Below are 111,391 nucleotides of genomic sequence, written 5' to 3' on the forward strand. Positions count from 1 at the left end.
GTGCACAGTTCTTTTTTTACACTTATGCTGTATAATATGCATCTGTGAATGTTATTTTGAAGTGAATTGTATTGAAGCTGTTTTTTGTGTAGCTACATCATCAGGATTTCTACGCCATCAAGTTTTCACATCATAATAAAAAAGACCTAGTCTCAGCTATGACAAAAATACTGAATCAAATAGTTAAGAGATTATCAGTATTTCAGTATTAAGAGATTAGCAGTCATTTCTGTCTAATTCAGGAATGTCAGATTACTTTTTGTGGAGCATAGTAGACATTTGCTGATTGAAACTGCAGGGTCAGCCTTTTTGTCCACTTACAACATGTACTTCAAGTTTGGGCTTTTGCAGATTGGCAGAATCTTGAGATTAAAATTGTTGCAAAATATTTTCCTTTGACTTAATGTTTTATTACACTCAAATTGCCTCAGATTTTTTTTCTCTGCCTCTTAGTTTTTGTTGCATCATATTCTTGCAGTAACTAATAATTAGATGAATGCTTGCACTTGAATTTCTGGAGTTCTGTTCGTGCCCTTGATTCTGAACCAAGACTATGGCTTTGTCAAGTGTCCTTTGACTCCCTGGGAGCAGAGTGACTTGCACAAGCATTTGCTCTCATGCAGAACATCTCACTGATGATTTAGTACTCCCACACCTCTTGTTAGCTTGTCCACATCCTCCCTCAAAAGTGAACTGGAAATCTAGAATAACAGCACTTTTAAAGGGAAGTAGTATGAAATTAATAAAAATTACCTAGCACTGCAAAGCAACAAGGCTTTTTTTATCCTTATAATTTTAATTTATGAAGCACTGTGGGAGGAACTTGAGTATACTTTGCTTACTGGGTTTGGCTGAAATTATTTATTATTTAGCAGTTGGTGTGTTCCTAACTGCATACTGTGAGGTAGACACAAGGGTGTGTTTTGCCTGTACAATTCAAAAACTATTGATCGTTGTTTAGGTTTTGTGTGGGAAGAGGTGTGCAAGCTCTTCTTTGACTGAAAGAGCTCAGTTCTGTGCAACTGCTAGTACTGGCACAGAATAATAATAATAATAGCATAATAACAAAACATAATTTTTAAAACAGGCCCCTTACATCATTCCTCCAGGTGTAGTAGGCGTGAATATGGTACTTCTGCTCACAGGTCAAGAATAGTTTTCTGTGGAAAAACGAGCATTAGAAAAAACATTCAAAAAGTCTGAATCCTACATAGAGCTCCCTTGGGGCTGCTGTGAGCAGAGTGCCTGTGTGTCTGCTCTGCTCGGAGCTGCTGCCAGCCCTGCTGGCTGTGCTCCAGGGCAGCTGACAGTTCGGGCTGTCCGGAGCCTATCGGAGGAGCGGATACGCCAATGTTCCTCCTAAATGTAACCTACAGCAATGTGGGTGTTCCTGGCGTTGTTTCCCCACCCCCCAGTTCGTAGTTATAGGTTTAGGCTGTGGTGGATGTGGAGGAGAGGGTGTCGCAGCCGGGAATGGTGTAAATCCAGGTGGGGAGAAGGCTGCTCATAACCCCGCAGGTGCACCGGGGCCGCGCAGTCTGCCGAGGACAGGTAAAGTGCGGCTCGGAGGGCTTTGTTCCCACCCTTTTAAACCGAGAACATGCTAAATCTCCGGCCGGGAGGGCAGGGGCCGTGTGGGGCTCAGAGGTGCTGGGGGCTGGCTCGCTCAGCGGAGCCGGGTGTGCGGCGGGGTTCGGGGGCAGCCCCGGCGGCTCCTCCGGCTGCTCGGGGCCGCTGCTTCGCGGCCCGGCGCGGAGCAGGACGGGGGCGATGGGACCCGGGAGAGCCTTTCTGGGGTGGGCTGGGGCTGGTTCCCAGCGGCCTGGGATGTCCCATCGGCGGGCACACCTTGCTGTCCCCTGGGCGGTGTGCTCGGGGATGCGGGGCCGGCTCCGAGCCCCTGCGCAGCCCGGGGCAGGGAGGAGGGACAGGAGGCACTCGAAAGGGCCGTTCCGCAGTCCCGGTCCCGTCCCGGCCGCTGTGCCTCCGGTCCCCCCGCAGGGAATGCCGAGCTCCGTGCGGGGATTGCTGCAGCTCGGCAGGAACACGGCGTGAATCTCTCCAATAAATAAACAGGGCCATGATGTGTTAGTAAAATAAAACTAATCCCCACCACCCAGGAAACCAGACTCAGCCCGTACTCTCGTGTTTTAATTTGTTTCTAGCACTTTTTGGGGTGTGACCAGAGGAAAGTGCTGGGCCTGCCAGGGCTGGCTTTCCAACAGGTTGTGTCTCGTGTCTGTAATAGACATCTTTCTGCAAAAGACATGATAACAACTTGATCTCGACTTAATAATCAAGGAAAGACTGATACCTCTAATGTGTCTCGATACTTCATGAAAGAAATGAGAGTAGCCTCTTTGTTTATTTTGCATGGTAAAGGTGAGGCATCACTGTGAGATAAATTGTCCACACAATCAGATTTCCCCATTTATTCAGCAAGGGCTGTGCTGGACAGGCAGTGTGTGTTCCGACCCACTTCTCATCTGTGTGTTGGGGTATCAGCCATGTCATCTTCAGTGTGTGGTCTAGCCACAGGCAAAGTCAGTAGCATAAGCACTTCTGTCAGAATGAACTGCGCAGTAAGTTTAGCAAAAGCTCTCAGGTCAGAGAAATGCCTTTTATTCTGTAACTCGTGGGTCATACAGGATCTGATTTGCAGCATGCTGATTTTGACAGTACTCCATGTGAGCAGTGCTGCAAGATCAAAGTCTTTATGGACAGCAGCCTTTACTGCACAGGGGAAAAGAGCCTCTCAAAACTCCCTCACTGCAGAACTGGGTAGAGGAGAACAAATAAACTGGTTTTGCAGAGTGTCTTCTGGAAATTTAATCCTATTTATCCCTTGGAAAAAAACATTGTCAAAACTTTTAGACTGAAATCTGTGATGTTTGTTTTAAGGAGAAGTTAAACGTTTCCCCTGTTGTCTTCCTCCTCGCCCTTCAGTTTCAGATCCCACTGTGAGCTGCCCCCAAGCAATGCCTGGGGCTGGGCAGAGGGGATGCTCTGGGGCTCAGAAGTTGCTTACTGCCTCCAAACCTTGGCAAGAAGAAAAAAGTAAAATTTATTTATGGAAAACAAGCTGAGAGAGACTGAAAAAGGAGACAGGAAGATTGGTTCCCTCTCTCCCTCCCTACATCTGAACATCACATGAGCACGTAGCAGTGAGCTCCCCTCAGCAAGCTGGGGCCATTCCTCAGCACTGACAGGAGGTTGCTTGGCTTGTTAAGAATATGTTTTAATGAATATGCAGTGTAATCTTTCCTGCTTTCTCCCCGATTAAAATGAGTGATATTTTGCAATGTTGAAAGACATGTTGGGAAGGGACTTGTCAAGAGGATCTTTTCTCCCCTTTGCCTCTCTTTCCCATCTCTGGTGTCACTCCCCCAAACGCACTACACATGGTGACAAGTCTTTCTTAGCAAGAGTAATTTGTCATCATATTCATGTGTCCAAGTGAGAATCTGAGTACAAAAATAGGAGTTTTGACTTAGTGTGGTTTAACAAATATGTATTTTTGACTCATTATTGAGGTAGACTTTATTAAAATTCCCTATCTTAATGGCTGAGAAGATAAACTGAAAATGTCCTTCACTCACCACCCCACCCCCCCAGCAAAGCTGCTAATCCTGGGCTAATGCTGATGAGCAGCAGGTGATGATGAAGATTTCTTTCAATTCCTGTTGCTGAGGGTCTGGCAGGGCTAACAGGCAAAGAAATCATCCTGCAGATTAGTTGATTTAAACCCAAGATAAAACCAAGTTGGCGAAACCTCTTGACCTGTCAAAGTTTTGTGTGAAAACAATGTGAAATCCCCCAGCACCTGTCACATCTGGCTGCAGGCAGAGGCCTGTCCAGCCCTGGGTGATGTGCCCCCTGGAAATAGCTCCTGGGAAGAATGTCCTTGAAGATAATGACAGAAGAATGACCTTTCCTCTGTGGAATTTGCAGGTTTGAAGCTCCTGGGAGACACACAGTGGGGCTTCCCCGATGAAGCTGTATTTTGTGTTGATCTCCCTTTACTTAGCCAAGCCTGGGATCTGTCCAGTCTGCTGAAGGGGGATGCTTGTTGCGCCTGGCGCTGCAGGACAGCATTACTGTGTCTGTAATCCCTGGTGGAGTGATGCCAGAGGGGATTTCTTAATCCCCTCTTCATTTTGTACCTGTGCAGGTAACTGAGTGTGACCTGCTTTAGGTATCTTGCCTTGTCTGGTGTGAGGGATATATAATTTGCTGCAGAGACAAGTATTTCCTGAGAAAAATCCACCCATTTTCTGGAAAAACAACTAATAGAGCTGGTTATCAGGAAGCACACATATTTGTCTTTAACTACATAAAGAAAATCTGCTTGTGCAATGACAGGGGCAGAGACCCATCAGGAATCTGGTCCAGTGAGTGCTTTTAATCTGGAGAAAAAATAAATATCCATGTTTGAAATAGAAAGCCAAGAGCTCTACCAGATACATTTGGTCTAAATCTGGGCATGCTTGAAAGTGTCACTGAAATCTACCTAGGATGTGATGGCAGCCTCGCTGATTTCAAAGGAAAAATGAGCAGAAAATTGAGTTTGCTGGACAGTTATGTATAAAAACATCGCCCCAGAAAGCCAGTCCTTGTAAAACAGAGGCATGAAAGAGCCTGGGGCTGAGTGTTATTGGGGATGGGGAGGGGAATGGGGGACGGGGATGGGACAGGGAAGGGGAATGGGATGGGGATGGGGACAGAGAAGGGGATGGGGGTGGGGATGGGGACACAGATGGCATGGGGATGGGGACAGAGAAGGGGATGGGGACGGGGATGGGGATGAGGAAGGGGATGGGATGGGGACGGGATGGGGCTGGGGATGGGGACAGGCAGCAGCGCTGCTCGAGGAACGGGTCCCTGGGCTGGGCTCCTGAACGGGGCCGTCCCAGCCAGAGCTGACGGGGGGCTCAGGGGGACGGGGCTCAGACTGTGCTCAGTGGAAGCCCCCAGCAGCTCTCTTGGGCTCTCCACTGGCCTCCCCAGGCGCCCTGGTGGGACTCAGCTGAGAAAGGGAGGTGCACAGGAGAGGGAGGAGAGGAGAGGTCTGCGCGGGCATGGAGAGGAGGGCAGGCAGTGCTGGCTGTCCCTCCCTGACAGGGCTGCTCTCTCCGGGTGTGATAGGAAAGGAGAGGAGTACGTTGAGAGATTTCCTTTTCTATTATTCCTTCATTTTCATGTTTTTCCTTCTATCTGTTCCCTATCCTTCTCCCCAGGGCAGGAGTTACTTTTGGCCCCCAGACAAAATGTTTCTGAGCTCATCACCTGAGACACCCAGGAAGAAGATGACCAGCTGCAGGTAAAGAAATTGGCTTTGGGAATTGGATTTCTATTCCTCTCCTCTTTTGTTTCTTTTTTTTTTTTTTTTTTTTTTCCTTCCAGGTTTGTCACCATGAACCTCTTGTCCTTTGAGTCCATCTGCATTTTCCTGCTTTCCCAAGGTATGTTTAAAGCTGCCATTTTGAATCAGTGGTTTTGGTCTCAAGTGCTTCCCTATCTCCAACTGGAGTTCTTCACTCTGAGGAATGAGAGCCAAGTCAGTGCCTCTCCAGGAGGTTTAGGGATAAACTTCTGAAGCATAGTCTCACACAAAAGGGGAAGAAAATAATACCTGGAGAAACAGCCTTTCGGAGAATTTGAACACGTGACTGATCCGTATGTAAAGTGATGTGGGAAAAGCTGGTATTAAAAGTGCCTAAATCTATCCTGTGTTTATGGCTGTAATCTCAGAAGTCTAATGCTGGCCTAGCTCTCATTCTTGCCCTGTCCCTGCATGCAGTGAGCAGAGAGACTGTCCTGTGTGCTGGAGTCCCATCCTTGTCATTTTCCGTGCTCTCTGTGTCCCTGCCAGAAGGAATTTCCTGACATAGATACGCTGCTGTGTCACCAAATTATGTTTTGCAGCTATGAAACCTATACAGCAAACCAGCATTTTTGCTGTTATAGGTTAAATCCTGTATGTCTTGTTCATGGATGATTATGTGTTTGATCCCACAGCTTTGCTGCCATTGGGTATACAACAAATCCACGTTGGCCAGGAGATGATTGGCAAGATCTCAGCTGCTGGCCAGTGTAAGTTTGTTTTATAAAGCATTTTCTATATCTGAATTCCCTCTTTCTTTGGTTGTCACCCTGGTTTTTTAAGATTTTCTAAGCCTTCTGATGTTGATGTTCTTGTAGTGAACTTTCTCACACACGTTCTGTAAATAACTCATTGTTTTGCATTCCTTAATGGAGGAGGAGAAAGTTGATGGACTGTTGGTTTGTTGGTTTGACCAGTGTCATTGAAGAGGTGGCACTGTCACCCTCCAATCCGCTGGCACTTTCGGAAAACTATAAATGTTGGAGTCAGAAAATAAATTTCCCTTTTTCTTCACCTTGAGAACAGCAGTGTGCACTTGTGTTTTTTCGTGTCCTATAGTGACATTTGGTTGTTTTGGTGTGTTTTGTTTTGGCGTGTTTTGTTTTGGCATTTTTTAAGTTGGTTGTTGTAGTTATTTACATTTATTAGCCCCTCTTCAGTCTGTAAAGTCCCCAGCAATGCTCTGGCAGTCACAGCACCGTGGCTGCCTCTACCCCAGCCTGGCTTTCTCCCTCATTGGTGTTAGCTCTCCTGGGATGTGATCTACTCTGTTTTCCTCGAATTGGCTATTTGCCAACTGGATGGTGTTTCTGTCAGTTCTTCAGCGCCTGCTCCGACCAATCCTGATTTGCAGAGCTGTGTTTAATTACAGCCTTGATCAGACCTCCCACGTGGGTGTTTTTTGGGGCTGTAAAGCCAGCACAGCCAGCTTGCTGGGAGCAGGGCTGATGGGGCTCTGGCTGGCCCACGTTCACCTGCAGCTCCCCTGTTGTACCGGCAATCAGTTACTGATAAACTCTGCTGTGAATTCTCTCCTGATTGTCAGGATCTTTAGCTTGTCAGAGTGTTAGAGAGTCTCTTTTCCCAGCCCAGCACTTGAAGAAGGAGTCAAGGCTCTTCAGTTCTCAGTCTCAAGGTTGTTTATTGTATCTTATCTATAAAAAGTTTTCTCCTGCCCTGCTGAGGTCTGTCCATCAGCACAGTCCCAGGCACTCTGCCGGCCCCTGGGGCCGTGTTATGTCTTTATACTAAAAACTAAATATACAATGTTTACAATCACTTTCCAATACCTATCACTTATGTTAGACAGTGAGCTGCTACTCTCAACCAATCTGTAAGTGCCAACATCACAGGAGAAGATGGAGGCCAAGAAGAAGAAGGAGAAAGGCTGGACATGCCCAGATCCCTCCATCTTGCCTTCTGAACCCCCATACCAGAAACCCCAAAATCTACTTTTTCACCTCGTGATAAATTCACTATCATTCTACTTAATTTGTCATGGCTTGCAGATCTTCATCTAAGGTTGGTAACTTGCTGCATGGGTCATAATCAAACCCACAGGGGCATTTTGGGCTCTATGCCAGGGTCTCTGAGATCCCTTGCAGGGGTTTTGGCTGCTCAGGACAGCCAGAGGGATGTCCTGGGTCCTGACACCTGATCACCATTTTATTCTATTGTCTGTCAAGGGATAGAGTGCATTCATTCCTATGCCAGGCATGCCCTCCAGTTCTACCCTGCAGCACCCTGTGTTCAGCTCAGACTGCCCATGCCAGGGATGGGTGTTTGGGTGTTTCTCCCTGCTGCACATCCCCAGGAGTCCCTTGCTGGGCTGCAGGCATCCTGCTCACCAGTCCCTCCCTGCGGAAGAGCTGCCTGGCACCCCTCAGGGCAGAGCCCCCCGAGGGCTGTTTCTCCATGCTGAGCCCAGTCTGAGGGCTGCTCGGGTGGCTGGTTGTTCATTGTTGCCCCGAGATGTGCAGGATGTCTCTGTTTCGGCTCGCACGTCTGAAGAACGAGTCTGAGCTTTTCAGTTTTTGGTCTTGAGGTTGTTTATTAATTCTTATCTCTTAAATTTTCTTTCTGCCCAGCCGAGATCTGCTCAGCAGGGCAGCCACAGGCACTCTGACTGCTCCCGAGGTGGTGTTGTCTTTTTATACTACAAACTACATATAACATATTTACACTTAATTCCCAATACCTATCACCTATGTTAGACAGTGCACTTCTACTCTAATCCGATCCCCAAGTGCCAACATCACTGCAGAAAATGGAGAACAAGAAGAAGAAGAAAGGCTAGACACACCCAAGTTCCTCCATCTTGTCCCCATACCAAAAATCCTAAAATCTACATTTTCACCCTGTGATAATTTTATTATTATGCTGTTTAAACTTCTGTGACTTTCAGCTCCTCATACAAAGCTGGTGACTTGCTCCAGGGGTCATAATCAAACCCGCAGGTGCTCTGGGCTGTGTGCCAGGGTCTCCGAGCCCCCTGGCGGCGTCCTCGGCAACTCTGGACACCCAGAGGGATGCACTGAGCTCCGACAGGGGCCCTGCAGTTTTCTCTGTGCATGCTCAGGCAGGGGTAAGAGCTCTGTTTCAGCTCCAGGCTCAGCCCAGCTCCCAGGGCAAGGCTGACAAGCCAGGACAGGGCTGGCAGGGAGGCTGTGCTCCAGCTTGTCCTCAACACAGAGCCCCAGGGCAAGGCTGGGTGCGCCCTCAGGAGAGCCAGTGACCCAGAAGGGAATGCCTCACAACTTTCAATCCATGTAATCTGGTATTAGAAAACCCTCATTATAAATTCAGGTTTTGGCTAGCAGGAAGGATTTGGAAAAAGTAGTGACGATAAAAAGATTATAATAATGGGGGTAGAGTAACATCACTGGCCAAAACAGCTCTTAAGGGGTCAGTGTGCTTGATCTCTATTGAGCTTCTGGATTCTTTTTCCCTTGAAGTTGATTCTGGCATATGCTGTAGAGGAAACTTTAAAATTTCCCTTTAAATGCTTTGAAAATGATTCTTCATAGTCTGCAGTCTGCCATTTATTTATTTCAGTGAATGAAAATTAAATGTGGATGTCAGTGAAATTGTGGACTTCCACTGCAGCAAAAGCACCTCAGAAACTTCTTGGGAGCAGTCATGCTCATGCAGGCAGGGGTGATACAAAGACACATCTCTGAAGAGGAGATAAAAGGCAGATTTTCATGAAAGGTCTTTCTGTCAGTGTCTGGGAGCTGTTCAGTGAATTTGTGTCTAGGGAAATAAGAGCCTGTTTTGAAAAATGTGCTGCAGATGAAACACACTGGGCTCTGTGGGACTCTATAGACTTTGTAAATGCCTCCTGGATTTCTGTCTGTGCCTTGGTCTGCAGGTCCCACTGGGCAGGGCTCCCTTTCCCTGCTGCTCTGTGCCCTCTCTGAGAGCACCTCTCCCTGTGTTTGGTGATACTTCACTGCACTGGCTGCTCTGTGCTGTCACTGAGGCCAGGCTGAGGCTGAGCTGAGTCTGACAGACAGAGCTGAGCTGGAGCTGCTGCAGGCCGGAGCAGGGCTGCATCTGGTGCATCTGGGCTTTGGGTGGTGAGCACTGGCTGTCCCTGTCCATCCTCTGCAATTTGTCTGGATTTTCAGCTCTTGGCTGCCTGCTTCCCTTAGAGCAGGGCTAACAAAGTGCAGTTTCACAGTGTATATCTTTTTTCTCCTAGTGATGCAGTGCTCTGCCTCATTAGATGTCCTTTTCCTCCTGGATGGTTCCTACAGCATTGGCAAAGGAAGCTTTGAAAGGTCCAAGCACTTTGCAGGCAAGCTCTGTGATGCCTTGGACATCCATCCAGACAGAGTGAGTGTCAGGAATGCCTCCTTTAATTTTCAAACAGCTTGGCAGTGTGTCTAAAGGCCAGTGGTAACATGCTGAGTGAAATTGCAAAATTCAACCTACCATGGATGCAGAGTATTTATTTTATCAGAAAGATGCTGTTTGTGAAGCAGTGGGATTGGAAGATGCTTCTTGATTCTTCAGATTTTAAGCAGTTCCTTTTCAACTTGAGAAAATACATAATCCTTCAGGTTAAAGATTATGATTTGGGTGTTTTTTTACTGATTTTATTTTGGTTTGGAAGCTCATAGATGAATTGGTTCTTTCTCTTGTTTTTCCTTGGAAAGCTGCAGAATTAATCTCTGGGAAGTTAGCCACCTTTCTGTACAGCTGTAAATGATACAGTCTGCTTGCTCTGCTTCCCCCAGAAGGAGATGGGTGCTGTGCTGCTGTGGTTTCAGGTCTTGCTCCCTGGGGTCAGCCTTGAGGCACCTCTGGGCATGAATGAAACATTCTGGGGTTTGTCTGAGGGGACTTAAGCCAGACTGGCAGCAGTTCCAGGTGTGCATCAGTTCCACAACACTGCCTCAGCTGAGGGCCTTGGAGCAGACTGGGATGGCTGCTGGACTAGATTCCATGCCAGAGCCTTTCCAAATAAACGTCAGGTCTTTGGGAAGCTTGTGTCAGTGAATATTTAATATTTGCAGATTTGGTGGTGTGTTTTGTTTTATTTTTTAAATAGCGTCTTTCCTCTAGTCTTTCACTTAATGCTCACATAGATTGGGCTGAAAATTGGTAGTCTTTTCACCTTTGGAATTGTCACATTCCCTAACATTTCTTGTGAGGCTTCAGTGAAGTATTCTGGATGTATTGCCCAGTACAGACCATTTAGTCCATTTGCATTTTCAACTAGAGAAAATGGTTTTAGAAGAACTATTAGAAAAAGTATTGGTTTGTGTTGCCTGCTGTGCTCAGTGCCAGAGGGAGCTCCTCTCAGTGATGGAAACGCTGCCTGCCCAGTGGATAAATGGGTTGGTGTAGAAGGTGTTATTTATAAACTTACTGCCCCTGAGGCTGTGAGCTGCTCTGAGTGGATAAATATAGATCCTGAGCTGCCTCTAACTGCAGCAGAGGCTGCTGTTGCTTCCAGATAAACTTTTTTGCCTTGTTTATAGTCTGTATAGATAATAATGGAGTTCCTGCTCTAAGTTCATTGAGACTACTTCTGGCTCAACGTCAAAAACATAGTTTCCCTCTATACAATTTAGTCTTCCCAAGTTTGTAAATTGATCAAAAGAGTAAAGCATGCACACACACCTTTCATAACCTTCCACAATCTTTTCTTTTAGGTCCGTGTGGGAATGATACAGTTTAGCTCAACTCCCCACCTTGAATTCCCACTGGATTCTTATCTAACCAAACAAGAAGTGAAAGAGAGAATCAAGAGGACTGTGTTCAGGTCAGCTTATTTTACAGCTCTTCTCTTTTTCTGGGCTTTTTCTGGTCTTAGTTTCTGGATTTAGGTGTGGGTTTTTTTTTTTTTTTTTTTGAGGTTTAGAAATCTCTGCTTCTGCTGTGCTTTCACCAGTGTGATGTCCCCAGGGAGGGAGGTGAATGAACACTGTGCTCCATGATCCACAATCCACTAAAATGTGAAACCTGGTCTGTCTTGGTAAATGCTGTTGGGAGACAAAGTTTTCAGTGTCCTATTATAATGTTGTAAATAGAGAGTTTTCCAGGTCTTTCTGTCTCTTAGAGCCAGGCAGTGGGTTACATCCTCCATGGAAAAACAAGCATGTTGTTCCCTCATGGCTGAGCTAAGGCAGAACAGTGTGCTGCTTCATTTTTTGGTGGTTACAATTCCTTTTGTCCTGTAGTCAGTGATGAACTGCTGCTCTGTAGCTATCTGTGTGTGCTTGCTGAATTCAAGAGGATCAGGTTTTCAGATGGAAACCTTTTTTCTCCCTGAATGTTAAGACTTGGATGTCTTCCCATGAGCCCAGGCAATGGAGCCAGAAGTCCAAAGAAGAGCTGTCCTTAGAGCCTCTCAAAATCCAAACTTTCCATCTTGGAGAAATACATTTGGGTCTACTAAGGATCTGACAATCACCCCAAAGTAGCACTTGTTTTGATGATAGATGAGGTATTGGTAAGGCCTCTGGATGTCTGCTCTTTTAGCTGATCTGCTTTAGGACTAAGGGTTAGATCAACATTTCCCATGGATATCTGCTGCTCTCAGGATGTTGCACATATTGCAAGCAAATGTGATCAGTTTTGCATTTTTCAATCAAGATCAGCTGGCTGGATTTTGTTGCATTTCTTTTGATGAGTTTAGCAAATCGAGAAAACTTCTTGTGTACTGTTACAGGAAAAACTTACAGAAAACAAAGATGCATTCCCCCTCTCTGGTTGTTGTTGAAAGTCTGTGAGAGCAGAGACAGTGAAGCAGCATTTGCTGGCTGGCACTGCATTTCCCTGATGACAACAGAGTGATGCTGACAGATCAAATAGAAATAATTACTTTTTGCCTAGCTATTTCATCTAGTTTAAATGAAAAGCTGACATTCTGCAGTCGATAAAATAGTTATGGATGGATTCCAGTTGGCTTCTGAAAAAAAAATGGGTGTTTGACATCTTGGTTGAGAGGTTCCTTGATGTGCTTCTGATGAGCCTTTGGCCAGTGAGGCATTTCCTGACTTCAGCCCAGAGCTGACAGCACTTGGAAGGAGGCAGCACCAGACTGGAGTGAAGCTTTTGTGATTTATTTGGAGACTGCTGGTCTCTCTCTGTGAATGCTGTCCAAATAGCTTTGGAATTCGTTGGCCAGTTCCAGCCATACTCAGTGGTAATCTCAAGCTAAATTTCTTATGAATTTCTTTCACATCAGTCAGCAGCTGGTTACAGGAGAGAAACCTTCTTAGTGCTACCCCTGAAGAAAGACAGCAGGTAAAGCCCAGATCTCCTTGTACTTCAGAAAATCCTTAATGGAGTAATGCCTCAAACACACTTCCACTGTGTCAAACCCCAGTGAAGCTCCAAATGCAAATTAATAAGCAATTTAATGAGCTCTTTATTAACTTTTTCTAATCCTCAGGGCTCACATGGGCACAGTGTACTGAGTTCATCAAGATTTAGTCACTACACTGACTATGCACAGTGTGTTTTTCATCATGCAAAACACTATTCAGTGAAACATCTCACAGACATCTGGTCAGAAAAAGGCAAATTTGGACTTGCTGTGAACACGTGGTCACTGAGTATGCTTGGAAATTATATAGTGCCGAGGAGGAAGTTCAAAGCAAAGAGGCCTAGCAAGTACAGAATGATAAAGTTTCTGTGAAAATCAGAGGGTAGATGGAAAAACAGTGCACTTGGGCATGATGAAATGCTTTTCCAGAACAAGCAAATCAGGAATCAGGTGCTAGGGCAAAGGATGCATGTTCAGGAAAACAAATGAGGTGTGTTTGTGTCAGTGCAGACAAAGAACATGAATCCTCCAAGGAAGGAGTGACACTTGTGGTTTGGTTCCCCTGGACTGCTCTGGACAGCGATAAAAGCAGCCCTTAAGGGCAATTACAGGAAATTATTTATGGCACAACTCTGTGGGCAAATTAAAAGACAGCTGGAAATGTTCACTCTGCCCTAGTGCCTTTATTATCACCAGGTCTGTGGCATGTGTGGGAGGAAGCTGGGCAGGGCAGGGGCTGAGCAGGAGCGCTTGGGCTGTGGATGCAGGAGAAGCTGAGCCTGAGTCAGCAGTCTGTGCTGCCAGTCCAGAAAGCCACCCTTGGGCTGGGCTGCATGAAAGGAGTGAGGAGCAGCAGGTCCGGGGAGGTGATTGTGGCTCTCAGTCCATTGTTTGAGACCCCCCTGGAGCACTACAGCCGTGTCTGGGGCACAGCATAAGGAGGATGTGGAATGTTAGAATGTGTTTTAGGGAAAGATGCCTCTGCCCAAATGAAGATGCAAATGAGACCATATGATGGCAACATACACATTTTATTTAACATGGATTTTATTTACCAGAAATGTGTGAGAGAGAGAAATAGGAAAGATGTCTCAGAGAGAGAGAAAAAGAGCAGAAGAGAATTGGTTGGAACTAGATGATCTCTGAGGTCTGTCCCAAACGAAACCATTCAGTGATGCTAGAGGATGTGTAGATGTGTATTTTAATTTGATATTAAAATAATATAACTTGATATAATAATAATAATTATTTATCTTGAAATAATAATAATAATTTGCTACTACTACTATTTTATTTTCATCATCATCTTATTATTATCATCCCTATTGTTCTTCTCCTTCTTCTTAGTATTTACTTCTATTTCTTCTTCTACATCAACTTATTCTTGTCCCTATTCCTTTTCTTATTCCTTCTTATTCTCTTTCTTGTTGTTTGTTTTCTTTTTCTTATTCTTGCTTAAATTCTTATTCCTTTTCCTATTCTTTTTCTTATTCTTTTTTTTAAATTATCATTCTTATTCCTTTTTCTATTTGCATTCTTTTTCTCATTATTCTTCCTTTTTTTTCCTTTTACTTATACTTTATCCTTTTTTATTCCTAGTCTTGTTCTTATTATTTTTTCTTTTTCTTATTCTCGTTGATATTATTACTCTTTTTTTTCTTGTTCTTATGCTTAATTATTTTCTTATTTACTACTACTTTTTAATCTTCCTCATATTATCACAGAATCACAGAATAATGAGATTGGAAGAGACCTCTAAGATCATCGAGTCCACCCTATTCCCTAACACTCAACTAGACTATAGCCCTAAGTGCCATTATTATTAGTCCTACTCCTATTTTTTGTGGGTTTTTTGTTGTGTTTTGGTGGTGTGTTTTTTTGTTTGTTTGTTTTTTTTTGTTTTTTTTACTAATGCTTCTTTTTCTAAAACCCAACTTCTGTCTCTTTTGGATGAATTGTGTTTGGCGAAGTCGTGCAGTGTGCAGTGGAGTCCTGGGAGCAGCACCTGTCTGTGCCCATTCCTCATGGATAAAATCCCAAAGGATCAGCATGTGATTCTGGATGAGAGAAAATGTCCTTTCAGGACATTTTCAGGATGAGAGGAAATGTCCTTGGATTCCAAGGACAGGATGAAAGAGAATGTCCTTGGATTCCACCAGGGGAGGTCCTGATGAAATATTCGAAACATTTTTCCCTGGCAGAGTGGTCAGGCGTTGATTGCAAGGAGTTCCTCAGGGAGGTGGTGGAGTCTCTGTCTTTGGAAGTGTTCCAGCATCATCTGGCTGTGGCACTTGGGGACGTGGTTTCAGGGTAACGAAGGTGGTGCCAGGGTGATGGTGGGACTGGATGGCATTTAAGGTCTCTCCCCACCCTGATGAGTCTGTGGCCTTCACCACTGAGTTGCACAGCACCAAGTGTCCCCCACGGGTGCTGGTTTGGGGCTGGCCACATGGGTGATATTTGTCTTGGCGAGACCAGCCTGGGATGCTCCGCAGCAGCTGGGGATTGCTGGGGCTGCAGGGCCATGTCTGGGCAAAGGCAGCTGTCCCAGGACATGGGGGGCAGGCTGAGGGCCAGCTGCCCCTGCAGGGCCCAGGCTGGTGCTGGCAGCTAGCCCTAATCTTGGAGCTGTGGGGCCAGGCAGGAGAATGGCCTCCACCGTGCCCACAGCAGCTGGAACAGGCGGCAGCGACGTCTCTTGGATACCTTTTGGCCAATGGATTCTTCCCAATCAGACACTTCTTGGTAGCTGCTGACGTCTCCATGGGCCAGCCCGTGCTCGCTGTGCTCTTCCCAATCAGAGAGATTCTGGGAGCTACCAACTGGTCCTTGGGAAAGGCCTTGCTCCTTGCCTTCTTCCCAGTCTGAAATTTCGTGGTCACTACTGACATCCCCATGGCACAGTGCATCTTCCCCGATGGATTCATCCCAGTCAGAGAGCTCGTGGTGGCTTTGGGCTTCTTCTAAGGAGAGCTTCTGCTCAGTGCCTTGCTCTGTGCCTTCTTCCCAGTCTGAAATTTCTTCATAGCTTCCAACATCCCCATGGGATGGCTCTTCCTCAATGTATTCATCCCAATCGGAGAGCTCGTGGTGGCTTTGAGATTTTTCTAAGGGCAGGTCCTGCTCTGTGCCTTCTTCCCAGTCTGAAATTTCTTGGTAGTTTTCAATGTCCCCATGGGACAGCTCTTCCTCTATGTATTCATCCCAATCAGAGAGCTCATGCTGGCTTTGGGCTTCTTTTAAGGACAGGTCCTGCTCTGTGGCTTCTTCCCAGTCCGAAATTTCTTGGTAGTTTTCAACATCCTCATGGGACAGCTCTTCCCCAGTGCATTCATCCCAGTCAGAGAGCTCGTGCTGGCTTTGGGTTTCTTCTAAAGAGAGCTCCTGCTCACTGCTGGATTCCTCTTGAGACCCTTCCTGGTACCTACCTGCTTCTTCCAGGGACAGCTCCTGCTCAGGGCTGGCTTCCCTTTGGGACCCTTCCTGGTAGATTCTGGATTCTGCTTGGGCCAGCTCTTGCTCACTGTAGTCTTTCTCTTGGAACTCTTCTTGGAACCTACCAACTTCTTCTAGGGACAGCTCCTGCTCAAAGCTGGCTTCCCCCTGGGACCCTTCCTGGTAGCCACTGATTTCTGCTGGGGACAGCTCCTGCTCAGTGCTGGCTCCCCCCTGGGAGACATCCTGGTACCTACCAGCTGCTTCCAGGGACAGCTCCTGCTCAACGGAGGCTTCTCCTTGGGACTCCTCTTGATATTTGTTGATTTCTCCTTGGGACAGCTCTGTGTGTTCCTCATCTTCGCCCTGAGAATGCTCAAACTCCCCAGCCAAGGCCCCCTCCTCAGGCTCCTGCTCTGCCAGGGCTGCCTCCACCTGCTCCTCACTGGAGGTTCCCAGTGGGCTGAGCAAGGGGCTGGGGGTGCAGCAGGGGCTGTGTGAGGCAGAGATTAGGCTCTCTTCCCCTCTTCCTCCTGCAAGTGCTGCTTCTAGTTCAGCATCCAAGCTTTGCTCCAGGTCCCTCTGTTCCTCTGGCTGCTGGCCAGATTCCTGGATCACGAGTACAGCATTGTCCACGATCTCATAGCTGATGCGCCTTGCTAAATCCAGCACAGCCTGGCTGCACTCTGGGGAGAAGCATGGGTTCTCTGCTGCTGCTGATGGCATGTTCTCCCTGAGGGCAGGAGAGCCTGGTGCCTTTTCCACCTCGGGGGGCTCTTCCTCCTCAGGACCTCCTGCCAGAGTGGCTGCCAGTTCATCCTCTGTGGGGCTCCCCCGGGCAGAAGAGGCTCTGGGCAGCTCAAGGGCTGCCTCTCCTGCCACCTCGGTGCCCATACTGCTGGGAGAGGTGGGGCCCTCCTGGGCATCCTCATCCTTCTCTGGGAGCAAGGGTTTGTCCCACATGCTGTAATCAATGCCTTCTGCCCCGTGGGACAGCCCCTGGCTGCTGACACTTCCTTCCTGTTGGGATAGCTGTTGGTCACTCCCATCTTCTTCCCATTGGGGCAGCTCCTGGACATTGTAGTAATTTCCTTGTGATAGGTCCTTGTCCCTGTTGTCTCCCACCTGGGACAACTCTGGGTCTCTCTTGTCTCCTTCCCATTGGAATGAGTGGCCTTGCACTTCTTCCAAAGGAGATGGTTCCTGGTGTGCCTCCCCTTCCAGCTTGGACTGCTCTTGGTGTGTCTCACCCGCTGTGTCCAATTGGTGCAACTCCTGGGCTGTCACACTTTCTCCCCGCAGCCCTTGCTGTGGGCCATCTCCCCACTGGACTCTCACAGTTGCACCTCTCCCACACTCACACCTCTGATGCAACTCTTGGTGCCTCACAGCTCTCCGTGGGGAGACTTCCTGGGCCATCACATCTTCCTGTAGTTGGTAATACTCTTGGAGTGTCATTTCTTCCCAAAGGCGGAGCTCCCGTCTGGTAATGTCTCTCCATGGGGAAAGCTGTTGATCCGAGTCATATTCCCAGTCTTTGTCCATGTGGGCAAAGGCCCGCTCCTCCTCAGCGTCCTACAGAGGCAGGCCTGAGCTGCCCCCTGCCCCCAGCCACTGCCCCCTGAGGGCTGGTCTTCCATCCATCCAGCCAGGCTGGGGGCTGGGAGTTGGGCTTCACCTCCTCCTCCCGACCATCTGACGTGGTCGGGGCACAGGGATCCCGGGAGCCGCTTCCTCCTGAGAGAGCAGCTCTCACAGGAATGGGATCCCCAGGGCTCTGTGCCCCTTAGATACCCTTGACACGGCCCTCTGCTGCGTCACAAGGGCCACCACAGTGTCCCACATCACCCAGGGCCCTGACACAATACACCTGTGTCACAAAGGGCCACACCCGGCACCCCTTCAGCAGCTGAATGACCACAATGTTCAGAGGGAAAAACAGAAGCTGTAGAGACATTTATAGAAATGGAAATAAAGTTCAAATATCCAAGAGTTCTGGTTACTGCACCAATTGCAGAAACACTCTGTTGTAGAGACCACTCTGAGTTGGAGAGGAGGGCCATTAGGGTGAACAGATGAAACCAGTGGGTAGGAAGATGAGAAGAATGCCAGGATTAGACATCCCCATGGATCTGTTGTGTGGCAACAAGCAGAAATATGCTACACTTCACATTACCAGAGTGTAGCCATGATATTTTCTGAAAAATCCTTTCCTTAGGATTTTTTCTCCTGAGAAGCTGAGAGGCCTCAGGAACAAAATGTAAACAATGGTTATCTGCTGCTGTGGAATGCAACAGGTGGATCTGTGATTGGTCTCATGTGGTTGGTTCTAATTAATGGCCAATCACAGTCCAGCTGGCTCGGACTCTCTGTCCAAGACACAAACCTTTGTTATCATTCTTTCTTTTTCTATTCTTAGCTAACCTTCTGATGAAATCCTTTCTTCTATTCTTTTAGTATAGTTTTAATATAATATATATCATAAAATAATAAATCAAGCATTCTGAAACATGGAGTCAAATCCTCGTCTCTTCCCTCATCCTAAGACCCCTGCGAACACCGTCACACCACAGGGTAAAAATTTGCAACCCAAACAGTAAATTCAGTAGCAGGGTGGAATTCTGATATCTTATTTTTTCATTATATCTCCCTGCTTTCTAGAGGTGGGAGCACAGAGACAAGTCAGGCTCTGAAGTACATTCTCAACAAGGGTTTCCCTGGTGGCAGAAACTCAAGTGTCCCTGAAGTCCTGATCATAATTTCAGATGGAAAGTCCCAGGGCAGCACTGCAGTGCCTGCAATGCAGGTGAAGGAGAGACACATAACAGTTTTTGCTGTGGGAATCAAGTTTCCAAGGTAAGAAACTCTCCAGAGTGGGAAGCAGACACCCAACTAGCCAAATGGCCACTCCTGGTGAGTGAGGAGTTGTCTCAGGCTAGATAAAAGTTTTGAAAAGAGAAAAAGTGTCTTAGTTTTTGCCAGAGCAGGGTTGATTCTTTTTTCTGTAGCTGTGGATGTATCTAGGAGGTAATCCATACCATAATCCATACTTTATCATTGCCAGGGGTGGGGGACAAGGGACATTTTCCCTTCAGAGAGGAAGGGCATTCCTTCCTTCCAAGGAGGGGAGAAAGTGTGGTGGACAAAACAGTCAGTGTTGAGATAAACTTTCCAAGTAAATTGATTTTGTCTTATATCTTTTGTTATTCGTACTTTTATTGCTGCTGTTGCTGCTTGATTTCTCATTTAGTTTCTGTTCTCAGTAAATTGTTCTTATCTCAGTCCATGAAATATTTTTGCCTTTTGTGTTTCCAGCTGGAGGTGAGAGGGGAAGCAAGTGTGGGCCTGGTTTCAGTGAGAGCACTAAATTGGGGAATACCATTCTTAAACCATGACAAAAAAAGGATTTTCAGGGTAGTACAGGCACAGGGGAAACACTGACTTGGTGGCTGATGTAGGAGGAGCGCCAGAGCTGATGAAGGAAACTTTTCCACTTGGTAGAGCTATGCTGCTGCCTGAGACTAAACACAGCAAGATCTTGGAAACTGAGGAGTGTCATGGTTTTGCATCAACTCTCTGTTTGCTGCACAGGGTTGGTTTTGACTCTTAATCCTTTGTGGGGGAGGCTGAGCAGCTGACCTGTGCCTTGCTTGGCAGGTGGGAGGAGCTGCAGGTGCTGGCCAGCGAGCCCCCTGAGCGGCACCTGCTCTTTGCTGGAGATGCTGAGGATGCTGCCAACGGCCTGTACAGCGCCTTGAGTGACCCTGTCTGCACTGCCACCGCTCCAGGTGACCCTGCTGGCCACACCTCCGTGCCCATGCTTTAGCTTGGACATGGCACTGAGTGAGGAAGATAAGGCAGTGTCAGGAAGCACACAGGGGAATCAGCAGGTGCTGCACTTCGGGGTAATCTGCTTCTGGTGCCCAAACAGGATGGCATGCTCTCCAAATACCTCCAAGCTGCAGAATCCTAAATCTTTCTGCATCCTGATTCACCTCTCAAAATGGGAATATTGGCTTTTTGCTCATGTGACAGGGGATAGAGGGATAAAAGCAGTTGTGTTAAATTTTCTAATGGACTTGGCTGTGTGTTAAGGGGAGGCACCGGGGCTTGCAGGAGTTAGAAAGAATAGAACTAGAGTGGTCCAGAGGTAGCAGAAAATCAAACACATGAATGATAAAGGCACAAAAGGGGCTGAAAAGCTGTCACTGAACCCTGAACTCAGCAGTGTGAGGTTTATAGCAAAGCAAAGGAGGCTGAATATTTAGGTTCTCAGAAAGTGGAGTAGGCTGGTGATCTTTTCAACAGGAAATCTCTCCTCTGGGGTGTCACTCTGGAAGCTCTGCCCAGTCTGTTGTTGTCAGGTAGCTGAAAACAGTTGTGTGCACTTACAGCCTTTGTATTTTCAGGCAATTGAGGCTAGTTTGCCTTTTACTTTGCTGCAGGCTGCAAAGTTGAGTCCCACCCATGTGAGCGCAGGACCCTGGAGATTGTGAAAGAGCTGGCTGGCAGCTATGTGTGTTGGAAAGGCTCAAAGCAGCCCAATGCAGTGCAGGCTTCTCTGTGCCCCTTCACCAGGTAAGCTGGGCACCCACAGCTCTAAAAATGACTGGGGCTGAGAGATAACAAATACAGTAATGAGGCTTTTATCTGACTTTGACTATTTACTGGGATGAAGATCCCTTGGAAGACTGATGCAAACAGTCTCTAGTTCTAGGAAGAGTCTCTGCTCTGATCATTGGCTGAGAATTTTAAGATATAAAGATTACAGTTTAATTAAAAAAAAAAGAAGGTAGATTCAATGAAATTATGCTTTTCCTTTTGCCATCTCATTTAGACTGAACTATTTTTTAAAAATAATTGTTTTGAAAACCTGTGTTTTCAAAGGAAAACTTTTTCCATTGAAAACACAGTGAGATCCACCTTGAAGGCACCTTGTTAATATTTAAATTCATGACAGATCTTATTATTCCTGTTTCAGGTGGAAGCGAGTCTTGATAAAACACCCATCCAGGTGCTTCCGAACTGTATGTCCAGGTGGGATTTTGCTCTCCCAAAACTTTAATTTATGAAGCAGGAAAGGTAATAGCTAAAGAACAAAAAGACAGGGGTTTGCTTTCACTTCTCAAAAATTGTTCTCAGAGTGAGAGACTGTGATCAGTAGATATTTAATCCATTTTTTGTTTCTCACAGGTATCTATGATCAGAGTTCTTCCGGATTAAAATGTCTCCCAGTAGTTTCTCCTCCACTTGAGGAGCCAGTGAATTCTCACTTGTTCATGTCCTGGGGGCAGAGTCTTGCACTGCTTCCCAGTGCCTGTGGGGAGTCACTGTTCTCCAGCCAGGGGAGCATGCAGTGATGCCTCCAGTCATACTTAATACCATAAGCAGCATAAGGTTAGTGGGGAGCCTGACACATGCTGATCACCAGCCTATTTTTGTGGCTCTTGAAGTAGCTGTGCTCCTTCAGCCTTTTTTGCAAGTTCAGGTGACAGCAGCTTCATTTTCTTTATCAGTACAACACTGACCAAGCAGCAGGCCAGATCCTGACCCCTTCATTGCTGCTGAAAATCTGTCAGGGCTGCAGGACCTTTAGCAATTCTCTGTTTATATGCATATGGTGTCACTGCCATTGTTCCACATCAAAGGAAGTCAGAGTCTGGTTTGCTTTCTTGTCACAGCCTGCTGGAGAGCCATCCCAAATGGAAATGACCACAGAGGTGAGGTGGCCCTGTGTTAGTTCAAACTCTGCAGCAAGAGGGGCAGAGCTGTGACCCTTTTTCCACTAGCAGTGCTGCTCACGCTGGCAGAGGATGGGGAAGGGCAGGCTCCCTGCTGATGACCTGTCTTTCTCTTCCCTGTCCTGTTCAGACCCCTGTGACTCCCAGCCATGCCAGAATGGTGGCACGTGTGTCCCAGAGGGACTGGATAGGTACCACTGCCTCTGCCTGCTGGGCTATGGAGGAGACATCCACTGTGGTAGGTGTGAGCCTGTGCTCTGTCTCCTTCCCTCTCAGCTGAGTCCTGCCGTGGTGACACCCTCTGTGCCAGCTGGGGTGGGGCCACAGTCCTTGGGCTTTTCTGCAAAGGCAGGCTGAGTTTATTCTCATGTTGATCATGACTGTGTCAGGCCCAGTGGCTGGGTCCTGCTGTTCAGACACCGTGTGGGTATGACGAGCACCAGTATTGACAGTCTCACCCTGGAATTGCTGCCTTTGTGCCTAAATGCAGGTGCCATGGGATCAGGAGAATGGAGTCACTGGGAGAGACATGCATGTGTCTGTTGGTCCCCTCCCCACACACATGGGTGCAGCAGGAGCTCCTGGTTTTGGGGGTTCAATGTGAAAAAGCCAAAAGCTCCTGATCATTAGAAAACACCTTGTACTTACTTTCCTCAGAACCAAGGTTTCAGCTTCAGAGTGTCTCAGGGTGTCAGAGGTGAGGGTCTGGTGCTTGGACTCTCTCCTTTCTCCAGTGTGTGATTGTGTCATTCAGAGTGCTCTACCCACAGCACTAAGAGAGTGGAGCTCTCTTAGATGGCAAATTTCAAATTTCTGATTTGAAATTTGCCATCCAAAATTGCAAGAATTCCCATAGATATTTCCTGTCTCTAAAGGTTTATATGGCGTGCAACCAAAACACAGCCTGCTCCTGGCTCCTTTGTCCTCCAGCTCATGATATGAATGGCAAAACATTTGGACACAATGTCCCCTCTCCACAAGGCTTCCAGCAGGCCTCTCTCTGTTGGGGTTGCCCTGCAGATGACTGATTGCCTTCTCCCTTTCCAGCAGCAAAGCTGAGCCTGGAGTGCGGCGTGGATCTCCTTTTCCTGATGGACAGCTCAGCAGGGGTCACACTGGAAGGGTTCCTGCGCTTCAAGGCCTTCCTCAAGAGATTCCTCCAGGCCATGGTGGGCCAGGACTCCCCAGTGAGCGTGGGGGTGGCCCAGTATGATGACAATGTCAAGGTACCCATTGAACTGGGCCAGCACAAGGACGCACTCAGTCTCACGAGGAGTATTGATGCCTTGAATTTCAGTGGAGGGAGAACCCTGACAGGCAGAGCCCTGCAGTACATTGCACAACATGGTTTTAGGAGTAGCCCAGTCTTTGCAGATGTGCAGGATGATCTCCCACGTGTGGTTGTCCTGCTCACTGACTCCAAGTCCCAGGATTCGGTGGCAGAGGCCACTAAGTATGCAAAGGACCGAAATATCTTCTTGATTGGCATAGGCAGCAGCTTCATGAGAGCAGAGCTGACCATGCTGACTGGCAATCCACAGCAGACCATTGTCTACTCAGACCCTCAGGACCTCTTCAACAGGATGCCAGAGCTGCAGAGAAAAATCTGCAGTGTGGGCAATCCTGAAGGTAAGGCTGTGGTGTGGGCAAGGTGGGACAAGTTTGCCAAACCATGAAGAGGTGTCCTGAATTCCAGCAGGGAGGAGGGAAGTACAGAAGGATGAATGTCCTTGTTTTTGTTTGTCAGTCACAGATCCAGGGACTAACCTTCCATGAGTGATTTTTGTGATGGATCTTGTGAAAGAGACATAGATCACCCTTCACCATCAGTGATCAGCAGTGTTGAATTTTCCCCACAATTTCCTCTCACTGCCATTTTTCAGTCAGAAAGGAGCAGATAAATATTCTGAGAGACACCATCTTTGTGCTCCTTTCCACAGGCTGCCAGGCCCAGTCTCTGGATTTGGCATTTGCTGTGGATGCCTCGTCTGGAGTTGGCCTGGAGAGCTTTCTGCGCCTGAGGCACTTTGTCAGGAGCAGCTGCTTGCACTTCATCATCAACCGGGACGTCACCCAGATTGCCCTGGTGACCTATGGCAGCAAAGCTCACACTGTCTTTGCCTTGGACACCCACACCAGCAGCTCTGCTGTTCTCCAGGCCATCGACCAGGTGCCCTTCCTTGGGGGCTCAGCCTCTGCTGGCAGTGCCTTGCTGCATGTTCACAGTGATGTAATGACTGTGCAGAAGGGAGCAAGGCCTGGTGTCAACAAGGTGGTGGTGCTGCTCTCCAATGGAGGGGGCATGCAGGATGCAGCTGCCCCAGCTCAGCAGCTGAGGCACAATGGCATCCTGGTGTTTGTGGTTGTCATTGGGGACGCAGACAGGGACACGCTGCTGAGAGTTGCTGGGTCCCCCAACTACCTGGTCCACATCTCCTCCTATGAAGACCTGCAGTATTACCAAGGCCTTATCATCGAGAGGATCTGTGAAGGTAGGAGAGCCTCCAGTCATCACTCTCTCTGTCAGTGCCACCAGCTGCTGCTGTTGCAGGTTTTTGGATGTTTTACTGACTGAACTTGGTACTATCGTTTGTGTTTTACGGATGGGGAAACTATGACACAGAGCTCTGATGACTGCCCAAAGCAATCCTGCAGGAGTTAGTAACCAACTTTCCTAAGATTCAGTCCAGTGGGTGAGAGTGGCCTAGTGTGACTGGCTCTTTCAGCCCTGCTAGATTAGATTCTGCTTTCTCTGAAGGAAAAAGAAGTTTTTTCTTTTTCTGATGTTGCTTTAAATCTGTAGAATTTGCTGTGTGTTACTGTTCCTCTTCAGTGTTTCTGGGGGAGGGCTTAATGGGCCCCTTTTTGTGCTGGTCCCTGAGTGAGGTGTCTACTCTCTTGTTCAACTGGTTTGTGACCAGGTGTTTGTAAAGTGAGTCTGCAAGCTCATCACTCCTGTTCATCCTTACTATCCCACTACTGAAATTATCGCGTAAGCTTTTGAGATTTTGTGTTGTCCTGCATTTAATCTTAAAATCAGAATCTGTCCATTTTGAAGCCTTCAGACTGTTAAACTAAACTTCACACAAATTGTGATTTATCTTATTTCTAGGACCAAATCCTTATCCTCAAAGTGGAAGGGAAGAATTTTCAAATATTTGTTAAAAACTCATGTTTGGGGGTTGAAAAAAAATAGGTGACGTTTCTTCAAAACTTTGAGTCATGGGTGTCAGTCCTCAGCTGGGGAAAAATATGGCTCTAATAGTAAATATTAAACACTTGCATGTTGTCTAGAAATCAGCTTTTCAGAAAGGACAGCAGCTCTAGTTTTCAGACAGTGACAATTAAAGTCCTCCTAGTTAAAATACCATGCCTTGTTTTCTCATTCAGAGTAGCCTAAGTTTAACATCTATCCATTTGCTATGTTTTAACATGTTTATAAGATCAAAAGAAGCACGTTTGAACTTCAGCACAGAGGTCCTTTTCATCTCTGGGCACGCCTGTGTCTCCTTCAGGCTTAGAAAGAGCTGCAGCATCATCTCTTTGGGGTGAGGAGCTGCTCTCCTGGCAGGCTCTGCAGATGGTTTCTGCCTCAGCTTTTCAGTGTGTTTCTGTTGCAGTGGTACTTTCAGCTGTGTTATTGCAAAAACAATGTAGTGTACCTTGGAATTAGCTAAAATGCCAGGGGTGAAGGGGAAGAGACAGCAGGGTTCAATGAATCAGGGTAGTAACATATCATTTCCTGAGACTGAATTGCTGCTTTCATTTCATCTGCAAGTAAATCAAAGTTTGTACTTGATAGGATGGGGCCAAGGGTGATGTAAAGATAAGCCCTTCACTCAGTCTTCTACTCCTAAATCCAAGGCTTAATAACAGAATCATTGTCTGTGAAAGGACTTAAAAAATTTATGATTCATTATAGAAGTATTTGAGAAACAGACCCTGGCTCTGTATACCTGGAATATGGTATTAGTTCTGAGGCTCACCTGAAAAGAGTCCAGAAAAAAAGGACCTAAGGTTTAGGAGAAAAGTTCCCAATCATTAAATATATATGAATCAGATTAATGGAAATACAAGTTATTAGCATCATCAAAGCTCAAGAACCTCATTTAAGGTATGTTAACAGCAGGCTGGAGTTCAGAGAAATGGTGTTGGGGCAGAATGATTCCCCACAGCAGGGACTGTGAGGTTGTGCTGGGGAGCGTCCCTGGAGGGATGAAGTTGACAGAGCAGAGGACCATGGAACAGCTCCCTGGGGAACAGCAGCAGCACCTGGAAGATGAGTGGTGTGTCCAGGAGATCCAGCTTTCATTGCCAGGGGCTCTTCCAGCCCAATGATAGTGAAAGTGTCCATCCCTGGGAATACACTCTCAGGCAGGACCTCAGTTCACAAATCCCATGGTAACAAAAATAGTTTTGAACCTGGCTTGGTTCCCTATGAAATCAACTGGAGCTAAAAACTGATATGTCTCAGGTCTAGGACTGTCAAAAAAAATAATTTCAGGTATAATTTTGCCAATCTTAGGTGTGGGTTGAGATTTGATGTGCAGAGGGAGAATGAGCACAATGTCTGCTAAGCTGTAGAAAGCTCCCTGACAGATAGGGGATAGGATTTGTATTCTTCTTCCTTCCCCTTTTTCTATTTTCTCTGTGATTTTTCTACCCTGGAGCAAAGGGTAAGGCAAGCAGCTCTACACCATGTCAGTGGTTGTTGAGCAGAGGAATTTCACACCCTCACCAACACTGCAGTGGTGTTGCCAGCAGACTGGAAGCAAATTCCTCTGGGATGCTGCTACTTAACCTAATGTATTGGCAGCAAGGCAGCATGGAACACTGCCAGCCCTGCTGACAGCTGGGCTCTGTTGTGTTGAGAGGGTTGGGAAAGCTGTCACATACTTCATAACAACAGGGCTAACAACTTGGGCTGTGCTTGCAGGCTTCTCTCAAGCCCCCTAGAAAAGAAACACAGAAATTCTCCCTGTGTTGTTTTCCATTCATGCTATCCTTGCTTCCCAGCTGGCAACTTCTCCTTATTCCTCTCCAGTGGAAACTCTTATCCTCTCTGGGGCAAAGTGAGGTTTGAACTTCAGTGGTATTTGGGATTGTGAACCTGTTAGGGCAGGGCATGTGTCTTGCTCTGTGTTGTCCATGTGTGGTGTGGGGAGTTTGGGGGGGCTCACAGCTCTGCACATGCTCCATTTTGCTTTTCTGGGATATGCAGCCTATCATTCAGTGACTCTTTTAAGCTTTACTAGGAATATTCTCCAGATTGAGACATAGAAAAGCCATTCTGTCTCTAGGTTGAAGTGTCAAGACAGAATTGTGGCTTGCTCCCTCTGCCATGATTAAATGTTTCTCCAGTCCCATTAGCCCCCGATGACAATTTTTGCAGCATTCCTGATGGATGTGGGTCTCAGCTAGTAATAATGCAGATGTGCCTGAGCCTGCTCTCTGCTCTGTGTCTGTTGCAGAAGCCAGAAGCCCTGTGAACCTGTGCAAGCCCAACCCCTGCATGAACCAGGGCGTGTGCATCCTCGGGCCAGGGAGCTACCGCTGCCAGTGCCACGGCTGGGAGGGACCCCACTGCGAGAGCAGTAAGGACCAGCAGCCCCCCAAACTCATCCTACCTCTCCTCGAAGCAGAGAAACCCCTGGACAGCTGTTTGGTAGCCAGGCCTTGGTGCTGGTGTGGTCTCTGTTTTATGGAAAGTGCAGAGGTTTGGGCTGCTGAGGGGAGCAAGGGCTTCTCTGGAGAAGCTGCGTGTTTTTATATGTTCACGGAGTGAGTTGACTGTGGGGGGAGCCCAAGGAGGTCTAATAATTTTGATAATCTTCCACTCTGTTTTGTTCCCCTTTTCCCTCTGCCCTGCTAGAAGAAACAATCTTTCCTAGGTTCTCCAGGTGGAAAGATTTTACTCTCTTTTAATGGGAGGGAGCTGTTTCTGTTGGAGCAGACACCCTCACTACCCCTTTCAATGCTGTCCATGGTGTAAAACCTCCCCATTTCCTTCCTTCTCTTCAGCAGGGGAGGAATAGCCAGGAGGTGAGGAGTCTCTGGCTCCCTAGAGATGGCCTTGTGCCCATAGCATGAAGTTCTCAATTTAGCTGGGTTTTCCCTTCGCCCAATATTTTGCTTTTTACCTGAATTCTGACTTCCAGCCTGTGGCCTCTAATATCTGTCATCTAAGGGAATGGTTGGTTGGTTGGTTGGTTGGTTGGTTGGTTGGTTGGTTGGTTGGTTGTTGTGGACTGAGTATGACCTTATCCCATGGTCCTAAAGCCCTCATCCCACATCTGTGCTTCTCCTCTGCCACAGGGGTTCTCCGGGGTGGCTCTCCGAGATCTCCAGCCCTCCCTCCACGTTCCCATGTGCAGTGGAGTCCCCGGGGTTTGCAGCACTTCTCCAGAGCCCTCCAGCACAGCAAAAGGCAAATGGATCAGAGGCATTGACACAGATGTGCTGAGTGCTCCAGTTCTCCATCCAGGAACACTCCCTGCCACTCACAGGCACTGTCCAGCCCTTGGCAGTGATGGAGCTGCTCCAGCACAGGAACTGTGTTGAGGCCATTCCCAATTCCTGCATTGCACAAACTGAGCTTCCCAGCGCTCTCTTTCTTTTATAATTGAAGTAAATATTTGTGTTTAAGTATGTCTTTCTGGCATTTTGCATTTCTTCATCCAGGTCTTAAGGTCATGATTGTTTTGGGTTTTTTTTAACAGATTTTGACAGATCTGTGAGTTAGTCTAAAAATATGCAGAAGTCTGAGCAATTCTGGGGCTCTTGCTGAAGGGGTATAACACAGATGATGCACTTGCAGCCAGGGGCTGGAGTGAATAGCTCATTACATGCAGGAAGACAGAGGAAGAGGAAGGAGAACTGATTGCAAGTCTTTCTTCTGTTTCTGTTTAGGTTGTTCATGCTGCTTTGTTCTCTGAATTTATTGGGCTGTGATGGTTCATGTCTCCAAAGACAGTTGGGCCACATGCCTGCATCCTTTGGAGCATCAGCCTGACCTCCTCACTAGATCAATTTGCCCACAAACCTGTAAAATTTGCATAACAGCTCCCCCAGAGCCCGTGGTTCCCAGTGCTGGGTTGTTGTCTGCTGACTTTCCCATGGTGTCTGTCACCTCAGGAGAGCACAACCAGATCTTCAGAGAGCCAAGGCAGAGATATGAACTGTGACTGCCAGTGCTCATGAGAATAGAGTCTATTGTTCCCAGCAGAAGAAAAATCCCTTCACCCAGATGTCCTGGCCCCATGTTTGAATAGTAACATTAGATGGACAAAGAGAGACACAAATTGCTCAGCAGGTTTGTTGTCAGAAGAAGAATGGTCTGAAAGCACTCTCAGGGATGAAAGCTGGCACTGAGACAGGAGGAGCCCTGTCGTGCCTTGTGGGAGAAACCAGGCTGGGAGGAAGAGGAAATTCTGCTTTCTTTTCCCTGTCACTTTGGTAGATTGTCTGTGTCCTAAGGCACAGCAGAACAGAGGCTTAGTTGAAGGGCTGACATTTAGGATACAAAGGAAAACGAATCTATTAATGTTTCTTGGGCATGGCTGTAGCTCAGCATTGCCTCTGCTGTTAAGCTGTCAGTCTTCTCTTCATGTGGGGAGAATGGGCTTGGCCAGGCCCACACCAAAGCCCTGGTTCATGGTGTGGTGCACAAGTGCCTGTGCAGCTGGCTGGATTCCAGACAGACTGCTCTCAAAAGCAGAGTGCATCCTGTGTGTGTGAGCGGTCTGAGGCACCTCTCTTCTCACCCTGCTGCCCTTGCAGCTCCCTGGGGGTTTCTCTGCCATGGTTTCCCTAACAGCATCATTAGCTCACTCCTCACAGGCCTTTGTCCTCTGCAGGATCAGCCTGTCCTCAGACAGCAGTGAACTCTCATTGCCTGGGACCCTGGGACACAGCTCTGCAGCTGGTTCATGCCCTCCTGGCCTACTGCAAGTGCTGTTCCTTGAGCTGTTTGCAGGACACTGTGTGCAGTGCTGCTGCTGAGCACTTTAGCTTGTGGCTAATGATGTGGTGTGGTGTAATCTGTTTGGGAGTTCTTTAATTATATTATTGTGGGTATATATATATATATATATATATATAAAATGCCATTAAATCTATATTATTTATACATAAATATAATAATATATTCCTTAATAATATATATAATTAATATAACATTATATAATATTATATATATTATATATAATATATATAATTATATATACAATTAATATAATCACTATATGAACTATATGAATATATAATTAATATATAATGTACATAATACAATTGATATATCAATGTATAATATTAATAATATTATGTGTTTATATTTTATTATATATGTATATAAATATATACATAAAATTTAATTATTTAATTATACTTTATTAAGTATACCTGTGGGCTGCACAAGGAACAAGGCAGGTTTGCCTGGGTCCTGAGCTGGGGAAACCCTGCATTTTTTACCATCCTGCTGGCTTTAGGCACCACAGGTACCCAGACATCTCTGTGTGATTCAGGAAGCACAGAGTGCAAAATCTCATGCTGGAGACAACATTTTAATGCTGGGCAGGATTTATCTATCTCTGTGCATCCGTTTGTCAAGTAGAGATGATGTGAGAGGTTGGAACCTCATGGAGTAGCTCAGGAAAGCTGGTTTCTAAACCCAGTTTTTGGGCTCTGAGTACACCTGGATGAGGTCTTAGTGCCCCAGGGATCCCCACATGTCAGGGATCTACATGAGACCTTCCTCCTGACATTCCTCCTGAAAGCAGATGATTCCTGAAGCCTTGGAGAGATGCTCAGACATTCTCTGGCAGCAGCAGCACCACCAGCTCTCCTTTTGTATGAAACAAAGCACTTTGCAAGGTAAGAAGGTCATGGGGCATTGGGAGGAGATGGGAAAAGCCAGCCTGATAATTAGGATGTAGGGGATGGTCTTGGAGAGATCTGCTGATCCCACAGGACAGCAGGACACTGCTGAGCAGTTTTTGGAGCTGTTTCCTTTTTCTGTTAAAAAATGTGACTTAAGTTCCTGGCTAATCTGTAGGCCCTTTCTCTTGTAAATTTTAATTACAAAAGAGTAAGTAGGTAAGTGGCTTGGGTCTCTAACATGTTCCCTTATTAAATTCACTCTCAGACTTGCCATGATTCAATCAGAAGCATTTAATGAGCCTGCACCTGATGGGAGCTCATTCCCTTAAGGCTGGGTCAATATTTGAGGCTGGCACAGGCACTGGGGAGGTGGGTCCCTGCAAAGCCAGCACTAATCCTGTCTGGCATCACAGGAGCTCAGAGGATGCTGTCTGTGCCAGCTTGTCATGAGTGTCTGGGCTGCTGCTGCTGCTAATGGAGCTCTGAATTACTCTCACTCTGGAGGATTGCTGGGTGAACTTTGCTGGTCCTGGGCCACTGCTGACTCCAGGAGAGAGCCTGAATCTCCTTTAAAAATGGGATTTAAGTAAGTGCCACGATTTTCACCCTCTTTAGTCTTACAGTCCCTCAGCAAGCAAACCCATGCCTGTTTGTTGTGAGTAAATGTTGGATGGCAGCTGTCCTGTAAAGGCTGCAGCAGGGAAGCTGGGGGTTGATCCCACTGTGCCATTCTCCCTGCAAAAGCCCAAAAGCCAAGGCCAGCCTGCAAGAGCTCTGCTGATGCTCCCTGTAAAGCCAGCTGGCTTCTTCACCTTCAACCCCCCTGCAATCTCACTCTGCAGTAGGAGTAAATTAATTTGATTCATACCTGAGACATCTTACATAAACATTCAGGCCAACTTCTCCACTGATACGAGGTAATTTTTTTTTTTCTTTAAAATCTGTCACTTCTCTCTTACTGGGGAATCAACATGCCCACTAGCAACCTTGGTGTGCTAGTCAGGAACACCCAGGGGCTATTGTGGGGTTCTGTGTATCCAGAGCAAGAAATGTGGAGGTACTTAAATGAGAAACTTGCTAAGGAAAATGGTTTGTAGCTGGAAATTTCCCTCCAGAAAAATATGGAATTCTGCTGGGGACACTTCAGGCCCCATGGAGGGCTGGCTGCAGTGTGCACAGGTGAGGATTGCACTGGGATGATTAACAAAGCAGCAATTTTATCAGCTGGAGCTGATACAGGGGTGTTCTAAAGCAGCTACAGGCAATGGGGCAGCCATGCTGGGCAAGGACAAAAGCAGCTGCTGCTGCTGTCCATTCAGTGCACAAAACCAGCCCCCCAAATGGAGTTATTTGTGGATTCCTGGGCTCAGAGGCTGACAGGCCACCAAGGAGCTCACTGGCAGGTTTGTGTCAAGGGGTCAGCTCAGAGAGGCCAGGGAGTGGGACCTGGCCAGGCATTTGTGCTGTAGTTCAGTGCCTCCCCAAGCTGGCTGTGGGAGTGAAGCCACAAAGAGATATTTCACAGATGTGCCTGCTTTGGTGTCTGTTCTGTAAAGGCCTCCACTGTTTTCTTTAATAACTTTTTTCTTTCCTTCCCAGCTAAAGCCCATCCTGGTTTTCCCTCAGACTGCAGCAGGCAGTAAGCTGCACACAGTTGCTATCTAGTGGCCAGAGGAAGGGAGTGGAAGGTTTTCCCTGCTGGTTCTGGGCAAGAGGACAGCTACAGAGATACAGAGATACAGGCAGGAATCTGTTATGTGTCTTCATGTAATTTGTCTGGGCAGGAATCTGTTATGTGTCTTCATTGTAAATTGGGGTTACTGCTGTTTTTCAGTGGGTTAGATCTCTGAAAATTGTTTTTCTTGATGGTGCAATCACTACTATTTAAGCTATCATTCACTGCAGTTGTAGTGTACAGTTCACTGCATAGCTAAGGATTTGTTGTAACTAATGGGATTGGGGATTTGATGTACTTGAAATCTATTGGAAAACAGAGCAGGGACAAGCCCCATTGCTGAGAAAACCACTGGTACCATAATATACTCAACATTTTATTATAAAACCCTCTAAAGAGCCACTTTATAGGTCACAGTTACAACAAAGGAAATGCCTTGAGTTAGGAAAACAATGGGGACACAGAGACATTGTTTAACATTTCTTGTTTGGGGAAAGTGTGTCCTTCAGGACTTGCCCGTGTTTACCATTCCCTCATGGAGGCATCCCAGCAGGAGCACTGAGGCTGACTGGGCTGTGAGGTGGAAAGCAGAGCTGCTCCTGCCCATGGCTGTCTCAGTGAAATGTCTGGACAACTCCTGGAGGATGGCAGCAGGGTGTATGTACACAGAGGGCATGGTGCTACACGGATATTCAGGGTTCAGAGAGGGGCTCTTGCCAGCTCTTCATGGGCCAAAACAAAACCTTCATGGAGTCTGTGGCCTTCTGGTGCTCTGGAGAAGGAAATCCCCAGGGTCCTGAACCAGAATCAGCAGTTTATTTGCATGATTTTTTCCTATGTGCAAAACCTTGCACAGGGCCCAACCTGCCAGCTGAGGCTCCTAAGGCCTGGCATTAGCAACTCCTCCCTCTGCACCACAGTGGGAACTAAAGAGTAAAAAAAATGGGAGCACAGTCACCTTTCTTGCTTCCAGGATACCCTGACCAAGGGTTTTGTTGCACCCTGGCTCTGTGGTGGGGGCAAGCAAGCCCAGAACCTGTCAGGGCATCCTCACTCACCCCAGTGGCAGCACCAGCTCTGGGTCTCACAGCCCTGTGCTCCCACACTGGCTGTTTGGCCTTTGTGTGAAGACAGAACAGCCCTTTAGAGCTGGTCTCAGGCCTGTCAAATATTTTCCAGGGTGAGGAAGGTACAGCATTTTTCCTGTCTGCCTTTACCTTGGCTTTGGTGTAGCCACAGGGCCCCATGGATAATCCAACCTGGGAACTGGTGCTGCTTTAACTTTTTTTGGGTTAAAACAGCTCCAGCCCCATCCATCAACTCAGTTTCTGAGCCTGGGCTCTGAAGGGCTATCAGAGGAGACAGGATGAGGAGTCTCCAGGCCATCACACTGTCAGCAGGTTACAGGGAGGGGAGGAGTGCATAGATTTCTGCCAACCCACTGCCACCCTTCCAATTTCAATGTCTCCAAGTTTAGCTGTTCCAAATCTCCAACCTCTTTCATTAGAAAGCTTGGCTAGGGTAGAGAGGGGTGGGCTTTGTGGGCCATACTGCCAGGGCCCAAAGGCTGTATCAATGAGCAGGAAATGAGGGTGACAGCACCAAGAGGTCCAGCAGAGCCCTGGCAGTGCAGCCTTACTGCAGTGGGGAGGGACACAGGGACAGAGGGATGGCTGCAGCTGCAGCTCTCTGAGGATCAGACACCACCACAGCTGGGGCAGCAGCATGGGGACTGCTTTACCTCCCCTCTCTTGGGAAAGGGGATCCCTGAAGGATCCAGCTTTCCCATGAAACAGCTGAGCAAGCCCTCAAATATTACTTTTCTTTTTTTTTTTTTTTTTTAACTTTTTTTTTCATTTTTTCCAGAACAGCCTCCTCAGGTGAAGTAAGATCTTCAAGAAAGCTAACTGAATCTGCCTGGCAGATCTTCTTTGCTCAGAGCTCTTGGTGCTGCCAGTCTGTAACACAGCTTACAGCATGAGAAGGTGAGCAGCTCAATATTCTAGCAAACCTGCAGCTGGTAGGAGATGCTGGCATGCATCAAGACACTGATTAAAAAATGCCCTGGACAGGCTGCTGTGTGCTTCTCATTTATATTTGAAGAATTGCTTACACGTGGGGATAGCCCTTGATTGAAGGCTGGATGAAATGCAGCTGAGTGATGACTGGCAGCAAGACAGGTTGACAACTTTATCAGGACAGGTACAAACTCACCAGGCTGAGGAACAGCAGAGGTTCCTTCTGAATCCACTACAGTCACTAATATAGAAACCTTAATAACTCATTGATAAACCTTCAGAGTAGAAATACACAAAACGCCCCCTATGTACAGTAACATTCTTGTTTACATCAGCTGGGTTAGGACTTTGATGGAAGGATTGCCACTGGCTGTTATTGTTTTAGCTACATGGTTGGGATTTGTCTGGAGAGAGCAGGTTCATGTGGGATAACTCTGATCAGCAGCTGTGACTCCAGCGCTGCCTCGGAGCCGCGGGCGCCACGTGGAGGAGGCACTTGGTGTGTGGTGGTGCTGAACACCCAACCTCCACGGACAGATGGTTGAATCCCCTGGGCCAAGCGTGGGCAATTTGAGTCTTTAGTCCATCTCTGAGCAACGTGCTTCTAACTAGCTCCCTTTTTCTCCCATTCCTGCCAAGGAAGAAAGGCAAATTAGTCAAAATGCAAAGCAGGCAACCATAACGTGCATGGGATCAACACGACTGTCTGGTCCCCAAGTGGTTTTGGCTGCAGGGTGGGTCAGGGATATTTTAAGTTATAAACAATGCATGTATTTATTCATTTAAATTGTAGGCAAGGCAAACACAGGTGAAAAGACTGGAGGAAAATCAGGCTGACATGTCTGTATTGTGTTGGTCAGGGGTGTTTCCCAGACATGGGACCCCCCCACAACCCCATCCCACCACAGCAGTTTGCTCCACTGCCAGAAGGAAAAGGCAGAGGCTGTCCCAGATGGATTTTCCAGCTGTACCTCACCTTAGCTTTCTGTAGGACTGTTCCCTTCCCCGTGACCATAACAGATAAGGGCCGGTTTTTTAAAGCCGTGGCTGAGTTGACCGGTGAGTTCTCTGTGCTGTTTGCTGGACTGGCACTTTTGGCCTGAACCTACAATAAAAATCAGAGAAATGGTTATGACTACAGACTACTGAGAGAGATTGCTGCCCTTTCCCATTATCTTCTAGTCACAGTGTCATCCCATTTGCACAGAGGTGCATTTTTTCAGTGACATGCCAATTTCAAAAATACACCAGGGGAGTTTGTGATGTGTTTGGGTTTTGAGGACTCTAGAACTAGAGATACAAAGCAGGGTGCAGGTGCTGGAGATCTCCATTTCATGGGAAACAAGTTCCCAAGAAGGAATTGAGATGCCTGAATCTCCTGCAAAAACCATCCCTTAGCTCAGCCATGTGCAGAAGGAGCTGAGTCCAGACCTGCATGGCTCTGGAGGGTGTTGCTCAAGGCCCTGCAGGAAAATACAACCACTCTCCTAAGCCCCATCCACCTTTCACTTCCCCATTACTGCTGTTACCTCATTAGATTATTATTAGATAATGTATATTATATATAATAGTCAATACAGACATATTAGCTATACATTCATACAAGATTGTATATTCATTCATTCATACAAGATTGCATATTACTCGTAATAATGATGCTATTATAAATTTTAAATCAGGCTGAGACTGTGTGCCTGCCTAGCTGCCAGAAAGCTGCTGTGCATCCCAGGGGTGCCCCACATACCCGTGGGGCTGTGTTCTCCAGGTGTGTGGTGTCCACTGCCGTGCCCAGTGTCACCGGGCCAGACTCTGCCTTCTTCAGGTTCTCCTTCACCTCCACCAGGCTCAGCTCCAGGTCCACCCTCTGGCTTTCCTTCCTTTTGCATTCTTCATCTATCTCCTTCAGCCTCTGCTCCAGGCTCTTGTCTGTAGGAAGAGGAATCTTGGTGCCTGCTGGGAACCTGAGGAGCTCCTGAGGGGAGCAGGGATCAGGGTATGGCCTGTACCTTTTCCTTGGGTTTTATCCCAAGAGGGACTGTGGCTCTTGCTGTAGTGCAATCTGGGTTATGTGGTTTGGCTCAAAGCACCAGGTTCCCCCCATCTCTTCTAGTCCCAGAAGGGCCAGGATCATTGCCCCCTCCTCCTCCACAGCCCCACCTTGTCTCAATTCCACACATCCCACCTTGCCCTGCCCTACCTGTGCTGCCACCAAGCATTTCCTTCAACTCCCGCCTCTCCTTGCGCAGCTGGGTGAGCTGAGCTCGGATCTCATCCTTCTCCTTCTCCAGCCTCTCCTTCTCCTCCGTGAACCGTCTCACCTCTGCCTCTGTCCTGTTCTTGCCCAGCTTGGTTTCCACTGCTCCTGCTGGAAACAGCCCACCAACAACAAGCTCAGTCAGGGGGGAAAAAAAGCAGGAGGGAGAAAACCTTTCCAAGTGCTTGGAAAGAAAACAGGGGAAGGTCTGAAAAATCATCAGCCACTAGAGTCAGCACAGAGACTGCTGGAGAGCAGAGGCAAGTTGAATCACAGGGCACCACCTCTCTTTAAACACCCTTGGGCCACCTGAGCAGCACACCCACCTGGCAGTGGCATCTTGGGCCGGTGTGCAGGCACCAGCTGGGGACTGCCTGCTGGAACTGGCCCCACTGGCACCTCGGGGACCACACTGCTCTGCTGCTGGCTCTGCATTTTGACAGCAGGCACCCGTGGCACAGCCTCCTCGGGCTCTGGCTTCTCTGGGTGTTTCTGGGAAGGAGAAGTGAAGTGGGATGATGAGGTGTAGGGAAGTGGCTCAGTGATTAAGCCTGGCCTGGTATCATGGTTTGGACAGTACCTGCTCCGAGGTCTCTGCTGCCTTAGCACAGGGCTCAGCTTCCTTAGCCATGGGGGCTGTCTCAGCTGTGCTCTCTGGGGCAGCCTTGGCAGCCCTTTCCAGAGATGGTGACCCGAGAGGGGAAGACTGACATGACATCTTGCCAGCACAGTGCAGTAAGGACTTCACTGGGGTGAGATCCAGATACACTCTGTCTTGATCCCCCTCCAGTTTGCTCTCACTCTTGGGTACTTCTTCCTGCAAAAGAGACCATCTGCTGCAACTAGAAGTACAAGAAACATCTCGCTGCAGAGCAGCACTATCTCAGGCAATCTGGAGTATTTTCCAAAAATCTTAGAGGAGCTAAAATGCCAGTCTCTGAGTCATTCCACAGAGGCCTTTTTGAAGTACTGAAGGAAAGGTCCCTCCTGTTTTCCTTCAATAGGTCTCTCTGATGGCAGCAGCAGCCCCATGCAAGGATATCACATTGTTGTACATCCAGCAACCCATGCCCCATTCTTTGCCTTTCCTGAGGTGACAGTCCCATTCCCAGCATGACCCATTGTTCTTGTCCTTTCACACAAGGTTTGCTCTTACAGACATAAAAAGGAATTTTTAAAAGGCTAGTATCCAAAAAGCCCACTATCACCAAATAATCCATACTGTTTGCTGATGAAAAATGAGGAATTTTATCCCAGCTGCCTGAGGATCCCTACAGCCCCTTTCTGGAAACCTCTCTCCCATTCCTTAGCAACTCCTCTCCACACTTGGTTCTGCTCCATTGCAAAGGCCAGGATCTCCCCAGGGGCTGGGAATCCCCCCTTTCACTGCTGGAGACTCCCCATGCCCAGCTGTTTGCCGTGGTGCCCCCAGAGCTCCCTGCAGCTCTCTTACCACAGGCAGGTCTGGCAGATCCACGTCGTCGTAGAGCTCGTCCTGCTGTACCCTGCCCTTGGGCAGGTTGTCAATGTAGGCATTGGGCTCAGAGTATTTCCTCTGCATTAGCCTGTGAACAGGACATCCCATCAGGGGGACTGGATTTGCTCCATGGCTCTGCAGTGCTGCATTCTGAGACACCTGAGAACACCAGTGCTGAGGTCTGGGCAGCCAGATGCAGGAGAGAAGGCAGAGCCATACAGAGCAGTGGGGTCACTGCTGCTGCTGCTGCCCCCTAAGCAGCACCCACCAGAGTGGGGCTGTACTTGCCCTGGGCTCTCTCCTTCCTCACCCAGCCCTCAGCCACAGCAGCACTGTCACAGACACATTTTATGAAAAATCCTTTCCTTAGGCCTTTTTCTCCTGAGAAGCTGAGAGGCCTCAGGAACAAAATGTAAACAATGGTTATCTGCTGCTGTGGAATGCAACAGGTGGATCTGTGATTGGACTCATGTGGTTGTTTCTAATTAATGGCCAATCACAGTCCAGCTGTCCAGACTGTCTTGGTCAGTCACAAGCCTTTGTTATTCATTCTTTTTCTATTCTTAGCTAACCTTCTGATGAAATCCTTTTTTCTATTCTTTTAGTATAGTTTTAATATAATATATATAATAAAATAATAAATCAAGCCTTCTGAAACATGGAGTCAACATTCTTGTCTCTTCCCTCATCCTAAGACCCCTGTGAACACCGTCACACAGCACAGTCACCCTGCCCCAGTGATGGACTGGGTGGCTGAGAGCCCAACCTGCTTTTGCAACAGTCACTCAGGCAGGTGCCCCACACAAGCTGCAGCTCAGGAAGTGCTCTCCTGTCCCAAAATAAAGTGACTGAGCTGCAGCTGTGAATTCACCACCTATTTCCACGGCAGCCACCCTCCCACAAGCGGAGAGCCCCCTACTCTGGCTTGCTTTCCCTCTACCAGCCCCAGCCCATTACCAGTGACATACAAGAAGGAATTCTTGGCAGCGCTCACAATGCAGGAAACCCTGTCAGCATCCACGTAATCGTAGGTGAATTCCTCTGGGTCTGTTTTCGAGCCTGACTCCGACAAGAGGAGGCCCAGCCAGTGGCCCATCTCCTCTGAGGACTTTGCCTGCAGGGTGATCAGACAGACAGGACAGGCTGCAGCAGTGGTTTCTCTGCACTCACAGGGCTGATGCTGGCTTAGGTTGGGTAGGGAAGCATGCTGGCAATCCCCTGGGTATTCATAATAAAACTTAAAAGTAGGCTCTTAAAGGCTGCCTTAAAAGTACAGCTCCATGCATGGACTGATTCAAAAATTTGGCAGTTACATAAATGCAGCTCTTTTCTCTGCTCCTTCCTAAAATTTCTAGTCAGCCTGCATTTTCCTTTCAGAGGGGATCAACTCAGCTGTCTATAAGAGTAAGAGAAGTCTCTGGGGCTGGAGATGCTGGCAGGGAGCAGCTTGGGGTGAGGAAAGCCTGCGGGTTTTATTTTGCACCAGCAGAGTGCAGCAATGGGATTGCCAAAACAGAGGCAAGGAGACCCGAGCCTGCGAGGTCGCAGAGCACAAACCCTTGCACGGTTCTTTGCAGAGGAGAAGGGAAGAGTTTAGTGCATCAGAGTCCATTGCTTTAACATGGTCAGGACCCAATTCCCAGCTGCAGTGAGCAGTCTGACATTTTGCAACAGGAAGAGTTAAATTCTGTGCCATGAAGTCAGCTCTAGCACACAGCCACATGCACTTCCCAGTGCAGGGGACTGCGCCTAAAGCAAGAAGAAGTTGGCTGATGCAGCCACTTTTTGCACTGATTTGAGGAGTCAGAGCAGTAACCACAAAGTAAAATTCAGGGCAAGTGAATTTATATATACACTTTCCAAACTGGAAAGTATATTTTAAGCTTTCAGTCTGTTTTATTTAGCAGAGACTTCAGTCCCTGGGAAGCCTGCCAGCCAGCCAGTCCACATAGATTGAGTCTGACATTGAGTCTGACATCCCAACAAAATACAGATTCTTCCATTCACAAAATCTAAATTTTCCCAGCACCTCTTCTTCACATCTGTAATTGGGCAAAATTTTTTAGATACAGACAGACCCTGAATCAGAAACTAAACAAAAACATCTTCCAGTTTCATGGTATGCCCTCAAAGTCAGTTGTTTAGCTATAAATATTCCACCCACTGGAAAAATACAGGAAATTGCTCACATTGTCCACCTCCTACTATAACCATGCTGTCGTCAGAGAGAAGTAAGATTAGAGATAAACAGTCCTGGATGCAGGCAAAGGAAAGTAACAGATGGAGATGAATTCACTTGCACTTTCAGGGGCAGATCTGTGATAGGCTTACTTGGGATGTGTGCCCCATGGCTTTGGGGCTCTGCTGTCAAAACATGAAGTTCTCTGTTCCTCCTAACCACAGCCTTAAATCCTTAAAGTGGCATTGTTCTCATCTAACATTAACCATCTGCAATGCACTCCAGAGAACTTAATTATCCAAGGTTATCCTGCAGTGGGGGAAGAGATGGGAATCTCCAGAGGACCCCATGTGCCCCCCTAAGATGAGTGCCTAAGATGAAGACTGAGGTGCCAGCATCACACACAGCCTGGATTACCAGTGAGGTGGGACACAATTCTAGGTGACCACAGGCAGATCAACCAAAGCCCTGCTCTTCAGGTTCTGTTTTGTTGGACTGATGTTCCTCTGGAGCTTTCTCAGAGATAGACACCCTACCTCCAAAACAACCCGTTCCTCCCCGTTGTGCAGGATGCGGAAGGAGTAGAGATGGTCAGGGCTCGGCTCTGGGATGATCTCACAGCCTGCCAAACTCAGGGGCTGCTGAGCCAGCTTGCTTCTGTTCCTGTCCTGGTAGAAATGGAGGTGCCCATCTTTTATCTGACACCACCGTGACTTCCACTGGCTGTTCACCAGCACATTCAGGTAACCTGCAAGCAATCACAGCTCATTAGACACATTTTCCATTTAATCCAGATTAATTTGTGTGACAGCCTGGGGATGTCTAAGGGGTAAGTTATGAGAACACCACACAACACAAAGTCACAGGCACCAATAAAGGCAAAAGCACAAAGACAAGCTGTCCTATCCACACAGAACAGGGTGAAAAGGGTAAAAATCTTGAAAATGAGACCCTTGAAATTCAGGATAGCTTTGGAGCAGCAAGTTGGCTGCAGCTGGTTGGACAAAGTTCGTCCCAGGTGGTAAACACAAACTGACCCTCACAACTCTCCCTGCAGGCTCCCACACCCTGGGCAGCACAAATTCCCTGTGTGTGCATGTCTGGTTACCCACCCTTCCTCTAGGGTCACCTTGAGAGCCACAGGCACCACAATCTGTATGGATTTACTGGCAGGACCACCTGGCACAGGCACGTTTGGGGAAGATGGTGCCTGGTGCTCATCCTGCCCTGCACACTGAGATCCAGCCCTGTGGCAAATCCCTGCAGAGGGACTCATGCTGCCCACTCACTTGAAGTCTCCAGGGATCTCTCTGGGCTATCCAGGGAGCTGGACTTCTTCCTCCCAAGGTTCATCAGGTTGCTCAGTTTCAGGCCAGTTGTGCCCTTCTTCTTAACTACCAGAAATGAAAAAGACACATGTGTGGCTTTCCCAGCTCCCAGCCTGCTGCCCCACCCCACACATACCCCTTTGCAGAGAGCAAACCTGTGACTTGGACAGGCTGGAAAAGTCCAAAGCCCAGGGAGTTCAGGATCGAGATGGCACCAGTAAGATCAGTTAGGGATCTGTGGAAGATGCTAATCTGTGTTGCTTTACATGTGGGGTGGCTCTGACCAAAGGCCAGTCACTGCAGGAGCACTGGGAGGTGCTTGCACAGCTCTTGCTGGGCATTTACCAACCTCCCTTCACTTTCCTACACCACAAACAATTTAATTAAGAACCATTACCCATTAACATTTACTGTATTCAAGTCTCATCCTCTCTAAAAACAAGGACACAAGGTGGGAGGGGGAAAAGTTTATGTCCAAAGACCCTCGTCAACATTCTCCTACTGAGCACATCAGTCAGTGTGTGAATAAGCTTACAGGTAATCCTGGTAAGAATATCAAATTCCCAGGCAATGAATGCACACACAGCTTTTATCAGGTCTGTTTGAGGTAGCAGTGGCAGGAGCCACAGAAGGGTAAGGGCCCATTTTCCCTGTCATTCCCAGGGCAAGGTTTTACCATCTTTTGCCTCAGCTGTCTCCGCGTGGCCATCGGTGCTGCTCCCGCTCTCGGAGGCTGCAGAGTATCTCTCAGACACCTCCACCTGTCAACAAGCACCAGGCACAGGCTCCACAGATGCAGGTGACCCATTCTTCCAGCCAGAACATGCTGCAAGGACCTTTCCCCCCTTCTCCCATATCATGAGGTCCCACTCTCTCTGTAGCAGATGCTTTCACCTGGACATCCCCAGCCAGCTCACTCCCACTGTGCCCTTCCCATTGCTCCTGAACATGCCCCACCCCAGCTGGGCTCACCTCTGAGGAGACACAGTGGCACCCCTGGTGCCACCCTATGGCACCCTGCAGCCTGGCTGGTGACAGTCCCTAGAGGGGGCAGGGCAGAGGAACCAGCCAGGTGCCCAAACAGGTCCATTCTGGGTGCCCACCAGAGACTTAGAAAGTCTCTTTGTCCTCCCACTGTTTTGGAACAAGCTGCTCCCAGGGGAGTGTCACCAAAACCTGGACTAGAGATGGCCCAAGCCCTGGCATCCTAGGGTCTGTGTCCCTCTCAAAGCTCTTGGAGAACACAACCATCCCACTGGATGAGATAGCAGCTCCTGCCCTAGACAGTGGGTAGCCAAATGCTGAGTTAGTCTCGGAGGGAAGATATGGCAACAAAATTAAGATGTAAAGGAAAATTAAGATATTTCCAAGAATGCTCCTTTTCAGCAGCACAGGGCTCTGGTTACACTCATATCAGTCTTTGCTTAGCTAAAATTAAGGCACCTCACTACTCTCTCCAGGAGGAACAGGGCTGGAAAGCCCAAGTGCCAGTTCTGTCTGTGGAGACAAGAGGTACCTTTGGGTAGCTGAGACGCTGTGAGTCTGGGATGTACTGGTTGCCTTCACTGCCTCCTTCACAGAGCAGACCACTGGTCTCTTGGATTACCTGTGCAGAAGGGGAAGCCAAAGCCTGTGAGAGTGCTGCAGTAACAGGATCAATTCATCTCCCCCAACTAGGACAGGCAAAACCACATCAGCCTGGGAGACCCATGGTTTGCTGTCCCTGTGACCCTGGGGACTGTTCTGGAGCTGCATCAGGCATCGAGCAGCAATAGCTGGATCCAAGTCACTGGGAGAGGCTGCCAGCCAAGGCAGCCCTGGCGTCTCACAGCCCCTCCTGGGCTCCAGGAGGCTCCTCCTCCTGCTGCTGTCCCACGGGAAGGGCTACATCTACCCCTGCCCTCAGCCAATTCATGCTGGGCACCCACCCCAGACATTGCCCCACCAGCAGCTGGGCTGGGAGGTCCCCACGTGGCCCCCAGCATGCTGAAGGCAGCAGGGAGTGCAGGAAGAATCTCTCCCAGGACATGAAAATGAAGTGGTATATTTGTATAAAGGCTTGCAGTGAGGAAGGGAGCCAGAGCACACAAGGACAGGGCTGAGATAAGATCTGCTCTCCCAGCAAAGCATGGGAGCACCAGTGGGACAAATCCTGGAGGTGTCACTGACCCTGAGCCACTGCTCTGCCTGGTCCTTGCTCTGCAGCCCCAGTACGATGACATCAGCATTCGTGGGGATGATCTTCAGCTTGTGCTCCTTCTTCCTCACTTGCTTTTCCTTGTGAATGACTGTGCAGCCCAGCAAATTCACGTCCAGCTGGGGGTTGTGGTCCTTGGAGCTCTTGTAGCACTGGGGAAAGGAGACAGGAGTGGGTGAGAGGCAGAGGAGGAGCCTTCCTGCTCCCTGGCAGGAACTCAGCCCCACAAGTGATGCATGAAGTCATGCAGCCACGTGCATTAAGTGCACTGAACACAGCAAGGTCCCACGGTTCTAACAGGTCTGCACAGACTACACCCAGGAGATCCCTGATGTGCTGGTACACAAACACCTGACTGCATGCATACATGGTCTGAAATACCTTCTACTGACACAGGATCAAGTATGTGGTTAGCCTCTGGGGTAAGTATCTCTTCTGCTCAACCACCTCAAAAAGTTTCCCGAAAAGTATCCCTAGACATTTTGGGGGATTTGGATTTTGGTCACAAATGTGTCCTTGTGCCCCCTTCAGCAATCCCACGCCCACATTCCTTCTAAAAAAGGAATAAGATCCCCAAATCTCCAGGACATGCTTTTGAAGCATTGCTTCTAGGGGTACTTTGTTTTTTGCCAGCTCATTAACATGGTCTGAGGTGCCACTTCCCTCCTCAGCTCATAAAACCAGATTGTTTCAGACAGACAGGACAGGAGAGGATGTGCTCACCAGCAGCCTGGTGTCCTTGATAACACACAGCTGTTTTGCCCACTGTCCCAGCCACTTCTTCCTCCACAGGAAGGCACAGATGCGGGCATCCTTCATCAGCTCGATGGTGGCCTCAGGGGATGGCCACTGATGGGTTGCTGACTTGCCTTTGCTGCTCTCTTCCTCATCGTAAGATTCGTAGGAACTACTAACAGCTTCACCATCTTCTACAACAAAAGCAAAGCTCTGTCATTAAATCCATTTTTAGAATAACTCTGAGTCAAATGCTTTCCTCAGCCATGCTCACACATGCACAAGCTTCCAGTGCAGGGATGTGTCTTTTGAGGCTCTCCTACAAGAGGATAATTAATAAGGAAATTACCCTCACAGATCCTTTTTTCTTTCTAGCCCAATATGAATCTCATTGCAGTATTTTGTGCCTAATAGCCTCTGTTAGCAAACACTCAAAAGACACTTCTCGGTTGACCACAAATCTGAGAACATTCCCTTAGACATTTCCTGATGTTTGCTGCTTTCCCCCCAGAGATGCTTTTACAACTTTCCAATTCAAGCCAAACACACACAATTTTTAAGGCAACAAGCAAGCTACAATCAGCCCTTGTCCTCTAAATGCCAGAAGTAAAAATGGTATTTGCAAGGCCATGCAGCAAGCAATGTTCTATTGTATTTCAGACGTCATTCACTTTCCCTCTCTGGCCTAACAGGTCCCTCTCTCTCTACTCAGCATCTAAGGGACAGCAAGGAATTTTGAAGTAATACACTGTTGCAGCACCAAAAATTAGTCATAACTGGCAAACGTGAGGAGCAGTAACAACATTTTTATGTCCACTCTTAAATGGATTGCTATGTTACTAGGATGAGCTAGAATTTTCAATACTCAGCTCTAAGGCATTGCAGAATTTTGGAGTTTTCAGCTGATCACTGGTACCAGGCTCATCAAAAACACTGGAAATGTTCTCCCTGACTGCAGGGGGATTTGCTGGCATTTAGAGCTCTAAGTCACAACATAAGCTCACCGAGCAATATGGTAACATTGGTTTGGCATTCTTGTCCTACCAAACAGCATGGAGGAATATTGTTAAGTTTCTCTCGTTGGAATTTAATCTAATTTGGATTCTCATCAAATATTACTATCTACATAAAAATAACAGCATCAGATTGGTGCAAATGGAAAGAAGAAAAGCAGCCAGAAAAGAGAAAGAAAAAGGCATTAGGAGCTTCACTGAAGAATGTTTCAGTTTGATTTATTTGTTCTTTAAATAAAAGGAACTGAGATGCAGTAACAAAGCTACACTTCTACCCCCAGTGAAATTTCACTCTACAACCTCCCTCAAGTGATCAGAACCTCACCAATTAAAAAAACTTTTCAAAAAGCCAATACTCCTTTTGAAAGTCTCTGAATGGAGCACATCTCCATGCCCTCAATGTATCAAATTGTCCATCTTTTATGGGAAAACTTTTATGGGATACCTCAGTGCATTCCCACTATGCAGACTTTGTCCACAGGCAGAAATTCAGGTGGAGTAACAGTGCAGGCGTTTCTCACCTACAAACACCAAGGAGCTGAACCTCTGCACTGCTACAGGACCCTTCCATAGGCAGCAGCAAGGATGCCTAAGGGAACCTCATCTTCCAAAATTCCCTCCTTTTCCACATGGGCTCTCTGGCCTCTTTTGGAAGTCTCTGGTACCCTTATAAGCAGCAGGTCTCAAGCTGCCACCTTACTCCTGAGAAGCCCTGGATGCTCTTCTGGGCATCAACCACAACCCCAAGTGTGGCTGGTTCCTCATGAGATGAGCTCTTCCCTGCTTGAAGAGCTGCAGCAACTGTTGGCCTGGTGACACAGCTACAGCCTCATGAAGGAAAGGCATTTACCAGGCTGTGCACCTGGCAAAGGGGGACAAGCCTTGCCTGGTGGCTTGTGACAACCCTGTGGTCACTACTAAGGCTCACTCAGTCCCAAATCGTACAGCTCAGGCACCAGTGGCAGCCACAATCCTGGATGCCTTTATCTAAAGCCACTTCTGCTTTCCTGTGGGTCTTCCCATGAGCTCCCAGGGAGCTAAATCCATGATGCAGGAAGCTCAGAGCATGATGCAGGGAGCTAAATTCCATGATGCAGGAAGCTCAGACCATTTTATACTGCCACTTTGCCTTTGCCTCAGTGGAGCACCTTCAATCCTTCACCAAACAGCTACGTGTCAATACAGCCAGCATTACCACACATTATCAGCTCCACACCAGCGACAGAACCAGAATAAAGGGGAATAAAGGCTAGGGAAGTTCTCTCCACTGTCATCCTGAGCACAGGGAAAGCCACAAAAAAAAAATGCATTGTGCAAAACAGCGAGAGGTGGTTATCCTCCATGCATGTAACAGGCAAATCCAGGGGGAGATACCTGAAAATCTTTGCTAAAACTGAGCTTTTGGGGGGTATTTTTGGGTTGTTTGCTTTGTTGTTGTTGGTTAAAAAAGGCACTTCAGGTTTGGAAAGCATGCCATACCCATAGTTATTGTGGCATAAATAACGCCCTCAGTAACCTGCAACCCTGGCCTGGGTCCAGCCGCAGCAAGCCTACCAAAAAGACCTGCACAGTCAAAAAGAAAGAGAAAGGGAGACAAAGAGAGAAAGCCACAGATAAGCAAATGCAGAAAACAGGGACATCAATCCCCTTGGCCAGTGAGGCTGTCCCATCCCTGCACGCTGAGGTTTCATAAAGGGACAGCGTTTTCAACCCATCCCCTCAAACAAGGCAATTCCCTTTAAAACAGAATCGTCGTCATCATAATTAAGAGCAGCCAGGGCTGATGAGCTGTTTCAGCCAGAACAATGATTGCTCAGTTGGCAGCCACGCTGCTCCTCTCCCAGTTTCACTCCTTATCGCACCCTCCAATTATGCAAAGGCTGCTGATAAGGTTTTAGCACATTTCAGCCCAAGAGGGAAGGGAAGCAGCAGCCTCTGCTGGAGCTGGAAAATGAAAGGCAGAGCATCCCCAGCGGAGGGGTGGGAGTGCTGCTGATGGAAGATGGACCCCGAGACCCAGCGGAGTCGCCCGCTTGCTTTGCTTCAATTAATTCAGCCCCAGTTTGCTGCAGTGTCTCACAGTCCCACCTCTGACGGTGCACCAAAGCTCTATCTCCTCAGCCCATCTGGAGGCTTGCTTTGATGTCCTTTCTTGGCAGTGCACCCACTTATTTTAGTCGTGTTCCTATTTTTGTCTGACTCCACTACGCCCATTTGTTTGGGGACACATGGGTGTCTTCCAAGGCTCACGCTGTAACGCTGTCACAAAGTACCACAGAGGGACTTCTCACAAGAGCTTACAGCGACAGGACAAGGGGAAATGGATCCAAACTGAGAGACTGTAGGTCTAGCTTGGATTTCAGGAAAAAATTCTTGTCTGCAAACATGATGAGGAACTGGTTGCTCAGAGGGGCTGTGGATGCCTCAGCCCTGGAAGTGCTCAAGGCAAGGCTGGCTGGAGCTCTGAGCAGCCTGGTCCTGTGAAAGGTGCTCCTGTACATGGCAGGGAGGTTGGAACAAGATGATTTTTAAAGTCCCTTCCAACCCAGGCCATTCTATCATTCTATGGAAGATCAGCAGCAGCTTCCTGGACTGCCACCCCCTTCCTACCCAGCTTGTGGGGAAAGGCATAGAGGGCTGGGGGATATCTGGGGCAAGGCTTTGGCATCTTTGGCCAGGGCACAGCCAGGCATGTCCAGACTGCCCTTGAGCAACAGCAGTCACCCCGAGGTCCCAGATCATCTGCTAGCAGTGAGCACCACTGTGTGGGACAGGTACAAACACTACTGACACCTGATAGGGCACAGGGTGGGGCAGGGGAGGGATGGGATGGGATGGGATGGGATGCGATGCGATGCGATGGGAAACTTGTGCTTGTTGAAACCAAGGGCAGGACAGGGACCTGCAGGATTGCCCTCATGCTGCAGCCTGATCTCCTGAGGCAAAGCAGGGCACCAGCATCACTGCCCAGTTCCCCTCTGCACAGCACAGCACACTTCACCTTCTCCTGAGCCCCTGCAGCCTCTCCTGCCTCATACCTGCTGCTCCACATCTCTCCCTGCTCCTCCTTCTGGCTCACCCCCTAGGAACCACCTCCAAGGTGAGGTTGCCAAAGAGCACAGAGATTCTCAGGATGCAAAGGCACCACACTCCTCAGTGCTGGGGAATCACTGGAATCCTCTGCCCCATCTCTGCTGCTTTCACAGGCTCCTGTCCCCACCTGCAGCTGTGACAGTGCTCAGGAAAACACAGAGCCTGCTGGTGCCACAGAGAGCCTCCCAGAGCTGCCTCACTTGGACAGTGCTCCCATCATTTGTGCTTTTCTCTTTTTGCAGAGCTCTGATCTCTCATTTCCTTGGGCATCTGACTGACCTAGATTTCGGTGGGTGGTGGGTGTATTTGCATCTCAGAGCAGCAGGTTACCAAGGAAAAGCAGAGGTGGGAGCTGGGTGTGCACTGATCATTCCTGCCAGCCAAGTCTCTGATCTGAGGGCGAGTTCTGGAGCTGCCTGGACAACACAAGCTGGGTATCCCAGCACATGGATCCATCCATGGCTGTACTCCAGCTAATCCAGCATGTGCCTTTTTATGCCATGGCTCTTAACAATTTATCCACTTTCCAATGAGCAGCAGAAAGGGGAAAGAAATCTCCTTTATCCCACATTGCAGGCATGGGGATGAGGCTGCAGCACCCTGGGCTGCCCCAGCTGCAGCAGGGCTTCACTCACAGGGCATCACAGCCCTCACCTCAGCCACAGGACCCAGAGCCTTCCAGCAAACACAGGGCAGAGCTGGGGGGCCTCTCTGCACTGAACAGCACCTCTCACCCTGGCCTCAATGAGCCTGAACCTCTTCCCATGTGAGCTGGGCACCATCTCATCTTCCTGCTCACTGACACAGAGCTCCAAAGCCCAGTAGCTCACACTGGGGCTGGAGAGGACCCAGTTCTCCCAGACGAAGCTGGGAATGTCAGGCAATATTTAAGTTTATGCTACTTTTCACTAAAGTTTTATCATTCTGTACTATCTGTCAAACTGGATTTGTGCCCGAATATGAATTATTTGCATGGAAGGCCCCTGCCCTGGATGACTCAAAGCTCACCCAAACTTCAGAGCCCCATCCCATGTGCCATCCAACACATCCAATGTGTTTCCCATGACTCTTCAACCCAGCAGCACTTTACTGCTTGGTTCTGTCTGCTGTGCACTGGACATCATAATTCTTCAATTTCTGGTTGTAGGCTGGCTCAATTTCAACAAAAAGGTTGAAGCTTGTTAGTTTTTAGGTAGGCTATGAGCCCACTCTGTTCTGCTGTCTGTCACTAGGTGCCCTATTAAAAGGTTTGTCCCCATGTTTCTTATCAGCTCCCTTATCAGCTCTTGTCCCTAGAGACTCCTCTTCTCCAGACTGGACAACCACAACTCTCACAGCCTTTCCTCACAGGAGGGGTGTTCCTTCTCTCTGGTAATTTTGGTGGCCCTCCTCTGGATCCACTCTAACAGCTCCATGTCCTTGCTGTGCTGTAGAAAAGTCATCTCTTTCTTCCCCTGCATTTTGTGAGAGGCAGTTTCTGGTTTTCCACTGATTGTTCAGGAAGGTGTGAGTGCTTACAGGCAGACTGGATCACTTAGGTGTGACTAACTCAAATTTTCAAATAAACCATGAGGCTGGTTCATGAGTTATGGGGTGTGGATTCCATTCACTGGCTTTGGCAAAGCAGAGCTAGAAACATTGTATAAGGTGTTAATTTCAGACTAACAGATCCAACAGCCAAGGCTTTAGATCCAAATCTGTCACCCTTAACCCTCTTTGCTTGCCTTGACTCTTGCCACTCAGCTCTGCCCAGGCCACACACTCTGCTGCAGCCAAGGCTGATGAGCAGAGATCTGCAGAGGGTGATAGGATCTGTCTCATGTGGGCTTAAATGGATTAGCAAGCGATGACAAGATCAGCTCTGCTATCAGATCGCAGGACGGCAATCTCAGTGAAGGGTGTTCAACAAAAGGACACAGGAACACAGTGCAAAAAGTGAGAATGTGGGAGCTCAGCATGCAGCAGCCTCCTCCCAGAGGGGTGGGGAGCCCACAGGGGACAGGCAAGGGTGGCCCTGCTCCAGGACATGGCTGGGGTGCTGTCCCAGGCACTGGGTGTGTGCATGGAACCCACAGGCTCTCCCCTCACACCAAGTGTGGCTCTCTAATCAAGTTTACAGATGGCTAAACAGCCACAAGAGACAGAGCTGAATAAAGAGCCAATTATAAAAATGGTTATCACTCCTAACAGAGCAGCAGAGCCATGGATTTTGAGCCCCAAGGGGACAATTAAGAGCGCTAGGACACGAATGCAAGCCACCACAGCTTCACCACTCAGTCCTGAACAGAAACTTGTGTTTGGCTCCAGAAAACCACCAAGACACAGAGGACCCACAATGGTTTCTAACATTTTACACTGACAATATATTGACCCAAACATATTACTAACTTCTACAGGAAAGGTAAAAATTGGAGCAATTCAGTAGTCTTTGCTTTCCAGTTGCATTAGGTCTGTAATATCAAGTGTGATGAGCAGCAGAAAACAAATTTGTCCCAAAAGCTGTACGAAATATCTGTGCTTTCATTTACTGATTCTCATACATCTCAACTCCTCCATCTCCCACACGAAGCCCCTCCCAAGGGTTAGCTGGGATGTACCATTTACAGAGATGTCATAGGGCTCAGCCTCTTCGTAATATCCCTCTGGGGATTCAATCTTGGGGACTGCTGGTTGTTTTGTTTCAAGAATCTGCAGAATAAACACATAAAACAAACATGATTTAAGATAAAACCAGATCCACCAAAACAATGGGATATCCTTTCCCTCTTTTTTTAGCACTCAAGTGCATCCCAGTGGATGAAATCTGTTAGATGTGGTAGAGTTAGCTCAAATATAAATTAAAATTACTGTATAATTGCATCATAAATGTTATTTTCTTTCATGTTGCTGAAAGCCTTGGGAAGATCAACTCATAGCAGCAATTGCAGCCATCAGCCTTACCCTGAACTGAGATTTCTGCCTGCTGCACTGACCCCCCCCGTAAGCTGCCCATGGTACCTGGGGATGGTCCTCTGTGCTATGGGTTGTATAAGATATGGGTTATCTTATCAGGGAACCAGAAGGGAGGACAATTGGTGCAACCCTGGCTTTACACTGAAAACACAACCTGAGCAGTCTCTCTCTGGTTGTGTCTCCAAGTCCCTGACTGATAGAAACCAACAACAAAAAATCTCTGCCTTAGGAACTATATTGGGAATCTTTAATTGTGCTCTTAACAAAAAATGAAGGAAATGGATAAACAACACCAATGGAAAATAAGCCTTTGAAAAGAGTCCAAGTGCTGGAAAATCCCTGTGGCGCCTGCCAAACCCCTCCCTAAGCACAAGCAAGGGCTGGCAGGAAAAACATGCCTTGATCCTTTAGAAATGAAATATCAATACATGGGGGACAAAAAGTGAAGAAACTTTTTACTTTTCAGGTGATTCACAGAGATGCTGGACATGAGGCAGCAGAGCAGCAGCATGAACAGATCAGAGCTTATGTTCTTCCCAAATACCTGGACCCCATCTCCCACCCTGACCTGACAGCAGCATTCCCTGTCCCCAGTGAGGTGTCCCTGCTCCCCAGTGAGGTTTAACCACCCTTAGTGAGCTGACAACAGGGTGCTGTGTCCTGCCATGCCTCAGCTGCCCTGGCTGGGGCTGTGCAAACCCTGACAGGATGCCCAGGGTTAAACCCCACTCCCCCCAGGAGGAGGGGCAGGTCTCTCTGCAGAGAGGTCACAAATCATGAATTCTGCCAGCCCACAATTGCCCCCTGGGCAAGAGGGGCCAGCTGTGCACCAGCATGGCAGGAACAGCCCATCTGCAGGTCATGCCAGCATCATCAAATGCAGGTGCAAAGCTGCCCATCCTGCTCTGGATGTTTCCACCAGCAGCTTCTGGTGCTGAGAAGCAGAAAGGAAGCTTTGAAGGAAGAGATTTTCTGGCCAACAGCTGCCCACAAAGGGAAGCTGTTGGGGCTGTGGCAGTGAGGAACCCTGGCCACACCAAAGCCACACGTCTGCTCCCACTTGGACGAGCTGCCTGTGGCTCTGCCAACCTCCCAAACTTCCCCAGTGTTAAAATTCCTCATGTGGGTCTGACAGATGCTGTGAGCAGCCTGAACTTTCCTTCCAGAGGCACGTAGAGCACTGCTGGAAAACACTTGCCCTCCAAACACTTAAAAGGTTTAGGAACTTCTTGTCCTAATGTGTTGCACTAAAGAAACAAAAAACAAACCCAGTCACTCCAGGGCTTTACCTAATCCCTTCCCTGGCTGGGAAATGTGTCTGTAATTGCCATCTGTGGTGGCCTCCTGTGTGTAGCCAGCTCACTTTGTGCTGTGACCATAAAGAAATTGCCTACACAAAGAAATGCTGTGGGTTTTTTTAACAGCATCCCACAACTGCCAGGGAAGGGGCTGCTCTGTTTGGTTTCCTACAGACAATGAGGTTTCCTACAGGGTGCACCTTGGTTGACCAGAAGGTATTTGTTTTGTCTCCTCTTTCCCTAGGGGTGTGGTTTACTCTCTAACTTCAGTCAAAGGCTATAAATTGTGTTATTTAACCACAGAACACAATTATGTTCTGGCCCTTTCAGAACATTTGCCTGTTGCATTATGGCACAGTGAGCATGCAAATATCACCACCCTGAGTGTTTGCATCCCTACCACTGGACCTTCCCTGGGGATGGATGGCTGCAGGAACAGGCAGAGCTGCAGGAGAGGTCACCAAGGCCTGCAGAACTCATGGTTTAAAGGTTGTTCTGGGACAAATCCAAAGGAATCAGTGGGACCCAGGTGGGCCACCCCTGTTGGGTTGCCCAGTGACTGCCAGGGACAATTGGCTGTGCAGAGCTTTATCACCATATTTCTTCCATGCCTCAAAAGGCAAGCATAGAGCAACACCACAGGATGCCTGAGTGCCACCAAACCACAGAAAATTCTGCAGAGCAAAAACAGATCTAATCTGAATTCCTCTCCTAACCTCTCAGTTTCTGTGCAAGGAGTTGTGTTCACCCTCCACTGCCCAGGTGGCTGTGGCTCCTGCCTGCCCTGGGAGCTGCAAACCCAAGGGAAGATCCATTTCCCCCTAACAGCAATTTCCCCTCATTAAAGCTCTCCCCAGCCCTGTTCCCTGAAGGACACTCAGATATCTTTGCTGCCAAAGCTCACTGACACTCAGATGCTCACAGTGAGGAGGTACCTGGCTGCTGCATCCAAGGGAGGTTAACTCCAGTGGTAAGCAGCTGGGAGAAGGGAATTCCCAGCACAGGTCTGGGAGAGGACAGGTGCCCTTCTCAGCTGAAATCTGAGACTGTTTTTTTTTAATTCCCTCATTTAACTTCCTGAGTGCCCAGTCAGAAAGCTGGGCTGCACCAAGCTCAAGAGAAATGCCTGGGGACACCTGGCTGCTGCTTCCCACTGGTTCCTTCATTCCACCTCCTGCCCACCATGAAATACAGAGCTAAACAGAGGTTCCTGCTCTGGCCACTGCTCCCAGGCCCTCCAGCCCCAGCCATCTGCATGGGCAGAGCCCTCTGGGGCTGGAGCAGCTCCCAAGGCAATCGTGCTGCATCCTAGGGTTTGTCAGCTGCACCCCATCCTAGCCCTTGTTCTCCCAGCTGCTTCAGCTAACTCCAGCTGAGCCACACAGATCCCTGGGCCAAAGTCCTGGGGCCTCACTGTGCATCCTCCTTCCTGGGAAAGGAACAGATCCTCCTTCGTGGCTGATGGGTGCCCCACCCCATCCTCCTCCATGCCTCCTCCTCCTCCCCTCCTTCCCTTTCACACCCTGAAATCCCAGCTAACAGCCATTCCCACATTGCACCAACTACTGAACAGCAACATCAGGGGCTCGGGGATGACCTGAGTCTGGGACAGCTGGGCTGGCTCCTGGCACAGAGACCATGGGGTTTAACTGACTTAGAGCTGCCCTGCAGAGAAACCCACAGAGCCAGCAGCTCCTCCTCACAGTCCTGTGGGCTGCACACCCACAACAGCCCCAGCACCCAGTGCACACAGCCCCAGGTGCGCCAGCTGGGAGCAAACCCCTGGCAATGGCCAAGCTGAGAAAGGCTCTGGGAGCAAAGGATGTCCTGGTACTGCCCTACCCTGCAGCTGAGGGGCTCCTGGCTTTTCTAAGATCATGTCAGCAGCCCAGGCACAGCTGATTTACAGCCCAGGAGACATTTCCAAAGCAACAGCTGAGAGTCATCACCACCTCTGTTTCTTTGAAAACCTCTCTTCTCCTTCCTCGAGCCCATGCAATGGGTGTGGGTCTCCCTGGCAGGAGCACAGCTCAGTTTGCACTCATGGGGAGCTCCCAGAGCTGCCTGCTCCACCTGAGCACAAACTTTGGGTACCACAGGGGCTCCTGGGTGTCCAGCCAGCCCAGGAGCTGCACCAACCACATAGTGACCCACAATCTTTGTAAACATGAAACATGCAGTTGGAAATGCCTCATTCAATGTTTTGTTGTTATTTTTAAAATAAAGCTCACCAGGACTCTTTGCCTCACCATCATACACAGGCAGAGGTGTTTCCACCCAGCCATGCTGCACAGGACCTGACAACAGCAAAGCCTCAAGGGGTTCAGAGCCCCAGGCTGAGGCAGGGAAAAGCAAAGGTGAGAGGGATTTACCTTTGGAGGGGGGAGGTCTGGCAGGCTCTTCTGAGGAGGTGACAGATGCAGCCCTGAGTCTCCATTGGTCAGGGAGTTCTTCTGATCCAGCACTGCAAGGCAGAAGCAATGACACAGATGACAGTGGCCTCTCCCAGCAGAGCACTCGCTGCCCTGGGCTGTGCTGAGCAGCAGGGATGCTATTCCAGTGGGGAGCACAGTGACAATTACAGGCAGGACTGAGGGCCACCGTGGCATTTCTGGCCATGGCCAGGAACGTGGCACTGGGAGACCCAGCTGACCTCTGGTTTTAGGGCATCTTTTCCCTTCTGGAGGGAATACTGTGAAGGCCAGACCCACTGCTGAGACCTTAAAGGGTCTGGAGAAGCAGCATGGGCAGACACCACACAATGTATGGAAACCCATGGCAGTTCAGTCCTTGCCAGCTCTGATCCCTGCAAGCAGACAGGTCAGTGACTGCGCCTCTGCTACCTTTCCCAAAAATGGGTCCAGCAACACCCTGCTCCCAGGGCAAACTGCAAAGGTGGCTGCCCAGCTAAGTGCACAGTGGTTTATGTGATCACTGCTCAAGGCCAAACTTGTGGCAGCAGAACTGCTCCAGGTGATCCGTGTCTGCCTCTGGAAAGTCACTTTTTCCAAGCAGCTGAATCAGAGTGATTTACTATCTGGAGGGTACATTGAAGGCCCAGAAAACTTGTGTTCAGTCCCCTTCTGCTACCACAGAGCTCCTGGGTGGCCTCAGTGAGTGCCCAAATCCCATGACCTGTGAGATAGCGCAGTGATGGATGTACCCCCTCCTTCCCCAGCACACAGGCCAGCATCACAAATCACAGACTGTTCCCTTACTGGGGTGGGAGGGCAGGAATATTTTTCCCTAGACAAGCATTAACATTTTGCAGGTGTCCTCTAATAAAGATGCCTCTCTAAAAGCTGCAGCTTGAAGAGGACTTAGAAGAAGGAAGGAAAAAGAAAAACCATCCAAAATCTTGCTGAAATTCACATCTGTACTAGCTGTTACTTATCTGTGCTCTCTGTTCCTTGTAAAAGTGAATGTCACCTGGCATTTGGGATAAGAGGGTCACTGTGGCCACACCAGGAGCCCTTCACACCAGTCCCACCTCCCAGACTCCTGCCCCTTTGTGCTGACTTCCAGAAGGAGATGGCATTTGGCTCACTGAAGAGCTCTGTGCACTTGGGTGGACACTTGCTGCATTTCTAGGGTAAATGGGATCCATAAATAATGGTGCCTTCATCACCCAGCGCATGAAATTCAATTACTGGGCCACAGGAAGGCATCTCAAAAGCTGTGTCTGTCCTGCTTAAATCCTTACCACTGGAATTGCAAGTAGAAAAGAGGAGCAGGGAAATACATTTTTGTGCAGAAATTGTGTATTTTAAAGTTTGGAGGGGGGGCTTTTGGAGGTGATGGGCTTTGGGAAGCATTTCACCCTGTGCTGCTGGAGCACAGCCGGTGTGAGGAAGAAGCTCTGCAGAGCATGAGAGGTCCTGTCAGCTCAGGCTCAGAAGTGTGGTCCCCAGTCCCATTACAGACATGGAATTGCAGAACATAAAAGGGACAGAGGGAGCTGTATCATCACTGGAAGATCAATATCACACCAGTGGGCACTTGGCCCCCTCCACCCACTCAACCTGAACCTGCAGGCACCTCTCCATCCAGGCACAGAGGCAGGACCAGGGCTCTGCACCCAGCTGCAGCTGGGGCTAAGACCCCACACCTGTGTCTCACTGACTCCAGCATTCCCAAATAACTCAGCAGTTTTACTTGGAATAGGGAAGTTGTTGAAAACAGAAAGAGAGAAGCGCCAGGTCCCACAGGGAGTGACTGAGTGGGCAGGGTCATGGCCCTGATAGGGAAAAGTCTGAAACAAAAGAACCACCTCTAAAAATAAATTGTCTGAAATTTCCCCTGTGTTTGAGCATGGTGGAGCAGTGCAAGCTCTGCTTTATCCACCCAAACGAGAACTTATATAAAGAGATGTTTCTGTGGCTGCTCAGCTGCTGGGAGGCTGTGTGATCCCATTATGGAGCATTACAGCATCACCCAGAGGGCCCTGTCTGGAGGTCACACTGGGGCCACACGTGTGAGATGGGAGCACATCCTGTCTTCAGAGGCATTTGAAGTTAGCCCAAGTTTGGCTGCAGGTAGTTTAAAGAAAAAATCAAACCAAATAAACAACAAAAAAAACCCCAAACAAAACAAAACAAACCACCACAAAGAAACAAAACCAAAACAAACAACTGTGGAAGTGAGACAATCCCAACTATTGCAGGACCAGCACACCAGCAGCAGGCTGCACTGATGAGCCCTTGTCTCATCCCTCTGCATTGGAACCTCTGGGGCAGGATCAGCCCCTGACTAGGTGTGCATTTAAAAATGTGTGTCACTAATTCTCTCCCTCCATGCAATTATCAGCAACCTCTTTCACAGTGAACTTCAAAGAGGAAGAACATTTTTAGACAATTATGTTCTTTGCCGTGTTACAAACCCAAAACCTGGGAAAACTAAATTGGAAATGAGTATTTCACCTAGGTTGGATTCCTCAGCCTTTACTCTGCAGAGCTCCCACACCCCAGGGAGATGGAGGAGCTCTGCCCCTGCAGATGGTGAGGGCTGAGCCCAAACTCACCTCACAAGGCTGTGACAGCACAGACCCTCTGGGCCAGGGCAGAGCAGCACAGCAAACCAGAAATACACTTTCAAGGTCTCAAAGATGCAAATAGCGACTTGCTTTGTGGCCAAAGAAAGCATGAAGGCTTCCTTGAATATTTCAGACACTGGAGCTTCAAGCCTTAGAAGGCAACATTTTTATCCCAAAATAAAGCCCTCCAAAGTGCTACTTCCAGGAATAACCTCACAGCATTGGCAAGGACCACTATTTCCAAGGGAATGTTATGAAAATGGCCCTTCCACAACCAGCAGCTGCTTCAGGCCTCAGAGCTGCCAGAGCAAGGCTGTAACCTTGTGTGCCTTCATCATCCCCTGAGACACAGTGAAACCATTAATCTTCAGCTCCCTACCTTTGTCTTGTTTCTCTTGGTCACCCTGCTGTTTATGGACTGTCACTTTGTTCATATAAATATACTCCTCATCACCACCTGCAAAACAAAGGGAAAAGTGAACTCTTTACCCACATGCTGCTTTCACACTGCTAAGTTTTTCCAAAAAGGCAGATGTAAAAAGTGTCTCTGCTGAGCACATTTGGAGAGAGCATGTTGGTTGAGGCAACGTGCAGGAAAAACCCCAAGCAATAATAAAAAGCAGAAAAATTAAGTGCTTTATGGTCAGGAAATTCCGTAAGTTAAAATTTCTACTTAAACATTAACTTGGCCAAACAGTACATCCTGTGTATCTTACAAAGTGGATTAAATAAACTTAAGGTTTAATAAAGAAAACAGAAAGGATCAGGAATCTTGGGAATCCTTTGCTTGTAAAGCTGGACACATAACTATAGTAATTTTACATAAACAATTAGAGGTCACTGCAAAAATAAACTCAGTTTCATTTTCTCCTTCTAATTTTCATGTCTCCCATTCCCACCAGCTGCCAGGAAAATGTTGCTTCAGGCCCCATAGCAATTCCCATGACAGCCCAGCACCCCATCCTTGGTTTTCCTCATCTGTACCACTGGACTTGGTGTAGACTTTCAGAAGGTCAGAGAGGAAGCTCTTCTTCACCACAGCAGTGCTGCTCAAGTTCTCCTTGTCCAGTATCCTCAGAAAATCTTCAAGTTCTGTGAGCAGCTGCTCGAGAGCTACAACAGAAACAGAGACAACTGTTGGCAAAGCAGCTGGCTGGGGTGTGTCAAAAGAGGACATATGTTAATTCCATGATTTCCAAAATCCTTTGCTTTTTCTGCCCAGGAATAGTTCATATTTAATTTTCCAGCTTGAGCTCTGCCTCTAGCTTTGGAAAGAAAGTGAGTCTTAAACCAAAAAGTCTCCAACTTCCCTTAGTCTGTTCACACATCAGTGAAATCCCATGCAAATACCTATTCTCCTTCCATTAGGACTTCTTGCTCAAGCAAAGACAACCTGAAGAGGTTGTCTCAACAATCTCAGCATTGGGGCTGAGATTACATGAAAGCAGCTTGCAAGGTCTTCATACATGCACCTTGAGTCCTGGCAAATATCATTCAAACCTCATTTGGCTTGGGACCTACCAAAAATCCTGCTTTTTCTTCTTTCTAAGCCTCTTCCTTATCTGGGGGAGATGGGGCCCTGGCAGTCTGGTGTAGCAGGAGGTGTCCTTGCCCATGGCAAGGAAGCTGGGACTAGATGATCTCTAAGGTCCCCTCCAGCACAAACCACTCAACAATTTTATGTTTCATTCCACCATTATTTCTCTGTCTGCATTAATTTGAAAATGTCTATGTGTGTATTCCAAAAAGAAAAGGAAAAAAAAATCCCCACCTCCTCACACCCATAAATCACAACTCAGTAACTTCTCAAGCCACCTTGCTTGGGCAGCGACCACAGACCCACTGTACCATGTGAAGCTGAAGACACAAGACTCAGCAGCATCTCTCAGAGCCTCAGGAGGCCCTGCTGCACCCAAGATGTCCCTGCACACCCGGAGCCAGCAGCTGGGACAGGCACAGTGCAGCTGAGCCAGGCTAATGGGTTTGTTTTCCTCCTGAGGAGGTGCTGCACAGCCCTGCCACCAACAAATCACTGCTCTGACAGGGCTCACGCTGCAGCAACAGAACCTTAATTGCCTGCTTTTGTTCACACCGGAGTTTATCGAGGGCTAATTAGCAGCAGGGGCAGGAGGAGGAAATAACAGAGCATTATTATGTGGAGGGAGGGACAGCGTGTGGGAAAAACATCCCAAACCCAGCTGGGACTGCTCCTCCCCTCTGGAGGCTGCCCTGCTGCCCCTCTCCATGGCTCCGTGGTGCTGAGGAGCTGCAGGGATGGGCAGTGAAGCCTGGCTTGGCCACCACCACCCTGCAATGATCCCTGAGCACTGCACAGGGAGCTGAGGGATAACTTGAGTGGGGCAGTGCTCCCCTCCCTGTACTCACAGCATCCCCACACTGCTGATCCCATGGAACCCCCGTGAGTCACAGCTCACTCCCTAGGAAAGTGTTAATTAACACTTTGGATTCATAACACAAAGCATCTGGGCAGTTCTAGGTAAAGAACTACCACAAAGAACAGTTTTTTAAAGGCAGGAGAAAGCCATCACCTTCCCACTCCTCCATCTTTAGCCACCAGGCAACCTTCCTGGGGTAGATGCATGTCAGAAGATTGATAAATAAATTACACTGTAAATGTTGCTAGCCATTAATTGAAAAAACTTGCTACTGCTCTCAAACTGAATTAATCCTCTCCAGACTGACTGTAAGCCAGCCTAATGACTCCAGATCAGTCAATAACATCTCCAGAGGAACCAACCAACTTGTAGTTATTCACACTTCATTCTATACCCTCTATACCAAATCAATTCTCTTCTGGTCTGATTTAGGAGCAGCAGGGAATGGAAAACACCTGCATCACGCTGTGTTAACTCAAAGGTCTTTGCTAGCTTCTGTTTTGCCCAGAGAAAACAAGAATCACCTCAAGAAACAGAAGCTTCTATTTTTTCCCCTAAGCTGTGAGGAAACAGGTAGCATTTGCTGATAACTACTGGATGCCAACAAGCAATGAATGGTGTCAAACCTACTCACAACTGGCTTCTCTCAAGCTTCAGGGACCCTGTTTCTCCCAAGTTTGAGGAAACTCCCCATGGTAAATCACAGCCTTGCTGTACTCATCTGCTTCAGCGGCCCACCTCAGAAAATTCAAACTGAGGTCAGGCCCTGCTGGTCAGGCCAGCTGCACAGGATTGAGGTGTCAGGGATGGTACCAGAAACAACAGCACCAGGGACACCTAACCCTAATCTGAAGCTTCAGAAGCAGCTGCCCATGTGGATGTCACAACAGTGGGTTTGCAGGGAAGGGGGTACAATTCCCATTCCCTCCTCCACCCCCAGACTGCAGAAAATGAGTTTATTCTTCTCCCAGGCATCCACAGCTAGCACACACACAGGGCTGAGCCCTGATGAATAGCAGAGCCCATACAGTAGGTTACATTTTCCAGCCCACCAAAGCTGAACTCAGGCTTCCAGTGACTCAAAGCAGCTCATTTAGGATGTGATCCTGGGGCCACAGAGGTCAGTGGAAAGACTCTGTCAGACCTCAATGGATTCAGACTTCAGGGACTCAAGAGAGCTTAATTCTGTTCTTCTTCTGCAAGAAGCAGTCTATAAACCATCTGCTTCTATGCAAGTATCTCCCTGACCTCAGCTGGACATTCCCAATCCAAACCTGATATCTGCAAAAAAAAAAAAAAAGGCCAAAAACCTCCACTGACCATTCATTCTCTCCTACCAGAGGGAGAATAAGTTAATACTTAACAGAAATTGATGAGTGTAAGAAGTAAAATGAATTAATGCTAATAGGGTCTGTAAGATCCTCTGTGCAAGCCACTATCACAGCAGGTCCCAGCATAGAAACAACTGAGAACCCTTGCACATTAAAGCATCTCAGGATTCTGAGTGCTGGCAGTCACTGCTTGATCTCAGCTGCAGAGCAATCATGCTGTGCTGGTGATGTATGGATGTACCATGATCATGGCAATACCAGGCTGGTGGCTTTTCAAAGCAGCCTGAAACAAATGGCTCTCCCTCCAAGCTGCATGGTTTTGCTCTGCTTATCTTAGCAGTTCAGAAATGACAGCACATAAAGAGATGATTCTCGCTCTGCAGGGCAATAGTTACAGGTCCAAGGGACATATTTCCAAAATGGTATGGCTGTGAGCAGCAGGATGAGAGATCAGAAGTAGACAGAAGCCTAAGTCATAAGGTAGAGAAATTCTCAGATGCTTTTCTGAAACTTTTTTCCACTGCTATATTGCTCTTCTCTCACAGCACTTCTTTGTGACTTCAGCAATATTTCTGGCACCACCTCAAACACAGAGCTTCACAGATCTTACAAAAATTCAGCCCCCTTCACAGAAAACAGGGGTTACCTCTAAGGTTTGGATTGTCAGAAAAATTAAGAGGCTTGGCCAAGGTCACTGTGAATAGCTGCACTGAATCCAGTCCCCTCAAGCACCAGGATATGACCTGCTCCAGTTCCCTAAAAGCATGGCCACAGACCTGGGGTGCCATCAGAAATCACAGCACAGCTCGTGCCATGTTCTTCTCCATGGCAAAATGACATCAGCAACTCGATAAAACCTGTAGGAATTTCTCAACCCATGATGGAGAAAGGCACAGGAGCATCACAGTCCATGGGAAACTTGAGTGATTTGCATCTGCAGTGAGGGGATGATCATCACTGAAAGGATGGTACTTTGAAATATATAAAAATATCACATCTCTCCTGATGTAATGAGGACTTTCAGGGTGGGGGTTACAGGCAGAATTACCAGCTCCTTCTTCTTGCATGCACTTAACTGGATGATGAGATATGTTCTCCCTTCTTTTACTCCAAGACAGTGGGATCCATTTTATAGAAGCTCCTGGGCTGCCCCTGAGCAGCACAGGCTCTCTCAGTTTGAAGGCTGCAACTCTGGTCTCAGCAATAAGCAAAGAGATGCTTTGAACACTGATCTGTTCCTGCAGCAATTCAGTGGCAGCAGGACAGCACTGAAAAGGGCTTCTTTTGGCAGGAGCCTGTGCCTTTCTTTGCAGACTGAAAGTCTCTTGCATTGCAGCAGTGTCTATCCCAGCTCATGAGAAGCCAGAGCCAAAAATGAAACAGCTTGCAAAGCCCTCATTGAGGAAGCGCATTCCTTGCAAAAGAGCTGCCAATTTTGCCTGACACCAAGGTCACTGAAAGGTAAATGACCATTAAACTAGATTATAAAAGCCATTCCTACCAATAACCACTGATCTCTGTCATGGTGCTACAATAACAACCTATGTCTACATCTAATTACTTCATGTCTTGGCCTTATGAGGAAATGGGAAGACAGGCTCTGAATGAACTTTCATTCAAGTGTTTCAGTAACCACTGGATTGTATTAGACCTTTTAATCTAAATTCAATTACTTATTTTATCAAGGTGGAGGGGCCCCAGCCACCGGACAAAGAACTGTAATGAGATACATCTAAAGGACAAACTCTTTCCTCTGCTGAGATGAGAGGTGAAAGATAAGGAGTATCATTTGCTAACAGGAAACTAAGGCATTGGGAGATTAAGTGATTGGTCCAAGGATATGGGCATATTCCTCAGCAGATCAGGAATACAAACTAGCTTTCCCACATCCCAGCCTGGAGATCATGTTTCCGACCCCCCATCCATGGATCCCAAAGTGCTGAGAGCTATTCCACCCTCCTGCCCAAAGCAGAGTCTGGGTTTGGTACTTTTGGCTTCACCCTTCCCTCCTAGAAGGAGCTGGGCTAAGCTGCTGACAAACAACTCCATTCAGGCACCAAGTAAATACCTGCAGTCTGTGCTGTGCCAAAATTCCTGCTTCAAAAATCTTGGGAACTCCAGGACTGGGAACAGCATTGTGAGCCATGAAAAAGCCAGCCCCAGGAGCAGAGGGGTTCCTGAGGGGTTCCTGAGGTACCTGCCCACACCCAGCCTGCCTCCACCTTGCACTGCATCCCGTGGCAGCCTTCCAGCTCCCATTTCCCACTGCCCAGCCCTGGCTGGCAGCACTGGGATTCCCCAGGGGCTGCTCTGGCAGACAGCAGTTCCTTTCTAGCCCTGCTCTCTTTTTTCCTTGGCTGCACAAGATGAATAGGGCAGCTGAGGAGCGTGCAGAGAGGACAGGCAGGCACAGAGGCAGCATTCAGCCTGCTGAATAGCAAGTGCTGTCAGAGGAGCACCCAGCCCAGGCCTCCCTGGCTAATTTGGAGTTTTACAGTAACAGTTGGGCTTTGCAAGAGGGAAAAGTCACCCACGGTTACGGCTAGAGAAGGCCATTCTCCCCAGCTGTGAGGAAAGGCAGATGTGGGGATGGTGACAGCTGTAACAGCTGGATGACCCCTACACTGGGCCACCTTCCAGACCAGCAGAGCAGATCCTCCCTCAGACAAACCAGCCCTCCTCACCCTGCTGCTGCAGGGCTGTGCAGGGGAGCAGTGAAGAAAAGGGAGCAGCAATGCTTTGGCTCCTCTGCAGTGGACGCAGCTCCTCTGCCCTGCTCCCAGTGCTGCTGCCTTTGGCAATGCAGGGCAGGGAAGGACAGGTGGCAGATGGTTCATCCAAATACTCTGAGAAGCAGCAACATCCCGGTTGAATCCCAGAGAGCTGCTCCTCTGGAAAGCATCCCCATCCCACTGAAACCCCACCAGCATTCATGCAGGGTGATCAGCAGAATAAACCAGGTGAGCGCTGACCAAGGCACTCAGACTGAGTGAGACCAGGTTTGCCACCTTGGTTTTGACCATCAGAAAAAATTATTTAGTTCTCACATTTGCACCTGTAATGACTGGCTAGCCTTCCATCTTTGTGCTTTTCATGGGAAGAGAATAAAAAGCCCAGCCCACTGTTGTCCAGTTGAAAAGGTTTCTTTTACCCACAGAAAAATAATTATGGATATACACATAACTGTAGAAGAAAAGAAATCTCCCCACAGCAAAATGAGAAGTGCTGTGTTTTTCAAAGGAAAACCCACAAAAACCCCCTCTAAGCTTCTGGCAAACAATGAACTTTCTCATTGGAGAATCACTGCTAGATTAAACAAAACAAAAGGTGAAATTCATAATCCTGAGACAAGCTCAAATCCCTCAAAATAAGAAAACTGTAAAAATGGAGAACTCCTCTCAGAGTATTCCCAACAAGCCAGACAAATGTCAGACAGCTATGACCACCGTCACAAAGCTGTCTGATTTTCAGACACAATGAGTGCTCACAGGGAAGAAAGAAAGAAAGAAAAAAACCCCACCCAGAGTGTTCTATTGATGCACCTAAAATCCAGCACTGCTTGGATTCACACTCTCCTTGGGAGCACTAGGCTGGTCTTTGTTGCAAAGCATGATTCATGGAAGGACAGAGGCAAACAATGTGTTTGGCTGGCTGTGGGCTGTGAACTGCACAGATGAACCCAAGCAGCTCTGCGTGGGCTGCTCTGGAAGTTTGAACAAGACTCGCATTGAGAAGGGAACTCTGAACTTTAACAAAACGGCAGCAGAAAATGCACACAAAGCTTTTTTCAGTGAGCTGAGCAAACAACAGACTCCTCTTCCCTCCACTGGAAGGTGGGATCCAAGAAAAATTAACAAAAAAAAAAAAGGAAGAGAGAAGAGAAGCAAAACATGAAAATTCTAATGTCACACAGGGATTTTATTGAGCACTCCTGCATTTAGTGCCATATTGTTCTTTTATATCATAGAAAAGTTTGGGTGGGAAGGGACCTTAAAGATCATCTGGTGTGAAATGGAGGGTGCATGTTTGGCACTTCACAGGCAACACAGTGCTGTGCTTCTCTGCAAAGGGTCTCAGCCTTTCCCTGACAGAGCAACTGGTGAGTCACTGGAGGTTCCCCACTGCCAAAGAAATTGTTGGATGACATCCGAGAGAAGCTGGCACCCCTTCCTTTGGAGCAGGCCCTGTTAGCAGACTGCCCATCAAACTCACAGGGTCCCAAAGCTGTGCTGGGCTACAAGCTGCAGGTCTGTGCTCAGTGATGCTCACAGCCTCAGCAGATGGGAACATAGCACAGAGTGCCATGCAAAACCGTGCTGGGAGCTGGGGGGGATCAGAGGAGTGCCACATCCTCACTGTGCAGGACACCGGGGCACACACAAGTTGTACAACACAGTAACTCCTGCTGGGACAGGACCCAGCTAGGACCACAGAAAGGAAGCAACTAAAGAAACATCAGTGCAGTAGGCAAGAGGGTAAGGAACGATCCGTCCAAATTAAGATGACAACTAAAAAAAGTTGGACCAAGTCAGGCAGTGCAGGACATTAAAGACAACATTTTTTTAGGTAAATTAAAGACAACACTGTTTTTAAGGTAAATATCCCCAAGAGCAGGGCCTGGTGGGTTCTTTTCCCAGCAGGGAGAAAAACAATACCAACAATTTTTACAGATTAGAAATCACATCTGCTGCCAAGCCCCAGAGCTGAATCCTAGACAGAGACACCTTTTCCTGGGAAGCTGCCTCCACTGATTCCCTTCTGTCCCATGATCTTTTCTGCTGCTTTTCCCCTTACTCCTTCTGTTCCCAGCTAAGATTGGTGGTTGGCTGGTGTGGGTTTTCTCTGCCTTGTGAAGGGCTGCTCTCCTCTCCATCACTCTGTGGGGCTGACTTCACTGGAGGGGTTGGTGACCATCTGACCTGCACTCAAACCTCATCTGCTGTTTGCTGGCTAATGCCATGCACAGCTGTGCCCAGGAAGGGGCTACCAAGAAGTGGCTGATCAAACGGAACAGCTGCCTTTGAGAAAAAGAAACAGGCAAAACCCTCAACCAAATGCCACAAACACACAGGGCTCCACTGCTGGAACCTTGTGCAAGAAGGCATCCCACAGCTCAGCACAGCCTTGCTCTGCCCTGCCTTAATGCAGCCTTTGCTCCAAGAATGGGGCCACGTGCTCTTGGACCTCACCCCAGCTCTCTGCCAAGGCTCCTGGAGCATGGCTTTAGTCAAAATGCTGTGGCAGGCTTTGCCTCATCCCTGCTCATTGCTCTGCAGAGGAAAGCACATTTCCATCCCTGTGCACATGACAGAGCAGCAGCAGGACAGAGGCACACAACAGCCCCCAGTGCCTGCTGAGCCCACAGCCACGGGACCTCTTTCCCATGGAGAAAGGAAGCATGGCATACCTCATTCCCAAAGCAGAGAGGGAGAAATGCAAGGTCCTGGAGAGATTAACTCTCACAAGGATGGTGAATGACAGCCCTGGAACAACACCCATGGTTTGTACCACTTAGTACAAATAAAGGAGCTGAACTGCCAAATATATATTTTGAGGTGGATTTCTCTCTCCCAGGCAAGACACAAATGAAAGGAAGCTGCCAGATACACATTGGGTTGTGCTGGGGTTTTTTTTGAGAGAGGACAAGCACACGCACACACATGCACACACCCTCCCAAGGCCTCATATCAAAGCATTTTCCCACCATTCTCTGTTGATTTAATGGCATCATTCCTCTAATGAACAATAGGAACACAGCAGAAGGGGAAAGCAATTATGTTTGAGAAAGCAAAAGCAAGAGCTCTGGGGTCAGAGAGACAGACAGACACACAGCCCTGGAGTCCCCAGTCTTTCCTTGCTGTTTCCTCTGCAGAAAAGGTTTTTTGAGCCACGCTGCCCACAAGAGCCAGGGCTGCCTCTGGAAAGCAGAATGATCACACCAGGCTATTGCACCACTGCAGGGGCAGAACAGGTTTTTTAAGCATCCTGAGTGTATCAGGGTAGGCTGGCAGAGCCTACAGCAACATCACTATTGATTGTTAGATTTCTTTCTTAATAATTGCTCAATCCCTTGTCCAGCATGCAGTCTTTATCCATCCTTCTCAAGGTAATCTGGAAGCCCAAACTCCAAGAGGGAGGATCATGCAGCTGAGTCACTGAGCAGTGTTGATGGAGCAATGTGCAAACCAGTGCTCACTACACTTCCGTTTAGGGTTAGGGAGCACAGAAAGACAAGCTTTAGTAATTCTACAAAGAGGTCAGATTACAAACCCTTTCCTGCCATGAGTCACCACTGCTCAGGGAGCACCTCCCCACAGGGATCCAGCATCTGCCACCGAGGGAGGGCACAGCTGCCAGGTGACCTGGGGACATTCCTCACTCTGGTATTCAGGAGATGCCACCTTTACTCCTCTCCCACACCCCCAAAATGATATTTCACTAAGTCAGGGTGGCAGAGCAGCCTCCCAGGAACAGGCAGCTCCCCTGTTTGCTGTGGATTACCAAGGCAGCTGGGCACCACATGAGATGTCTTCAGACACGTGTGCCCTGTTGGGAAACACCAGTCTTGTCCTAATGCTGCAGTGATGCCCAGAGAAAGAGAGGCTCTGCCCTGCTTCACACCCCAAACACCACTTTCATCACTCAACAGGTTTTCAAATGGGATTCAAATCTCTGGTGCCATTTTTATCTGTGTTATTAATTCCTGTTGCCAAGAAACTCCCAAATACATTTTCTCCATGGAGCTTCTTTGTCCCAATACTCATAAAAACAAACATGAAAAACAAGTGTCACTCATGGAGAGGATGCTCAGAAGAGAACCTCTCCCAGGCCACCCCATTTATGCAATGGCTGCACACACATTAAATTTCCAACACATCCATGTGACAGAAATGTGTCCTACTGAAACACAGGTGGCATCACTTGGAGAGCACAAGTGGCAGGAGGAGACACACGAGCTGCCACTTGTCTCCCACAGATGCAGGCCCCACTGGTGTGATCTGATTCATGGAGCACAGACCAGAGAAGCCACAGACATTTCCCTGCTGAGATGAACAACTGCAGTGGCCAAATGGAGGGCTCCTGGTTTGACTCATGGTCACAGCCCTGCTCCCCTGCCCATGGATGCTTTACTGCATGGGGGAACCTCTTATAAGGTAAGGTAGAGGTAAGCACCCAAAATGCTGCCAAGAGCAAGCCTTGGTCAATAAACTTTGATTTGCCATCTGCACCCTGAGCTAGAGCTCATCTCCAGGCAGCAGCAAGTCAGGCTCACAGAGATGCCCTGGGGGAAGAGGGGGCTCAGGACCACCCCATGGCACCTCTGCCACCCTCCCCAGCAGAGCCTGGCAGGGGCCCAGGGGGGCTGATGCAGTGGAAAACCACGACAATGACCTGCATTTCTTTTTTTTCCATGTGAGTTGGAAAGCTTCTCCCTTTCTATCCTGACTGTGAGGCATGGGAAATGAAAGACAGCTCTTAAACCAGCAAAACAACCATTTAGGGGATAAAAAAGATTTTCTTACTTTGTCTGTCTTGCACTTTGTTTACATGAATGAGAGCCAGTTATCCAGACTAGGAACAATACTCTGAATTAAACCTCTGAAACCCATTACATAAATATGCCAAAAGTATCACTAATCCTATCACAGATTTAAAAGTTAGATCATTATTTTCATTTACCATCTCAGCAGAAAATTTGTGACAAGAAACTGCTGATGAACGAGTTCAAGTCTTTCCAGCAAATTCAGCTTCCTTGGAGCTTTTCTAAATGCACTTTTGACTCTTTCATCCCCTTCTTAACACACTTTGGAGGCATCCCTGTAGCTTGGCCATAAGCTAGCCATGCTGGCATCTCTCTTTTCTCAGCATTACACGCTAATAAACACTTTTGTCACCCCTGGAACCCGGGGATCCTTTGTGGAGCAGTGGTTTGGGAGCAGCAGCTCCCTGCAGCTGGGAAAGGCCACACCACCCTCCCTCCAAACCACACTGCTGTGCTTTCCATCCACAAAATGAATGGAATATAGCCCAGCACTGGCACTAGTGAATTAATAACCTGTAATGAGAGTAATAACTTGAGGAGCTCTCTGTTTGCTCAGTGCTGAGTGCAGCCTGGCCAGCCCACCAGCCTCAGGGCAGGACACCAGGAGCATCCTGCACACGGGAGCTGCCCTTGAGACAGTTTTCTAGCACTCATAGGCATAAAGAGATGCACATCCTCACCAGGGCAGCTGGTAAGGCACAGCAAGTCCTTCCTGCTCTGCAGAGAAAACTGCTGCCCATTCAACCTGAGGAAAAGAGGAGCAGAACATCTTGGACATGGCTCAGGAGAGATCCCAGGCTGCCACTGCAAACCTCTACTCAACCTTTTGTCTTTCCTTCCACCAATTCTGGGATTAAGCCCCAGCCTTAAAAGCAAAGCCACAGAGTCTTTCAATCTTCTCAGGTTAAGAAAAACACAAGGATTGCTTCTGTTGCAATTTCCTTTGCTTTATTGCTATCTGCCCAGCATTTCTAAGAAAGAAACAGGCAGGTAAAGGAAAGACAAATGACTGGGAAAACACTCCCCATTTCTAGGACTAGGCATATTTTGTTGCAGAAGACAGTGAAAACAATAAAAAGTGTGGGCATTTGTAAGATAAAATACCAATACAGTTGATTTAACTTGTGTCAGGAAAAGAAACAAAAAAATAGAATGGGCAGGAGGATCCCTGGGGCAGTTGTCCTCTCATCCTTACTTCCAAGGTGGTGGATCCTTAACTGAAGGGATTTCATTCATCTTCTCTGGAGGCTGCTTCAGCTACTCATGTTGCTACACAGGGTAAAAAGCACCAGCTGTCCCACCCAGAGAGTCCCACCTCAAACAGCAACTGGGATTTCTACCACGTGTCTCTTTTGGTTCCACTGAAAAACTTCTACCTGTTGTGGGGCCTTCATCACTCACCTTTGGTTACAACGAAAACCAGACAATCTTTTGTTTCTCCCAAAAGAAGTTTCTTTCAGGCACTCACCCCAATTTCCCTCACACTGACACCAGGAGTTTGCTCACCCCACACCCCCTGTGTGACAAACTGCCCAAAGGGGAGAGGTGCTTGGCCTGGCAGCCAGGGGGAAAGGTGGGAAGGCCAGGGAGCAGTGACCAGCTCCATCCCAGCCTTCAGCAGGGATATCTGTCACAGCCACCTGTGCAAGCTGCTAAGCAGGTCACACTCTGCGCAAGCTGCAGGCAAAAAACACAGGCACAAGAACTGCCAAGCTCCCAAGGGCTGCTGAGGCCATCAAACTCCCTCATCATGGCATTCAAGAAATGTACACTCTAAATTTCCTCTCCATTCTGAGTAACACCTGTCTGAAATTTCCATGTGGGACATGCCAACTTATGCTTCCACAAATTGCCCCTCCTGAGGGGCAAGGAAAGTGCGGGAAACTGTTTCAGAGATGTAGAAAACAAACTGGACCTACAGGATCCTTCTCAGCAACAAAATAAAATAAATGAACAACATTTAATTTTCCCTACCCATGATTATCCATCCTTATGCAGAGTTCTTTGGAGGCAGTGCTCCAGCACATTGCACCCACGTCCTTTGTGCTCAGCTGCTGGGAACAGCAGCATCTCAGGACAGCACAGGGCTCAGGAGCTCTGCCTCCCTGCTACTGTAAGGAAATCCATCAAATTGCACACTCAGCTTGGGCAATGCTTGGTAACTTTGTCCTGCAAACCTGAAAAGGGCTACTGTGCATTAAATATTCCAGAGATTTTGTAAAGGTCCACTTTCTTCACTTGCCCTTCATCACAGGTAGCCTTTGAGGCCAAAGCACATCGCTCCAGCAATGGGGCTGATATCAGAGCCGTGGCAAAGATGCACTCAGCACTCACTGATGCTCAGACTGGCTCCACCAAGATGCATTTCCTCCCCTGTCACAGACATTTCTTTTATGAAAAATCCTCTCTTAGGATTTTCCTGCTGAAGCTGAGAAGTTCAGCAACCAGACATAAACAATAGGTTATCTGCTGCTGTGGAATGCAACAAGTCAGTTCTGGATTGGCCCAGATTGAGTGTTTGGAAATAATGGCCAATCCAGAACTGAGCTCTCTCAGACACAGTCCGAGAGAGCAAAGTTTGTTGATCATTCTTTACTTTCTATTCTTAAGTAGCTAGCAGCTTCTAGAAACTCTCTTCTTTTCTTTTTAGTATAGTTATAATAGATGTATATATCATAACATAATAAATCAAGCCTTCTGATCATAGAGCCCATCTCGTCTCTTCCTTCACCCCGAAAACCTTGTGTCCAACCGATGACACTCCCCTAACACACCTCTGCACCCAGACCTCTGCTTGCACCTCGGCCATCACACTTTGCAGCTTTTCTGCCCTGTGCGAGTTGCCTGCAGGAACCTGCTCTCCTGGCTGCCACAAGGCACTCTGCCTTCCCCACATGAGTCAGCAGGCAGCAACAGGAAAGCAGTTCTTTGTGCTTGGAAAAGAATTGAGTGATTTTGAAGCAGTGGAATGTTTTGGACTAGTTAGCTGACCGACAGCATGAGCGCTTCAGAAGAGGCTGTATTATGAGAAGCAAACTTCAAAAGGATAAGTGACAAGGCCAGAGTGTTTGTGGTGCCTGAGGAAGTAATTAGAATTTAAAAGGGACACAGATTGGACAAGTACACTAGGCTAAGAAAGATGAACTGCTGCCAAAAAAGTTTCTTTTGCTTTCCCAGCTCCCTCTAGCCCACATTAGAAATGCAGTTTCATGAATACCTCTGTCTCAAAACATTTTTACAGAAAACCCTTGCAGTTGTTGAAAACACGAGAAAGATGCCACCATCAAAAGCTAAATGCCTCCTGCTCCCATTTCTCTTCTCAGCTTATTAATGGCTGTCTTGCTTTCATCATTCCCAAAGAGGAGAGGGTTTCTGCAAACCCCTCAGAGATAAGACATTTCTTAGACAAGGGGTTTTGTATACAGCACAGTTTATCTTCCTTCATCACAGGGTTGGACTTTTTTTTTTCTTTTTAAGCAAAAGCTTCAAAGGCTGGCAGGGTGGGTGAGCACTGATGTCTGCTCTGCTGGTGAGTGACCTGCCAGGTCAAGAGCACTGCTCCAACTGGAGAGGTGTGATGTTAGTCAGAGATCAAACTGCACACAGAACTCAGGGGTTTCCAGTCACTGAGGATCATTGCTAAATTTCTGCTGCTTTGAGATCTCTGCTGTGGAAGCTTTGAACTGGAGATTCAAACAAATGCGAGGCTGCAACACAGCAGAAATGTCTGTTCTGGTTTTCCCCAAAAAGCTGAAGCAGCTCACAACAAACTCAGCATTTAGCCCCTTCCACCAGGAAGTCTCAACAGTTCTGGGAAAGCAAAGGCCAAAGCTAGAGGTCTGCAATAAACCCCAAGGGCAGAAGCGCAGCTCTGGAGCGAAGCCAAAGTTGGTGATCCACCAGGACCATTTCTCCCCAGCATCTACTCTCTACCTGAAGACATTAATACCCATTTTCTCAAACTTTTCCCCTACAGTAGAGACTCAACAGTTCATATTCAGAGAGTGACAGAGACAACTGAAATGAGTCACCATCTCTCCCAAGTCAGACAGAGCCCTGTTGTGTGCCCAGGTGCAGGTGAGAGATGGTGAGTCAGGCTGGAGGAATGAGCTCCAGCAGCACACCTGGCACAGCCCCATTCCCAGCTCGGTGGGTCACTGCAGCTGAGGCTCTCCAATTGCTCATCTGTCAAGTGGGCAAGGAAAAAAAGATTGCTGGGAGTTTGGCAGGCATAAACAGGCTTCCAGTAACACTCTGAGGAAGCTCACAGGATGTCACAACACAAAGTATTTACTGAAAATTGTCTCGGCATTCAAACGTTCTTTATGTATTCAGTTCAAGCTGTGTGGGATTCCATCTGCCTCAGGCTCGTGGGTGCAACCATAATCTCAACAGAATAAAAGTTTTCACCCTGTGATGTCACTTATACCCACAGGTTTCATGGGGACTTTCTTTCCCAAGCTCCTGACTCAGTTTTGAGGGAAAAAGAATGATCTTTGTACAAATGCAGCTACACCTCACAAGAAGATTAACAAAGGGTGCCACACTCTGGGACACAGCAGCAGACTGGCAAAGCTTCTTGCTGTGGAAGTGAAGACACCAGTTCAAAACTTGCTCCAGGAGGTGTCAGTGGTACCATGAGCCTGGCCCATGCAGAGGCAGCCATGTGGGTGTTTGAGCCATGAATCAAAGGCAGTTGGACAGCCAGCTCCCCCTGCTCTCCTCTGTAGTCAGTGCCAGGTTTGGGTGAATGGGCTGAGCTGGTCTTCCTGGCCCCTTGGACTTGCATGGGAGTTGGAAGGTTGTGTTTAGAATATGAAAGGAACACTCCTTTGAGAGCCCAGAAAAGCTTGGAGCATACAGGAGCATCACTGTAGTGCTGGGCAGCCACCACAGACATCACTGGAGCTGTACCCTCATCTCACAGAGATCTGTGCAGCCCCACTGAAGCTTACCAGAGTTTGAATTTAAGCCCAGAGAAGGATACTCCTTCATATGGAAACTCCAGGTTTATGCAGGCACAGATGGACAGTACAGAAATTTCCCAGTTCACATTAGATGCAGATGTCCAGCTCTGGGGATTCCAAAACACCAGAGAAAAACCAAGATGAAAGCAAAACAAATGCAAGCTGCACTTTATTGAAACAGGAAACCGCAAACCACTCCATGTTCAATGGGAAGCCCAAACTTTGGGATTCTGTTTGTTTTGAACAATAAACCCCACCAGGCTAGTGGAGCCCTCCTCAAGGGTGGGAGGGACTGAGGACCAAAACCAAGCTCACATTGGGCAGCACCACAGGCAGCTCCTCTGCACATTTAACACCAGTTCCTCTGGAGCTGCTCTCTCCCATTTAAGTAATTCCCTACACATACATTATACATGCTGCTGGTGCTCCTTGGGGCAGGAATCCCTGCAAAACTCAGTGACCTCTGAGGCTCAGGCCTGGGGACCTGAGTTTCCTGGACACTCCCATCACCACAAAGGCTGGTTTTGATCAGAAATACCAGCCAGGACCTGAGGAACTTCCATGAAAAATACTTCTGTGCACCTTCACTAAGAAAAAATAAACAAAAACCCCCAAACCATCACTGTCCTGATGGGCCAGGATGCAGAAAAATCTACTTGTTGTGTGAGAGAATAAATACCAGGATCAGACTTCTTCATGTCAGTAGAGTTCCCCTGGGTGAGATTCATGAGGGCAGCTCCAGTGACTCCATCCCAGAGGGGTGCTACAGAGCCCTCACAGCTCCTGTTAACTGCACCAGCAGACTGAGTTTATGGCCCCTTTGCATCAGCCCAAAGAGCCCAGGGCAGCTGGGAATTACCAGGCATAGCCACTGAAGACTGAAAACCAGTGCTGAAAAACAAACAACACCCAAACCAAGAATCACAAGGCAACCTTGAACTTCTTTTTGGAAATATTTAGGCAGGATGTCTTGCTGAGCTGACACATCTGGTTTCCAGAAGGACTTCAGCTGGGAGCTGTGCTGGACTAAAGCTTTTCAGGATGCCATGAGAAGTGGGAAATGAGGAGCCTGGGACAGGCTTTCAGCAAGAGGAGGAGATGGAGCTGGAGAGCCCCAAGGGGACAATTCCCAGGGCTACCCCTGCTCAGCAGGGACTTGGACATTACTTGAAGCAAAGTCCTCTAGCCCCTGCATGTACCAAGTACAGTGGGAGGGTGATGTGAAGGCTGTGTTTAACTCATCTATTTCCCCTAATCCATCACTAACAAGCCCAACTTTTGGAAACTCAGAAGGACAGACCTGTACAAGCATGGGTGTGACTGACTTATTGATGGCCCTGGTCCAAATAAAGATGTCAAGCACATGGGGATCCCCATCCCTTCACAGCACATCCTTGAATTCACTCTGAAGCAAGTCTGTGGTGGGTTCTGAGCCCATGCTCAGGCTGGGGGAGGGACGCCTCAGCAGCAGAGCAGGCAGGAGCATGCTTGTGCTTAGTCAGTTTAAAACCTCCCAAGGCATCCAACCCAGCTACAGAGAGGAGAGGAGCTCCTGAGATGTACACAGAGCTCATTCCTAGCACATTTCACCTTCCAGTACAGGCAGGAAGCAGGATCTCAATTTTCAACAGGACAAAAATATCTCTTCTTTCCCTTGTTACACAAAGCATGGCTTAGGAGCACCAACCAGGTGAAAAAACCAGCTGGTACTTGCACCAACACAGCCCATGCTGCATACTTCCCATTCAAACAGCATCCCTTCTGCAAAAAGGTGAAAGTCTCTTGCTTTGTAATTTGTCTCTTGCTTTGTAATTTGTCTCTTGCTTACCTAACCAAAAGATCATAAATCACAGCTGGTTTCCAGGTCTGCGTTATTGTCCAAGCAGCACTAACAAAGGCAAACTCAGCACGGACCCAGGGGACCTGGAAACACCCAGCCAGTCCCAAAATAGGAGCAGCTTGGGCACTCCCAGCTGGAGCAGGGCTGGCCCCCTCCCAGGCCGTGCTGGAGCGCTGGGTCAGGAGGTGCATTCCTGTGACAAAAATACTCTGAGAAAAACCACCCAGAGGCAGCAGCAGGCCCCTGCAGAAGCCACTGGAGCTGCACCGGTCCTGTTCATGTTCAGGATGGTATCAGGAGCCCTGGGAACAGGGCTGCTTCTCAGGACATCCCTGCAGAATGCCTGGCACCGCCTGCAGGGATGATGCTGGAGTGCCCAGCAACTGTGCTGAGATCCTGGCTGCATCAGAAGAAAGGAGATGGGCAGCAGCACTCATTCAAAAAAACTAAAAACACACCTAAAAAAAGGGCTAAAATCAGCACAAACCCCAACAGCAATCAGCTTGTTGCCATAGGAACAGGTTCAGTGTTCTGGCAGCCAGACAAGGGGTCCTCCAGGCTGGTGTCCTTCTGGTAAACTTGAGAGAATCATCAGCTTTTAATTAGAAATCTGGGGGAACATCAGATATTAGTGTTTGTACTGCCACGTTACAGCTTGGCTCTGGTTAAAGCTTCCCTTGGCTCCCAAGGTGCTGGAAGACAAACATGTATTTTCTTTTCATTTCAAGATAGCTCAAAGTCATGGCCTAAGCAATGATGAGAACTGTATGTGATTAGGAATAAATGAATAAAATATTCTTAAACAAACAAACAGAAATCCTCTGGACTCAAATCCCCAACCAGGACCCTGAGGAGCCAGAGAAATGCAGCAGTGGTGGAAACCATCGGGCCAGCAAGCCTGAATCAATCCAACCTGGTGCTCCACAGCAGAGTGGATGCACAGGCAGCACCTGTGAAACAGCCAGCAGGGCACAGGGGCTGCATTTTGGGGTCTGGCACAGAAATTCCTGGGTCACAGCACAATGTGCAGGTTGATTTTTGCCCAGTCAAAAGCCATGATGCACACTGGCTGCTTTGAGCTCAGGCAGATTTAGGTGACATCCATTTAGCCAGCCCTTTTCACCAGCAAGGAACAGCAGGGATCCCTTGGCCTGAGCAGCACATCCCACAGTCACACTCCCAGCACATGAAGGAGCCCTTTCCTTTATTCACCTCCCATTTCCTGCCCATTTGTTCCAGCAGCAAATTCCCTGTTCTCACAGTGTGTGTGGGATATATGGAGAGGGAAGGAGCAATCCCTGCCCTCCATTGTCTCTACTTCTCCATCACACAGTATCAGGATCGTGAACTGTTTCACCCTGCTCCTTCTAGGAAGGGGGAAGATTTGCACACAGTCCTTCTGTTGAAAACCAGCTTTTCCAGAGAAAGCATGGACAGAATTAACAGCACCCTCAAGCAAGGCTGGACATGCAGTCTGCACACAAAAAAAAAATTAAAAAATCAATCCAGCTGTGCAGGGGGAACTGCCTCTCCTGGGTAAATGGCATCCCCAGGCAACTTTGCTCATTAAGAGGAGATCAGCTGCCGCAGCAGGTGGAGGAAGGAGAGATCCAGCACAATAAAGCAAACCTCCCTGCTCTGATTTTGTTGTTAAGGGGATGGAAGGGAATGTGAGGAGGCTGAAAAACAACCCTTTAACCCTGAGCACAGAACCGGGCTGGGCTCAGCCCCCTGTGCCACAGCACAGACTGCTCACTCCCAAGTGCCCCCAGGAGCAGCCCTGGTGCTCCCTCTTGCTTATCCTTATGCATGTGAGATCAGAGCCACCTTGTGCAGGCTGCAGCCAAGGCAAGAACCAGCCAGAATGGGCAGAGCTGCACAGGCATCCCCCACCAGCACTGTGGGTGCTGCAGGGTGAGTGCAGCCAGCCAGCTCAGCTGTGGGCATCACAAATCTTCCAAGCTCTTGCCCCATGCAAGCCTTTTCCCATGCTTCTGTTTCTGCCCTGAGCTCACATGTGAGGTTTTGCAAAGCAAAAGGAAGCAGATTAGCCCAGCAGTCTGATGGTTTCCTTGAGCCAGCTCCTGCCATCACCTCACAGCCAGACCCTGCTGATGTGGGTCACTAACAGAGCCTGAGGACAGGCACGGGGTGTGGGGAACCCACCATGGCTGGCCAGGCTCTCCCCAGTGCTGGCCTCTCCTCGTGGGCCCTGCAGAGCTGCGGCCCTCCTGGTTTACAAACACACTCGGTGCCAGATGAGTCAGCCCTGCTTCCCCCCGGATTTACAGCCAGGGCAGTGCTGCAGGGGAAGGTGCAGGGAGGGGTTTGCACCATGTGAAAACAATGTCATTGTTTTGCTGGGCACACTCACCGCCTCCAGCAGGAATGCTCCAGCTGGAGAGGAGAAGCTGAGCCCAGACCATCCTCCACAAGGCCCTTGCAAGGTGCACAAAGCCACAGCACACACGTGGGCCCTGCCTGGCCAGGCCCTTCAGCAGCTCTCCACCAAGACAGCTGTGGGTGTCAAAGGCACTGACTCAATATACTGCAATTTAAAACAAAACTAATCTCTTCAGTTAAAAAAAAGAATCATCCTGAAGACTTACTTTCCCTCTCCTCCTGAAAAAAATCAGATTACCAGGCCCTTGGCTAAGATCTGCTTTGCTGGTGGGAATGGAAACCTTGACAGTGGTCACACTTAAGGAGTAACAGATGTTCTCCTCCACTAGAAGTCCTTCCTTCCCAGCTGAACTCCAGTGTGTGCAGGAGACCTGATGTGCCAGATTCTCTGTGAGGAGCATCCCAGGGACACTTCCAGACCCACAAAAGCAGGGGGCAGCCAAGGAGGATGGAAATGGCAAATGCTGGGTTTGGCTGGGCTGGAGCTGACCTGGCAGCAGCTCTGCCCACATCACCAGGGTGGGAGCTCACCTTCCTTCACAGCACAGGAATGGAAAACAGCAGCTTGGGAGGGCCTGGGAAGGGGCTGACCTGCCAAGAGAGACTTCATGCTGAACCAACCAAATAAATAAATAGAGTGATTTTCCCCCAGCCAAGCAGAACTGCTAACAAACCACCTTTCTGCGTGACACATTTAGCAGTGCTTGAGAAAATCAGGGAGGCAATAAATCCATTAGCACAGAAAAGCCTCATCTCCCTGACAGCACACTGTCAACACTCAGGATTTTCATCTCTAGAATAGCTTTAGAGCCACACATTCACAGATACCTGGAGTGTTTCAAAAACAGATGCAGCAGAATGGGATGGCTGTTGATCCATGCAGCTGTGCCATGTGTTACAGGAACATAGGCCCTGCTCCAAGGAGCTAAAACTCCCTTGACTGACACAGATTTGCCACTATGTAGGATGGCTTGTGCCAGATTTGCTTAAAAACTCCTCCCCTGTTACTGAGTGTGCATCAAACACCAGCATGTGTTAGGACTGGGCTAATGTGTGCTCCCAGATTAATGCATGCTCCCTGGGGCTGCTGGCCTGCTGCCATCAGGGCACACTGCTGGCTCCTGTTCACCTTGGTGTCCACCAAAAGGCTTTTGCAGAGGTGCATTCCAGCTGTTGGCCCAGCATGTGATCCCTGGGGTTGTCCCTCCTTGAGGGCAGGGCTTTGTCCTTCTTTCTGGAGATCCCTGCTGGCTCATTCCTTCAGGCTAGTGAGGTCCTTCCTAACAGCAGCACAACCATCAGCCCTGCTCCTGGTGTTATCTGCAAACTGCCCCTTCAACCAGGCCATTAATGCAGGTGGAGAAGTGACTGGCTTCCAGCTGGATTTGGTGTCTCCAGTCACAACCCACTGAGCATGGCAGTTCAGGCAGTTTTGGCCTCACCTCCCATCCACTTCTTGGGCTTGTGCTTCACCAGTTTGCCTAGGAGGATGTTACAGAAGAGTGTTGAAATAAAGTCAATAAACACCCACTGCTCTCTCTTCGTTTAACAAGTTTGTTGTTAGAGTTTTACACACATCAGGACTGTGACATGATAAGGTGCAATAAATAAAGCAATCATTTTCCCAAGCTGTCTACTCATCACAACCCAGACATAAGTAGTGAGGTGTGTTTGGGGTTATTTAGAGCGAGCAACATTGTGTGTCTGTGGGTTGTTTGTATTTCTGTTTCAGGATGAAAATGCAGAGATAAGAATATCCATATATCATCAGACAGACAGAATCTGGTTCCCTCACCTGTATTTCTAGATGCTGCCTTAAACCAAACAACAGATGCAGTAGATAGATACTGTGAAGGCTCATTTTAGTCAGCATTCACCTGCATTCAGTTTACAGCAGAAACACTGGCACTGGGTCAAGTTACATCACACCATTCTGGCAGCATTTGAATGCCTCCCACTAATGCCTCAGACTTTCTCTCTTGGCCTTCCTTTTTATGGGGTTAGAAGAACATCTTGTTCAGAAGATTCGTATAGTGTATACAAAAATCATACAAACAGGTTGATGCTTCTTTGTTAAAGCCTTGGCCTCTTGGCCTCTTGCCTGAGCTCCATCCCAAGAGAACAATTCACTCCACATTAAAGAAGCCTTGATCTGAGTTTCACCGATGGACGGGGCCGCTACAGGCCGACTAATCTACTCCAACCAGAGGAAGGAAGTCAGCTTGGAGAGCTCTTGCTATACTGACAGCCCCCACTAGAATCTTTATCCCCCTGTGAGAGCCACACACAAACAGCTCCTGGTGAGAAGAAAAAGTAGCTTTGGACTTTCTGCCCTGATGTGCACTCAGGACTCACAAATGGCTCAACACAGCTCACATGGCCTCCAACCATTCCCCCCAGGCAAGGGCCCCTTCCACACACCCCAAAGGCAGGAGCTCAGCTAGAACACAAACCATAATCTTTTTTCTTCTTCAGCCCCAAAATTTAGCCAGTTCTTTACCTATCTACTAGCCCACCCATCCACAACCACCCCCTTGGACCATAACATCCCAGTCTGGGCACACATCTGACTGGACAAGACCTTCCCCACAGGTGAGTACCCCACTGCATCCCAAGCCAGGAAATATCCAGTTTTCCATCCAGACACAGGCTTTAAGACTGGGGAACACGTATTTCTTTTCTATTTACAGCTAACAAAATCTTTGCTTTACAGCAGTCAAAATACTTCATATAAACTTTTCTCCGTGTTGTGGGTAGGAAGAGAGCTGAAAAAAAGCAAATCAGAATAGTTTACTCAGGGAAACACAGAAATTGCATTTGCTAGCACTAAGTCATTTTGACAGAGATCTTCTGTTTGTCTTTCCTGGTTTAACCCAGACTGACAGATCTAGGGACTAGTTTCCTTGAAGTCAATGAGAGAATTTCATCAATATTCTGAGAATTTGGTTCTCAAATGGAAATATCACAGATTATGTGTACAATCAGTCAAAAAGTGTAATTTAAGAAGAAGTTTTTCAGGTTGAAAATTGTGTTCAAACACAGACATTAACATCATGAGGGCTCTGGAGGGCTCGGACAGCTCCAGCAACGAGCAGAGCATGAGAGGTCCTGTGCAAACAGGGACAGTAAATTCCCCAAAATGAGTTTGTTGGCAAAGGCAGCACAATTCCCTCCTGATTTATTTCTACATTGAAAAAGACATTCAACAGCTTTCCAGCATTAAGACATTTTCACCCCTCAGTCCAAAAAGGGCTTAGAGCTACTTCTGCCCAGTTACTGTACATTTCCACAACAGCGTGGAGCCTTGGCAGGCTTCTCAACCAGCTGGTCAGCCTCAAATCCACCAAAATGTGAGGAATAAAATATTTTTCCTCCCAGATTTCTGAGCAGCTGTTTCTCAGGAAAGACACTGCCCACTTTCAATGAATCTGTAAAGCTGCTGGGTGGGATGTAGCCAATACCACTTTAACCTTGCTCACAAAGCCAGGGGTGCCTTCACCTCTGTAACGTGATTTCAGGAGGGATTATTCCTTATCACAGAGGATATTTCTTGAGTTAAGATAAACTAGGTCTTCTAGAAATGCAAAAGAAATGTCTAAGGAACTGTTTGCTCCCTTTGTGTCATAGTCCCCTCTGTATTTTTTCAATAAATTCACTTTGGGAAACACCAAGGTTATTTCCATAAACCCATAAACCTTCCAAAGAGGAACCCACAGAGCTACTGAGATCCATGTGCTATTCTGTCCTCTTCCTTGTGCCTGCCTTTGGCTATACTGCTTCAGCCCTTCCTTGCACTTACAGTGGGGTCCCCCATGAGCTGCTGATGAGCCACATCCTTTCTCATTCAGGGCAAGATACATGCAGCAACAAAAGGATTTGGTTTTTGTTTTGTTTTGTGGGTGTTTTTCCCCCCATCAGGCTGGCCAGATGAATCAGCTCAGAGGGTGGTCTGACAGTCAGAGCCAGCTCAGAGCAACCAGCAGAGCCTGGCTAGGGCAGGGCAGGTCCTGCAGCTCCCCTCTCCAGTGTTTGGCAGCTCAAGGTCCCCCACTCTGATGACCCACTTAGAAACCTCACTGGCTCCAACCTGCCCTTCAGGCTCTCACTGGACTGGAAACTGTCAAGGTCAGACTTTCCCACCACTTTTTATCTCATTACTCTCCCTACCTCTGGCATCTCTTAATTGGAAACCACCCACACACCCAGCTCATGTGACAGCTCCATCCACTAACGTTTAACAGCTGACATTTCCCCCTGACCTGTTGGTTCGGAGGCGTGTTTTTGTACACAGTAACACTCCAGAATATCAAACCTATTTCAGGTGGGGAAATGTCTCTCGTGAAGCCCATTGCTTCCCAGCAGAAGGGAATACCTTCTAGTTAATGTGCCTGATGCTCATCACCCAAACACACCCTCAGTGAGTGCCAGTGCAGTGTCCTGAGCCCTGCCAGGGTCCCAGGTAGCCAGAGCATGCACTTCTCACTAAACCCTCACAGGCTCTGTCCTCCCATCATCCTCACTTACAAGCCAGACAAGAAAGCCACCAAAACCCAACCAACCAACCATAAAAAATTTCCCACAAAACCACCACACTCAAAACCTCCCCCAAACTTCCTCCAGGCTCTCAAACCAGCAGCAAGGATGCTTGGCTGGATTCTCAGCACCAGCAAACAGAAACAAAGAAATAAACTCCTCAGCCTCAGCAGACACAAACTGTTAGCAGCAGGATACTTCACAAACAGCCCATGGCCACAGAAGACCAGCTCCTGCTGAAGCCAGGCAGCTTTTCTAGGAGGGAGGCTCTTGGGCAGGGTGCCCTCCTGTGCTGCCAAGCCCCTCACACTGCCCAGAGCACTTTTGCACACCCAGGAGGATGCACTGCTGCCTCTCCTTCCCCAGGACAGTGACACCAACCAGCCAAGGAGCAGGTTCTGCTGCTCCCTGCACAGTTGCCAGGCTAATGATGGCTTATTTTCAGGGACAAGCTCCAAGCTCAGCTGCTGCTCCTGCTGCCAAGCCCTGTCACAACAGAACATCAAGCACAGGACCCTGCCAGGTGCTTTGGCTGCCTGCCCTCCTGCAGGAGCTGCTCTTCTGCTCTGCATCCCTCCCCACCACATGCTGTGTCCCACAGGACCACAGTCATGCCACAGGAAGGTCAGGAGGGTCTTGGGGTACTTTTGCAATGTTATTGGTGTCCAAAACTTCTGGAGTCCCCTGACCTGTGTGATGGTTTTCGCAGGGGTCTTAGGATGAGGGAAGAGATGAGGATCTGACTCCGTGTTTCAGAAGGCTTGATTTATTATTTTATGATATATATTATATTAAAACTATACTAAAAGAATAGAAGAAAGGATTTCATCAGAAGGCTAGCTAAGAATAGAAAAAGAAGGAATTATAACAAAGGCTTGTGTCTGGGACAGAGAGTCTGAGCCAGCTGGGCTGTGATTAGCCATTGATTAGAAACAACCACATGAGACCAATCACAGATGCACCTGCTGCATTCCACAGTAGCAGATAACCATTGTTTACATTTTGCTCCTGAGGCCTCTCAGCTTCTCAGGAGAAAAAATCCTAAGGAAGGGGTTTTTCATAAAATCCTGTGTCTGTGACAGCCCTGGGCACAGGGACACCCCTCTCTCCCCCTGCCAGTCCAGCTGGGGGTTTGGGCCCCTACCTGGGCAGGGCCTTTCCAAGGCTGTCAGGCCACTGTGGCCCAGCCTGGAGGGACACACAGCTAACCTGCAGTGCAAAAAAGTTCAGACAGATGGAAAAAAAAAGGGTAAGTTTCACCCTGAACAACCAGTATGAGGCACATGTGCATCCCAGGCTCTCACTGCCACCTCATACAGATCTTCCACCTTCAGACCCCAATGGGTTTCAGGTTAGTGGAAAGCTTATTTACATCTGCTGGGCTTGGATCAGGCCCCTCCTAGGTAAAAACCCAACAGCTAATGGGCATGGCACATGCACGGAGCTTCCACTCCTATTAGCAGGCTTCACTGGGACAACACAATTTTCCACCCATGCATTAAGCCAGTCCAATACTGACATCAGCTCATTTCCATTGATCCTGATTACATAATAGTGACTTAATTCTCCACAGAATTGAATTTTCCATATGTTTGGATCTTTTGCAGTTGCTACATGACTTCCTTGTTCTCTGCTGAATTTATAATTTATTATCTCTCTGTCCTATGCTTAAAAAGTATGGCCTTTGCTGCAAGCAGAAAGTTATACAGATTTTTTGGGGTTTTTTTTTGTTTCCTGATGTGTTTATCACATCCATTTCCTTCCATCTAAGAGACCTCCATGACCTTAGTGCTGTATGGACACCCCTATAGCTCAAAGGATTGCCCCCAGTTCTGGAGTGAAGTTACAATCTGTTACAACATACACTAAGAGCAGCTAATACCCATCATGGCACCCAAGTCTTTAGGTACATTTACTGTTATTTATAATTCATAAACATTGATTTTATGAGATCTGAGTGTTGCCCAAAAACCCCAGGTGATTGTGAAGGTTACAGTTTTATGGCTGCAGATGAAAATTCTCACTGTCCCACCCAACAGGGAGGAATCTCTGTAAAACTATCCTGGTCCCTCAGCAGCTTCACTCAGAAAACACCCAGTACCACCTCTGGCTCAGCTCATTTCCTGGAGGACTGGAGCCCACATTTCCAGTCTCTTTGAGAACATACACATTTCCAGTGCTACTCACAAGAAAACGTTTTTCCTTTAACACTCATGCAATGCCACTGGGTAAAGCCATTAATTTTCACAATCTTCTTTAACAGCAAAGGCAGTTCTACGCACTCAAGACAGGAGTAAACTGGAACAAGAGAACACCAAAAACACATTTTAAATTATTCTATTGAAAAGTCTTGAATACAGGGGAAAGACATAATCTAAAGGAAGGATCCCTGGGTTGAAAAAGCCTTTTCTGTGGCAGGATAGCTACTGCCCACAGTAAGGCTTTTAAAATATAAAATTAACCATCTGCTCCTGCATAGAAAGGAACTCCTTCTGCCTCTGCAGGCCTTTGAAAATGGGTGTTAGTTCCTGGAAATGCATCAGCAAAACAAATCATCATAATGGTATGTGCAAAGGGAAGCTGGAGAGGAAGAGAAGGATGTGATGACATCTGGGAGCTCTCAGCCCTCTCCAGTGCAGGATGGGCAGCAGGTGCCACCTCCCTCCCACACAGCCCAGCATGAGAGCACCTGTGACCCTGCTCCTTTCTCCTTGAGGAAGGAGCACAATCCTTCTGTTCCACACCTGCCAGAGGGCATTCCCCAGCTGCACACCCTGCCAGAGGCTGCTGGGGCTGCCCTGGATGCACCCCCAGGAGCTGCAGGGAGCAGAGAGCCCTCCTGCCATGGATGCAGGCCTGAGCTCAGCCAGTGCCTGGCCAGACCCTTGCTGCCCTCCAGCCACACTCTCAACACTTTCTGTTTCCAAGCCTTGAGCTTCTGACCCTTCTCCACTCTCTGCTCTCACTCCCACAGCAGCTTGACAAATTAATTGCACAATGACATTGCAGAGGGACAGCACTGCCTGCTGAGTGCAGGTGGCTCTGACCCAGAGCCAGGACAGCTCTGGTTTGGTGACAGCAGAGAATGTGGGTAGCTGCATCCTCAGCACACCTCCTGATACAGACACACTGTCTCCAGCTCTCACAGCACAGTACTGGCTGCTCTCTGGCATCAGTGAAAATGGCTTTTTGTTTGCCATGCCAAGCAAGGACATTATCTGATTCCCCCATTATATACATCCAATCTGAGTAATCTGATGCCCTTACACATCACACCCATAAGAGCAACAGGACCTTCCAGACCATGGAATAATCCTTAGGAGAACTGAGGCAAGTGACCTCACTAGGAATATTTTGCATTTAAATGGGGAGAACATGAGAAGATTCACACTCTCCAGACCATGGGATGAACTAGATGATCTAAAGGATCTTTTCTCTCTCTAGGAACAGATATGTCACCTCCAAACCTGCACAGCTCCGGCCACCTAATCAGACTTCTATTTTGTAAGAAATTCTGTGACCAGGGCTACAAGACAGGCCAGGTGAGTCCTGCTGGCAGGCATCACTGAAGGACCTGCACATCAGCATCCCATTTGTTCTTAGCCTACACAGGACAGTGGCACACAACAAAACGAAGGTCAGGGGCTGGATGTAGAATAAAGCTGCAGAAATAATGAGCACCAGTGACACTCAGCTTTCACCCTGGGGACTGCCAGCAGCCCGTGGTGTGGAGCCAGATGTGTTTCACCACGTCCCCAGGACACTGGCCACGCCGCAGGGCTCTTGCTCCATGCAGGTGTGCAGCAGAGAGCCAGCCGTGCTGCAGCTGTGTTTGTTTGGCCAGCTGCAGTGCCACAGAACACAGCTGCATTGATCAGGGCCGTCACCTGGCTCGGGATGAAAGCAGCTCAGTAGCAGGGATCTGGCCATCCCTGCTCTGTGCAATGCAGCCAGCCCAGTGACCGAGCGGGGTCTGAGCGCGGCCGCCTCCTGACCCCGAGCGCTGTCAGAGGTGACACAGGGCTGAGGTACCAGGGCAGGGTGAAGAGCAGGCAGCAGAGATGGATTATGGAGCCTCACTTGAGGCCAGGAGATCCCAGTTTTCATGCTGGCCCCACCTCTGGCTTGAGCTGCACTGCAGGAAATCTTTCCCCTTCCTGCTTTGTCCACACTGCTCATTATTCCTATTGCAGTAGGAATGATCTTACTCCACCCCCAGGCCTTTCTGACTTGAGGAAAACTCCTGGCAACCAATATCAGAAATGGGATTTTTCTCTCTTCAGAAAAAACTCCACACTTCATTTCAGATGTTTATGGTTTTCATTTTCACATAATATGTGCTATGACTGATGCGTCAAAGCCATCATAGCCTAAATCTCCAGGTTTTATTTCTAAACGCACTATAAAGAATTGCTCCCTGCTACTGACTGAGTCATCTCCTCTAGATCAAAGCCTGTCCTGCTCAAACTGAAACAAAACAGTTTGGTATTTGACTCTTTCATCTAGAAGCCAGTTCTGTCTGTGCTAAGCAGCACCTCCCTTTCCATGTTCAAAACGGAACACTTTCCTTCCTTCTGTCAGTATGATGGCAGAGCAGGCCTGCACATTTGTGAATAACCAACAAAAAACAACTGCCTGAATGAGGAAAGGCAATCGTGCCATCAACGGGTGAAAGAAAACTTGAAATTCCATCCCAGAATCCAGGATAAGCAAGCATTCCCAGCAGCACTGTTCCATCAGGGGCTGGAAAGGCTTCAGCCTAGAGGATCAGAGAAGGTGACAATGTCCTGGCTGAAGTGTCCACAGATGATTTGGCTTCATTTTCATAGAGCATGTCTCCAGTGTGGCAGAATCTCCTCATCTTTCACGGTCCAAATAACTAACACAGTCCAGACACTGGTCTGGAGCAAGGGTCAGCCACGTCAGTGCTATTAGCACCTGGAATTCTGAGCATGTCTGCTTGGCTAAGGACTTGTCAGCTCTACATCCCTCTTCTATAACAAAGCAGCTTTAATTATATTAAATTAATTATATTAAATTCAAAGGCATCTTTATCAATTGCAGAAATACAGTTACGTAATGGATCAGTAAAAATCGGTGAAACTTGCAGTCAATCCAGTGTAAATCTTAGACCCAGTCTGATATTTGTGGTCAGCCCACTGACTATGCTGGAATGACACCAGGAATTAATTTGGCCCTTCCCACCTCATCTAAATGTGGGCCAACAGACATGCATGTTTATCAGGAAAAACAAGAACATATGCTGGAAACAGAGCATTTCCAAAAAAAAACCTCAATCCAGCATGGGAACAAAAGCCAACTGCAAAGATTTTGTAGCTAACCAGAATGTCAGAGTGAGATTGTCTGATCAGGGATAAATGCTAGAAGAATACCTTAAAGAAAGCACTGGAGCATCATGCAGACCTACACATTTTTAATGGAGACACTGAGCAGCCAAAGGTGTAAGAATGTGGGACCTGGAAGTGGCACCCAACAGTCCATGGCTCTTATCCTGGTTTTGGTGCAATGCCATTTCCAAAGGGACAGCCAACAGCCTATGTTAACCACAAGGATGGTCCATTTTATCCCCTGCACATCACTAATAGGACACCCTACTTATGTTCTTCTCACACAATGGGTGCTCAACATCCATCTGTGCTCCTGTCAATCCCCATGGCTTCAGCATTCCTGTGGGAGCTGTAAGTGACCATCACAAGAATAAAAGACTGACTATAGCTGAAATGGTATCAGCAGCAAATGGAAAAAAAAACCAGCCCAGCATATAAGCTTAGGGGATGCCATTATTTAGGCCAAAGAATTGAAGGAAGGCTGACGTAGCCAATCCAAAGAAACACCAATGTGAAATCCTGCGCTGCTCCACACAGATTTCCAGCCAGAGTCAAACCTTGCCTCTGGGTGCTGCCCCTGCAATTCAGGCCATGCTCTGTCTGGGCTGGACTCAGCAGAGGTCAAATATCTGGATGAACCTGCCCTCTCCCTTCCTACAGCACTCCAGGTTTTTCAGCCTCTGCATCGCCCAGAGCTTGCTGCCTTTATTTCTAAGCACAATAAAACTGTCACTGCTCTTTTGGTTTAAGAGCTCCAGTGAACTATCAGAATTAAAAATAAATCATTCTGTTTCGGGGAATGTTGAGCCTCCTGGGTCTAGAAAGCATTTGTTTCTCTTCTCAGCCAGACGTGGGAATTCAGCCTTTAGGATAAAGTATGGGAATTTTGATTGCCATTTCACTTCCCCCCACTCTGCCAACTCCCACTTCAATTTCCAGAAATAGATCTCGTCTACACTTAGGGAGCATCTGTTTGAACAACCTGATAGGAAAACTACACTGACAGAAGTTAACCAGTGCAGGATGCCAGCAGGCTCAGGCTTCAAGCACCTGCATCCTCCCCAGGTCTGCTCTGCTTCACACACTGCCAGTTCACACTGGCTCAGCACAGACCACTGCAACCCACACAAAGAGAGTCCATCAGTATTTTGGCATCTCCTGGTAATTAAAGCAAGAGCCCATTGAGCTGAGAGTGTGACAGGCTACCATGATCCAAGTGCTCAGATGACAGACCACATCACCAATGTCTCCAGGGCTGTAGATCACAGTCAGATACAAAATTACAGTTCAATAGCCCAGAAATCAAGAGTAAATGTTGGCATAATTGATGCACTTTGTGATTGATTTACTGGTGAATTTTCCTAGAACCAGACCTTGGAGCTCACATGGACTCAAACATAAGCCAAAGCACACTTGGAGCATTGATAATTTTCTGACACACTTTAATCAGTTACATGGTCTGCAGAGAACTGTATTAGGGCAGCCAGCACCAAGTCAATAATTCCTTTCAACACCTGGAAGACAACCCAGTTTCCAAGGAGCATCATGTCATGAGGGGGACAATTTCAAAGCTCTAGCTATAGCAAATTAAACTGATGTGGCACATAGGCAGCTAGATAATATCATCAGCTAGCACTGCTCATTAGAGAAAGGCAAGAGACTGTGCATGGATTTGTGAGTGCTTCCTGTAACACAACTAGTAGAGAGAAAATGGAATAAAGTTGAAGCAATAATGAAAATCTGTGTTTATATAAAATAATACCATGCTTAACTCAAGAATAAATCATTTACAAGTGTTGCTTTGCTAAACAGTTTGGTAGCTGATTTCTGGTGAAACAAGACCGGCCCTTGTGAGCAGAAACCGATTATATTATTAACTCCTTACTGTTATGATTCCTTAAGTTATAGACAGAATCCAGTAACCCTTGGTTAGGACCATCATGGAAGTTCAGTCCTCATGTCTTCCTACAGCTTTTTCACAGCCTGGCTGGAGGAGGCATTGCTGGATGAATTGGTGGGTGAAGGGTGAAGGAAAGCTGCTCTGCAGACATGACTGACTTATTCCAGAGGTCACTGGCTTTTAGGGCTTTTAGGTCACTGTGACCCTGCACAGCCTTTAGGTCACTGTGACCCTGCACAGGCTCATCAACAGCTGCATTCAGCTCTGACACTGCTGCTCAGAGGAGCAAGACACACAAGTGAGTGTGGAGCACAAACAGTGGTGTGGGAGAAAACCAAAACCACCCCAAACTGTCACATGCACATTTCACTGGTGACTACACAGCTCTGGGGCACTTGTGACCGTCTTCCAACCAGACAGGTGAGGTTGCTGAACTCCAAAAGCCCCTGCAGGCCCTGCACTGGCTACACCTAGAGCCCCAGGCACTCAGTGCAGCGTGTCCCAGATGAGGTAAACAACCCACAAGGACTGAAAAAATCCAGGAGGAAAAGCACGTAGCCACCGTGCTGCCCAGCAGACTGCAGACCCCTGCAGCAGGGGATGGTGAAGCCAGAGCCACCCTGCCTGTGTGTCTCCTGCTGCCTGTGACCTCAGGCTTGGGGAGGAGGGCTCCTGACCCCTGGAAGCAGCCAGGCTTGACTGGCACCAGCGCTCAGACCCAGTGTACACAACTTCACACACAGCTCACACCTCAGCAAAAGAGATGCACCCCTGTGCTTGTGTACTGAATTCCCAGCAGGGGAAAAGAACCCCTGGCTGTGGCTGGGTGATAGGAATGCACATCCCACCCCTCTGCCCAGGCAACCACAGCAAGGTAAAGACAGCTCAGCAGCTTTGTTAACTGAGCTCAATTAGTCTGAGTGTTCTCTTCTTCTTTATCACATTTCAGCAGCTACCAGGACCAGGCAGTCCTTCAGCAGATGTGGAACTGTGCACTGTACAATTTGTACACTACAATCCCAGCTCTCTGCCTGATGCTGCATTCCCCAGAGCCAGGGAGAAGTCAGAAAAGTATGACAATAAAAAGAGCAGACGTTCCCACCACTCAAGACTACGTGGCACATTTTTAGAGACTGCAGTGGAACACAGAAGATCCTTGAAGATGCTGGGTTTACACAAAGGAGACAGGACGTGCTCCCCAGGCAGGCAGCCTGGATGGAGCTGCTGATGGGATGGATGGATGGAGCAGACGGCCTCCAGCTGTCACAGGCCACTGCACAAGTCTGGGCTGGCCACACCTCTTTTAAAGTCAGCCCCAACTCCCAGACTTGTGATATTTTGCTACCACAAATGCTGGCCCTCTAACTGCTGCAGCCACGTACCTGTTAGCAGCAGGCACCCAGCAGTCTCTCTGCATTCCACTGATTTCAGCTCCTTCCCAGCAGGACCATCAGAAGTCAGAGCTGTTTGGCACTGGGACTGTCTGAACAAATTCATGGGTTCCTTCCAGAGATGACAAACTGACAGTGCTACTGGAAGGCTGCAGGGCTGCAGCTGGCTTGGTTGCATTCCTCAGCAGATGAAAGCCCCAAATTTCACACACACTTGTGGAGGACTTTCAGCAAAAGCCACTTGTGACATCACGTGGCCTTGTGCAACTCAGGTTCTCTTTGAGCCAGCTCGTTCTTCCCAGCCTCAACAGTGTCATACTCTGCAGTGACAAACAGCACTGATGAGATCTGCAGAGGGACCCTGGATCAGAGATCTCTCTGCAGATACCTTATCTCATCTCACAGGAGCTCCACACACACTTCCCCTCCCCACCTGCCTGGGCTGGCTGCCTCAGAGCACACACAGGCTGCAGGACAGAGATCCCCTCCTTGTAGCACACCAAGACTTGCTCCCCACCTCACTCAGGCCAAGAGGGAAGGGCTGCAGCACACACTGGAAGAATCTCCTGGCTTAGACCCACCTCTTTCAAAGCACTGCTGCCAAAGTGTTATGCAAACTTCTTCAAAAGGCATCCCAACTGCTTAGCTGCCACCTCTACACTCCAAACTCAGTGCCAGCTCTGGAAAGCCTCATTAATTTTTAGCAAAATTGGGAATCTAAAGATATTTTTTAAAAGATTCAGTCTCCTGCAACACAAAAGGAAGTAAAAAACCTCACATGCATCACACCAGTGCTGGGGGTAGCTACTGCTGCTGGTTATCTCTGGAGGAGATTCCTCCACTCAGAAGTAAGAAGCCCACAGGCTAAACTGCCAGCTAAGACTTGTGAATCCCTATTCCCAGGCTTTTTCTAAGCTTTGTGCTATGATTTTATCCTAAGCAGATCCACAGTGCAAAAAGAAAAAAAAAAGAAAAAGAAATACATCAGAAATTCTTTATGCAACACAGAGCAGAGTCCACCCAAGGAGGGGAGATACTTTTATTAAATTGCAAATGGCCAAGTCTGCATGTTACGTGGGAGTTTCAGTCTGATCCCATAATTCTCAGATATTTACTTCCAGACAGGGCTGTTTACAACCAAAGACAACATTGCCATGCTCCAAACCATCCTCAGGCTTGCTTTCTGTGGAATTCTGTCCATGGAGAAAGCAATAGGTCAGCGGAGGGGCGGGGGGGAAATGTATTTTAATAAGTCCTGGCCCTTGTCCTTTGAACTCCAGACCAAGCCAGCACATTTCCCTGGCCTGTGGCAGGAACTGCCCCGCTCCCAGCTCCTCAGGCAAGGGCTGCTCTCCCAGCCTGGCCCACCAGCCCCAAGGGAAGCCACTCTGGGTGGCTGCAGCCCTGGCTGTCCCCTGTCCCAGCGGGGTTTGGGCTCGGGGGACACAGTGCCAGCACCGCTGGGCTGAGCTGTGCCAAGGCCCCAGCTGCTCTGGCCACCCTGAGCAACTCCTGTTTGTTTTGGAGGCTTTTCCCTCCTAAAGCTCTGCTCCCTGGATTCAAGTAAATCTAGTAATTTTATTAAAAAACAAAAATAGTGAGAACGTCGGGTACCACGGGATTGGCGGCTTCCTACTGAACACTTGTTTCATTTGTGAGCTCCTACAATCATTCCTTCAGTTCACACAAGGTTTTTAGCCATGCACCATAGCACACAGCAAGAAGTTTAATGCCTCTTCTTCACAGAGCAGCATAGCTCTTCCTATGGAAATGCCTTCTCTCAGCTACTACCAGGGAATTTGCCAGTTCACTGCTTCCCAATCCACCACCAGCCCAGGAAGTGGCTCATGAACACCTGCACCAGCAGTTCCTTGGAACAAGACCCTGTCAGACTCATGTCTGACCCACACAGCTGTGCTGACAGGCTGCTGCACACGCTGGACCAGTCTGTCTTGTCTGTTGACCCAAAAGAAAAGCACAAATGACTCAACTTCCATGATGAAGTAAACAATAATATGCAGGTCATCAAACTGGCTGTGTGACTGTAGGATCCCAATTCACTTGTTGGGTCTGGATCTGTGCTTCAGCCAGACAGCTTCAAAGAGGAACACCCATGCCCTGGGTGCACATGCTCTGCATCCCCTCTGATGATAGGTGCACCTCTTAATTTTGGTTCCCCAAGACATCCCCTACAGCTCTGGGCTCTCTGGTTGCTATTGCCTGAAGATGCACTTCCCTGCATGAGATGAATCCTGCCTGTCCACAGGGTACAGCAAATTAGAGCTTACAAAGACTTTTGAAAAGAGCAGCATCCCTAATTTGCCTTGATCTAGGGAGGATGGTTGCAAGGACAGCATTGGCCATTGATGAAGGAGCTTGGGTTTCGGGTCCTGAATTTGCCATGAAATATTAAGGATTCAGACAAATCACTAAATCCTTCATATGTACTTTATGTTGAGATGGAAACATTGAGGAGCAAGCATGCAGCTGAGCAGGTGTCCAGAATTCAGATTTTAAAGCCTGTGTGGCTTTGCTGCACAGCCTGGGTGACAGGAGCTGCCCAGTTGCCCGCCTGCCCCCAGCCCTCCTTGCTGCTGGGAGCTGACAGAGCCAGCCATGCCCCAGCTACAGCAGTACGAGCACTTTTGCATAGACACTCCCTGTGCTGCTGGCCGTGGGTGTTCAGTGAAAGCCATCAGCGAGAGCCCAGAACAATGCCCTCATTCAGGCAGAGCCTCCAGCCCCAGCCGGGCACACAGAGCTCCCAGGAGAGGGGAAGCTCTGGGGAGGAAAGGGTTTTCTTACACACAAAGGTAAAGGAAGGGCTCTTGCCTTGTCTAGAGCATTCCAAAAGCAGATGCCCAAAGGCTCAGAGCTTGTGAGGTAGCTTTTATCCTTTTTTCCCCTTATTTTTGGAAGAAAGCTTCTCTCCTGGCTTTAGGAGCAGGGCTCTTGGTGTAGTGACACAGTACCCCAGAGCAGCAGGGGTACTGCTCCCCTTCCTTCACTCCATGGATCCCTGTCGCTTGCTCACAAGAGATGGAGGAACCCCAGGGATCATTTTGGGGTAGCAAAAGGAGCACCCAAACCCAGCAGTTACCTGCACACCTCCCAAGGTGTGCTGATGGAATGGGGCTGAAGCCAGCAGTCCTGGAGCCCATCTGCAGTGAGCCTGTCCTGGTGTGGGGAGCACTGGAGAGCCCTGTGTGCACCTAACACCGCTCAGAGCATCCTCGTGTGCCCTGTCTGAACAAGAAATGCAGCTGTGCTGGAACAGACAGAAGGGCTGTACTGGCACAGGTGGGATGGCTTGGAAGGGTGGGCATGGCAGATGTTTGAGACAGGCTGTGGTTTCAGTTGCAGAAAAAAGGATTAATGTCCTCAGGGCCTACAGAGTAAATAACTCTGCACTCCTGCTGCCTACTCCCCAACAGAGCCTGTTCCATTCTCCACAACCAAGCAGGGTCCTTCTCCCATAAGTGAGAATAACTGTGTATGTTATTCATGTGTATGCATGGCACTAATTTTCATCTGCTTTTAAAAGAAGGCTCAGCCCAGCAGCTGGAAGCTGTACTGGGTTTGGCACAGAGCAGCACATTGCCCTGCTTTCTCCAGTTGCCACACCAAGACAATGAGTTAAACACAACAGCTGTGTGGACAATCAGCTGAGGAGAAACCACATATGTCTGCAGACAGACCAGATTTTGTTCATATGAATCAATCCATTTCCAGCTCTGATTGACAACAGTTTATAAAGCACCTCAGATTGTTACCAGGGTTTGTCTTTCATTCATGTCTCCACTTTTCAGTCTAACCCCAAGCACATCCCTTTGTATGTGCAAGAACATGTGCCCTAGTCTTAAACAGACCCATCCCCTTCCCCCTCCCAGTTAAAACATGTTAACTTAGCAAGCAAACACTTCTTTCTACCAAGTCACCATTTTACTCCTTATCAACACTAACCTGTTGATTTCTGTTAAGAAGACAGCCTCTCCTTCATGGGCAAACAATGTTCCACTCCTTGGGGGAGCACTGCAAACACTCCCAAGGACCCTCTGACAAGGAACGTGAAGCCTGAATCTTTGCTCAACAGAGATAGTAAAACATGAATGCCAAACACTTCTCTTTGAAGAACTGGGCTGGAAGTTGCTCTGATTACCATTACAGACCTCTAACACATTTAAAACATAAGAATAATAATAATCTTACAAAACTCTCCATGCTTACATCACTTAACATTTTAGACTATGAGCATAGGGCTGCATCACCCATGACTGAGGTGACAAGGGTGTCAGTCTGAGAGGCCTTGACAGAGATGGCAGGCAAATGAAGGTGTCCCCAGCACATCCCTCAGCAGCAACAGTGCCCTCAGCACCTCCTGGGGTCTGCAGAAGGTTGGTCTCAGACCAGCCAGCCATGTCTGACAAGCGTGGTAAGGAGCAGGCAAGAAGCCATAATGCCCCTGGAACAGGGAGCACAGGCTGGGACAGTTGCCATATTCAAAGGCAAAACACATGGGAAGGGGGTGAGAGCACTCACAGGAAATAGAGGAGGAGCAAGAGCAGCTCTGTCCTTGTCACTACACTGACCACCCTGCAGATCTCCCTCTTGTCCCCTTGGGCTGCTGGGGCTGCTGCTCTTTAAGCCTCACACACACTCCCTAATCACAGGGAGAAGGTGCCTTTATAACCAGCATCTTCACCAACAGCAGACATTCTCTAGGGCAGCCTGGCAGGAAAAAAACCAACCCCTCATGCACTTTATGATTATCCTTCAGAGCTTCAGCAGCCTGAGAGGAGTCAGGAGGCAGCAGTGTCCTCCTGTGCAGCTGCCCTTGTGACCTCATTTGCTGTGGCTGGGAAAGGAAACCCATTCCCAGGAGAGTTTCACAATCTTTCCTTCACTTCCCACCATGCCAGTCCAACAGCCCGAGCTCTTCCCACTGCATGGGTGCCACCCTGCCAGCCCCAGCCTCCCACCCAGCTCTGCACACCCCACCCAGCAGGATTCCTGTGGCTGCCATTGAAACAGCAGAGACACCTGCACATGCCACCTCAGAGTCTGGAGTATTGCACATCCCTGCCCGTGTTTAAAGGAAGGATGCTGCTCTTTGCTGATGATTGCAAACTTAATTTCATAAGCAGTAGGACTGATTTTGTAGTCAAATTCATTTTCCCAGAACACCAATTCATTGCTCAACAACCCTCTTTGGGTCCATCCACTCTATCATTACAAGATTTCCCTGCACAAGCACAAGTGGCAAGGATGAAGACTTCCCATAGCAAGGCATCAACAAGTCATCCCCACCAGAACAGGCACAAATCCCTGGTGCTTATTAATAACAACCCACTTGTCTGCCCTCTCCACCTGCTCCTCGAGGCTCCCAACTCCCCCATGTTCTCCTACAGTCCAGCCTTCCCCCACACCTCACCAGCTCCAGGTGACACCTCCACTGGGGACACCTCCCAGGCACTGACCCAGCTGTGCTGTCACCTCTGGCTGCCCCGCAGGGCTGGCAGTGCCTCATTACCACCCCTGCTCCCACAGCAGCACAAAAAAGCCCTGGCAGGGCTCTGCCATCAGTTGTGCTCGCTATTTATTCATCACACATGTGCAGAACATCCCCGCTGCTCTGAGGGAGCAGTGTGCATATTTAAAAAGCAATTATACAAAACATAGCTGAATCTTAATGAATCTACTACTGCTTTGCTACTGGAACTGAATGGAATTGTGCAGACCCTGCCAGCATGGAAAAAAAAAAAACCCAAACCAACTACACAATATTTGATTTGTAATATAATCCTTAAGATCGCTTTTGCAGTGTGTTATTATTGTGCTTATCAGGCACCAATTGTAAGGAGGAAAAGGATCAGAATGCAACAGGCAGCACAGTGCCAGCCCTGTCAGAATGCTAAAGTACTGCACAGTGAAAGAAACACACAGTCCTGGCAAAAGTTAACTTCACACAATAAAACACCTCAACATTAGGAAATGAGCTATTAGCTCAAATGCATCCACTGAGGTGTAAGCAAACCCTTCTGGTTTGACAGCAATAAGTACAAATGGGGTCTGGCAGAAATACATTTGTATTGTACCAAGTTCCCCACTGAAATGTTCGAGTTCCACGAGGAGGACAGCAGTTACAATGAGAGTCCCATTTCCTCTCGACAGGTAAAATTTACCGCAGGCTTACTCCGTGCTACACAAGGGGTGGATCCGCCTCCCCCAGGGGAGGTTTCTGCACATCAGCAGCAGCAGAAATCAAAGAGCACCGCACACATCCGAGTGCTCCGTGCCCGGGCACCTCATCCCATCTCCTCCCGCCCCAGCTGGCAAGGAGAGCTCGTGTTTGAAAAGTGCCCAGGGGTGCCCACAGCAGCACGGACCTGGGATGTGCCAGTCTCGGGGCTCATGACCAAGCAGCATCACGCAGGAAGCGCCAGAGCCATTGATTGAGGGGAAATAAATGGGCTGTGGGTGACAGCCAGCCCGGATGAGACCTGCCAGGGAGAAGGCTGGGAGCTGCTCACCTACCATCTCCCTAACCACCAAAACTATTTGCGTTTAGAAAACAGGACACTCAATGTCGTGCCTGTTCAGCCTGGGAGGGTGGGAAATCCATGCAGATGGGCGGCTTAGGACCAAAGACGGAACGGGCAATGTCAGACAACTGAGCGCCTCCAGAAACGCAACAAGCCGCAGCTTTTAAGTGACAAAAAAGGTCCCGATCTCCGGATCGGATAAAACGTGAAATTTTCCCACATCTCCCTCCTTTCCTTCCCTTCCCTTCCTACCCAGTGCCCGGTGCCGGCATTCAGGGAGTTCACATCCCCAGGTGGGAGCTGCCCGCGCTGCCCCGCACCTTCCCCATCGCTGCCCCAGCCGGCCCCAGGGCGGGCACCGCTTCCCCTCCATCCCCGAACTGATCCCACGGGCGGGCACCGCTTCCCCTCCATCCCCGAGCTGATCCCGGCCCCAGGGCGGCACCGCTTCCCCTCCATCCCCGAGCTGATTCTGGCCCCGTCCCGGAGATCGCCTCTCCCGGAGCCAGTTCCCGTCCCCGCCGTCCGTCCGCCTTTCCTCGGCAGAGCGGGACCCCGCTCTCCCCGCCCGGTCCCGCTGGCGGGACAGCCCCTCCCGGCGCCAGGAATTGCTCGGCCCGCACCCGCAGGGACCCTTCCCCGCTGCCCATCCCGCTCTCACTCTCGGGAAACATCGCCTTGGGAGCTGTCCCCGCATCCCTCCGCCGCTTTCCCACGCGGGGGGACAGCATTCCTCTGGGGCCCGTGTCAGGGGTCTGTCATCCCCCAAAGCTCGCCACCCCGCAGGTCCCCAGAGCCCCCGGCGGTCCCCGAGCGAGGACACGGACACGCGAGGCCCCCCCATCCCCTCACCTTTGTACTTCTCCATGGCGATGAGCGGGACCGCAGCGCAGCGACCGCCGAGGGCTCCGGGACACGACGCTGCCCGCACCCGGCTCCGCAGGCTCTGATCGCAGCCGCCCCAGCGCCGGCTGCCCCAGCCAGCCCCGCTCCGCAGGCTCCGATCGCAGCCGCAGCAGCCCCAGCGCCGGCTGCCCCGGCCGGCCCCGCCCGCCTGCCCCGCCCCGAGCCGCGCAGCTGGCCGGGATCGGCTCCGGGACCGGCTCCGGGATCCGGGCTGCCAGCCGCGCCCGGCTCTGCCGCGGGGAGAGAGCTGCGACCGCCGAGCCGACCCTCCCCGGGCCGTGGGGCCGGTCCCCGAGGAGAAGCGCCGGGCACCGGGCGCTGGGATGAGGTGGGGAGCGGCTCCTGGGGATGCTCCGTGTTTGGGATGCTGACCTCTGGCTGCAGTGGGGCTTTGGGCACGTTTGGGAAAGGCCCTTCTTATCCACGCATGGTCCCGGTGCCTTGAGCCTGCCAGACACACCTGGGCTCGGGGCTGGCAGGCTGGAAAGTTGGGTTCTCCTTCCACGCCGGGGTAGCTGTATCCTGGAGCCACTGAATGTGCACTCTTCTTTCCAGTGATTTCATTAAGGCTTCCTGACAGGACCTGGCTCCTGGACAGAGCCTGTCTCACAGGAGTGTGTCCCTCTCCTTGGGTTGCAGTGACATTTTTGCCTGATTTCTGCCGTGGCAGCCAGAAATATCATGTCCAAAGTGCACAAATAGTCACTCATGGAGGAGTGGGCATCCAGTCTGACCTCAATACGAGGCACAGGTGACAGTCTGTCCTCAGGCTAAAGTTGTGGAGACACTGAAGGAATTTAATGTGTATATCAATAATGAGAACATTGAAAGTAACAAACAGCAAAGTCTATGAGGGTGATAGGGGAAATTTTATCTTCAAAATTAACATTGGTGTGGGGACATGGGAGCCATACCTGCCTATTACAGGGCCTTTATAGCAAGAGGAGAGGCTAAGGGCCTGACCTGGGTGTGCAGCTCCAGGGTTCCTGTGGAAAAATATGCAACCATTACCTGGAAAATGAACTGCTCTCCTTGGTACCTGTTAGATAAAGGCAACAGAAGGCTCACAGAATCCGTATTTGCCAGGTTTTGGACCTGTCAGCCCACAAACCACTGACATCCATGGTCCATGGTAGCCTGGAAAATGTCACTGCTGCACCCCAAGGCTCCATCATATGGCCCTCCTTACATTTTCTGACAATAGCCATAAGCAGGTTCTCTTGGCTCACATGGAAAGCAAGCAGCCAGGCTGGATGGAAGAGCCCTGTCCTGACGCTCCTTGGGTCCCTGTGTGCCCCTCCTGTCCCCACCCTCCCAGGCAGTGCTTGGTGGGGGTGACACCTCTCAGAGGAGCTCTGTGGAACCAGAAAGTGACCTGTGCCACATGGGAGCTCTCCATACAAGAGCAAGGCTGGATAAAGAGCTGTTGCCACTCGAGGGAGCTGAGGCTGGAGCATCTCTCACCTCTTGCCAGTGCACACCCACCACACAAAGAGACAGGCAAGCCAAGTGCTTGAACCATCAAATCCAGCAAGCAGATAGCAGTCTGCAGTAAATGGAGAAAAATAAATAAATATGCCTGCCATGTAGGAATACTTCTCTTAGGGCTCTTCCCAGCTGCTTCTTTGCTATAGCTTTCAAAATCTAGCAGGGTGGGCCTTGGCCTTGCAAACCTTTGAGGTGTGCCTCTGTCTTGAAGTGGGTGAGCAGGCATTCTGAACTGAGCAAGGCTAATTGAGGATAATACCAGTTACACAAACTAATTAAAGATTATTTTGAAAGATCAAATGTCAGATACCTGTGATTCCTGTTTTCAAGACCCAGAGCCTTTACATTGTCCCTTCCTTCCCTTCCCATGATAAGGATGCTCTGGAATTCCAGGACTGCTGGTTAGGCCCATGGCAATTGCTGAACAAGTGACAATGGACCAAAGAGTAATGCCAGAGGAATACAAGTTCTTCCTGTTTGCCCTCTTCTCCTTGCAGTAGGAAGTACCTAAAATACTTTGCAGTATTCTTTTTCAAACAGGCTGTTGTGTTCTGGGGTTTAATAAAACTGGGAAATACCCAGACCCTGCTTAGAATGAGGAATGAATGTTCCCAGTGTTGGTGCTGATATCTAGATGTTTACCACTGTGCTCAAGTAGAGCAAACACAGCAAACTGGTTTTCCTGTTGGAGCTTCTTGAAGCCAATAATATAACAGCCATCTACCTGTACACCCATGTATTCATTGCCTTTTTTCTTATTAGTGATGCTTATTAATGATGATGATTATTATCATTAATGATGACTCAGGTGTAAAAACCCTGGAGGGCCAAGCTCATCTTGTTTAATTGCTTTTTTATGTGGCTGACATCCTATCATTCAGTGCAGAGGTTCATAGTGTAGTTGGCATGTTTTGATCCTTTTTCCCCTACATATTCGTGCTGTATTGATAGGCAGTCTGGCTGCTAGTGAAACTGGCACTTTTGGTTAAAGTCTTCCTGATCCGTGCTGTGGCTTTCAATTGATGTAATTCTGCTTCTCTGAACTTACTGCCTTTAAGCTCTTTTGCTTCCTGTGAAACAGAGCAGGAATCAAGAATATATTTAGAAGCCTAAATGAACTCTGAACAATTACAATGATTTGCTAAATACCTTTATGTAGTAGCATAAAATAATCTCTTTTCTCCACTGGCAATGCTAAACACTTTTCTTTTTTCCCTAAGTACACTGAGCAGGTGTACATTGTTTAATTAATATTGTTGATTATTATTATTGATTGCTACACCTACCTTTTGCATCAGCAAAGTCTTTAATGTCTATATTTGTCTAAATCTTTGCTATGACTTTCTTCTCTTTGCTTGCACTTTGCTTTTTCCCTGGTTTAAGCATGACACAAAGTGTGGTGAAAACAAAGGAACCCTGCCTTGAGAGCTTGTGTGCAGGTGCCCTCCACTGACTTCAGGGGAGTTGTGCTTGATGGAGACTGTCAGGAAGAGCCACACCTGACCTGGACAGTGCAGAGCTGCTCTCTGGGGTGTTTCCTCCCAGATATTGCTCAGATATTCCAGTTCCAGCAGTGCCCAGACTTCTTCCTTCAGGGAAAATATTCCATCTGGCAGAACAAAAGGTAGAAATTTCCTCCACACTTGAAGTGTGTATGTTGTTTCATGAGGCTTTTCTTTCTCTCTTCCCCATGCACTTGTCAATGCTGTAAAAACCTAGTTCAGGAATTTACTCAACAAGACCAAGTTCAGTCAGAGGTAGAGTTAACTTGGTTCTGTTAAGGTCCTGAAAGAAGGGAAGTTGTGTCAAATACTCCACTTGTGCAGGCACCTGGAGGACAGATGGAGGAATAAGATGGCTTGGCAGACTGGGTTAGCAGGGAGATCTCAGATCAGTGGTGTTGCCCTTGTGTCCTCTGTGCTTCCAGAAATCATCTTGGGCCCCTCCTTAGATAAGGGTGTAGTAGTGGACAGTTGTGGTCAAGCAGACATAAAAGTTTTTCAGAGAGATTTGAGCAGAGGTGAGTTTTGTGGCCTGAGCTGAGATTAAAGCTGAGGTGTGTCCTACAAAATGCCAAGAAATGAGGAATCCAAACACTTCTTCACTATGGAGTCCCTGGCTGCAACACTGGGCTGTAATGCTGCCAATAACCTGAGGTGGGAGAATTCCTTTTGCCCATTTGGGGATCTCTCTGAACAGCAACAAAGCCTGTGGACCTAGGGACAGCTGAACCAGCAAAACAACACTGCTGTCTCTGACAGGGAGAAGTCTCTGTCCTCCCACTGCTTCTGGCCAAATTATCTCTCTCTTCCCAGTGCCATTTTCACTGTTATTGCACCAACTTCCACGCTGAAGTGACAGAAAACTAAAATGGCACATTCTTATTCCACCTGGGGAGGATGAGCTGGGTTGCAGTGGAGCCAGGCAGGATTGGGACAGTACCAGGTAAATGGCAAGCACCTGCAGCTGGATGGAAGGAGGAGATCACTGAGCAGCTGGGAGCACACAGCTGGGACTGGATGGAGCAATCATCAGTCACAGCTCAGCTGCCTCTTTGAAAGTCCCCCCAGTCTTCCTTTTGGATGGGAGTACTGCCAGGAGTTCAGGATGTTTATGGAGCTCCCATCAATGTCTTTGAACCCTGATCTGCTGAACCCTGCTGGTTTTCCAGATTTCCTGATTCAAGGGATGAAGGGAATAGTTGGTTTTGGGAACTCAAATGGAGATCTGAATAGCTGGACCCTGCCAGCTGTCCTGATCCATGTGATCAAACACTCTGCATCCCATGCTGAAACTCTGAGGCACCCAGGCCCTGGGAACATGATTTTCTGGGAGGGGCTGTGATAAATGGCATTGGCACGAGGCTGAGTGCAGAAACACGTTGGAGATCCTGGGCTACCCACTCAGGAGCATGAGCAGCAGTCTTTCCCCAGAAGTAACCCCTGTGGGCGCCTTTCAGCAGCCCAGACTTGTTCCTTGGTTCCTGGAAGGCACTGGCAGCCTGCCAGGCTTCAGTCAGTGGAAAAAGGGCCAGAAGAAACAGAGAGGCAGATGGGTCAGCATGGCTGTTCCAGCAGAGCTGCTCACTCAAATACTCTGTTGGAGAGCATGGATCCTTTACCTCGGGTTATTTGTGAGTATGCTGCCTATGGGTGCCTCTTTTGAGGTGTTTCTGCTTCCCTGTGAAGCATGTCATGGTTCCAGCTGTAAAAGAGGTGACCAAATTCTCCCCCAGCTGAAGCTGGCCTCAGACCACTGTTCTCCACTGACTTCTGTCCAGCCATTTCTGACTTTCACCGATGAAAGGCAAGACAATCAACCCTAACACAAACAAAACCAAAGCTGTTTAGCTGCTCAGCTATACAAAAGCTCCATCACTGATACATTCCAGCAATGTTTTGGATTCTCTCAGACATTAACTGTTTCAAAAGAGGGTGTCTGGAGGGAGGGGGGGATTTCCCATTAAGGACAGCAGGACCAGATGTCTTTTTGATGAGCTTCTCTTGGCTTCCCATTCTTTGACATTTCCTTTTCAGTTGTTAAGTCCAAACTGCTTGTAGGCCAAATTACAGGGAGTCCTAATAGCTTGAATTGTTTTCTTTCCCTTGACAGATAGAATAGCTTCTTGTGGCCAAAGTATGAGGCATGCTGACCAGACAGTGTGCTCAACAGCCACAGCATTTGCTCCTTCTGAAGCCATTTCTTCATTGTACTTTTTTACTACCCCAGACCCTCTCCCCACTGCAGAGAAGCCCCTCAGCTTTCCTCTGACAATGTTCAATATCAGTTAAAGGAACCCAAAAGATGCTTTGTTCCTTTCCCTGCAAACTCCTCATGGGGATGCTCACACCAGCAGACCTCCCCCATTATCAGTGCCATGTGTTGCAGCTTGTAACACCCCCAGGCACCACAGGATGTGGCCATCAGCTTCCCAAGAGTTTCTGATGTAAAGTTCTGATGTGTACTTAGCCCTGTGTGCTGGTGCATCGTCCCCCCACGAGCCCCCTGGCCTGTGATCTCAGAAATGTTCCTTAGCTCCTGGCCTTGAGGAGCAGCTGGGCTGAGCTCCTCTGGAGCTTATCAGAAACTCTGTCTGCTCCCAGGAATTAGTGCTGTCTAACCAGCTCCTGTTTTCTACAAACAGCCTTGGACACTTATTTTTCTTGCCTGAATAACAGCCCAAGTGGAGGAGCATTTTTTGTAATTGGACTTTCAGAGAAAGCCACTGACCTGAACTGCAGCCAGGATGGAATACTGTATGACTTGAAGCCAAGTCCCTTGTGACCCTAGGAGGCCCTTTGAGCTCTCCTGGGGCACAGGGGCTGCCCCAGCACTGCCCTTGTGCTGGGGCCTCTCAGAGACACCAACTCCCCCCTTTGCTCTTCCTGGAGGACCAGCACCAGACACTGACAAATCCTGGGCTGATACCCCCAAATCCTCAAGGCTCAACCTCTCTCTCACCTATTCAGAGTATGCAAAGGATCCAATGTGAGTGCTCCCCTGAATCTGAGGGGGATTTTTCACAGGGACACACCTTGCACAGACTCCTTTAGATCTGTGTGTGTGTAAGTGTGGATATGCCATAGCAAATGTACTGGGAATGCTGCTCTCCTAGACTCTTAAGTGCTTTAGATTTTTAAGTAAGCTAGGCCTGTGAGTTGCTGTTGTGCTTATAGTGAATTCTATATGAATGCTTTGTTAAATTGTTTAACTTGAGCTATTAATTAAGTGCTGTTAATTTAAATGCTGCTAAACCTTTAGGCCTAAACCATTGGTGAATTCTGGGGCTCAGTTTGGCAAGGGGGTCCCACTGTGAACCTTGTGACTCAGTGGGAGGGTGCCCCTTACTCCTTTTTATCCCTTATCCTTATGCTTTCCCCAACCCTTCCTCCCAGGCTCCACAGGGATAATTTTGGAATTGATTTTAGATTGACTTTAGATTTTAGTTTGCTTTTTCTCTGTGTGCTTTAATCACCTAGGAACTGCTGGGGTAAACCTTGCCAGTGAACTTTGTGGCACTTTCTCTTCCACATTAAACCTGCTTTTGCTGATGCCTTTGCTGGTGATTCTTTAAGTGACCAAAACACTAATTCATGGCAACACGGTCCTGTTTTTGAGGGGATAGGATAGGAAATCCTGACTTTCAGCTGAGTTAGAAACTTCATCCACTCTTACAGGTTTTACCAGTAAGCCAGCATTGAACAAATCTCTCCCAAGTCAGAATAAAAAATATCTGTGTGCACTCTCAAGCTGTAGATGGAGGACTTGCCTGAACAGAGCTGAACTCTTGGCACCTTTCAGCACCAGGAAAGCTTACCCGGGTTAGAAGAAAAACTAATTTTATCAAAATATGGGGAAAGATTAATTTTTATGTCTTGCTACATTTTCATTGGGATTTTTTAAGCCTCCCTCATCATCACCACAAACTGTAGTCTGATGTCAACTGTGAGCTTGCAGAAGGCTATTTATTCTGGCATTTCCCCAAAAAGAGTGGTTTTCAGTCTGCAGCTTTTCTGTAGGCCTTAACCAGTTCTACTCAGTCCAAGTCAGGGAGCAAAGTCTCTGTGGTCAGCACTGCTCAGAGGGGCAAGGGGAAAGAATGAGAACCTGTGGTCCTACAGCACCAATAAACTGCAGATTGTTTCAGTTTCAGTTGAGTCCAAGTTTCCTTTCCTGCTATAAATATTAGATGTTAGGGTATGCCAAACTACCTGCCAAAGTGGAATTAAGTACCAGGTAATAAATAAGTTTCACTCGTGTCAGTTGAGTCTTCCCCCCTTTTTTTTTTTTTTTTTTTTGTTCCTGTGCAAAGAGATTTAATCAAAAATCAAGAAATCTGCCTTGGTAAATACCAAAAAGATGCAGTTTCTCTTTTCACACATAGAGCTGTGGAGCTGAATTTCTCCTGCCTTCCCAACCATCATTAAGTATTCTGTTTAAATAGGCCAGCTTCATGCCATCTATAATGAAGTTATAGTGTATTGCTCTGTTATGAATGATGAAGCTGTTGTGTCCTACGGGGAGAAAAATCGCTGTAATCCAACTTTCCTTTTGAAAAGGCCTAATGTATCCACATGAGATCTTCTGGCAGAGACAACTGAGAGAATATAAATAGAAGCTTAAAAGAGGAAGGAGGGGAAGGGGAAAATAACTCCAACAGGGCTGAGTAGCTGAAATTCACAAGTTTAATAGGAAGATGGATGACTGAAGAGCCTGTTCTGTGACACAATTAGGACTTTATGTAGGCCTTTTTCAATTATTTGTAGCTGACAAAATATCACACAAAGGCTGTTTCACAGTGCAGGCCAGGTGCCCAGAAATGGTTTTTTTGGAGGAGAGGAGCAACTGGGAGAGTCGCCCAGGAGCACGGGGCTCGAGGGCCGCGCTGGGCAATGGTGCGTGTGTCACCTCGTGAGCTCGTGGCAGGAGGGAAGTGTCCTGCACTTCCTGCACACTCAGGGCACCATGTGCCCATGCCCGGGGAGCAGAGAGCTGCAGCCACAGCAGGCTGTGTGGGGCAGGAGGGGCCGTGCAGGTGCACATGGCCCAGCCTGGATGCACCTTGCTGCTCTCCCCACGCACAGACACAGCAAGGGCACTCTGCGGGTTCCTGCTACAGGATGAGGTTTCTGCTGATAAGCAGTTCTCAGAAGCTGTTTCAAAAGATCTTGCCTGTTCTGTCCCCCACTTGCTTCTCACTGGCCACCCACCAAATACTGTTGTTGTGGCACTTGGTTTTCAGCACAAAGCCACAGCACCACCAAGGAACCTTTCTTGAAGTTTGCACACAGTGTTGACATCTTCAGAGGCATCAGTGCTGCAGCAGAGGAGTGGTGGTGAACTGGAGAGCCACAGCAGCTTTAGTATCTCTCAAGAGTCCTGCAGAACATCCTACCAAACTAAGACTACAAGTGTCTTACATTTGTTTTGGTTTACTCCATTCCACAGTGAGCTAATCTTTAATGGGGCAATCAATTAATCTTTAAACATTAATCTTAAATGCTCCAATTAAAGGCATTTGGGGTGATGGTTGGTAAATTTGGTTTATTTATGTTAATTTGGGGTCAACTTTCCTGGGTGTCCCCATGAGGAGAAAAAGTCAAATCCTGGGATCTGCAAGGGGGTCAGTTCTGCTTTGGTGAAACCCTTCCCTTATGTCAGCACTGGCAGTGGGCTGGCTGCCTGTCGAGGCTGATATGATGATATGATTAAATTGCTGATATGATTAAATGTTACTTGCTTTTTCTTCACAGGGTCAATCTTTCAGCCAGCTCTACCCCCCTAGGTGATCTGCCTGCCCTGGTGGCACCTCCATCTTCCCTCAAACTGGTCAGGCCCAGGAAAATTCTCCAAAGGGTCCTCTGTTGGGATGGCTCCCAAGGGAGAAAGAGCACAAACGTAATTTTCAGGAAGCTGAACAATTAGTTAGTTACGGAAAACGCCAACTTTGAGTGCCAAGAGATCAGAGCAACATCAGAGCAGTGAAGCATTATGCTCTGGGCTGCCTGAGCACCATGGCAGACCAGTTATCATAGAATCATTTATATCATCCAATATTTACTGGCCTCAGAAGAAGCTTATTTTCAATTACCTACTATTGTTTCACAAACCTAGGTGGCAGGGGGGTTTTTTTTTTAAGGGAACAGCAATAGCTGAAACATAAAAATAAAACACACACTTTAAAATAATTCAAAATATCAAACACTGGCTTTCCTCCTCCCACAATATCTGTGGTCTTAAATGCATCATTGCAAGGGGAATTATTCATGTTAGTCTCATCAATAAATCTTACTAAAGTCCTTTATACTGCAGTCCTCATTCATCTAGCAACTCCTCTGTAAATGGTAATTAGGGTAAGAGCTGAGATACCACAGAGTTTGCTCCTGGCAGTCACTGAACATCCCAGAGTCTATCAGGGCTGTAAAGGAGGCATTTCTCAGCAGCAGCTCATTTATTGTGAGCCCTGATTCAATTATTACCTTGTCTCCTGTTTCACAGCAAACACTTTGGTTCACACAAAGCCTCAGAGCCTGTGTCAGTGAACTCCTCGAATGGAGTCAGCTGCATTTTGTCTCCCCTGCAGTATCTAGCCTAAATCCAGGAGAGGCAGTCAAGGGGGAGCCCTGTTCCCCTCTGGCAGCATTGCTGGGCTACTCCTGCAGAGAGGTTTGGTTCTATCATCGACTCTTCCCTCCACTGCCTGGAGCTGAGGGGGCTGGGATAGCCCAAATTATGGGAAATACATGACTCCCAAGTGTGGAGAGCAAAATCAGCCTCCAAATCTGTCAGTCTGCTCCTGCCAGACCTGGCTCACCTTTTGATATTTCTCCACTGGCTGCCCAGGGATGCTCTATTCATTTACATCCAGCCCCTTACTCGTGCCAGCTTGGAAGGCTGGGAATTTCAATGGGAGGAACTCAGCTCTGTAGAGGTATCTTCTCCTGACCTATGTCCAAAGAGTCCTGCCACAGTTTTAGCAAAGACTTTACACAGCAAGTGTGCCTGGCAGGGCTCTGTCCCAGCTCCTGCCCTGAACACCAGCCTGGCACAGACCATGGAGCCCTCAGGGTGTGCACCTGCCTTCCCCTGCCAGCAGCACAGCCTTCTCCTCCAGAAGGTGCAGGCTGAAGGTGGCATTTAGTCATCCCCTTCCTTCCCTCTTTCCTGAAGGTGGGATTTAATCCACCCCCTCCTTCCCTCTTTCACACTGGGGCAGCAGCTGAAACACTCATGACTTGGCACACACACCTGGCTCAGCAGTGTGACCCTCAAAGGTCCTGAAGACGATGCCACCCTTCTAATGGACAGTCACAGAGGTGTGGTGGCACGGCTGGAATGGAAGGGACAAAGGGAATGCCACCAGCTGCCCCCTCTGCCATGGACTTGAGACAGATTTCCTGACACACAGAGTGCAGTAACACTGGCAGTGCACTGTGCTCTGCTTTCTCTTCAGACACCACTCGTCACTGGAGCCCACCCCATTCTTCATGGCCAGCACAATTATTTTGGGAGATACACTCAAAGCAGGGAACTGACTCAGTTTAAAAATATAAAAAAAAACCCATCAATGCTGTACAGTGAAATAAAAAGTAAAAAATGTTTTTCTAAGAAGGATCAGTTCCCGAATGTCACTGAGAGTGACCCCACAAGCAGTCATGCTGACATATCTGATGGCAGGAAAAAGCTGTGGGGGCGTGGGAATACCTTAAGCTGGCTGAACAGCCACCCAGTGCTTTGTCTCTTGAAATCCCAGCCTGAGGAGAGGCTGTGCTCTGCTGTTTCCCTGCTTCCCCTCTCTTCCTTTCCCCCCAGACCCGTGGGCCCCCATCACTGCCATGGCTACATGCAGCCTGGGATGTCCATTTTAATCTGCAGTGTGTATACAAAAGAGCTGGAAGCAGTGGCTGTCTGAGACCCACCTGACCTTTGGATGTACAGCAAACTTCCTGTTCCAGGGCTGCTGGCTCTTTCATCTCCCAGCCTTTAAAAAAATAAAAGTGAGCCTATGTGAAAAAATGCTTTGTAATGGGGACTCCTGGAACAACTTTTCTCTCTTGCCCTCTGACTGAGCCATAGAAAACAGTAAATATCTCTCCCAAGAGTCCTTTTTTTACAATAGAAAAATGTCAGGCAAAACTGAAGTTTCATTTCCCAGCCTTGGACTCTGCAGCAGACAGGCACAAAAGCTAAAGAAAAAACAAAACAGAAAAGGGGAAAAAAACTCCACTCTTGTTAATTCAGAGTTTGGAGAGATTTTTGGTGGAGAATAAGCTTCTTTGGTGGGGAGCAAGACACACTTGGGAACTGGGTCTCTCTTCTTGCAGGAGGAAGTGGTCTTGGGCTATACTTGACAGCAAATTAGCATTGACATTTGACTTGTTTTGATCTGAGTTATTTACAATGGTATTATCTGTATATTTTTTACATGCTGTGAAGATTCCCATTGCCAGATGCCTCGAGATGGCTGTAGGATGCAGAGCATTCCACAGTCATTACTCAGGGGTCATAAACTTAACATTACTTGTGGGGAGGAGGGGAGCCAGGGGAAATGGGCTAACAATTAAAAAAAAAGAAAAAGCAATCCTAGACTTAGATTTCAGTGGGCTTGTGTATTTAACTGGAGAGAAATTAAAAATGTGCTTAGGTGGGCTGGCACTGTCACACTGTGGGGCTGATGATTGAACAGATCCCTGTGAATTTGCTCTGCACACAGAAGTGCAGTCAGGGATAATTTTCCCAATGCTCTGGTCTGGGGGAGGCTGTGGTGGAGCAACTGCTCCATAACCCTGCCAGGTCAAAGATCCCCAGCAGGGAATTGCTGCCTGGGATCTCCAGGGCTGGCAGGACATGTCCCAGGGCTGGCACTACACTGGAGCTGCTGCTGCAGGGAGGGAGCTGCCAGCTGGTGACTTTCAAGAGACTCAAAAGGGAGACTTTGGGTTTTGAGGTTTTTTTCTGTTTGGGAAACTTTCAAGAGAAGTTGCAAGGCCAAATCATAAACTTACACTTGTGGTTTTTTAAGCATGTACTTCATGCACAGACCTTCCTTCCTTGCTGAAGGAGTGAAGCTGCCCAGGGAGGTTGACAGGAGATGCCCAGAGATGCAATCCAAAGAAAGGACACCTCTAACCTCCACCAGGCTGTTTTGCTGGATTTGTTCAAAGAGAAGTTTCTCTTGTGCAAGTCACAGCACACATATAGCACAGCAAAAATGCAGGCATGGCCTGGGAGGTGAACAGGGCAGGTATGAACCTTGCTGAAGGGTAACTTCACAGTGGTATCAAATTCCCCAGCTGCTGCTCTCCAGGCAGGAACCTGAGTGCTCATCTCATCT

The 111,391-nt window shown here is 48.4% G+C and overlaps 2 protein-coding genes across 5 annotated transcripts; one reads left to right on the forward strand and one right to left on the reverse strand.

Annotated features, from left to right (window-relative positions):
- Positions 1–1,441: 1,441 nt before the first annotated feature.
- VWA2 (von Willebrand factor A domain containing 2) lies at positions 1,442–28,438 on the forward strand. 2 transcript variants are annotated; one of them, XM_030951347.1, is made up of 15 exons: positions 1,442–1,551; positions 5,243–5,320; positions 5,404–5,462; positions 6,019–6,093; positions 9,588–9,721; positions 11,047–11,156; positions 18,762–18,956; positions 19,758–19,888; positions 20,546–20,678; positions 21,082–21,137; positions 21,972–22,079; positions 22,889–23,470; positions 23,782–24,333; positions 27,313–27,435; positions 28,157–28,438. In XM_030951347.1, the coding sequence occupies exons 2-15, from the start codon at positions 5,268–5,270 to the stop codon at positions 28,288–28,290; spliced, it is 2,445 nt and encodes an 814-aa protein (XP_030807207.1). In that variant the 5' UTR covers positions 1,442–1,551; positions 5,243–5,267; the 3' UTR covers positions 28,291–28,438. The 2 variants fall into 2 exon arrangements, with proteins under 2 accessions (XP_030807207.1, XP_030807206.1); XM_030951346.1 differs by having other exon boundaries at positions 1,446–1,551; positions 5,238–5,320.
- Positions 28,439–34,238: 5,800 nt separating this feature from the next.
- Positions 34,239–99,187, reverse strand: AFAP1L2 (actin filament associated protein 1 like 2). Of its 3 annotated transcripts, XM_030951556.1 has the most exons (20): positions 99,016–99,187; positions 58,954–59,082; positions 58,349–58,426; positions 55,310–55,401; positions 51,285–51,375; positions 47,074–47,157; positions 44,570–44,775; positions 43,819–43,998; positions 43,166–43,255; positions 42,326–42,410; positions 41,611–41,715; positions 40,858–41,069; positions 39,111–39,256; positions 38,119–38,230; positions 37,246–37,482; positions 36,992–37,157; positions 36,609–36,776; positions 36,156–36,337; positions 35,388–35,516; positions 34,239–35,042 (listed from the first exon to the last, which is right to left on the reverse strand). In XM_030951556.1, exons 1-20 carry the CDS (start codon positions 99,029–99,031, stop codon positions 35,016–35,018), a joined length of 2,535 nt encoding a protein of 844 aa, XP_030807416.1. In that variant the 5' UTR covers positions 99,032–99,187; the 3' UTR covers positions 34,239–35,015. The 3 variants fall into 3 exon arrangements, with proteins under 3 accessions (XP_030807416.1, XP_030807415.1, XP_030807414.1); XM_030951555.1 differs by lacking the exon at positions 47,074–47,157 and having other exon boundaries at positions 44,570–44,772; XM_030951554.1 differs by lacking the exon at positions 47,074–47,157.
- Between the last annotated feature and the right edge of the window lie 12,204 nt (positions 99,188–111,391).

Source organism: Camarhynchus parvulus, chromosome 6 (genome assembly GCF_901933205.1).
Source record: "Camarhynchus parvulus chromosome 6, STF_HiC, whole genome shotgun sequence".
NCBI lineage: Eukaryota > Metazoa > Chordata > Aves > Passeriformes > Thraupidae > Camarhynchus > Camarhynchus parvulus.

What these genes read in the sequence shown, in the direction of transcription:
- VWA2 (XM_030951347.1), top strand. Translation starts at nt 5,268, where the DNA reads ATGTTTCTGAGCTCATCACCTGAGACACCCAGGAAGAAGATGACCAGC. An exon ending in TGGAGGAGACATCCACTGTG is followed by an intron (nt 22,080 to 22,888) that starts GTAGGTGTGAGC and finishes CTCCCTTTCCAG; the next exon opens with CAGCAAAGCTGAGCCTGGAG. An exon ending in CAGTGTGGGCAATCCTGAAG is followed by an intron (nt 23,471 to 23,781) that starts GTAAGGCTGTGG and finishes TCCTTTCCACAG; the next exon opens with GCTGCCAGGCCCAGTCTCTG.
- AFAP1L2 (XM_030951556.1), bottom strand. An exon ending in AGTCTACACCAAGTCCAGTG is followed by an intron (nt 58,427 to 58,953) that starts GTACAGATGAGG and finishes TTTGTTTTGCAG; the next exon opens with GTGGTGATGAGGAGTATATT. An exon ending in TCAAGGACACCAGGCTGCTG is followed by an intron (nt 43,999 to 44,569) that starts GTGAGCACATCC and finishes TCCTTTCCCCAG; the next exon opens with TGCTACAAGAGCTCCAAGGA.